Source organism: Fundulus heteroclitus, unplaced genomic scaffold, assembly GCF_011125445.2.
Source record: "Fundulus heteroclitus isolate FHET01 unplaced genomic scaffold, MU-UCD_Fhet_4.1 scaffold_46, whole genome shotgun sequence".
NCBI lineage: Eukaryota > Metazoa > Chordata > Actinopteri > Cyprinodontiformes > Fundulidae > Fundulus > Fundulus heteroclitus.
The window spans coordinates 2,098,339-2,220,234 of record NW_023396879.1 but is presented as its reverse complement, the minus strand read 5'-3'; the positions used below and the strand labels follow the sequence as shown (position 1 = coordinate 2,220,234).

The window sequence follows — 121,896 nt, the reverse complement described above, 5'->3', positions numbered from 1 at the left end:
GTGACTCTGGACCAGGTGACTCTTCTACCTGGACCAGGTACCTGAGTGTCCTCTGAGTGGACGGAGCTCAGTCCAGACGGTCCCGGCTCAAGGACTGTCTGGTGCTGACCGGGTTCTAATATATTCAGCCAAGAGTTTATTGTCTTTTATTTATACGGCAGCTTCCTGGTTCTGGTTCTGGTTCTGGACCTGACCGTCCAGCTGAGCCCGGCTCCGTGTTCAGGGGGCACTGGAAGCGAGGCGAGTCAGTGTGGGCCGTTAACCAAAGGTCCTGCCTCCTCCCGGTCCGGCCCGACCCGGTCCGACCCGGTCCGGTCTGATTGTTGAATTCTGATGGGAACCAGATGGTTCTGGGTCCGCATGGATCCGGCGCCACACAGAACGCAGCTTCAGTTAAGCCCACGGACCAGAAGCACAGCGGACCCAGACCAGAACCTTTGGACCGACCCGGTCCGTCCCACAGAACGCCTGAGGAACCTGCAGGCGGCACCAGAACCATCTGATCGGACCTTTCAGAACATCACCGAGCCGACACAGATTAACACAAAACCTTTTATTTCAAACTTTATAACTTAAAGGGAGGAACATGTGAACAGAACCTCAGCTGGGTTCACCAGGAACCAGAACCGTTCTGCAGGAACCCAGAGGAATGTTCTGCGTCGTCTTCTGAAGGAGGTCCGAGTCTCTGCAGCGCTCTGAGGCGGGTGGACGGAGAACCTGCAGAACAAGAACATCAGCTGACTTTGGGCCGCAGAACCCTGAAGGTCCGAGAACTTCAGAACCCTGAAGGTCCGAGGACTTCAGAACCCTGAAGGTCCGAGGACTTCAGAACCTCAGAACCTGGAGGAACCACAGCGCAGAACGTCTACAGCTGCTCGTGCTGGGCTCAGAAAAGCCTCCAACAGGTTCTGGTTCTGTGATCCCCTCAGAACCCCCGCTGTCAGAACCGAGGTTCTGGACTCACCGCTCCATCCAGGTGTGGTCAGAGCGACAGGTGAGGCTTCCTGAAGGTCTCGTTGTTGATGGACAGGCGGGTCAGACGGGCGCCGTAATAATCCACGATGTAGCTGGACCCGTCAGCCGGGCCCACGATCTGCAGGACACAGAACCGGTTCGGGTCAGAGACAGAACCAACGTGGTTCCGCATGAAGTCAGAACCACCAGAGCCGGAGACCGGGGTTCTGGTCGCTCATTCTGAGGTCCAGAGAGGAGCAGCGGCGCCGCAGAATAATCTGGGTTTGATTAGAACTGAGCTTCAGGTTCTGGTCCCAGGGTTCTGATCCGGCTCTGGTGGCAGAACCAGAACCTGGCAGTGTCCCCGGTTCTACCTGCCTGAATGCAGCTTCCTGCTCGCACCTGATTGGTCAGAGTGTGTGCACCTGGTCTGGCCTCACCTGCATGGCGATCAGGATGAAGTCGACCAGCGTCCCGATCCCGCAGAACCCCACCGTGCAGAACTTCAGCAGACCTGAAAACACAGAGGTGCCGTTAGAGCCGGTGCCGTCAAACCGGACTGGGTGTTACTTTATTACACCGACCCAGAACCGCGGTTCCGTCTGTCCTACAGGTTGCATTTGTTGCACTTTAATAATTTAATTTATGCATTTTTTGTTTTTTATCATTTTTAAAATGCTATAAATGGGTTTTTATTGGTGGATTAAAAGGTTCTGATTGACTTTTAACAAAATATGAAAATTATTTGTAACAAAATAAGTGATTTAAATTACAGATACAATTATTAATATTTAAAAAAACATATTGTACATATAGTTAAATTCAAAATATATGAAAATAAAATGATGTGGAGAAAAACCTAAAAGAAATATTAAAATAATGAAATCAAATAAAAATATTTAAAATCCTAAAACATAAAAAGAAATTGATTCTTAAGATAAACAATACAAAAAATAAAATCTAGCAAATAAAATATGGCAAAATTAGTATTAATTAAAAACATACAGAGCCTTTTTAGAACCTATAAAACATGTAAAAAAAAAATAAGCGTATTTAAAACAATGATCACATACAGAAACTACTATAAAAATACTGAAGTGTAATAATTATAATGACAGATTTCCCATCAGCCCCCAGTGTGCAGGTACCTAGAGCCGGGTATCCCAGGTAGAAGCGGTCCGCTCCCAGCCAGCCCAGGAACAGCGACAGCGCCACCGCCACTTTGTACGAGTAACCGGTTCTGTGAGGGAACACAGAGACTGAGAACCAGAACCGAGCCGCTCCAGAACCGAGCCGCTCCAGAACCAGGTTCTAAGACTACATGATGGTCTACCTTCCACCTGCCATAACGTGTGTTGTTGCAGCGCCGCTGCTTCATTCACTATTAAAACATATTAACTACGTCTCACTATTAAAGCTGTCGGCTCCCGTCGCTCAGCAGCTTTCTAATAAAGATGCCAGACGGTGTTTTTTTTTAACAAAACTTTATGTAACACTTCTAGGAAGCGTTACATTCACCATTTATTCTGTAACAGCTTCCTGTTATCTGCAGTCTGTGGTTCTGATCCGCTCAGACAGAAAACTGACCACGCACGACTAAAACCAGCATCAACAGCAACCTGAGGAAAAAAATCTGATTTCTGCCAAAAATGGGAATTAAGCATCAACACCTGCAGTGATATAAATAGCTTTAACTTCGTTAATTGGGTCAGAACCGGTCCGTAGAGCAGAACCCAGCTAACCTGAGCCTCCTTTAGAGAAATATTCCTGTTAGTGTTGCTCCTCTGCTAAAGCAGCAGAGAACATTAATATCATCGCTGTTATTATCCTACATGGAAGTAGCTCTGACTCAGGCGTGTAATTATTATATTTAGTCAGAATTATCATCTTCAGCGCTGCTCTGTGCTTCCAGCCGCCTCTTCATTCACTGATGGTACCATTTAAAGAAGGGACAACGCTCATATGTTTATATTCATATATTTATATTCACATGTTTATATGTTTATGTTCATATTCTGTTTATGTTCATGTGTTCATATTCATATATTTATATTTATATTAATATTCATGTTCTGTTTATATGTTCATATTCTGTTCATGTTCATATTGTGTTTATATTGTGTTTATGTTCAAATGTATATGTTTATATTCTGTTTATATTGTGTTTATATGCATTCAGACGCAGGCGAGTCTCTGAATGATTCACTTTTTTAGAATGGATTATAAGGAGAAGTTCTGGTTGCTGGACGCTTTGGGTTCTCCTGGTTTCTGCTGCAGAACTGGACCCACGGTTCCTGACCCGGTCTGGAGACACTCACACATTCCTGCAGGCGATGGTTCTGTTGAAGCCCACCTCCTCTCCGCTGAAGCGGACCTCGGTGCCGTTGGCGAGCCGGCAGGTGACGTTGGGAGCAGGCAGACAATCCACTGCAGACACAAAGAGGCGTTCAGACCAGCAGAACCAGAACTCTGATCAGAACCAAACATTTGGCTCTTCTCAGCATCTGAGCTGACCCGGTTCTGGTTCTGCTTCTCCCCTCAACCTCCGGCGTGTTTTAAAGAAGCGATGAACAGAGACGGGATAAAATGTCTCCATTTTAAATTTATTTAATAGCAACCTGAGTAACTGAGGCCTGGAGCAGAACCAGGGAACCTTACAGAGCTCAAACCTGGACCTGGACCTGGACCAGAACCAGAACCAGAACCAGAACGGTGTAACATCTGGGAAATGTTTCTAGACGCGCTCAGACTCACCGGACGCCTTCCCGTCTCTGCAGTTCTCCGGTTCCTGCGTGGTTTCGTTGATCTTTGGGTCTTTGCAGAGATATGTGAGCAGAGTGAAGGCATCAGAACAGAACCAGCAACATGAAGCCGGCACCAGAACCTCGGGTTCAGATTACTATTAACATTTTACTGAACTATAATATACAGAAAATCCATGATAAATATTACATTTTAACATTTAAATAAAGATATGTCAGCTTTCTTTTCCAGATGTTTTACTAAAGATTTTAATCTTCAGAGATCAGGATAATTAGCATAAATGTGCTTTATTTCCCTCCAGACCAGCAGCCGTTAAAGGTACATAGCCACGTAATCACTAAAAAAGCCCAGAAACCGTTTGATCGTGATAAAATTAGCTTATATACACCAAGCCTCCAGCATGACAATGTTTATGGTCCTTTTTGTGAAGAAATAGATCCAGCGCCGGGCGGGATGAACAGATATTAGCTAATAGGGTTAGCACCAGCAGCGATTAGCAGATATAAACAGACGTGGCGCCATCTAGTGGCAGTATCGCAGAACTAGCATAATGCCGGTTTCCTTCATTAATAAATCACTAATAAATAATGTCAGCCTGACTCTGCAACGCCTCACAGTACAGCAGCAGCTCAGTGTGATGAAGACCAACGTTATTAATTAAATAAATGATCTACAGCGACTCTAAGAGCCTCATATCAGAACATTTACTCTAATCAGTCAACTCTGCGTCACATCTGAGCCTCGGCAGGTTTAGCTTCAGTGAACACCAACGTTCAGACTGGATTCCCAGAGACACTCCCAACATTCTTCATCATTTCACTGGGAGATGCTAATAGCCGTTAGCCACTTGCTTGTTTAACCCCTGCTGCACATGCTCAGTAAGTACTTCCGTTACAATCATAAATAAGCACGAAATGTTTCATTTCCTAACAAACTGAGCAAAAACAAAGCGTAAAACACCAAAATAACTACTAATACGCCAGCAGGACATCATAATCTTTCATAAAAACTTTGCATGCAACCAGATTGAGATACTGACGTATAAATATAAAAGAGTAATAACAGAGTGGCTATGCACCTTTAAGATCCTCAGAGCTCCTAGCTTAGCCTAAAACTTTCAGCTTCAGAGCGACTCAGATGCTGCAGAGGAAGGAGAGGAGGAGTGGTTGACCCCGTTGCTAGGCGCGGTTGACCCCGTTGCTAGGCGCGACGCTGTCTTCTAAGAGCTGTGATTGGTCAATACAAGAAACAAACAGAAAGACCAACTGCTCTTCTGGTATCAAAGGAGAGAAATGAACCCATTAGACTGGATTCACAGATGTGTCGTGATGAATTGTCCCAAAATGTTTTCCTTACCCGCTGAAGCTAATTCACTTCCCTCCATGGGGACGATAAAGTTTATATTATTATCTACATAATAATAATAAAGAAGTTTCTGTCCTTATTTCCTCCTTTGTTCAGGTGGATCAGCCAATCAGCTCTCTCCGTTTGCTCCAACTTCCTGCTTCTCCTCTTCTAACATTTTCCACCTTAGCAGCTCTGGAGGCCTGAGACGCTTTGAGAATAACTTTTATCTCACTGAGGTAAAACTCCTAGACTTTTTCCTAAAATGACGTCACAGAGCTGGTTTTAGTTTTAGGATTATTAGTGAAACGGGTCCAGGTCTCCATCTGCAGCGAACCGGATTATCTGGATTATTGGAACGTTTTGGATCAAAAAGGAACAACAAGGCTCCAAAACTAACCGGGTCGACTTAGATCAGCAGGTCAGAGATGTAGCAGTGGCTCACCAAGCTAAAGCTAGGCTAGGCTAGGCTAACGGCTCGGCGACCTGGACAGGTGTGCCGCGCGGGCGGCGTCACGTGACCGTAAGGATATTGTCCGAGCCTCAGGTCTCCGCAGTCCTCCGAGTCTTCAGCCCCGGTCCGTGTGAGCGGAGACGCGCAGAGGAAGAGCAGCAGCAGCAGCGCGGAGCGTAAACACAGCAGCCGTCGGAGGGAGGCCGCCATGATGCCCGCAGCGTCACGTGATACGGTGGCGCCTTCAGGAACCCGACGATGGTGGGAAATCCGAGCTCTCGCCGACACGAGACCCCCCCGGAGAGGAGTTGAGCCTTTTTAAAGGAACTTGCGGATAAAAGGGAGATTAAATAACAGGCGCCTCATTTCTCAGTGATCCTGCGCCAAGTGTAGCTTATTAATAAAGTTTTAATTTCAGTGAAGGTTTTAGGTCCATGTGTTGACCAAGCACAGACCGAGCAGGTCCACAAAGACCTGTTCCTCCACACAAACAGCTTTTTAAACACTTGAGCGGGTTCAAGGTTGGAATGTAGATTTTCCTTGAGAACAGGCAGGATTAAAAACTCTGGTTCTGCTGTAGATGTTAGAACGGACGTCAGTTAAAATTCTGCTATGACTTCTCCTGCATTGTCTACATTTAAATTGTTTACTTTTAAATCACTGCTTTACCCTATACAGTAATTTAATTTTACTGCGATTTACAAGCTGTATGCAATGAAATTTCGTTCTGTGCATACAAAATGACAAATAAAGTTGTCTAAGTCTCTAAGCCTCAGAACCCCAGTTTGCTGCTATTTCTAGAGAAACGGAGGTCTGTGTGATGCTGAGGTTCCTCCTGTGGTCCTCAGCTGGTTCTCAATAATGAGCAGGTGGACCTCTGGGAAGAATTCTGCCTGTTTCCACCTCTCCTCTTCAGCCGAGACCCTGAAGGCAGCAGATCGTCCTCAGATTTCAGGTTTTCCTGATCTGAAATCTGAAGGAACCAAGAAAACAGCTTTCACTGACTGGTCTCTTTCAGGGAGACAGGATCAGAACCAGACAAAGGTTCTACCAGGTTCTAAGCAGGTTCCATAACCATTTTCTCACCTTTTCAATATTTAACTAATTTTATTGAAATGTTTTCTTCACAGCAGCCTGGCTCAGATTGGGTCTTTGAGGTGAAGCGAGCGGGGCCTAAATGGGTCAGACGGTTGTGTTTCATACTTCGCTGTTCTTCTCAGGAGGAGGAACCCAGTTCCTGCAGGAACCACAGAAAAAGTTCTCAGTCTCTGCTCCTTACAGGAAGTTCAGACGTCCCAAACATGTTTCCACAGGAGGGCCATTCATGAACACCTCCAGCGTGTTTCTGGGGCCCCTGGCCAGCAGGGGCCATCAGCAGCCACAAAGGACACTTTTAGTTTTATGTCTTTTGTCTACAAACTAAATAATACAGTTCTATTAATAACTTTTAAGAAATTAAAACACCCAATATCATTATAGATTTTATTTTCTATTCATGAAAACAGCAGAGACCTGACTAGTATTATACTTTTTATTATAAATAAACAAACATGCTTCGTAGGTTGTACAGAAAATGTATGTAATTTATACACTTTAATATTCATTCATAAAATATATTTCTTTGATTTTTACATATAAAACAGCAGTCATTTTATTCGTTTTATATTTATGTATGAAGCAGAAATACTGGAGAATTTTTTTTACAAACTACCAAAATAATTTATCCATTCTTTTTATTATTTTATTCAAACATACCTTTATGATTTTAAAGTTTGCGTTATCCTATGTTTAGCTTAGATTTTTTTAGCTTATAAACAACGAATATATTCCTACAATTAATCAGTTTTATTTATAAAGCGTGTTTCATCCTAAAATCCACCTATAGTTAGAAGTCAAAACAATAAACTTATAACTTTTTAAATTCATCTAAGATCCTAAGAGCAACATGATGACGTCAGAGTGGATTTGAAGAACCGAACCCCGTGTGGCCTAAAAGTTCCCACCCCCGCTCAAATCACGAAAAAGCAGCAGCAGCAGCTGTGGTTTCCGACGGGACTTGAAGGCATCCTAACAGCGACACTGGGTCCAAACTGCATCCAGTTAAAGTGAGTTGTGGACCAGTTCCGGATGGTTTCCTAGCTGTGTGTGGACCCAGTGGAGCGTAGGCGGTTCGGTTCCGTGTTTGTGGGTCGCTCTGACGCCGAAGAGGTGAGTTCTGGTTCCGATCCGATGAGGTCGGCAGAGTTAGCAGTTTAGCTTCGCACCGTCTGGGTTGTTCTGGATCAGTTGGTTTGTTGGTTCCGTCTGTCGGCGTGACTTGGTTCGGCTGAACAGAACCTGTTTACGTTCTCTGCGGGCCGCCCTGTCGCTGAGCCAAGGCGTTTTGGGTCCAGGTGTTTACACCGTTGTTGTTTTACCTGTCTGTAAAGTTTGACGCACTTGGTTCACCTGTGGGAAGTTCACCTGAGCCTCTGAGAACCACCTGGCGGCTTCAGGGTCGCTAATAATCTGCGGTTAACTGATCAAACAGCAGATTTGCTCTGACCGCGCCCCTCGGAGCCGCGCTCCCACTTCCTGGTTCCTCTCAGGTGAGCTCAGGTGTGACCGGGTCTTTCTCAGGGGTGGGGGTGCTGTGCTGTGGGGTGAATGACCAGGTGTGCAGCTGCAGATGTCAGACCGGTTCGGTTCTGACTGTTACCTGCGGCTTTGTCACCTGAGCACCGAAACTGTTAGATTCGCATTGCGCATGCGCACTGAGACCGTACGTTCATATTTTCCACTGCGGGTAGAGAGGAAATACAAAGTGCTGGCTCAGCAATACAGTTCTGTGGGAGTGTTTGGACAGGTGAGACAGGTGAGAGGACACCTGCAGGTTGGACAGGTGAGAGGACACCTACAGGTGGGACAGGTGAGAGGACACCTGCAGGTGGGACAGGTGAGAGGACACCTGCAGGTGGGACAGGTGAGAGGACACCTGCAGGTGGGACAGGTGAGACAGGTGAGAGGACACCTACAGGTGAGACAGGTGAGAGGACACCTGCAGGTGGGACAGGTGAGTGGACACTTGCAGGTAAGACAGGTGAGTGGACACCTGCAGGTAAGACAGGTGAGTGGACACCTGCAGGTAGGACAGGTGAGATAGGTGAGAGGACACCTACAGGTAGGACAGGTGAGAGGACACCTACAGGTAGGACAGGTGAGAGGACACCTGCAGGTAGGACAGGTGAGAGGACACCTCCAGGTAAGACAGGTGAAAGTACACCTGCAGGTAGGACAGGTGAGATGACACCTGCAGGTAAGACAGGTGAGAGGACACCTGCAGGTAGGACAGGTGAGTGGACACCTGCAGGTATGACAGGTGAGATAGGTGAGTGGACACCTGCAGGTATGACAGGTGAGAGGACACCTGCAGGTAGGACAGGTGAGATAGGTGAGAGGACACCTGCAGGTAGGACAGGTGAGAGGACACCTGCAGGTAGGACAGGTGAGTGGACACCTGCAGGTAAGACAGGTGAGATAGGTGAGTGGACACCTGCAGGTAAGACAGGTGAGAGGACACCTGCAGGTAAGACAGGTGAGATAGGTGAGTGGACACCTGCAGGTAAGACAGGTGAGAGGACACCTGCAGGTAAGACAGGTGAGAGGACACCTGCAGGTAGGATAGGTGAGTGGACACCTGCAGGTAGGACAGGTGAGAGGACACCTGCAGGTAGGACAGGTCCAGCTCGGTGCTGGAGAACCGCGTGGTTCTGTTTGGACCTTCATGTCTCACCGAGCCGTTCCTTTAGAACCATCATTAACGTTTTAGACGGGTCACAGGAAGTTGGACCGGACCTGACCGGGTCGTCCCTCTGGTCCATTTTCCACTAATGAGTTTTCCTCTAACATGCTAAGTTTAGCGTGGTGCTGGTGGTGGTTCTGACCCGGTGGAACGCTCAGAACCTTTTGGATTTAAACTATTTTCATTCATGTCTTCAGGCGGACCCAGGACCACCATGTTGGAGAACGTCCCGGCAGGTGAGTCCTCCCCTTCTGTTGGGAGCCGGTTCTGTGGGTTCTGGGTTCTGGTCCCTCAGATAAGCACATTGCTCCTGAACAACAAAGGTTCTGTTGGGTTCTGGTTGATTTTTAACATTCAGTGCCACAGCAGAACCACCAAAGATGTTTAAAAACAGCATCTGAAAGCACTTTGGGTCGTGGTTCCGTCCACGCTCTCATGTCTGTGTTTCAGTGTCCTCTGTGGAGCGCCAGCAGGTTCTGGAGGCTCTGGACCGCCTGCAGTCCAAACTGGTCCAGAAGGAGGAATGGACCCACAGCGACACTCTGGGGAACCTGCGGCAGACGCTGCAGAGCCCGCTCTTCTGCCACGCCCTCACCCTGCAGTACTCCATCAGGCAGCTCCAGAACCAGGTGAGCCCGCTCTGTCCAGAACCAGAACCAGGTGAGTCCGCTCTGTCCAGAACCAGGTGAGCCCGCTCTGTCCAGAACCAGAACCAGGTGAGTCCGCTCCGTCCAGAACCAGAACCAGGTGAGTCCGCTCCGTCCAGAACCAGAACCAGGTGAGCCCGCTCTGTCCAGAACCAGGTGAGCCCGCTCTGTCCAGAACCAGAACCAGGTGAGCCCGCTCTGTCCAGCTCCAGAACCAGGTGAGCCCGCTCTGTCCAGAACCAGAACCAGGTGAGCCCGCTCTGTCCAGCTCCAGAACCAGGTGAGCCCGCTCTGTCCAGAACCAGAACCAGGTGAGCCCGCTCTGTCCAGAACCAGAACCAGGTGAGCCCGCTCCGCCCAGAACCAGAACCAGGTGAGTCTGCTCTGTCCAGAACCAGAACCAGAACCAGGTGAGCCCGCTCCGCCCAGAACCAGAACCAGGTGAGTCCGCTCCGCCCAGAACCAGAACCAGGTGAGCCCGCTCTGTCCAGAACCAGAACCAGGTGAGTCCGCTCCGTCCAGAACCAGAACCAGGTGAGCCCGCTCTGTCCAGAACCAGAACCAGGTGAGTCCGCTCCGCCCAGAACCAGAACCAGGTGAGCCCGCTCTGTCCAGCTCCAGAACCAGGTGAGCCCGCTCTGTCCAGAACCAGAACCAGGTGAGCCCGCTCTGTCCAGAACCAGAACCAGGTGAGCCCGCTCCATCCAGAACCAGGTGAGCCCGCTCCGCCCAGAACCAGAACCAGGTGAGTCCGCTCCGTACAGAACCAGAACCAGGTGAGTCCGCTCCGCCCAGAACCAGAACCAGGTGAGTCCGCTCCGCCCAGAACCAGGTGAGTCCGCTCCGTACAGAACCAGAACCAGGTGAGCCCGCTCCGCCCAGAACCAGAACCAGGTGAGTCCGCTCCGTACAGAACCAGAACCAGGTGAGCCCGCTCCGTCCAGACCCAGGACCAGGTGAGCCCGCTCTGTCCAGAACCAGGTGAGCCCGCTCCGCCCAGAACCAGGACCAGGTGACGGCTCACCTGTGCTCCCTGCATGCTTTGCTCTCTGCTTCACCTGTCTGCCTGTTTCCAGGCTGTTGCATTAATTCCTGCAGCTGGTGAGCGTTTCACAACCCACAGTTTGGTTCTGGTTCTGGTTCTGGTTCTGGACTCCCAGAACTTCTGTCTGTAAATATTCCAGCTCAGAGGTTCTGCTGGCGCCGCAGGTTCACCTGGAAGTTTAACGGAGGCTGGAGAGACGCTGGCCTCCTCTGAGCGGGTCAGCTGCTCCCGTCTCACCTCCTACCAGAACCAGCAGAACCAGGCGGCGCCGTGGACCGTCAGCCCCGCCCCCTCAGCTCCGCCCCCTCAGATCCGCCCCTCAGCTCCGCCCCTTAAGCTCCGCCTGCACCGTAACCGGCAGCAGCCAGATTAGTTTAATGGCGGCGAGCGGCGCTTCATCCTCTAAGTGCTGCCAAGGTCAGAGCGGCGCCGGAGGCGTGGATCCATCAGCCTTTGATATGCGGCGTCCCGGCGCTGATGAAATGGGTCGGTCCTGCTGGTTCAGCCCGGCCCAGATGGGCTGCAGCTCGCTGCCGCGCCTCCTCTGCTCCTCCTGGTGAGGAGCGGGCCGCTCCCCAGGAGCCTCCAGCAGAAACGGGCCCAAAGCGGGCCGGTTCTGGTTCTGGTAGAACTGATTCAGACCTGAGAGGTCCACTTGGTTCTGACCAGACCAGCAGCTCAGATGTAGTTCAGCCCAAATGGACCAACAGGAAGGACCGGTTCTGATGTGACCTGTCTTTGTTCCCTGATGTTTTGATTGACTTATGGTCCAGAACCTTCTCAGCGTGGCTCCAGAACCCAGTACCTACTGTACTGGGTTCTGGAGAACCCAGTACAGTAGGTACTGGGTTCTCCAGAACCCAGTACCTACTGTACTGGTAGAGGAGGCGGTTCTAGAGTTTGCCGGACCCGTTTGGACCTCCTGAGGCAACATGGATGGAGGGCCTAATCCCAGGTTCTGGTTCTGGTTCTGTTCTTGTCCTGCAGCTCAGCAGCACGCCTCCTGATGCCCACACAGACTTCAGCTTCTCCAGACGCGGTCAGCTGATCCTGAGCGGCGCCGACCCGTCCAGCTCCTCCGTCCTGACCAATGGCGCGTCTCCGCTGGTCCCTGAGGCTCCGCCCCCCAGCGACCGCCTGCACAGGTGGATCCTGGCGGCAGCAAAGGTAGGCGGAGCCGCGGCGCACGCTCAGGTGGGTCCGATGAGCATCACTGACCCGGCTGTGTCCGCAGGGCCGACCCACGGAGCGGATCAGCCTGACCCGGCCCGGTTCTGGTGGGCTGGGCTTCAGCGTGGTCGGGCTGAACCCGGCAGGAAGCAGCAGCCACGGCGTCTTCGTCAAGAACATCCAGCCCGGAGGAGTCGCTCACAGGTGACCCCACACACCTGTAGGCCTCCACCACAGGTCCGTTGGTCGGTTCTGACCCGGAGCCAGAGCCCGGCACGGATCCGGAAGGGTTCTGGACCCAACCGAGTCCAACAAAGCCCACTGACCCAGCCTGACTACACAGAACCAGAAGGGCTGGTCCAACACAGCCAGTCCGATCAGAACCACCCGACCCAGTTCTGCCCCAGGTCCGGATGTTCTGTGTCCGTCCTGCCTGACCCGTTTACCTCGGTGCTCCTCTGCGTTCAGAACCAGACGTCATTTTATCCTTCTGTTGTTTGTTGCCTCCTCGGACCTCTGGTCCTGGACTGGTTCTGACCGGGTTCTGTTGCAGGGACGGGCGTCTGCATGAGCGGGACCAGATCCTGGTGATCAACGGCAGCCCTCTAGAACCGGGCCTGAGCCACCAGCGGGCCCTCAGCCTCCTGCAGCAGCCCGGAGACACCGTGGAGCTGGTGGTGGCCCAGAACCGGCAGCCCGACCCGGGTCCAGTCAGCAGGGTGAGGCTGCAGAACCTCTTTAGTTCTTTAGTGCTGGGTTCTGGTTCTGTCTTTAGCGTTGCTCCAGGCGGTGCGGGGGGTGAGAGGTCGCCGGTCCAAAACCCGGTTCTGGAACAGCACTCTGGGTCATTTGGGTGCAGAGGAAGTCTAGGAGGGTTTCACAGAACCTGGATCCATCAGTCTGGTTCTGAAATGTTTAAAGAAGCCGTTGCGCAATTACACGTGTTTAAAGTTATTTAATGTTTAATAAATGAACTCTGTTAGGTGAATATCAGCCAATCAGCTGATATCAGGACAATAGATGAAAGGAATAATTTGGTGATCTTTTAACAGCAAACTCTGCACACATGTAGAATAAATGAGTGACAACTTCTCTTCAAGCTCAAGAATTTATTAACAGAAATAAATAAACATCACTATAGAATGCTGTTTATCTGAATTAACATAATATTACAATAAATAAATCCTCTGCTAGGCTGTGAAACTTAACTTCTAATCAGAATGAAGATAAAAAGGAGCTAAGGAACTATTTACACACAAAAGAAACAAAAGACAGAATAAAATGGTTGATCATCATCATCAGAATGATTCAGTGATTCCTGTTTCACTGCAGATCTGACTTAAAGAACATGGGATGGAGTTAAATTAGCTTAACTAATTTAGAACATTTGTGTGTTTCAACCCGTTCACAATGCAAACCCTGAGTTACACAAAACATTATTTGGGGAAATAACATTTTAAAGAATGATTTGCTCAGTAAAATCATTTACTTTAGGGACATTTAATTTTATCAATGCAATTCTACCTCAAGAAGGCTAGGGGTCGCTGTAGCCATCGGTCGCTAAAACCGGCTAATCCTAAAGTTATACAAAACGCCTTTAAATCGACATTAATGTTCCATATTAATGCTGTAATAAAGCTCATAGCACTGTCGAACGATGGCGGAGCGAAACGAAGCAAGCTTTATGCTCCAAACGACCGTATTTGAAAAACTGGAAATCAGAAATTACCAGAAGCTAATAGCGTTTTGGCTAGCGGATTTTTAGCACTAACTTTAAAGACCTCAGCTTTATTTTTAGCCATAATGAGTGAGCTGGATGACATAAACATTAATATACAATCAGTGTATGTGGAGATAACCTTTGTTATAACCATAAAAACACACTCGAATCATATCAGCGATGCCATGGAACCGAATGCTAGCAATGAGCTACCGTTAGCTCTTTGTTGAAAACTTCATGTAACGCATTACACAAACATTTCCAAATGACCGTGTGAGTCGGTCCACTTTGGCCATCTAAGGAAGGAAGCACTGAGAAGCAGAGAAAATGGTTGGTCTGTTCAGCAGCAGCCTGCAGCCATGCAGCTATGGGCTAGCCGGCAGCTATGGGCTAGCCGGCAGCTATGGGCTAGCCATGCAGCTATGGGCTAGCCGGCAGCTATGGGCTAGCCATGCAGCTATGGGCTAGCCATGCAGCTATGGGCTAGCCAGGCAGCTATGGGCTAGCCAGGCAGCTATGGGCTAGCCGGCAGCTATGGGCTAGCCAGGCAGCTATGGGCTAGCCAGGCAGCTATGGGCTAGCCAGGCAGCTATGGGCTAGCCGGCAGCTATGGGCTAGCCGGCAGCTATGGGCTAGCCATGCAGCTATGGGCTAGCCCGGCAGCTATGGGCTAGCCGGCAGCTATGGGCTAGCCATGCAGCTATGGGCTAGCCGGCAGCTATGGGCTAGCCATGCAGCTATGGGCTAGCCAGGCAGCTATGGGCTAGCCAGGCAGCTATGGGCTAGCCAGGCAGCTATGGGCTAGCCAGGCAGCTATGGGCTAGCCGGCAGCTATGGGCTAGCCGGCAGCTATGGGCTAGCCATGCAGCTATGGGCTAGCCGGCAGCTATGGGCTAGCCGGCAGCTATGGGCTAGCCATGCAGCTATGGGCTAGCCGGCAGCTATGGGCTAGCCGGCAGCTATGGGCTAGCCGGCAGCTATGGGCTAGCCGGCAGCGTGGTCGGGCAGCTTGGAGGCCCTGCAGCGTCTCTGATCTCTCAGCTTGTCTGCTGAGGGAAGGCGACCGATCCGTCGTCTCGGCTCCGCTTTCCTGCAACAGCTGACAAAAATAAACAAAGCTGTTTCAGCTTTTTTTACTTCATGGCTGGTTGCTCAGAAGTCAGAGAGCAACTTGGCTTCGATCGGAGTGATGAATCTCCAGATTCAGTCAGGACCCCCCCCCCCCCCCCCCTTTGTCACTCCATCGAAGCAGGCAGTACAACGCCTGTTCTGTGCAGTTGGTGGGCTTTTGGGTCCTTGAGGCCCGCATAGTGCTAGCTGTTCTCCAGCCAGCGTCTCTCCTCCTTTGACCCAGGCAGAAGAAGGTGAAGAAGCAGTAGCTTTGTCCTGGCTCCAGGAAGAAGTGGTCTGAGAGAAGTGAGGGTCTGGTCAGAAGTGCTCTGACCTTTTATCTGTGGCTTTACAGCAGGTCTGCTGCTGCTGCTGGGAGGCGGATCCTTGGAGGCTGTGGGGAAAGTCTTTGCTTAAAAAGCATTTTCCTTCCCCATGGTACACGTTCAGAGTTCAATCTGACTTCATTCATTCCCTCATCATGGTCTTAATATCCTGGCACAACAAAGCTCAGGTGAGGGAGAGTCGGGTCACCTGGGGAAAGGTGCGTTTCCACGGTGGGAGGAAGGAGAGGCGCTGAAGGTCTGCCTCCAGAAAACGTCGTCCTGCTCAAATCCATCAGGTCAGCAGCAGGTCCCTCAGACGGCGTCCAGGAGGTCTCACTCTGAGGCCGCGCCTCTGCTTCTCCTCAGAGTGAGACCTCCTGTCTGTGAGCAGCTGTGAGGCCGCTGACATTGACGGCGGCGTCTCCACGACCTCAGAGGAAATGAAGTTAGCGGCGGCGCTGCTGACGACCTGTTCAGGCCCAGAGGACGATCGATGGACGGAGACATGAGGAGACGTGAGGGACGAGTCCCACACCGGGGGGGGGGGGGGGGGGCGTTTATTCACATTTATGGTCCTCATCCTGAGCCTCAGGTGTAGATTTCCTGTCTGATCAGCGGTTCTGCTGGGATCCTTATCTGCTGCTCTCTGCACTGTAACCCGGTTATGGATCAGAACCTCGGCCCAGTCTATCAGAACCCGGCCCTTAGATAGCAGCAGGCTGCAGCACAGCTGGTTCCGGCTGCTACTGCAGGCGGGCCAGAACCTCCAGGGTTCTGCAGGTGTTTCCTCCTGTGGAGCAAACTGGTCAGAGAACGACTAAAAAACACGAGTCCTAAAAATGATCCGGAGGTCAGAGGAACAAATCCAGCGTCTCTGTTCCCCGTGTTCAGATAAGGAAGGCGTGCTCGGCCAGACCGGCTTCTGTCTGAGGTCTACGGGTCACAGCAGCAGAAGCCGCCCTTCCTGTTCTCTGACCCGCTGGTGGCACTGGATCTAAGTTCAGAGAAATGTTAAATATTATAGAGGAAGGTTTCTCAGCATCAGACGAGGCCCTTTAATCTCTACATGTCCTAATTTAAGCCTGTTCTCACATCTCTGCCTAACATCACATCTTCATCGTTTACAGCAGCAGGGCGGCCATCTTGCTCCACAGCGTGGATTTAGCTGAATTCAGGTCAACTCCCAGACCAGCTGCTTGACATAAAGCCAATAAGTTTTTAAAATGATTTCTGTTTGTGAAACAAAAAGGAGGAAAACATTGATTAATTGTATTTGGTAAGATAGAATTTGAGCTTTTATTTTGGCCCCAGTCTCTGTCTGCTCCAATAAAGACGTTCCAACTGTGAGAACATGTCAGAGAAGCAATGACTGCAGATCTGGTGTTCACCATGGCGGAGAACTGGACCATCGATCTGGACATAAAGGCCAGCCGAGGATGATGATGATGATGATGATGATGGTGATGATGATGATGGTGACAGTAACCAGAGGGAAAGGAACCTTCAGGTTCTGCTTCTAACAGAACGTTTGACTAAGCCGGGCCTGGTTGGGTCAAACACAGCATCATCAGCATAAAAACATCAGCTGGAGGGAAAATTCTGCGGTTCACCATGAAAAGCTGTGAAACCGGAGCGTTCCTCTTGATTTATGTGGTTCTGACTCCAGAGTTGGTGAAGTTTTTAATGGACTTTCTGCTCAGGTTCATTTATTTTAAGGCTTCTGCAGGGTTCTGTTCTCTCTGCTTTAAGAACACCCATAAATCAGTCCAGAACCTGCCGTAATATCCACTAAATAGACAGAAGCTGTAAAATCATCTGAGACTCGCAGATTAACAGCGACTTTATGGGAGACGTTTTACAGCTGCTGGCTCCAGGTAGCGGCAGAGAAACCGGACCGGCAGCCACGGCCCGGCAGGTCGGACTCACCTGAAGCCGCCGGGCTGGACAGCGGCTGTAAAGCTGCAGGCAGAGTCGTGTTTTCCTGCCTGCAGCTCCATTAAACGTGACCTCAATCTGAACGGGACATGAATAAAACAACAGCAGGCGGGTCAGGGGCCCGGTATGCAGAACATGGCCCACGTCCAGGAGGAGGAGACCAAACAAGAGGGACAGTGTAATTCTGTGTGATAATGACCCAAATCATCACGGCTGATCGTCGCTCCCATTAATAACCCGGTTCTGCTCATTTTCCCCTCAGTCCTTTTTCCTGTCCACGTTCTCCCATATAGTTCCTCCTCTGTTCACTTTTATTTCTATAGCTCCAATTAACATAAAATCATTTCAAGTCTGTTTCTAAAGTCAGACTCCATCAGATCCTCCAGGTTGGTGAGAAAGTTTCCTCTCTAAGGAAACCCAGCAGGTTGCATCAAGTCTCTCCAAGCAGCATTCACTCCTCCTGAAAGAGCGTAGAGCCACAGTGGACAGTCGTCTGCATTGTTGATGGCTTTGCAGCAATCCCTCATACTGAGCATGCATGAAGCGACAGTGGAGAGGAAAACTCCCCTTTAACAGGGAGGAGAACCTCCAGCAGAACCAGAACCAGGCTCAGTGTGAACGCTCATCTGCCTCCACCCACTGGGGCTTAGAGAAGACAGAGCAGAGACACAGAAAGCTCAGAAGCTCACATTGACCCAGGAGTACTTTCTATGTTAGAGAAGACAGAGCAGAGACACAGAAAGCTCAGAAGCTCACATTGACCCAGGAGTACTTTCTATGGTAGAGAAGACAGAGCAGAGACACAGAAAGCTCAGAAGCTCACATTGACCCAGGAGTACTTTCTATGGTAGAGAAGACAGAGCAGAGACACAGAAAGCACAGAAGCTCACATTGACCCAGGAGTACTTTCTATGTTAGATGGTAATAGAGGATGATCTGCCTCCCCTGATGATGTCACAGCTAACAGAACACCAGACCAGGTGTACCTTCTATGAAGAGAAAAATGACAGAGAACAAAAAGTTAAAAGCTGAAATAACAACAAACAATGCAGATTGGAGAGCAGTAGGAGAACTCAGCAGAGTGAGAGAAATAGACCCTGATGTCCTCCAGCAGCCTAAGCCTATAGCAGCATAACTATAGAGATAGCTCAGGGTAACATGAGCCACTCTGACTAGAAGCTTTGTCACAAAGGAAAGTTTTAAGATTAGTCTTAAAAGTAGACGGGGTGTCTGCCTCACGGACCAAAACTGGGAGTTGGTTCCACAGGAGAGGAGCCTGATAGCTGGAGTCTTCATGTTGATGCACGGCGGTCCAGCTTCAGCATCAAGGCTTCCTCCGCTCTGTAGCTTGTTGCTGTCAGCTTGTTCAGAACCGCCTGTGTTCAGGTTAACTGAGGTGGAACATCTGGAGGAGAGCAGCCATCATCCCTCCACCTCCATCAGAGCTGCAGGCTGGACCAAACGAGTCGGTTAGAACCTGCTTCCATCCCGGCTTGGTCCTGGTTCTATACGTTCTCAAAGCTCCTCCCCCACCGCCCGGCCCCAGAGCCTTAAATCTAGGCTCAGAGGTGCAGCCAGCCAGCAGCCAATCAGCTCAGAGCAGCCGTTCCACGCCTGCAGCAGCTTCTCGGTCACGTTTCAGGAGTAAAAGTGAAGCTCTGCTGCTATTAAACGTAATTAGAGGCGCTGAGCGGGTTCTGTGCTGTTGGGTCTGAGGGATTCACCCAGAACAGGCAGGCGAGGTTCTGCAGCACAAAGGTAACCAGTTTTAAGAGAACATTAAGAGAACATTAACATTTACAGGCAGCTCCACATAAAGACACCAGCGTGCAAACAGCGTTCGATAAAATGAGTCAAAGACAGTTAGCCGTCGATTTGAGTTCATCAGAAGAACGACGTTAAAGTCTGCGGATAAAAATGTGCGTCAGGTGGAAACGTCGTTAATCGACGCTCGAGACAAAAAGGCCGTTAGATAAAATAAGATAAGATAAGATAGCTCCCATGAAGACGGCATAAATAAGTTAAAGAGCTGCTGATCTGCATCAAGGTATCAGTCACTCCCAGAGAAACTCACCAGCAGGTCGGTGTAAATAATTCTCATCGGATCAGAACCACTGGACCAGCAGCACGGTGGTAAACGGGTTCATCAGAACCGGTACCAACACCGCTGCAGTCAGAGGGAATGTCACCATGTCAGGGTTTCCCCTGATGTCAAACTGTATAAAGCCGTGTTGTTATGAATGCCTGGCTGCGGAGGGGCGGGGCCGCGGAGGGGCGGGGCTGTAGAGGGGCGGGGCCGCATAGGGGCGGGGCTGCAGAGGGGCGGGGCTGCGGAGCGGCGGGGCTGCAGGGGGGCGGGGCTGCAGAGGGGCGGGGCCGCAGAGGGCGGGGCCGCGGAGGGGCGGGGCCGCAGAGGGGCGGAGCTGCGGAGGGGCGGGGCCGCAGAGGGGCGGGGCCGCGGAGGGGCGGGGCTGCGGAGGGGGCGGGGCTTAGCACTGCTGCCTGGCAGCAAAAGGTTCTGGGTTTGAATCCAGTCTGGGGTTCCTCTGTTCTAAGTGAGCGGCTGTCCTGGGTGTCGCCCGCCTCTCTGCCTGAGACGCCTTCCCATGAGGCTTTGCTCCTTCAGCTGTTTCAATCCTAACTTTAGGAAAGTTCTTCTTCTGGTGTGGACAGCGGTGATGAAACAGAACCGGGTCATGTTCTGCTCTCTGCAGCCGGCGGGTTCTGCGCTGCAGACCCAGTGGGGACATGTGGAGGAGATCCAGCTGTCCAACGACGGATCCGGTCTGGGCTTTGGCATCGTGGGCGGGAAGACGGCCGGCGTGGTCGTCCGAACGCTGATCCCCAACAGCGTGGCGGACCGGGTGAGTTTCTCACTGCTGACTCCCTCTGACATGATAAATCTGAATAAACACCTGAAGCATCAACCTGACTGGGCCACCTGCCTCTGTCCAATCAGGACGGCCGTCTCCGCACAGGTGACCACATCCTACGCATCGGGGCGACGCCCACCAGCGGCCTCACCAGCGACCAGGTCGTCAAGGTGCTGCAGGCCTGCGGCAGTCATGTGACCATGCTCATCGCCAGGGACCCCCGAGGGCCGAGGTCGTTGGCCCCCGCCGCGCCGCCGCCCCCTGACTCCGCCCCCATCGCTAATTTACCTCCACCGCTTCCCGACGCCGCCGTGGTTGCCTCTCTGCCTCCGCCCCTACCTGAATCCGCCCCCGTCACCTCCTTACCCCCCGGGTCTCCTGTCGCCCAGCGCCGGCTCAGCAAGACGGTCAGTGTTCCGGTTCCGTGGGCGCCACGGTTCTGTTTGACCCGGTTTATTCAGGGTTCTGGTTCTGGTTGCAGCCCGACCTGGAGGGATACGAGATCCACGAGGTTCCTCTCAGCAGGAAGGACGGCCAGAGCCTGGGCATCTCCATCGTGGGCTTCAACCCGCTAACCAGCCAAGGTAGGAGGGGCGGAGTCTAAGCCCCGCCCACACAGGAAGTCACATGACGCAGCGGCCAGCGAATAAGACGAGCTTCAGCCTCACTGACGGTTATCCAGATAATCTGGACTAGGATTAACTAAAGCAGGATTAAAGGAGCAATGAGCAAAAATTCATCATTTTAGAAAGAACTAAAAAAAGAACTGAGCGTATCTTTTGGAGTGACGTCACACTGCGCCCCTAGTGGTGAAGTTCCCTCATTGCTCCTTTAAATGGAAGCTAAAGTTAGCCTGTGACCGTTAAACCAGGATAGCTAAAGCTAGGCTAACTGAGAAAAGGCCCTCTGCTGCCGCCTCTGAAGCAAACTGTCCTGGTTTTGGTTCTGATGAGATTTTAGAGAGTTGCTGGTTTGATTCCCTGTAAATCTCTGATCTCAGATGCTGTTGGTGTGTTTGTCAAACACGTGGTTCCTGGCAGCGCCGCGGACCAGAGCGGGAACATCCGGGTCCACGACCGACTCCTTGCTGTGAGTCCCTGACTGTTTCTGTCTCCAGAACCAGGTCCAGAAAACAACCGGCAGAACTGTGGTTCTGACAAACAACCTTCCCAGACAGAACCGCTGCTTCTTCAGGGATCTGTGTCTGCTTAAAGCTCAGAGAGGTTCTGCGTGGACCAAACATGTCCGCTCCATGTCCTCCTGGGCTTTTTAGGTGGTATCATGACCTGTCAGGTTCTGTTGGGCTGCGGCCCGTTTTAACGAGGTCAGAACCTCTGACTGGATCTTATTACAGGCTTTCAGTGTCCTCAGTGTTCTCCATCTTCTCCCCCTGACAGCTGGATGACATCAGTCTCCACGGCATGACCAACCATGAAGTTCTGGAGGTGATGAAGCAGACGGGTCAGACGGTGGTTCTGACTCTGGTCCGGAAGAAAGCCAGAGGCCTGGAGAGATCCCTGGATAAAGGTATGAGGACGGATGGAGAGGAGGTCGGTTCTGATGGACCGCTGTGGTGGAGCGTTTGGTTCTGACGGACCGCTGTGGTGGACCTGGAGGTTCTGGTGATGGTCGGGTTCTGGTGGTGGTGGGGTTCTGGTGGTGGTGGGGTTCTGGTGATGGTGGGGTTCTGGTGGTGGTGGGGTTCTGGTGATGGTGGGGTTCTGGTGATGGTCGGGTTCTTGGCGCTGATCCGTGGTGGGCGGAGCAAAGCGCCGCAGTGAATAAGTCACGGCCGACTGCAGCAGCTCGTGTTCCTGTGCAGGAGACGGTCTCCTCAACAGAACCGGACCCCTCCAGTTCCAACGGCAGATCGGTTCTGACCCGTCTAGAATCAGAACCTGATGGTTGTCCCTCCTGTCTTTCAGTGGAGTCGTCCAGGAGGAGCTCCTCCCTGCTGAGGAACCAGGAACCGTGGTGTCAGAACGCAGAACCGCCAGATGCAGGTGAGGACCAGTTCACGCCTGAGAACCACAGAGGTTCTGATGAAACCGGACCTTTGAAACCGGACCTTACCGGTTCTGATGAAACCGGACCTTACCGGTTCTGATGAAACCGGACCTTACCGGTTCTGCTCCCTTTCCCATTTAAAGCCAACTGCCTTGTCATCAGCTGTCTCTGTTCAGGTGGATCAGCCAATCAGCTGTCTCTGTTCAGGTGGATCAGCCAATCAGCTGTCTCTGTTTCCTCCATCTTCCTGCTTCAGGCTCTCTGAGGCTCTAGCAGTCCTCCTCCTAACATTTTACACTTTAGACGCTCTCTGAAGGCCTGAGATGCTTTAAGAATGTGAGAAAGATCTTAGAATCAGTGGCGCCTCCAGAAATATTTCATAGGGGGGGCCAGATGGAGCCACTTAAACTCTTGGGGTGGCCCTGAAACTAAAAGCTGTAATTTCAGAATTTTATTCTACTGATGTAGTAAAGCTGCATGTAGAAAACAGGCAGAATCAGAAAGACTTAAGTAAACGCCTACTAATATCTTATGGTTTGTAATGGTTTTCTGAAATTTGAATGTTCCTAATGATCTAATGTGCATAGCCCAATAATAGCAGAGTAAACTTTTTAAGTTGAACAACAATACATTTTTATTGCGTAATTACATTAAGAATAAGGTGTACATTTATTCATTTATTGGAAAACAAAACAGTTACTAAGGGAAGTAGATACTGGCAGAAACAAATAAAAGTGCGATAGAAGCCAAGGAAGAGCATCTGTCTTGCTGGCTGTGCGTGATAGGATGAAATGCTAAACTGACGCTACTACAATAGACACTGGCCAGTGGGGGGGGGGGGGGCATGGCCACCCCTGTGCCTGGAGGCGCCCCTGCTTAGAATCAGAGAGATTCTCTGTTTTTTATTAATTTCTTTCCTAAAACGATGTGACCAGGCGCTGCCTTTAGTCTGAGGGGTCTCTGTGGACTCGGGTCCAGGAGATCCTGGTCGCTCAGCTGTGTGTTGGTGTGTGTGTGCAGCCTCTGATGCAGACCTGCGGGCGAAGTGGGAGGCGGCTCTGGGACCTCAGTACCAGGTGTTGGTGAGTCTGCAGGTTCAGGATCAGGTTCAGGTTCAGGATCAGGATCAGGATCAGGCCGTGTCCTCGCAGCAGAGGACGCTGACCCGCCGCCTGCTTTAATGCCGTGTCTTCTGGCAGGTGGTGAACCTGGATCCGGTCATAGAGGACGATGAAGAGCTGCAGAAGTCTTCCAAGGTGAGCATTCCTGCTGGACTCCTAGCTTCAGACCCGGTTCTGACCCGCTCTGTCTCCTAGCTTCAGACCCGGTTCTGACCCGGTTCTGACCCGCTCTGTCTCTGCAGCTGCTGCCCATCCACATCCTGCGTCTGGGCGTGGAGCTGGACTCGTTTGACGGCCATCACTACGTCTCCTCTGTGGCCCCTGGGGGCCCCGTGGACAGACATGGAGTTCTACGGCCTGAAGATGAACTTCTGGAGGTAAGCTGCTGACGACCCGCGGTTCTTGTTTTGAATCGGGCCGGCCCGGTCCGGTTGACTCTGCTGCTCTGTGTGAAGGTGAACGGCGTTCAGCTCTACGGGAAGTCCAGGCGGGAAGCGGTGTCGTTCCTCAAAGAGGTTCCTCCTCCGTTCACTCTGGTCTGCTGCAGACACCTGATCTCAGAGCTGGAACCAGAACCAGAACCAGAACCGTCGCCTCCGCCCAGCCTGGCAGCAGAACCCACTCGTGTCAGTGTGGACGAGGTGAGATTCTGGTTCTGTCCAAAACTCCTTCCATTATTCATGGTTCTCTGCCAGAGAACCGGAGAGTTAACCTGTGTGATGTTTGTCAGATGGAGATGAAGCTGTCGTCCATGCTCCTCAGAGAGGAGAGGCTCCATCAGGAGGAGGAAGAGGAGGAGGAGGAGGAGGAGGAAGAGGACAGACCGGTACCGCCCACCTCCAGCCTCGGCTTCCAACCAAAGTTCTGCTCAGCTGGCAGACTGACCCGATCGTTCCTTTCTGCGTCTGAAGCAGGGTTCTCCCGTAGAGGAGCAGCTGAGGAGCGAGGAGAGCGGCTCCAGCCAGGAGGAGGAGGAGGAGGAGGCTGAGGAAGAGGAGGAGGAGGATGACGATGGAGAGCTGGCTCTGTGGTCTCCTGAGGTCACCGTGGTGGAGCTGCAGAAGGAGAGAGACAGAGGCCTCGGCTTCAGCATCCTGGATTACCAGGTGAGAGAGAGACAGCAGGCCGTCTGGGTCAGAACCGCCAGGCTACCAGAACGGCGCCTCATGACTGCAGCTCATCCATCAGTCCATAGAACCAGAACACACTGGGGTTGTTCTGTATACCGGTTCTAATTGGTACCGGGGTACTGCGCCATTTAAAACGCTACTATGCTGCATTGGGTGGTACCGGTTCTGAAGCGCTGCGTGTCAGCGGTCCAGACGGTTCAGATTGATCCGTTTCAGTGATCCGTTTCAGTGAACCGTTTCAGTGATCCGTTTCAGTGAACCGTTTCAGTGAACCGTTTCAGTGAACCGTTTCAGTGATCCGTTTCAGTGAACCGTTTCAGTGAACCGTTTCAGTGAACCGTTTCAGTGATCCGTTTCAGTGAACCGTTTCAGTGAACCGCACTAAAATAAATCTCTGCTTCAGAGGGAAGCGTCACAAAGCTCAGCCTGCGTCTGCACTTTATTCAGCAGATCACATCTTGATAACCATCAAAGTTTCTTCTCTTTATAGAAGCTTTTATTCTGGTAATATCAACCAGTTGATATTTCAGCCAATCACATGTTGGTATTTCAGACCCAGTAGGAGAGGACCTGTTTGCTGGTGTTTAATTTGCTGTAATTCTTTTTTCTGGGTTCAGTTCAGATTTTCAAACTGTCAAATAAGTTTAAATAAAAAGCTCGTTCAAAATGTAAAACTAAATTTCCATCAAATTTTCCCAACCACAGCAAATAAATCAAAATGGGTTTTGATTTACTTTCTCCTGTTTCTGTTTATCATGCATTAAAGCTAGGGACGTCAGTTCTTCCAGAAGGTTCTGCTCCTCAGGAGGATCACGTGAAAATTTCTCCTAAATCCTCTCTGGTCTCATTTATTTCTACTGAGATCTTCCTCTTCTCATAAACATGAACACAGTTCACTTCTAGTGATTCTCAGCCATGTTCAAAGTCTACGGTAAGAGCAGCGGAGCTACAATGAATGGCTAGCTGCTAAGCTAACTGCTAAGCTAACTGCTAAGCTAGCCGCTAAGCTAACAGGATACATTAACACTAGAAGTGTGCATATGCAGCCAGCAAACCCGTCAGAATGATGCATGATGGGCAACCAGTAGATGAGGAGATTCCCCCAGAACCTGAGGGCGGGGAGGGGCAGAACCAGAACCAGAACCAGAACCAGAGCTAATCCCTGCTCTTCAGACCGAACGGCAGGGATTGGTCAGAGTTACTACAGGCCTGCAGCTCCACTGAGAATGAGTTGTTTAACCTCCTTTTTATGGATACATAATATATTCACTACTTTCAGGATGGAAGTTTACTCAGTGGAACAAAGTGTTTCTGAACAGAATTACCTGCAATAGCTTTAAGTTTCTGATCAGCAAATGAACTTTAACATCAGACAGCGATAAACTGACTAAATAAAAATAAACTGTTTTAAAAGGGAAAAGATCTCCAACCTCTGGAAAAGTTTTCACACCCTGCTAAATAATCTTAACATCATTTGTTGGTCCTCATCTCTAACCTGACTCCGCCAGATAGATTTGCTCCGCATATCCATCTGGAAACCTTCCGTTGAAGTAACTTTGGGAAGGGGCGAAAATACTGGTTAGCTGATTGGCCTATGTTGGTGATAGACGGGCCAAATAAACCAATCAGATTCGAGCGACGACGAAAACACAACCACAAGCCAAGCTACTCTTGCTGCTGCAAGTAAAGGCTCGTTAGCTCAGCGGAGAAATACTCTGTAATTCCGATAAAACTTGCTCGATAGCCACGCTAACGCTAGTTTCATCGGCTGAAGCCGCCATGTTCTTAAGACTGAACTGTCGCGCTTCCCGTTGCGTCACACCTCAACCCGCCTCAAAGCCAATGCTGATTGGACGTTCGTTTGGTGAACGGCTCCAAATTTTCTTTAACGGAGAGTAGCCAGACTGATCTGCGAGTGAAACCTTGAAAGCTCGCGAGATCAGGATGGTCTCACGAGGCTACCTCATCTCACCATCTACACCCAGACCTGAAGAACCCAGCACTGCAGCAGAACCTCCTGAAGGAGAAGGTCCGGTTCTGCTGGAGGACAAATGATCCAAAGCCCCTTTGATTGGCTCTAAAAAGGACGGTTTGGGAATGTCCTAGTCAAAGCCCGCAGGCTGAATGGACGCTGGCCCGTGTGGAAATGGAGGAAATGGACTCCCAGTGGCTCCATCTCAACAATCTGCTGCTGTCTGCTTTCCTTCTAAACTTCTTTGTTTATTCAGTGAAACTTTAGAGGCTGAAAGTTCAGGAGGAGCTTCTGAAGCGTCTCAGAGGTCAGAACCCCCCCCCCCCCTCCTCCTCCTCGGTAAAAACAGCTTCTTCTGTTTTTTGGCAGAGAACATTTTGACTTTGTTTTCTCCTACGTTGTTCCTCCGCTCTGCCTGCGCAGCCTTTGTTTCTCCTCAGGATGCCGTAGGAGGAGGACTTGAGTTCTGACTCCTCGCCACCTGGAGCCGCGCAGCGCCGCTAAAAATACAGCCGGCTTTGTTCTGCCGCCGCCAAACTTGGCACAGAGCGGGTTCTGCAGCGCGGCCCGTGCTCCGGTTCCGGCAGCGGGGAATTCACCCATCGGGCTGTTTAATGCCGCGGCCGCCCGGGTCGCCCAGGGTTCTGGTTCTGGCAGGTCGGGTCCTGCAGGTCCTCAGTGTGGTCAGAGACGGAGCGAGAGGGAAGCAGCAGAAAAGTTCTGCAGAAAATCTGACTTTTCCCCAGATAGAACCGGCAGGAGACGAGTGAGGAACATGTTTTAGAATCTGAGGCTGAAAACGGTCAGAGACGTTATTATTATTCAGCAGATAACGACGGAACCGTTACTGCCGACTGCCTCCTAAACGGGTCTGACGTGTGAAATGAGTCCGGTAGGTTCTGAGGTCAAACAGGCCCCCCTGGTTCCCCCAGGGCCGCCTGATTAAAACCGACCCAAGCAGAGAACGGGAGAAACATGGAAGGAACGCTTCCTGAGCTCAGGGGTTCTAATCGTTTATTCAGGGACGAGTGATTCCAGAAGGGGACCGGTGGTCCGCCGGGTCGGAGACGTACCACTGGAGGTTCTGGGAGGACCGGAGACCGGACCTCCTGAGGTCCCAGAGGCTTGCAGCTGAGAGGCAGAACCCCAGAACCACCAGGAACCCAGTGAAGGTGGGAGTAATGTTCCACCTCGGTCCGGTGCGGCTCAGAACCTGGCAGCTGAGTTCTGGACCTGCCGACGCCTTTCCAGAACCTCACATCCAGGTGGAAGATTCTGGATGCAGGAAGGAGTTCTGGAGATGGTTCTGACATTTAGGTGTGGAGAGAATTATGTTCTGGACCCAGCAGGAGACTTTGGTGCTGGTTTCTACAGGCAAACCCACCTGTTCTCCAGCTGGACCTGAAGGTCCAGTACCAGGTTCCTCCTCAGGTTCTGCCTCATTCAGCCATAAATGATCTTAAAGGCATCAACCAGAGGCTGAAGCTCAGATGTTCCTCTCCAAGTTCCTTTGATGCCGACACTAGAAGAGCAGAACCAAGTTGTCAAGCGTCAGATGACAGATTCTGTGGGTTCAGATCTAAGGAGGGGAACCAGGAGGGGAACCAGGGAGACCAGGGGGAACGTGTCTCTCTGACCCAGAGACATTCAGTGGAAATCAGCCAAATCTCACCTATTGGGCCGAGAGCAGAACCACCTAGGGTTCTGGTTCTGTCTGAGCCCGACCTTAGTTCACCTCCTCCTCTTGGTTCTTTGCTGCTGACGACGCCCAGATCTCCCTCCCTGCAGCGTTCTTTACAGGAAAGCTTTGCTTTCATCCCACGTTCTCCAACTCAGCAGTGATGAAAGAAATCCTCCCCATGTGGACAGAGGAGTCCACGGTTCCTCAGTCCACGGTTCCTCAGTCCACGGTTCCTCTGTCCACGGTTCCTCTGTCCACGGTTCCTCAGTCCACGGTTCCTCAGTCCACGGTTCCTCAGTCCACGGTTCCTCTGTCCACGGTTCCTCAGTCCACGGTTCCTCTGTCCACGGTTCCTCAGTCCACGGTTCCTCTGTCCACGGTTCTTCAGTCCACGGTTCCTCACGGTTTCAGAAACACTGGCACTGTGTGTCGGTTTGAATCCCGGCTGAAAATATCTGCAGAAAAGCTTTTTCACTCTGATTGGTGCTCATGTGTTACTCTGCCTCTTTAGTTCTTTTCTAGTTTTAATGTTTTATTGCTTTATTTGTGTAAAGTGGAAAACCTGGTGTTCCCTGACTGGCGTTTATTAAATAAAACTGTTATTATTATTATTATTATCATTATTATTATTATTATTATTGTTATTATTATCATTATTATTATTATTATTATCATTATCATCATTATCATTATTATTATTATCATTATTATTATTATTATTATTATTATTATTATTATTATTATTATTATTATTATTATTATTATTATTATTGACAGTGTTGTCTGTACTCTGGTCTCTGTCGCCCCCTGCCTGTCGGCATCAGAACTCAGAACCACAGTCTGATGGGATGAATTCAGGTTCTGATCCGGTCAGTCGGTCCGGGTTAAACAGAACCTCCATGCAGCGGTTTGGGTTCCTCTAGAACAGAGATTATGTTCCTGGTTCTGTTTGGATCGTGTCTTAATCTCTCCTTGTGGGCCTCCAGGACCCGTTGGACCCTGGGCGCTGCGTGATGGTGATCCGTTCTCTGGTTCCGGGAGGCTCGGCAGAGCGTCATGGCGGCCTGCTTCCTGGAGACCAGCTGGTGTCGGTCAACCACACCCAGCTGGACCTGCTCACCCTCGCCGAGGCCGTGGAGGTCCTGAAGTCGGCACCGCCTGGTTCTGTCCGCCTGGGAATCCGCAAACCGCTGGTGAGTCAGAACCTTCTCCTCTAGAGGTCCAGCTCCTGAAAACGGGGAAGATAACCGTAAGGTCCAAACGCTGGAACCGCTTCAACCTTCAGCTCTTTAAGCCTTTTAGAATAAGGTCCAGATCTGATTCAGGTCCAGATCTGATTCAGGTCAAGATCTGGTTCTGGTCCAGATCTGGTTCTGGTCCAGATCTGATTTAGGTCCAGATCTGATTCAGGTCCAGATCTGGTTCAGGTCCAGATCTGATTCAGGTCCAGATCTGATTCAGGTCCAGATCTTTATGTGTGGTTCTGGACCTGTTGGTTTATCGGCCCAGGTTCTACAACTGGTCTGTTTCAACCGTGGGACTATAGATGTAGAGCATCCAGAGACGAGTGGGTCTGGACCCTCCTCAGGCCCAGATCTGATTCGGGTCCAGATCTGATTCAGGTCCAGATCTGATTCAGGTCCAGATCTGATTCGGGTCCAGATCTGATTCTGGTCCAGATCTGAGCGGGTCCAGATCTGATTCAGGTCCAGATCTGATTCGGGTCCAGATCTGATTCTGGTCCAGATCTGAGCGGGTCCAGATCTGATTCAGGTCCAGATCTGATTCGGGTCCAGATCTGATTCGGGTCTAGATCTGATTCAGGTCCAGATCTGAGCGGGTCCAGATCTGGTTCAGGTCCAGATCTGATTCGGGTACAGATCTGGTTCAGGTCCAGATCTGATTCGGGTACAGATCTGATTCAGATCCAGATCTGATTCGGGTCCACATCTGATTCGGGTCCACATCTGATTCGGGTCCAGATGTTAGACTTAACGGTTTTAGGACAGATGTAGATCCAGACCACCATTTAAAGTTCTGGAACCAGTCTTTGGGCCGTGAGGTTCTTCCTCCTGCAGATCCAGGTACCACAGAAACCAGATCTGGGCCGTGTTGTTTGGGTTCCTCTCGGTACTTCAGAACCTAAAGCCGGTCCTGTTCCCAGGTGTTTACAGCTGAACTCCTTTCAGAGTCCTCTCTGGATCAGGACTGGTTGAACACAGAGGCCTCCTGGTTCTGGTTCTGGTTCTGGTTGAGCCTGGGCTGCTGTTTCCCAGCTTCCTGTTCTGATCCATTTCCTGGTTCCGTAGGTGGAAGCGCCAGAGCCGAGCCCAGAGAAGAAAGTCCTGGCATCTCCTGAACCTGCTGAGGTAAGCAGAGTCCTCCTGATTCTCTGTAGCTTTGTGGATCAGAACCAGACACGTTAAGGGTTAACCCAGGTCCGGTCCGGTCCGGCTCAGTGAAACCGAGCAGAACCACCCAGAGAACGTCTGAGCCGTGGATGAGCTGCACTGCCGGGTCGCTCAGCTGTAAACAACACTAAACGAGGTCCGGTTCTGTTCTGCTGTTACGGATCCGGTTCTTCTAATTGGACGTCAGAACCAGCTGGCTCATAATCACAGTTACTGGTGACGAAGCGAGACGGGGAACCCAGTGAGCGGTACCACAGAACCAACCAGCCGTTCCCAGAACCCGCTCTGACCGGATCAGAACCCAGTGAGCGGTACCACAGAACCAGACAGTTTACATGCTCTCCCTGTCGGACCAGAACCTTTACGGGTGAAGGTCCGTTCAGAACAACGGGAGCCAGAAGTTTACATACACCGAGCCTTTAACCATGTGGGGGAGCCTAGATGATGATGTCACGGCTTTGCCAGCTTCTGATTGGTTCAGGGACTCGGCGTCCACTGGAGGAGCACCTGTGGCCTAGAACCCTCTGGTTCCTGGGATGGACGGGTTCTGGTGAGAAGAGTGACCCAAGCCCAGAACCAGAGCTTGTGAAGATGCTGCTGAAGCGGGTCAGAGAGTCCAGAACCAGCGGCAGAACTTCAGCTGGACCTGATGTCTGGAGGCGTGTCCTCTGGTCTGATGAGGACACGATGTCTGTCGTCTGATTGGAGGAAACGGCGTCCCTCATGATGGGGGGGGGTTCTGGTTCATCAGCCAGGAAGCTACCTGGTTCTGGTTCTGGTTCTGGTTCTTTTCTGCGTTGGTGTAAATCTGAGGTTTGACCTGCAGGAACTCACCTGAAGCCTTCAGCAATCACTCTGAGAGCTCGGTCTTTGTTCTGACTGTCGTCCCCCCTCCCCCCCCCTCCCCTCCTCCCCCCCCCCCCCCCCCCCCCCCCCGCTCTTTCATCTTCTCCTCTCTTTCACCTTCCCTCCTCTGCTGACTCAGCTCCATGGCTCGATGCTATAAAGTGCTCCATCAGCTCAACCGGCAGCATCTTTCTTTAAGTGAGGCGGTTGGAGGGAGGAGGAGGAGCGGGGGGGCAGTGGGGGGGGTGGCTGTGAGGACATGATGCCCCCCCCCCCCAGTGTCAGTACATGGAGTCCTGCAGCACTGAGTGCTGCTGCAGTACAGATGTAACCCCTCTGCTTCCTGCTGTCAACGTTTATCTTCATGGTGGTTCTGCTGCAGAACTCCTGAGACGCAGCAGAACCGTTCTCCAGACGGGTTTCTGGGGGGTTCTGATCCGACGGGCCGGAGGGCAATCTGGAGACGTGTTAAACCCGACATGAAAGCCCTCTGCTTCATGTCAGCTCCTGATTCAAAAAGCAAATAACAGCAATGATAGGCAGACATGAGCCGCCACCAGCAGCAGCAGCAGCGTCCACATGGAGAACACGTTAAACCCGTTTCCTGCTCTACACGTTCTGCTGGAGAACGTTTAGTCGCTGTGGTTCTGGTGCGGCACCAGCAGGGGGCGACGGTGTTGACCGTGACCACAGGAAGGATCCTGAGCGAGGCTGAAGCTCGCTCTAATCATCTCTGGAGGTCTGGAGCCACAAAGCTGCGTCTGTCTGCAGGTCCAAACGGTTTAAATGTTCTGCAGGGAGAACGTCCCTGACTCCCTGGTTCCCTGAAGCTAGCAGCTCCGAACGCTGGATGTTCTCCCTGGGTTCCTCTGGGTTCCTCTGCCCAGAGGTCCAGTACACCCTGGTTCTGGACGGTTCTGGTGCGTTTTACATAAATACAAAGACAGGCAGGTAAAGCATTGCTGCTCTTTCAGAACCTGGCGCTGGTGCCGGCTCAGCTTGGATGAACAGAACCAGAACCAGAGCTGAGAGGACCTGCTGGTGCTGCTGGTGCAGGTCCTGGGCCCTGCTGCTGTGGTTCCTGACCCGGTTCTAGCAGAGGTTCTGACTCGGACCTCGGCTTCCAGACAAGGATTGTTCTGAGAAAGCTCCTTTATTAAATATTACAGATTATTAATCAGACACACGTTTTATTCCAGTTTGTTGTTTTCTGCCCCGGACCTGGAGATCCTGATCCGAACGGGACCAGAACCCTGCGGCGTTCTGGTCCCGTCGGCCGGGCCCTTCCTCCGCGTGCTGCTGCTGTCAGCGCCGTGCTGATCTTTATTTCCTGTTTTACATGCAGCTCATTTAGCAGAAGAGCCTCTTTCACAGCTCAGGGCTCCCTGATGGCTCGCCATAAAGCTCGCCGGGTCGGTTCTGTCACGTCTCTGCGGAACCGTTCTGTCACGCTGACCAGAGAGAGACCCCGTTAGGCAGCCACACCTCGTTAACTCCTCGAGGTCACAGGAGGGAGGGGCTGCTGGTGCCGCTGATTAAACCCTGAAGCTTTATGGGAACAAACAGCCTCTGTGCTGCAGCAATCTGATTACCGGGCCGGACCGGGCTGAACCGGGTCGGACCGGGCCGGGTCGCGCTTCCCTGCTGTTTTCAGTCCACACTGGTTCAGCAGCTGGTTCTGGAACAGTGTGAGAGTTCTGCTGAACTTCTTAATATTGATAAACGGCTGAAGTTCTGACTGAGCGGACCGGTCCCACGGGTCCAGTTTCTTCATCGGTTCAGTGTCTCACTTTGTGACTTTCTCCAGGACCTGAATCTGTTCCGGGTCAGAACCAGTCCAGATGTTCTTCTGTTCTGCCTGCAAACGGGTCGCCCATATTCCCTGTTGGGTACGGGTCAGAACTTTAGCCGGTCCAGCAGCTGGAGCCTCCTTAGAAGGTTTTCCATCATCTTGGTGCAAAATGCTGGACGTCCCTGGAGAGGACGTGGTTCTGAAAGCAGCAGACCCAAACCTGAACCACGACCCAAACCAGAACCATCCAGAACCGGGCTGCAGTGACTGGTTGCTGACAGCAGGCTGAATGATCCTTTCCACCAAACATCTGGAGGACGATCTGCTCCATGTTCTCACTGTGTGATGGTTCTGAACACGTCTCTGTATCAGAACCGAGCCGGACCCATCCGAGACTCCCGGGTTCCCTGCAGCTCAGTGGTGTTAGGAGGCCTGTGCGTTGGTGACGAGGGGCCCCAGATGTTAGCGGGGCGGTGCTAACAGCTGTTAGCGGGGCGGTGCTAACAGCTGTTAGCGGGGCGGTGCTAACAGATGTTAGCGGGGCGGTGCTAACAGCTGTTAGCGGGGCGGTGCTAACAGATGTTAGCGGGGCGGTGCTAACAGCTGTTAGCGGGGCGGTGCTAACAGCTGTTAGCGGGGCGGTGCTAACAGCTGTTAGCGGGGCGGTGCTAACAGCTGTTAGCGGGGCGGTGCTAACAGATGTTAGCGGGGCGGTGCTAACAGCTGTTAGCGGGGCGGTGCTAACAGCTGTTAGCGGCGCTGTTTGGTTCTGGTTCTGCAGACTTGTTGCAGCATGACAGGATCTGCATGAATATTTATTTGAAACATAGAATAAGAAGAATGAACTCTGCAGGTTTATGGATGAAACAAAGAGCAGTGATGACACGTGGAGACCGTTGTCCCACGGTGGCGGTGTCTCTGGGGGACTGGGTCCGTTAGCCAGGCTGGCTGCAGGCGGGAAGAAGCTGCTTTAGTGGTTTTGGTTCTGATGGACCGCAGCGCCCTGCTGGAGGAGGAGCCAGCCGCCATCTTTCCTGCTCACCTGGAGGCGTAAAGTTCCCGTTAGATGATTGGCTGGAAGACTTTTACAGAATGTAAAGATGAATAAAAGCTTTAAATCTCTGGTCCTGGGTTCAATTCCTGGTCTCCTGCCTGGAGTCTGCATGTTCTCCCTGTTCATGGTGGACCCTCAGTGAGGCTCACCAGAACCAGAACAGCACCAGAACAGCTCCAGCTGTGCAGCATGGAGCCATGCCCGGTGCTGTTCTGGAGGAACGTGGAGCAGAACACATGTTGGTTCTGACTAAACCTGAAGCTTTCAGAACCTGTTCCGACCAGCAGGGTCCAGATTGATAAGCAGCAGAAATAATGTTTAAATGTGGATGTTTCTGGGCTCACTGTGTGACGGCGTGGTTCTGCTGAGGACCGCTTGGACCCGAGACGGTTCTACCCATCCTGACCTCTGCAGGAACCGCTCAGCCTCTGCAGTGCTCTCGTCACGTTCCCCGCTCCCTGCCCGCCCGCGTGCCGTGCAGCCAGAACGGGCCGGTCCAGGACGGCTCGTCATCATCGCTGCGTCCTCATCGTCTAATGGGTCGGATATTAAACGGCGCCGCGTCTTTAAATCTTCAGGATATGAGGCCAGGCAGTCACGGCCAACACTCATCAGTCTGCGCGGCGTGCTGTTAGCGTTATGAGCTGCGCCCGCCGCCCGCTCCTCACCTCCATTACGGCGCCGGGATGGGCCGGCTTCCCGGGCCCAAATTAAAAGGCGAGCGGCAGAGTCCTTGAAGACGAGGCTGCTGCTGTGAGAATTAGCCTAAGTGTTGTCATTAATATCTGCTGCCGCTAATGTCTGCGTGCTAATGTAAAGAGCAGGAGAGCCCAGGATGTGCTGAGGACGGCTCTTTGGGGAGCAGCAGGAAGCTTTATGCTCCCAGAGCTCAGCTAATGTCCAAAGTTTCCACGCCGGACCCAGAACTCCAGCAGAACTTTCTGGGTCTGCAGCGTCTGCAGGAACCGACAGTCCAGATTTCACTGGAGGAAGAGAACCCGGCCAGAACCGGTGCTGTCTGCACCCACAGCTGCTCTCTGGTCCAGTCTGTGGGAAAGTTTTCACGCCCCTCTGACTGCTGCTGGGATGAATCGGAGCAAATATTAAAAGTTTTTATTGAGATAAAAATCTGCAAACCGCCTGGTTCTGTGTGAAAACCCAGTACCTGCTGGTCCCCCATCAGCTGGTTCTGACCCCTGGTTCTGGATCCGCTCTACAGAACTGATTGAATTCAGTTGGACTGTTTTCCTGCAGGAAACATCTGGGATTAAAGAGCGGCCTTTGACTAGGCCACTCAGACACCATGTGTTTCTGTGGGCCCCTCAGAGGTGGACCTCCTGCTGCTCCTCACAGCGCCGGTTCTGGTCAGACTAGTGGACCTCCTGCTGCTCCTGACTGCGCCGGTTCTGGTCAGACTGGTGGACCTCCTCCTTCAGGGAGAAATTCATGGCAGCAGCTCTGAGGTTCTGGTTCTGGTTCTGGTTCTGCTGGGTCAGAAGCTCTCAGGAACTTTAACGCCACTCCTGTCGGGTTATTTCAGGAGGTCAGCGGCTCCCTGCATCCAGAGCATCTCTACCAGGAGGAGGAAGAGGAGGAGGAGGAGGAGCCGGAGCTGATCCTGGACGGAGGTCTGCCTCGCTACACCTCCTCCCTGGCCCCGGACCTCCTGCTGGTACCGGAGGGCACGGAGATGGCTGTGGATGAAGAGGAGGAGGAGGAGGAGGAGGACAGGATGAGCTCCCTCCCCAGGAAGCCTCCTCCATCCTGGGAGGAGTGGCAGCAGACCTCCTCTGCTGGTGGAGGAGGGCCTTCAGAGGAGGTGAGTTCAGAGTCCTGATGTTCCAGGATCTTCTCAGATGTTACACCCGGCCGCTGATTGGTTGTCTTCAGCTCCAGATGTGGAGGAGAGGGTCGCAGGAGGACGAGGAGCTGCAGAGGTCCGACCACGAGAGCATCTCCTCGGTTGGACAACTGATCCTGGGTGAGAAGCGGGTCGGCTGTAATGTGTGAGCTTCTCCTCCAGGAGGCGCTCTGAACGCTCCCTGTGTCCACAGGCCTCCCAGACTGCAGAGACGGAGAAGCCGACTCCGACCTGACGCTGACCGACACCGACACCGAGTCAGTACCGCCTGCTCTGTCCACCACACAGAACCTTTCCTCAGCAGAACATCAGAACCATGCTGCCGTCTGCAGGCCCGGTTCTGATGTAATGTTCTGATGTAATGAACACGGTGCAGCTCAGCGGCTCGCTCCGGTTCTGGACCAAAGGTCTGCACGCGCCACAAAAAGCAAACGGCTGAAAGGTTCTGATTCATCACACCAGAAACAACTTCACCAGAACGTCTGGTAGCAGGTTCTGCCTCAGGTTCTGCCTCAGGTTCTGCCTCAGGTTCTGCATCAGGTTCTGCCTCAGGTTCTGCCTCAGGTTCTGCCCCACAGGCCCAGATTCAGCCAGAACTGTTCTAAAGCGCCTCATGGATGTTAATCTGGATTAAAATGGGTCAGCAGAACGTTCTTTTTGTCATGACGACGTGGTTCCACGGAGAAAAAACAGAAAAGTTCAGAGGAGTTTATTGTTGCGTAAATCAGTGTTAAAAGCATGACAGGAAGTTCTTAAAGGGGCCACGACGTCATTATGAGCCTCGTCCTGTCGTTGCTTTGCCTGCTTGTTCTCCACAGAATGTCGTTTAAAAACGTCAGTTTGTTCTGTCGGGCCAGACGTTCCTCCTCAGTAGAAGCGTTAGGTGTGTTAATGATATGCAGCGCTGCCCAGGTGACCTCGCTCTGATTGGCTGCAGTGACCGCCTGCTGCCCGTACAGGGAGGCTGATCTGGGGTCTGCGGCGCCGCTTAGGAGATGAATCACAGATTAACGGTTCTCTGGTCTGACCGGCCTCAGCACCTCAGATTATTAGAACCTCAGAAAAGGTTTGCTGTCATAAAGCCTTAAAAAATGTTAACTTTGATATTCAGAGGAGGGAGACCAGGAGGAACCAGAGGTTTCCCCAGGTGATAAAGAACCCCCCCCTCCCCCCAAAATAAAACCCAACATGGGTGTGAGCGCATCTCTCTGGAGCTGGAGAGCCACCTTCAGCGCCTGGGGGGGGGGCACTTCCTCCTGTCGGTTACAGACAGACCTCTAAACTTTATGGAAGGTTCAGGGTGAGATTACATTGATTTTTCAGACCGTCCGGGGGCGGGGGGGCAGAGATGAGGAGAACCACGTCTGTTTAATCTTTATTCACAACATTTACGCTCATCTCTGCTCCTTCGGCTCTGTGGTCGTTTCAGATTACCAGCAGATTATCATACTCACCTATCAATTAGCATCAGATTATAATCAGATTAGTTTTGGATCTCTATCAATTTAGATAATCACCAGATTATCAGTAGATTTGCCCTAGATTAAGAGCAGATTATCCAAATTATCCTAATAAGTCATCTGAGGTGAAATGGTTCCATCGGGTCGATGGCGGGTCTCTAACCAACCAGAGTCTGGGTCCATTTCAGAGTCACAGAACCGGCCAGAGGACGGGTCCAGCTCTTCCCAGCAGGTTCTCTGGCCTCTGGCTCCCCCTGCAGGTTAGAGCGAGCAGCTGCAGCCGAGTCATTCAGTGCCTCTCTGGTTAATGTGGGTCTCCACAGACCACCAGCTGATGTAGGTGTGTGAGGAGAGGAGGCTCCGGTATCACTGGCAGCTTTGTTCCAGCAGGTTCTGTAGAACCAAGCGGTTCTGACCCACGACCCGGTGAAACCCAGTGGTTTGGTTCAGAAATGATGCCAGAGCGTGATTGGTTCTGTTCCCCTGCAGGTCCGTTAGGATGGCCAGCAGTGGGAGGAGGAGGAGGCGGGGCCAGGGAGGAGGCCGCAGGTATGGCAGCTGCTGATTGGTTGATTCCAGATGTGCAGGTAGCTTCAGCTGATTAACAGCTGAGCTCGTTTCCACAGGGATCTGCCTGAAAGAGAGGCGGGGGAGGGAGAGGAGACCCCTGCCTTCAGCCACTGGGGACCCCCCCGCAGGTAGGTGACACCTCCAGGCAACCAGAACCTCCTAACCCAGGTTCTGGTGTTGGTCCTCCTGCAGCAGGACTGCTGGTCCTGTTGGTCCATCAGGAGACGTGATGGACGTCCTGACCTGACCTGACCTGGGTGTGTCCTCCCTGCAGGGTGGAGGTGTGGCCTGAGGACGGTCAGTCTCTGGGTCTGAGCATCGTTGGAGGACGGCACGTCATCAAGCGTCTGAAGAACGGCGAGGAGCTGAAGGGGATCTTCATCAAACAGGTTCTTCCCAACAGCCCCGCTGCCAAGAGCCGCTGCCTGAAGACCGGAGACAAGATCCTGGAGGTAGGGCTCCATGCAGGTCCTGGACCTCCACAGCTGACTGCTTCCTGCTCAGTGAACGCTTCCTGTGTGCCGCCAGGTGTCAGGGCGTGGACCTGCGGGCGGCCAGCCACGAGGAGGCGGTCAGCGCCATCAAGTCTGCTCCCAGCCCGGTGGTGTTCGTGGTGCAGAGCCTGTGGGCCACGCCGCGGGTAACGGCCACACCGAGCACTCTGAACACGCCGCGGTGGATGAGCTCTGCTTTTATTCATTAGTCAGGCTGCAGAAATATTAAATATGTTTATAAGGACGAGAATTACATAATGCTTGGTACATAAACAACATTAATAATGGGATTATTTACTCATCGGCATTTTAATCTTTGCTTCGCCGGCTGAATTCAGGACAGAAAAGGGCAGATTCTGTACTTTTAAGTCTAAATGGAGTTAAAAATACATATTTTTTTCATAGAATGGGTCAGTTTAAAATACTGAACAAAGCAATAAAACTGTATTTGTTGGGGTTGGGGGGTTACTAAAGGAGTAAAGTTCCCATTCTATGCTTTGATTTATATACGATTAAACTGGTTCTTGTTGGGCGAGTCCAAACATTATAGATTTAGAAAAGGAGCCGATAAGTTGGTCCACATGACAAAAAGTATAAATCAGAAATAAATCAGAAGCTAGTTTAGCAGCCTTGTGACCAGGCGGAGCTCTCTGATAACAGCGGACTGCTGTCAAAAAGGATAAAGGTTTCGTATTCTGGAAATGTTGGGGGTGTGACACAACTTCCAGGATGAATTTGTACCCGGTTCAGTCAGCGGGTAAAACAGAAAAACACACAACTGTTCTCCCTGACTGTTTAAACATAACAATTTCAGTTCAGTTCAGTTTTATTCATAGAGCTCCAATTAACATCATATCATCATCAAGGCACTTTCCAAAGTCAGACTCCATCAGATCCTCCAGGTTGGTGAGAAAGTTTCCTCTCTAAGGAAACCCAGCAGGTTGCATCAAGTCTCTCCAAGCAGCATTCACTCCTCCTGAAAGAGCGTAGAGCCACAGTGGACAGTCGTCTGCATTGTTGATGGCTTTGCAGCAATCCCTCATACTGAGCATGCATGAAGCGACAGTGGAGAGGAAAACTCCCCTTTAACAGGGAGGAGAACCTCCAGCAGTCGTCTGCCTAATATCAGAACAATCACGTCTGTTTAACCCCCATCCACAACATTTACGCTCAATATTGCAACTTATCACCAAGTAAACGACTCTGTGGTCGTTTCCAGATTTAATAATATTTGTTCTGATTGTCGCGCATCTCCAGAAATTCTGTCTGCTGCCACCAGAACTCCAGCTTCCTGAGTCCATTCAGCTGCTTTATTCTTGGAACACATTTTGTTTCTAAATAGACCGACATGAATGGATCAAATGAAACAGACCCCAAATCTACAAATATAATCACAGAATAAAGTTAAGACCAAAATTATTCCTAACTCTGATCTTCCTGCTGCTCTGTTAACTGCAGGCGGCTTTAGACTGAGCGCTGAGCGATCATCCGTGGTCCATGTGTGGCGCGTCACACGGTCATAGCGTGAGACGAGCATGCTAGGTCCTAAGAAGGTCATGCTAATGCTAATGCTAATGCTAATAGCTGTGGTTTTAGTTACTGTTATAAGCAGAAGTCTCAGTTTTAATCAATAGCTCAAAGTGAGGTTATGTTGGGGGGGGGGGTTGGTGGTCTTATCTCTTCACCCGGTGCTGGGGAGGATCCTGTCAGCTAAAGATGCCTGACCCTGTTCCCTGACCCAAACCCTGAAGATAGTAAAGGTGCAGGACGAGGGCCGTGGTTTGCAGCGACTGCAGCTCTTTGAGACAGGCCTGCTCAGAATCCACTGATGGAACACGATCAGAACATTTAAAGGCATTTAAAGAGTGAAATGTGCTATGATGGTTCTGGTTCTGATGGATCAGAGAGAGTTCTGTGCCTGTGAAGACACTTCATCTGATCTGGTTCTGTGTTTGTGTTGCAGCCGACATCATTAACAGCTTCCAGCTACAGCAAACATAAAGCCAGACGGACCGAGCCTCCGGTACGGACCTCAGCCTCGTTTAGACGCACAGGCAGCGGCCAGCAGGGGGCAGCACTGTCTTAGCGCCCAGACACACCTGGGTATAGCAGCACAGGTGGATTAGTCTCTGTCTAGCTGGGGTCTGGAGCTTCACACCTGGGTCAGAGAGCAGGGCATCCTGGAGAGGCTGCAAAGTTCTGGGTTTGAATCCCACAGCCTGCCACTCTGGGTCCCTGAGCAAGACCCTTAGACCCAGAATGCTCTCTGGTGCCGCCCTGTGGCAGCCTGCTTAAATGCAGAGGACAAATTTAATTGGAATGGATGTTGTGAAATTATTATTATTATTATTATTATTATTATTATTATTATTATTATGATTAACAACCCCTCCTCCCCCCACAGATACCTGAAGCAGACCTGGTTCCCCTCAGACAGCCCCCACCCTACAGGCCTCCCAGCCAATCAGAGCAGGAGCTGACTGCTCACCTGCAGCAGATCAAAGGTGAGAAACAACCGGAACAGTGTTCTGGTTCTGTAGGACTGGTACTTTAAATTTACACAGAGAAGACTCAGACCTGGGGTTCTGCTGGTTTAGGTTCTGGTTCTCAGTAAATGTACGTTCTGTCTGGGTTTTGTAAAGGCCGTGTTCTGGATCAGAGTTGGATTAGTGCTCTTCCCAGAGGATCTCAGTTAAATGTAGAGAACATCTGCAGCTGCATCAGGATCTGGTTTCCATCTCTAAGTATCTCCTGTTTTCCTCCTGATTGACTCAGACGATATAATTTCATCTGTTTCTCAGGTTGTCTCAGATTATTTCTTTACATGTCATCTTCCCAAAGTCTCAGTTGTTTTGCAGTTTCTGTTTGTAAGGAACATGGTTGCAGGATTCCCCGCCGTATTATAAGGCTGTTAACTGGCGTTTGTTTTCTTGAAATGCTCGATGTTCCTGTCTGGGAGAAAAGCTCCATAAACTAACACGCTAGTTGTTATTAGCTTCACATGCGCTACAGTACCCGGCTGTGTCACGCGATGCTCCTCGCTCTCACTGTCCCGCCCCTCCCTCGGCATTAACCAATATTCTGTTTGTCTCTGTTAGCACTTAACCCGGGTCTTTAAGGATTGGTGTGAAAGTTAATCTCTGTCTTTAAGCACTCTTATGAACTTATAAATTTATGAACTTATGAACTTAGCCTAAGCGTACAGCTCCGACCACTGGCGGACATTTTTCATAAAAAATGCCGCCAAACTCGCTAGAAATTACTCATCTACCCAGCCGATTGGTACACGACCGCCAAACAGCTAAGCTAAAGGCTAACCCATTCAGATCACCGCTCCCGTCCATCTGGCTTCCCAACGTCCGCTCACTAGACAACAAAATGGACCATCTACAACTCGAACTTCCTGCAAAGAGGGAGTTCAGAGAATGCTGCGCTCTCATCCTGACGGAGACATGGCTCACATCATCAATCCCGGACAACGCCGTTAGCCTGGAGGGGCTAGCTACTTTCCACGCCGACAGAAACAAAAGAACTCAGCGGTGAGACCCGAGGAGGCGGACTCTGCATTTACATCAATAACACCTGGTGTAAAAATGCTAGAACAGTCACAAGGTCTCTGCTCTCCAGACATGGAGATGCTAACTATTAGCTGCAGACCGTTTTATCTGCCCAGAGAGTTCACTGTTATTATCATCACAGCGGTTTATGTTCCTCTGAGCGCTAACACAAAAGATGCCATGAGTGTTTTATATCGAACTATCTCTGAGCTGCAATCTGCACACACAGAGGGCATTTTCATTATTGCTGGGGATTTTAACCAGGCAAATATGAAAACTGTTCTCCCTCATTTTTACCAACACGTGGATTTTGCAACTCTGGGAGAGAACACTCTAGACCTAGTTTACACAAACATAAAAGGAGCATTCAGAGCAGCCCCCCGCCCCCACCTGGGCTCTTCAGACCACCTTTCTGTGATGCTAATTCCTGCATACAGGCCCCTGCTGATCAGAGCAAAACCTGTAGTGAGGCAGGTGAGGGTGTGGACTGAGGGAGCAATGGAGGCGCTCCAGGACTGTTTTGAGTGCTCTGACTGGAACATGTTCAAAGCTGCAGCAACTTATGAGGACAAGATCAACATTGATGAGTACGCCATGACTGTGTCAGCCTACATCAACAAATGCATTGAGGACGTCAGCACCACCAAGACCATCATCACCCGAGCCAACCAACGACCCTGGATTACTGCGGAGGTCCGTCAAGCGCTAAAAGCAGAACTCAGCCTTCAAGTCTGGAGACAAGGAAGCTCTGAGGACAGCGAGAGCCAACCTGAACCGTGCCATCAGGCTAGCAAAGCAGAACCACAGTCAGAAAATCCAGGAGCTTTTCCATGACGCCAGCAACACCAGGAGCATGTGGAAAGGCATACAGGCGATTACTGAATACAACACGCCCTCCCCCCCGGTGGGTGAAGTTGATGCTGACTTCCTCAATGGACTAAATAACTTCTTTGGGAGGTTTGAGGCACTAAGCAGCACTCCAGCAGTGAAAGCTGTTCCCCATCAAGCCACAGTGCCAGCATGCTTCAAGTCTGCCTCCATCATTCCGGTGCCAAAGAAACCTCAAGTCACCTGTTTCAACGACTACCGGCCTGTTGCACTGACTCCCATCATGATGAAGTGCTTTGAAAGGCTGGTAAAGGAACACATCGTCTCCAGTCTCCCATCAACACTCGACCCGTTCCAGTTTGCCTACCGACGGAACCGCTCCACTGAGGACGCCATCTCCTCTGCTCTTCACCTGAGCCTGACACACCTGGAGGAGAAGAACACGCACGTGTGGATGCTGTTCCTGGACTTCAGTTCACTTCAGTTCACTTCAGTTTAACGACGATCATCATCGTCGTTAAACGCTCATGATGATGATGATGATGATGATTATGGATTATTATTGTTATAGTATATTAATATTATTATTTATTTGTATTTTGGATGTTATTTAATGTTATTGGGCTATTGAGGTAAAGAACTGGGGAGCTGTGTTGGTTGTAGTATATACATGGAAATTGAAATATTGCATTTCTTATTATTCCAGGTTTATTACCTGGTTCCCTTTTTGAACAAAAATAAATAAACAAACAAAAGTGGAATACTGAGTAATATCCTATGTACGCTGGGTTGCCCTTTCCGTGGGGAGAACACTGTGTGTTTGTGTCTTTAAGCACTCGTCTGAATGTTAAATCTGCGTCTTTAAGGACTCGTGTGAATGTTAATCTGCATCTTTAAGGACTTGTGTGAATGTTAATCTGCATCTTTGAGGACCCGTGTGAACGTTAATCCACGTCTTTAAGGACTTTTATGAACATTAATCTGTGTGTTTGTGTCTTTAAGAACTCGTCTGAATGTTAATCTGCGTCTTTAAGGACTCGTGTGAATGTTAATCTGCATCTTTAAGGACTCGTGTGAACGTTAATCTGTATCTTTAAGGACTCGTGTGAATGTTAATCCGTGTCTTTAAGGACTCTTATGAACATTAATCTGTGTGTTTGTGTATTTAAGGACTCGTGTGAATGTTAATCTGCATCTTTAAGGACTCGTGTGAATGTTAATCTGCATCTTTAAGGACTCGTGTGAATGTTAATCTGCATCTTTAAGGATTTGTGTGAAAGTTAATTTGCATCTTTAAGGACTCGTGTGAAGGTTAAATCTGCGTCTTTAAGGACTTGTGTCAACGTTAATCCGTGTCTTTAAGGACTCATGTGAACGTTAATCTGTGTGTTTGTGTCTTTAAGGACTCGTGTGAAGGTTAAATCTGCGTCTTTAAGGACTCGTGTGAATGTTAATCTGCGTCTTTAAGGACTCATGTGAACGTTAATCTGTGTGTTTGTGTCTTTAAGGACTCGTGTGAAGGTTAAATCTGCATCTTTAAGGACTCGTGTGAACGTTAATCTGCGTCTTTAAGGACTCGTGTGAACGTTAATCTGTGTGTCTGTGTCTTTAAGGACTCGTGTGAATGTTAATCTGTGTCTTTAAGGACTTGTGAACGTTAATCCGTGTGTTTGTGTCTTTAAGGACTCGTGTGAAGGTTAAATCTGCGTCTTTAAGGACTCGTGTGAACGTTAATCTGCGTCTTTAAGGACTCGTGTGAACGTTAATCTGTGTGTCTGTGTCTTTAAGGACTCATGTGAATGTTAATCTGTGTCTTTAAGGACTTGTGAACATTAATCCGTGTGTTTGTGTCTTTAAGGACTCATGTGAATGTTAATCTGTGTCTTTAAGGACTTGTGAACGTTTATCCGTGTGTTTGTGTCTTTAAGGACTCATGTGAATGTTAATCTGTGTCTTTAAGGACTTGTGAACGTTAATCCGTGTGTTTGTGTCTTTAAGGACTCGTGTGAAGGTTAAATCTGCGTCTTTAAGGACTCGTGTGAAGGTTAAATCTGCGTCTTTAAGGACTCGTGTGAATGTTAATCTGCGTCTTTAAGGACTCATGTGAACGTTAATCTGTGTGTTTGTGTCTTTAAGGACTCGTGTGAAGGTTAAATCTGCGTCTTTAAGGACTCGTGTGAACGTTAATCTGTGTGTTTGTGTCTTTAAGGACTCGTGTGAAGGTTAAATCTGCGTCTTTAAGGACTTGTGTCAACGTTAATCCGCGTCTTTAAGGACTCATGTGAACGTTAATCTGTGTGTTTGTGTCTTTAAGGACTCGTGTGAAGGTTAAATCTGCGTCTTTAAGGACTCGTGTGAATGTTAATCTGCGTCTTTAAGGACTCATGTGAACGTTAATCTGTGTGTTTGTGTCTTTAAGGACTCGTGTGAAGGTTAAATCTGCGTCTTTAAGGACTCGTGTGAACGTTAATCTGTGTGTTTGTGTCTTTAAGGACTCATGTGAATGTTAATCTGTGTCTTTAAGGACTTGTGAACGTTAATCCGTGTGTTTGTGTCTTTAAGGACTCGTGTGAAGGTTAAATCTGCGTCTTTAAGGACTCGTGTGAACGTTAATCTGCGTCTTTAAGGACTCGTGTGAACGTTAATCTGTGTGTCTGTGTCTTTAAGGACTCGTGTGAATGTTAATCTGCATCTTTAAGGACCCGTGTGAACGTTAATTCACGTCTTTAAGGACTTTTATGAACATTAATCTGTGCGTTTTTGTCTTTAAGAACTCGTGTGAACATTAATCTGTGTCTTTAAGGACTCGTTTGAACGTTAATCCGTGTCTTTAAGAACTCGTGTGAACATTAATCTGTGTCTTTAAGGACTCGTTTGAACATTAATCTGCGTCTTTAAGGACTCCTATGAACATTAATCTGTGCGTTTTTGTCTTTAAGAACTCGTGTGAACATTAATCTGTGTCTTTAAGGACTCGTTTGAACGTTAATCCGTGTCTTTAAGAACTCGTGTGAACATTAATCTGTGTCTTTAAGGACTCGTTTGAACATTAATCTGTGCGTTTTTGTCTTTAAGGACTCGTGTGAACGTTAATCTGCGTCTTTAAGGACTCCTATGAACATTAATCTGTGCGTTTTTGTCTTTAAGAACTCGTGTGAACATTAATCTGTGACTTTAAGGACTCGTTTGAACGTTAATCCGTGTCTTTAAGAACTCGTGTGAACATTAATCTGTGTCTTTAAGGACTCGTTTGAACGTTAATCCGTGTCTTTAAGAACTCGTGTGAACATTAATCTGTGTCTTTAAGGACTCCTATGAACATTAATCTGTGCGTTTTTGTCTTTAAGGACTCGTGTGAACGTTAATCCGTGTCTTTAAGGACTCTTATGAACATTAATCTGTGGGTTTTTGTCTTTAAGGACCCGTGTGAACGTTAATCTGCGTCTTTAAGGACCCGTGTGAACGTTAATCTGTGTGTTTGTGTCTTTCAGGACTCGTTTGAAGCAGCGGTTCCTCCGTCCCGTCCATAGACCTCGCTCGGCTCTCAGAGACGACGTGTTTTGATCGTTCTCGTTGATTTTATCTCTGCTCCTTCTCTCTGCGGCTTTCCTCGCTGTTGCTGCCTGCTCTGGTCTGGGTGCGCTTGGTTTGGGTTTGGGCGTCTGAACCGGGCGGGTGGGGCTTTTCTTGCAGTTGCTGGTTGTTGTGATGTCAGGAGCTGATTGGCTGCTGGTTCTACTGGGACCCGGTGTTTTCCAGCAGGATCTGATGCTTCCTGCTGGATTGCTGTCTTCTCTCTGATCTCACAAATATTCTGATTTCTCCTGAAATACCTCCTTTCTCCTGGGTGAAATGTACCAATCTGTTTCACTTTACTTAAATCAGTCAAAACTTCAAGTATTTTAAAAATAAGAAACTGTTCCAGACGCAATGATGGAGCTGAAGGAAACTGGAATTATTTGATCAATAATGAGGTTTGAATCTAAAAGCTTGTTTTTGTCAATAAATGATGTTCAGACTGAAATAAATTGATGCGTCTTTAGATTCATTCAGATTTTCATGAACTGTAAAGTCCGAGTTGGATGGATGTTCTGGTCCAGTCTGGTTCTGTTTGTCCGTAGCAGCAGAGGTTCAGATGGAGGTAGCCGAAGCTGTGGAGCAGATTCTGGTCTGATGTTTGGAGCAGAGGAAATGAGGACATTAAGGTCCGAATGAGGACTGTTGCTGCGGTTCAGAACCGACCTCTGAGTTTGGTTAAAATCTAAATCTGCACCGTCCAGGTTGGATCAGAACCATCAGCACACTCTGAGCTGAACATCCAGTAGGAAAATCAGTAGAAACTGTTAAATGGATTTCTGTGACCCGGTGGTTCTGGTGGTTCTGGTGGAAAGGACGGCTCAGCCACTGGGCTTCAAACAGGTCTGGCATCAGAATCTCTGAATGGTTCTGTGGGCCTGGTACTGAGCCTGGTACCGAGCCTGGTACTGTGGAGTTTAGATTGATTTCTCCAGACCTGTTTAAGGCCACACCAAGGCTTCAATTACATTTAGGTCGGGGCTTTGACTAGGCCACTCCAAGACTTCTTGTTCTATTGAGACTTTCTGAGCTGCTGCTGGTTCCGGATCATCGTCCTGCATCAGAACCAAAGGTGGACCGGGCTTAAGGTCTGGTACTGATGGTCGGTGTTCTGCTGCAGAGAGCAGAATTCACGGTGACATCACTGACAGCAGGTCCAGGTCCATGACGGAACCAGCACCATGCTGACTGCAGCTCTAACGTTCTGGTTCTGATACGTTCTGGTTCTGATACGTTCTGGTTCTGATACGTTCTGGTTCTGATACCCTGTTAGTTTCACACCTTCCTAAAAGGTCTACAGAATATTTCCTTGGGGATCACCAGGAGACGGGCCTTTGTGTTCTATTGGGTCAGCAGTGTGGTTCTGGTTCTGGTTCTGGAACTTTCCAATGGAGGCCGTCTTGGCCCGGTCTCTCTTATTGTGTCTGGGACCAGAACCTCGGGTTCAGCTTGCAGCAGGAGCTCTGGGGTGTGAATACTTCTGGGACCAGAACATAAAGGTGCTGCCTCAGTTGGGTCAGAACATCTCCCCGTCTGCAGGCTGTGCCTGTAGCTGGTTTTGGGTCAGAACCGGTCTGAAGTGTGAGCGTTAAATATCAGCCTGTGTCCACAGAGGTCCAAAAGTAATTAAACCAGACGATTCTGATGGAGTCTGTAGAGAAACTGGGTCAGAGCAGCAGGCGCTGACGGGCCCTCTGAGACCTTCAGAACCTCTGATACCTTCAGAACCTCTGAGACCTTCAGAACCTCTGAGACCTCCAGAACCTCTGAGACCTTCAGAACCTCTGAGACCTCCAGAACCTCTGAGACCTCCAGAACCTCTGAGACCTTCAGAACCTCTGAGCCAGTTCTGGACGGCCCGTCTGAATGAGGTTCAGACAAATCCGATGGGATTTATTTTTCCTGCTTCACATGTGAGGACTGACGGAACCAGAACCGGAGCAGATCAGCAGAATGTTTTGGACTTTAAGGAACCAGAACATACAGGTTCTGAACAAACTGCCGGTTCTGCCTGATTCTGGTTCTCCTGGACGGCTGCAGCTTAGAAACCAGGACGTCTGCATGATGTGAACAGAACCGGTTCCGTAGAAGCTCAGGGGAAACATTTTGGGTCACTGTCTGGTTCTGGGATGAGGAGCCGCCTCCCGACCGGTCCGGTTCTGCTGGGTTCTGATTGTTCCAGCGGCACCAGAGCAGCGGGCGGTGGGGGAGGGGCGCTCCGCCTCAGCACCGCAGCAGCTGACTCACGCTACCGGATCCCGGGAATCCGCAGCGACCGACACCGCGGCGGATCTGCGCCTCTCCCGCGGCTTCATGTGGCGGCGTGAGGACCGGAGCATGGACCATGCTGCAGCCCGGTGAGTCCCGCTGCGGGAGGGAGGTCACCTTCCCGCTGCGCCGCCCGTTCTGCCGGTGCTGCTGAGCAGCCCGGACGGACCGCCGGTTCTGCCGGTGCCGTGAAGAACTTGGGGTACCGTCGCTTTAGTCCTGCTAAAGATTTTAATGAAGTCTGCGTTAGGAGTCCAGAACCACTCGATCCGATCCAAGTTCCGGACGGAGCGCAGAGATCCGGGTCGACCCAAAGTCACCGTGAAACGTCATTTACCGTAATTCTGCAGAGCCGCGAGGTGAACGGACTGGCCTCTTTATTAGGTACACCTAGCTGCAGCCCGGTTGACCTCCAGAACCAACAACGCGTCGGTTCCGGTTCGTATGATGCGACGGCGTCACACCGGGGCTGGAGTTCTGTGGGCTTTGAAGCAGTACCCACCTGGAGGAAGCCACCAGAACCCAGGTCCACTGTGGGTCAGCAGCGGTACCGGTTGGTTCTGAGGAACCCAAAGTGTGTCAGGAAAACATCCCACACCTCCATACCAGCACCACCAGCCTGTGGACAGCAGGTTCCACCGGGTTCTGCTCTGCCGTGGAACAGAACCTTCAGGGTTCCGTTGTTGTTGTTCCTTCAGGTCCGGTGTTCTACAGAACTGGGTCGGAACCAGTGGTTGTGAGAGCTACTGGACCCAGGGCCCGTTCCCAGCTGCTGCTTCTTCAGGCCATGCTCTGTAAACCTGACGGGTGGTTGCGAGTTAAAATCCCAGCAGATATGTTGGTTCTGGAGTCCCCGGTCCGGTGTCCGGTCCGGTGTCCGGTCCCCGGTCCGGTCCCCGGTCCGGTCCCCGGTCCGGTCCCCGGTGCTTCAGCTCCAGCAGGTGGACTTCAACAGTCTCCATGAAGAGCTGACCAGTCACCGCCGTGTGATTGGCTGATGGCTGATGGCTGATTGGCTGATGGCTGATTGGCTGATGGCCTTAACGAGCACCTGAGCTGCTCTACCTGATAATTGGCTGCTGGGTTTGGGTTGTAAAGCCGAACAGAACCGCTCAGATCCAGATGGGACCATCGGACCAGGTTGGTGGAAGTGATCTAACCTGGACGGCCACCAGGGGGCAGCAGTGGTGGTTCCCTGACCCACAATGTGACCCGTACCAGCGGTACTGGTACCGCTCTCTGGTTCTGCTGACCTTCGCTCGGTTCTGGTGGACGCTGCAGTAATTAATCTCTGCTGGCTGTTCTGAGCTGAACCCGTTCTGTCCACCAGAACCACTGCTGGTTCTAGGTGTTCCCCACAGAACCCGTGGAACCCCTGAGGCCAGCTGGCCTCAAGGACTCTTCCTGGCCCTGGTTCTCAGTCCTGTCCACGCTGCTCCATGTCTGCGGGACAGGAGCTGGATCAGAGGGACCAGAACCGATCCGGTCCTGATGGATCTGCAGCCATCAGCCTGCAGCAGGGAGCAGATCAATGTCCTCAGGGCTGCAGCTGCTGCTGTAGCTGGTGTAGGTGATGGTGTAGGTGTAGCACTGCGGTGACCCTGGGCTGCAGCTGCTGATGTAGATGTAGCTGCTGGTGATTTAGTTGATGGTGTAGCTGATGTAGGTGTAGGTGGTGTAGGGTTAACTGTAGCACTGCAGTGACCCTCGGCTTCAGCAGCTGATGTAGCTGTAGCTGCTGATTTAGCTGGTGTAGGTGATGGTGTAATTGATGTAGCTGGTGTAGGGTTAACTGTAGCACTGCGGTGACCCTGGGCTGCAGCACCGATGCACGGTGAGGGAGGAACTCTGCATCGTCTCCATGTTTCTGCTTCCTGGTGAAACACATGAAGCAGAAACATCATCAGACCCCAGATGCTGCTGCAGTTACAGGGACAGCCACCGATATTAGAATTTAGCATTATTATTATTATTATTATTATTATTATTATTATTATTATTAGCTGGCCCTTTCCCACTGAAAGCCTCAAGCTTTGGCTTCCTGGGGTAAATGAAAGCTTTAAATAGGAGCTGGACTTTAATATGCCTCGTGTTTTCCTCTCAGGACATGGTGACAGTTTTAACCAATATGTAAAATATACATTTATGTAAAAGTTACCAGTTTTAAGTTGCTCTGCATCCTTAAGCAGGAAAAGTTTAAATTATTATTTTACATTTTTTACCATCCTTCATCTGCACATGATTCCTTTATTTAATATAAATATTAAATACTCAAAATACGTATTTTTCTTAATATGATATTCAGGCACTGGCATTTTTGTAAATGCGTTATTAGAATAACAGAAAACATATTCAGTCTGCAGGTCTATAAGAACTATTTCTATAAAGTAGAAGCTGCCTGGGCAGTGGAGGACATGGAAAGGATCCCTGGGAGCTGAAGGGTACCTGCTTCTCCTGCAGAGCTGTCAGCATAATCCATGAAAATAGAAAGTTAGGTTTACATGAAGAGCCAGGCTCAGGAAAACGTCAATTGTTTTTTAACACCATAAAACAGATTTTTGTGACTAACTTGGTTTATAAAATCGATTGATTTGAACTTTCTCCTCCTTACTGCTCCTGGTGGCGGAGAGCCTTGCTGCACACGATCGCCCTTCATCAGTCAAATGTCCTTCAGACCAGGACCTTTAATCCGTGAAACTAAAGCCTCACCAATCTGAACTTCTACGTGTGAATTTGTGTCGAAAGGCGCTGAGCTTTTCACATGTTAAAGGGACTATTAGATAAACGCAGCCTAACTATAGAGGTAGCTCAGGGTAACATGAGCCACTCTGACTAGAAGCTTTGTCACAAAGGAAAGTTTTAAGATTAGTCTTAAAAGTAGACGGGGTGTCTGCCTCACGGACCAAAACTGGGAGTTGGTTCCACAGGAGAGGAGCCTGATAGCTAAAGGATCTGCCTCCCATTCTACTTTTAGAGACTCTAGGAACCACCAGCAGACCTGCAGTCTGAGAGCGAAGTGCTCTGTTAGGAACATACGGGGTAATCAGAGCTCTGATATATGATGGAGCTTGATTATTAAGGGCTTTATACGTTAGAAGAAGAATTTTAAATTCTATTCTTGATTTAACAGGAAGCCAATGAAGGGAAGCTAAAACAGGAGAAATATGATCCCTCTGGTTGATTTTCATCAGAACTCTTGCTGCAGCATTTTGGATCAGCTGAAGACTTTGAACTGCATTTTGTGGACTTCCTGAACTCAAATCTTAAAGGTGCAGTTCAGGATTTACTGCTCCGTCTATGCTCCACCTCTACGGTTCAGGAATCCCGGATCCTGGGTCCAATCAGCTCCGCCTTTAACGATGAGGAGCAGCTTCATCATCAGATATAGCTGCTCCTCCAGCAGACGGCTGGTCCTGGGAGGATTTCTAGGTTTATGTCTCTGTGTGGAGGTTCTGAGTCAGAACAATGTTGAAGTGTTTCCTCCAGACAAAGATGCTACTGGGAGCTGCTGGGCTTCCTTCCTGGACCCACAATCAGAACTTTGACAGAATCAAGGAGCTTCTAGATGAAGCGGGACTCAGATTATGTTGTTGATAGACTTTTAATAGTTACCCGTTTTCCGCTGCTGTCGGTGATTAATCTCAATATTCGTCGCTCTTCTAACACGAGGGACGCTCTCAGTTCTGAAGGTTCTTTGTTCTGCTCTTGGTTTTTATGCCAGCAGCAGCTTTTTAATAACGTAGGAGACAGAAAGTCTTTCAGAGGCAGCTGGATGTTGCCTCAGTTCTAGCTGAGAACCCTGAGAACCCTGAGAACCGAGCTCACAGCCAGAGCCTGTTAACACGAGGAGAACCTCCCCATGAAGCTCTGGCCCCAGAGAGAACTAACAAGGATGCTTTTATTTTGAAATCTATAACAACAGCGCCGTGGATGGAGTCTGGGAGGATTTATCATGAAGATAAAAGTCCTGCAGGATGCTGTTGCTCCTCAGCTCCTCCATCAGGAGGCTCCTGCTGCACACCTTCACTCTCCTAATCTGAGACAGTTCTCTTTGAAAATGGTCGACTAGAAGGTGTGAAACTGCCCCAAAAGCAGCCAAAGTCCAAAGAAAACAGCAGGAGCCCATCAGAATCCTGCTGGTCCAGTTCGCCTTGAAGGATTAGAGAAGACCTGGATGTCTGGAGGAAACCTGGAAGAGACGAGTTTATTACCGAGCCGTCCGCGGTCTCATACGACCATTTTCCACCGTTCGCTGATGTAATGTTATCTAGACGAGACCACTGGTCAGAACCGGTACCAGTTCCTTCACGTCTGTGTCCTTAGAGCCGTCCTCAACAACTCAGACCTCTGACTGTTGCCCAGTCCACCATCCACTGGTGGCATCATAGAAGGTGTACCCCGGTAGAGTCCGTATGGTTTCATCTTCTCCAGGTCTGGTTTAACGGTGAACCTGACTGTTTTTAGGATCAACAGGACTAGTTAAGCATCTCTAGGGCAGGTTTCATGACCAGCAGTAGTAGTAGTAGTAGTAGTAGTAGTAGTATCAGTAGTAGTAGTAGTATCAGTAGTAGTAGTAGTATCAGTAGTAGTAGTAGTATCAGTAGTAGTAGTAGTAGTAGTAGTAGTATCAGTAGTAGTAGTAGTATCAGTAGTAGTAGTAGTATCAGTAGTAGTAGTAGTATCAGTAGTAGTAGTAGTAGTAGTAGCAGTAGTAGTAGTAGTAGTAGTATCAGTAGTAGTAGTAGTAGTAGCAGTAGTAGTAGTAGTAGTAGTAGTAGTAGTAGTAGCAGTAATAGTAGTATCAGTAGTAGTAGTAGTAGTAGTAGTAGTAGTAGTAGTAGTAGTAGTATCAGTAGCAGTAGTAGTATCAGCAGTAGTAGTAGTAGTATCAGTAGCAGTAGTATCAGTAGTAGTAGTAGTAGTAGTATCAGTAGTAGTAGTAGTAGTAGTAGCAGTAGCAGTAGTAGTATCAGCAGTAGTAGTAGTAGTAGTAGTATCAGTAGCAGTAGTATCAGTAGTAGTAGCAGTAGTAGTAGTAGTAGTAGCAGTAGTAGTAGTAGTAGTAGTAGCAGTAGTAATAGTAGTATCAGTAGTAGTAGTAGTAGTAGTAGTAGTAGCAGTAGTAATAGTAGTAGCAGTAGTAGTAGTAGTATCAGTAGCAGTAGTAGTATCAGTAGTAGTAGTAGTAGTAGTAGTATCAGTAGCAGTAGTATCAGTAGTAGTATCAGTAGTATCAGTAGCAGTAGTAGTAGTAGTATCAGTAGTAGTAATAGTAGTAGTAGCAGTAGTAGTAGTAGTAGCAGTATCAGTAGTAATAGTAGTATCAGTAGTAGTAATAGTAGTAGTAGTATCAGTAGCAGTAGTATCAGTAGTAGTAGCAGTAGTAGTAGTAGTAGTAGTAGTAGCAGTAGTAGTAGTAGTAGTAGTAGCAGTAGTAGTAGTAGTAGTAGTAGCAGTAGTAATAGTAGTATCAGTAGTAGTAGTAGTAGCAGTAGTAGTAGTAGTAGTAGCAGTAGTATCAGTAGTAGTATCAGTAGCAGTAGTAGTATCAGTAGTAGTAGTAGTAGTAGTAGTAGTAGTATCAGTAGCAGTAGTATCAGTAGTAGTAGCAGTAGTAGTAGTAGTAGTAGTAGTAGTAGCAGTAGTATCAGTAGTAGTAGTAGTAGTAGCAGTAGTATCAGTAGTAGTATCAGTAGCAGTAGTAGTATCAGTAGTAGTAGTAGTAGTAGTAGTAGTAGTATCAGTAGCAGTAGTATCAGTAGTAGTAGCAGTAGTAGTAGTAGTAGTAGTAGTAGTATCAGTAGCAGTAGTAATAGTAGTATCAGTAGTAGTAGTAGTAGTCCCTGCTCCATGAGGTTCTATGGGCTGCTGATGAATGACGGTTCTGGGAGCAGAACGTTTTTATCAGTTCCCTGGTTTATCCCCCAGTCGGTGTCAAACTGCTGCTGCTCCTCAGAGAGGTGTTTGCTCAGGTTCTCGTTGTGCCAGGCCGGGTGTGAGTGTCCTCCTGTCTCTGCAGAGCGTTGGTCTGAGCGCTATGGGGAGCTCCAGGGGGAGCTGCTGAGTGTGGAGCTGGAGAAGGACCGGCAGGGTCTGGGTCTCAGCCTGGCCGGGAACCGGGACCGCTCCCGCCTCAGCATCTTCGTGGTGGGACTGCACCCAGGTGGGCCGGCCTCCCGGGACGGACGCATCCAGGTGGGAGACGAGCTGCTGGAGGTGAGGAGGCTTCATGATCTTCATCACTGACGTTGTTGTTGAGAGACAGAGATTTAATTATTTTAACCATCATATTTGTCTATTTTAGCTCGTCTGTGTTTTACTTGTGTAATTTAAAGATTACTGTTATTTACTGCACTTTGTTGACCTTGGTGGTTCTAAAGTGTTTTCTAAATAAAGGCAGCATGCTAACTGAACAGTGAAAGGAAATCCAGCTACTCCACAGTTTTCCTTCAGGAACATCTAAGACCTTCTAGAGTTTAGAAGTCCTGCTGATTCTTCCTCTGTCTCACTAAAACGGGTGTGATGAAGCTCAGCCTCCTCTTCATCACCTAACGAGTTTAATTATCCGTTTGTCTGTCAGATCAACAACCAGATTCTTTATGGGCGGAGCCACCAGAACGCCTCGGCCATCATTAAAAGCGCCGCCTCCAAGGTGAAGCTCATCTTGCTGAGGTAGGACTGCAAGGCATGCTGGGAGAAATGTGTGGGTTTGGATGCTCTGGGCTGCTGTTCTTCTCCAGATTATCTGAATTACACCCAGACTGATCCCAAGTCAGCTGATCCCAGTTATCAAACCTGCAGCAGACCCAGGAGTACTTTCTAAGTGAGAGAACAGGTGCAGGCTAACTCACTGCAGTGTTTCAGGTATAGCTCATTATGACTTTAAATTTAGACCATAGAACCTGGACTTGACTTGGGACTCGTTAGTCTTGCCTGAGACTTGAGACTGAATTGTGACTTGGGAGGTAATGCCTTGGTTCCACCTCTGCAGAACACACTCCTTCATGTTCAGTTTCTCTTTCTTCTTCTGTGTGTCTGCAGAAATGACGACGCTATCGACCAGATGGCCGTTTCCCCGTTAACGACTCCGCCTCCTCCTCCCACCCCGAGCCCAGCCGGCCCAGAGGTAAGCGCTCACACCTCAGGAAACATCCACCATCTTCAGGGTGGAGCCGCGGCTGCAGGCTCAGGACTCCAAACCTTACAATAAAGCAGATTTCAGATAATAATCCAACATACCTGAACTACCTTAGGGTTCCACACACCGGGCGTGGTGTCTGCTTACCGTCTCAGACTCTCTGACCTTTACCCTTCATGGTCCGGCGTCCCTACTGCCCACAGTTCCCACAGGCTCTGTCTGATGGCGGCCTGTCTGATGGCGGCCTGTCTGATGGCGGCCTGTCTGATGGCGGCCTGTCTGATGAGCTAGCTTAGCGCCCAGAGCCGTTTCTTCTCCAGCAGAAAGCCACGGCTCAGCTGTCAGCGCCCAGAGACGAGCTGTGATCAAGCTGATCCCACAGTTTGATGTGAAGACGTCTTCCTGCTGAGGGCAACGTGTGACTCAGCATCCACGGCCAGGAAAGTTCAGCTCTGGGCGCCGTTGTGGTAGGAAAGTCAAACCATAACTGACTTCCTAGAGTTGTTGAATCAGGAAACGGTGAAGTGGTCAAGTTGCAGCACTTTATGGAGAAACAGCAGAGATTACATGGATGAAGGTAATCACACCCAACGTCCCGCTGCAGCTTCGTTCTCGCCTCTCACTAATACCTGACCGCAGCCTCGCTGAGTTAAAACCAAGACGGTCATCATCCTGGATATTCATCATCCTGCACAGTAACTACGGCAACGCGGACCTTAGCAACAGCCGACGGTGGAGCTGGTGGGCAGGTCCCGTGTCTGAAGTGACTTTAGGATTATTATCCAAAACCAGGAGTCCACCTCGAATATGCACGTCCACGTGAAGGATGTGGAGCCTTTACAGGCCAGGTTAGCGGTTCATGGGAGCTGCTGAGTCATTGGTTGCTATGGTGATTCCCTCCAAAAGCTCCCGTCCAGCGGCTGACGCCTTGACCCGCGGCATACATGGGTGCAGATGTCACATTCTGGTTTTATTGACAATATATTTATTTGCATTTATGAAAATTAAAGTACATTTGTGTGTGTGTGTGTGTGTGTGTGTGTGTGTGTAGGAGAAAACGGTAAACATTTATCCCACCAGGTCTTTTAATTGTTTCCTTTGACAGTGTGACTGAGTTTTTCTGAGTCCAGAATATTGATAGTAAGCAGAAGCCTTTTATCAATATTACAGTAAGCAGTTGATTGCGGCTGATCTGCTAGTATTAGCCTAGCCACAGCGTCTTGTCTGACAGAGCTCTGCTTCTTCCTCTTAGGTTACCATCAGCAGATGATTACCGCCCCCTAGTGTAATTCTAATAAAGCTTCTTGCATAAAAATTCAGATGAAAATGTCAAAATACTTTTATTCTAGGTAATATAAAACCACAACTAACTGTGGACCGTCTCTGTTTCTGTCAGTGTGTGTCTCCAGGTCAGCTTGGTAGCTCCGCCCCCTCTGAGCAGCCCCCGGCCGGGCTGGTGCTCCCACCCCCTCCGCAAGCTCGGGTCAGTGTCCAGCTGGAAATGAATCAGATCAGTGAGTAACCTCAGGTCAGAGCTGTGAACTCACCTCTGGTCTGCTGAACAGGACGAACCCAAGAGGGACGAGTTTGTCTGGAATGACGGAAACAGAAGCAGCGACGGCGCCACCAAGAGGCTAACAGAGGTGGACACGCTGAGAAAGGTTCAGAGAAACTTTGACACCTTCAGTTACTCACGTGTTTTTCTAGAAAAACATTCTGCTAACACAACCTGAGAGATTCAGAGGCTTTTGTTTCCATATATGATTTCATTGATGTTACAACAATAAGTAACCAGAAACCTCCCAACTCGTTGCACATTTGTTAAAAAGTTCAATAATAGAGGACGAAAGGGACCCCCAGAAACACTCAGCACTGTGTTCCAGGCTTCCAGCAGTGTTGCCAGGTCTGTTTATTATCAGCGACTTTGGGCCTGTTGATCTCTACTGTTAACAAGGTAGAGGTAAAAATGCTGCCGGCTTGATTCTCCCACAATAACTGGCAACACTGGCTTTGAACCCACACTCACAGTTTTTCCTAAATAAAGCCGTCTGGGTGCAGAGGGATAGAATATTCTTCTCATTACCTTCACTGCCGTGTAAAAGTTAAAGTTTAAAAGTAATTTATCCTGAACTAAAACGGCTATCTCCTCAAAAATTCAGCGCTGCACGTTCGTCATGCACTGTATGCAGAACCTTTAGACTGGAGACGTGACACTTGAGTGATAGCCGGGGGTTAGCGGCTATCAGAACCAGAATGCACTTAATTTGCAGTGTATGTGGGTACAGACAAGGAATATGACTCTGGTTTCCAGCGTTTGCAGCGTGTGTAGAAAAAAAAACAGGCAGACAAGTAACAGCGAGTAGAACAGCACCCACAATCTGTAGCAGAAAAAAACATTATTCAGGGAAAAGGTCAGATCAGGAGCAGCCTGGGGGTAGAACCTGGTTCTGTGTCGGCTCGTTTTAGCCGTCGGTGCTCTGTAGCGCCGCCCTTAAGGTGAACGTCTGAATAACCTGAGACCAGGCCTCAATCAACACCCTTACAGAGCAAAGGCTCTTTAACCAAAGAATAAGTCCATCAGCAGTCGCCATCATCAGAGCTGTCTGAATAGTGCAGTCAGTGAGGAAGGAGGTAGAAAAAGGAGCCTGTATGCTCCCTCCACGGCTAGCTTTACCTAGCATCCCCGCAACGTCCCATAACGGCGCTAAGAACCGTTTAGGTATCTCAGTTATTATGATGTATCAGCACAGCTCCTTCAGAGAAATCAGCAAAAATGTCAGAAGAGACGGTGCACTTCGTAAGTCATTGTGAGAAGGCTGTAGGCCCGGATTTGACTAGAATCCTCCATGAGCGTTTCCGTCACCTAATGATGCCGGAGTTACAGGCTGTCTGAAATCAGCACAGCAGTCCAAATCGCCTCTGTCCCTGTGATAGTCCTGACTGTTGACACCATGAAAGGTCAAGGAGCTAATAGCTAGGAGCTAATAGCTAGGAGCTAATAGCTAGGAGCTAGTAGCTCTTAGCTAATAGCTAGGAGCTAATAGCTAGGAGCTAATAGCTAGGAGCTGTTCTTGGGGGTATTCAGATGGAGCCCAGGATGGGTCGACAGCTAAGCTAGCAGCCCTTTTACTGGTCCTGGACCTGTACAGGTCATGATTGGATGGAAGGTCAGTCATGAAGATCCTCTCTGCAGATCTAATTTTTGTATTTTGGACCTGTCAGGTTTTGTGGATGAACTGAACCACACAGAGATGGACTGGATGATGTAGAAGATGATCATCAGCTCATGAGGAAGGCTAAGCTGCTGCAGGAGTTCCAGTCTCTGCAGGACTTTAGCGGCTAGTGTTAGCTTCAGCTGATTTCCTAATTTATCATCAGTTTAACGGTCATGCAGCTAACATTTTTGTTTAGGTAATGAGTTTGTGATGCTAACTGTTTGGTTAGCAGTGCCCACCACTGGAAACAGCAGCTCCTGGTGAAGGCAGCGCCTCCTCTCAGCGTTAATACCCCACAGACCAGCTTCTGCTGACCTAATCAGGACAGGACGCCGTCTCCTTGACCTCCTCTGATCTCTGTTTCCTCCTGCAGAGGCTCAAAGCTGCAGAGTCTCCAGAAAATGAGCTGCAGGCTCCAAGGGTGTCGCCGGAGCTTCAGGTAACAGCCAAAACAATCGAAAACACCTTCCGCACCTCAAAAACATCGTTAGGCATTCAGAATCGGACCTTCTCTCCGTCTGCAGAATCTCTTAATTTAACGCCTCTGAAGGCGGTTGGATCGGTTTAGATGGCTGCCATTTAACTTTATTAAAACCCAAAAGTTGAGCAAATGCTCAGAACCGAACCGACCCAGCATGCAGAACTCTGTTCTCTGATTTCAGGCCGACCCGGTTCCACTGGACTAATTTCAGTTAAATACTGAGTGTTTTTAGTATTTAGGACAAATGTGTTATAATTCAGGGAACTTCATGACGAGAACCAGAACCGTGCTTGATGGAAGGGTTAGGGTCAGGGAGAGCATGCTCTGAGCCCAGCTGGGTGGCACTGAGGGCGGTCCGGTCTGACCCGTAGAACCAGCGGATATTTAAAACGGGTCTGATGAAGCTCAGACATCGTTAAGATGGACCGGACCTCCCTGAGTGTGAAGGTCCAGCTGACTGACGGATCTGCAGGGGAACCCCAGAACAAACGCTGCTGCATGCGGGTTCTCTGACAGCCATCCAAACTGGTTCTGGTTCTGGTTCTGCTCATCCAAACTGAGCAGGAGACGTTGATTTGCAGCTGGTGGAGCCGGTTTAATGTTCTGTTCTGACCTGGGTCCAGTCCTGCAGATCCAACAGCGGCTCCAGCAAACAGGCGGCAGCTTCTCCTCCTCTGGGCGGCGCCGACGAACACGCTGCTGACAAAGGTACCTTCATCTGGGACGAAGAGTTACTTCCTCAGCTGGGGTTCTGAACTCCTCCTCTTCCTCAGATCCGTCCTGCTGTGCAGTGGTTCCGGGTCAGGAGACGGTTCTGGAGATCTGTAAGGGTCGATCTGGACTGGGTCTCAGCATAGTGGGAGGAAGAGACACTCAGCTGGTAACAAGCTCCACGTTTGGATCCGTTCTTTGTTCCTGATGTTCTGCTAAGTGGAACCAGAACCACTTTCCTCACAAACGGGTCCCGCTCTCCCCTCCAGGACGCCATCATGATCCATGAGGTCTACGAGGAAGGAGCAGCAGCCAGAGACGGCCGGCTGTGGGCCGGGGACCAGATCCTGGAGGTACAGCTGCTTGACCCGGTGCCGGTGCTGGTTCTGCTGCGCTAACACCGCGGACCCCCGGTTCTGTCTGTGCAGGTGAACGGCGTGGATCTCCGCGGGGCGTCCCACGAAGAGGCCATCGCCGCGCTGCGTCAGACTCCTGCCAAGGTCCGTCTGACGGTTCTGAGGGACGAGGCCCAGTACCGAGAGGAGGAGAACCTGGACGTGTTTCAGGTGGAGCTGCAGAAGAAGAGCGGCAGAGGACTGGGCTTCAGCATCGTGGGCAAGAGGTCCGACTTTTTGTTCTGTCATTAACCGGGCCGGTCCCGCTCAGAGCCCAGAACTCTGTACGGGGACCGGACCAGAACCAGAGGTTGGTCAGAGTTGTGGTGGAACCAGGATAGAAGCATTCAGGAACTTTAAGTTCTGCAGAACCTTGTTCTGGTCACCATGAGCAGAAACCCAAACCTTTCTATCCGGGTCGGTTCTTGACTCCTAGAGGCAGAACGTGTGATCCTGGTTCCTCATCAAAGGGATAATACCCATAATGCATCAGGGTATGAACCCAGCACAGAGTAGAGCAGGCGGCGGTGCTGATCTACAGAACCTCAGCATCGGTACCAGGAGGTCCGGTCCAGAGTTGTACTGACGGTGTGTGATGTGTGTCAGGAGCGGCAGCGGCGTGTTCGTCTCAGAGGTGGTCAGAGGGGGCGCCGCTGAGCTGGACGGGCGTCTGATGCAGGGAGACCAGATCCTGGCGGTGAACGGCGAGGACACGCGCCACGCCTCCCAGGAAGCCGTGGCCGCCATGCTGAAGGTGAGCAGGAGGCGGTGTCCGGTTCTGGTTCTGGTTCTGGTTCTGGCTCTGGACTCAGAGCTGGACCCGCCTTCATCAGCGCCGTTTGTCTCCCTGTGGGTCCTGCAGTGCGCCCGGAAGCCCGTCCTGCTGGAGCTGGGCCGCCTGAAAGCTGCTTCCTGGATCTCCTCCAGACTGACCTGCATGGGCAGCCAGGTGGGTGTCTGGACCGGGTCAGGACCGGGTCAGGACTGGGTCAGAACCGGGTCAGGACCGGGTCAGAACCAGGTCAGGACTGGGTCAGAACCGGGTCAGGACTGGGTCAGGACCGGGTCAGAACCGGGTCAGGACTGGGTCAGAACCGGGTCAGGACCGGGTCAGAACCAGGTCAGGACTGGGTCAGAACCGGGTCAGGACCGGGTCAGGACCGGGTCAGCACCGGGTCAGCACCGGGTCAGGACAGGTTCTGCTGACGCCAGAGACGGCTGGTGTTTGTGGTGGAGGTCCGGTTCTCACGCTGAGAGATAAACGTTCCTGTCTCCTTTCAGATGAGTCACATCAGCAGCAGCAGCTCAGGTGTTGTGGCTCCGCCCCTCCTACCAACACCCGCCTCACCTGAGCCCCCCGTCACCGCCGAGTCGCTCAACAACACCAGCAGTGACATCACTTCCTGCCCAGGTAAGAAGGAGGAGGAGGAGGAGGAGGAGCTGGTGGGTGATGAAGGTCATGCTGACTGTGTCTCTGTGCAGGACTGGAGGACGGCGTCCGGACGGTGGACATCACCAGGGTAACTGAGACCTAGTCTGTCCTGTTTCAGCCGCCCACAGGTACCACAGGTACCACAGGTACCACAGGCAGCAGAACCTGTTCTGTAGCCTCCCGGTCTGTTGGCTTCAGTCAGAACCAGAACCAGAACCAGAACCCAGCGTCAGGCCAAGCCTTTACTATTCAGTCTGCTGCTCTCTGATTGGACCACAGCTCTCAGCAGGTCATCTGCAGGTTCTGCTGAACGACGCACACGTCACCCAGAACCTCTGGGGGGGGGGGGGGGTTCTCAGAACCGCTGAACCGGCCCAAACGATGTCCAGCTGGTACCGGACATGCTGGTCCACTCTCCTCCACGTTCTACCTCGGGACGTTTCATCCCAACCGAGCCGTAACCCAGCAGGTTCAAACTGGAACCAGAACCACGTGGTTCTGCAGAGTGGCAAAGGTTCTAGCGTTTTATGAGGAACGAGCCTCCTCACTGTGGTTCTGGAGACAAAACGGTCCGTTTACACAACGGTACCGATTGGCAGAAGCCCGGCCCGTCCAGCACTTGGTCCAGTTCACCATAAAGAACCTCTCCAACCGGTCCAAAACGGTTCCAGATTGGTTCTAACCCAAAGGAGGCCGGTCCAGAAAAAAGACAACGAACCCTCCAAGAAGTTCTCCTGAATCAGAGTCCTGGACCCAGTCCAGAACCATCCTCAGAACCAGGGAACAAACTAGGTCCAGTAGAACCACCTACTGGTAAATCTGGACACCAAGAACCTGCTAATGTTTAGCAGAACCAACAGTAGGAACAATCATTCTGGGTCCGATCACTGAGCAGAACACACAGAACCTCCCTGTTGAAACTCTGGGTTCATGAAAAAGAGTTCTGGTCCGGTTGGTTCTGGTACTGACTGTCTGTGACCCACTCAGGGCGCCGGCGACTCGCTGGGGGTGAGCGTGGCGGGGGGGAAGGGCAGTCCTCTGGGGGACGTCCCCGTCTTCATCGCCATGATCCAGGCCAGCGGCGTCGCCGCCAAGACCCAGCGGCTGAAGGTGAGACCGCGACCCGGCAGAACCCGGTTCTGATTGGTTCTGAAGAATAACGTCCTGGAAGGCTGACGTTTACACGGAGAACCTACTAGTGTCCTCCTGAAACTGTGGTTCTGCAGGTGGGAGACCGGATCGTCAGCATCGGCGGTCAGTCAGTGGACGGCCTGTCCCACAGCCAGGTGGTCACCATCCTGAAGAACAGCTACGGGAACATCCGTCTGCAGGTAAGAGCAGAACACCTGCTGCAGGGGAACCGCGTCTCAGCCCTGAGGAACCTCTAATGTTCCATTAGATCTGTGAGGAACCTCTAATGTTCCATTAGATCTGTGAGGAACCTCTAATGTTCCATTAGATCTGTGAGGAACCTCTAATGTTCCCATTAGGTGTGTGAGGAACCTCTAATGTTCTCATCAGATGTGTGAGGAACCTCTAATGTTCTCATCTCACATGTGAGGAACCTCTAATGTTCTCATCAGATGTGTGAGGAACCTCTAATGTTCTCATCTGACATGTGTCAGGAACATCTAATGTTCCACTAGATCTGTGAGGAACCTCTAATGTTCTCGTCTGACATGTGAGGAACCTCTGATGTTCTCGTCTGACGTTTGAGGAACCTCTAATGTTCCCATCAGATGTGTGAGGAACCTCTAATGTTCCCATTAGATGTGTGAGGAACCTCTAATGTTCCCATTAGGTGTGTGAGGAACCTCTAATGTTCTTATCAGATGTGTGAGGAACCTCTAATGTTCCCATTAGATGTGTGAGGAACCTCTAATGTTCTCGTCAGACATGTGAGGAATCTCTAATGTTCCCATTAGATGTGTGAGGAACCTCTAATGTTCCCATCAGATGTGTCAGGAACCTCTAATGTTCTCACCTGACGTGTGAGGAACCTCTAATGTTCCATTAGACGTGTGAGGAACCTCTATTGTTCTCGTCCCACGGATCTGGTTTCTATCAGGTTCTACATTTTTCTGCTCCGTGTGGAGCCCCTTGGGTTATGTCTGGACTTTGACTAGGACACATCTGCAGCCTCTGTTGTTGATGAGCTGCTGGCTCTGGAACCCTGGTTCTGTTGATGACCCACTTAGAATAAGATGTAAGTAACTCAAAGCACTGAGGTTCCTCTTCAGAGGTAGAGGGGCGTGGAGAACGTTGGAGATGACGTTTGACCCTTCCCCGGTCACAGAGGTGACTAACGCTGCTGATCAGGAGAACCTGGAGAAGAACCGATCACTTAGATCCTTAGAACTGAACTTTTACATTCTGTTCTACACCCACACTGAGATAAAACAGCTTCTGATCCTCTGCTGGTTCCTCTGCTGGTTCCTCTGCTGGTTCTCTGCTGGTTCTCTGCTGGTTCTCTGTTGGTTCTCTGCTGGTTCCTCTGCTGGTTCTCTGTTTGGTCCTATGTGGTCCTCTGCTGGTTCCTCTGCTGGTTCTCTGGTTCCTCTGCTGGTTCCTCTGCTGGGTCTCTGCTGGTTCTCTGCTGGTTCCTCTGCTGGTTCCTCTGCTGGTTCCTCTGCTGGTTCTCTGGTTCTCTGCTGGTTCCTCTGCTGGTTCCTCTGGTTCTCTGGTTCTCTGCTGGTTCTCTGCGGTTCCCCAGGTGGTGGCGGACACCAACATCAGCGCCGTGGCCTCCCAGGTGGAGAGTTGGACCAGCAGCACCAGTCTGTCGGCCAGCACCGACACGCACACCGCTGCGGAACCTGAGTGAGAACAGACACACGCGGTACCCAGTGGTGGGAGCTAGAACCCAAGCCTGACCTGTGTTCTCTGTTCTCTGTTCTCAGGGGGCCGCGGCCCCGCAGCATCACCCTGGAGAAAGGTTCTGAGGGTCTGGGCTTCAGCATCGTTGGCGGCTTCGGCAGTCCACATGGAGACCTTCCAATCTACGTGAAAACCGTCTTCAGTAAGGTCAGAACCGGTCCTTAGCCTGAGGTTCCGTCACTTCCATTGGTTCCATGTTGATCTAATGGAACAAGGATCACTTGGTTCCTCAGGAACATCGTGTGGTTCTGCCGTCAACACGTCTCTGTCCAGATTATTCTTATTGCTGGTTCCATCAGAGCCAGAGGTTCCTCTCTGGTTCTAATGGATATTTGTGACAGGACACTGTTGATGGCGGCGCTGGTTCCGTCCGGTTCTCCGTCCGGTTCTCCGTCCGGTTCTCCGTCCGGTTCTCCATCCTCAGCATCCTCTCGCTGTTTCAGGGCGCGGCGGCGGTGGACGGGCGTCTGAAGCGCGGCGATCAGATCCTGTCGGTGAACGGCGAGAGCCTCCAGGGAGTCACGCATGAGCAGGCGGTGAGCGTCCTGAAGAGACAGAGAGGGACGGTAACGCTGGACGTCCTGTCCTAGCGTCCTGCAGAGACACATGGAGGACGTCCTGTCCTAGCGTCCTGCAGAGACACACGGAGGACGTCCTGTCCTAGCGTCCTGCAGAGACACATGGAGGACGTCCTGTCCTAGCGTCCTGCAGAGACACACGGAGGACGTCTTCACACCGACTCCAGCAGCTCAGCCGCTTCCCAACATGCAAAAAATACTTCCACAGGTCACACAGCTGTCTTCTGCGTCAATGAGGACCATCACTTCCTGCATCACCGTTACCTGACTCCACCCATGTCTCAGCCAGGTGTCTCAGCCAGGTGTCTCACAGACAGACACATGCACACAGTTTTTCTGATGTCAGACCTTCTGCAGCAGAGTCGGAGCTTCTCAGCCTCTCAGTGGGAAACGTTCATGCCATCAGGGCTCAAACTGTGCTTCTCACCCTGAAAGGTTCTGGTTCTGGTTCTGGAACCGTAGGACTAGACAGCACCAACTGATCCAGTCCTGATTGTCTGTAAAAGATGTTCAGATGCCAGCAAAGCAAGAACGCTTTGACTATTCTGCCATCTAGTGGCTGGTTTTGTGACTGCAGGTTAAATCCTGCTCCCATTTTCACTTGGTCTGATTCTGCGTTCCTGATGAAGTTTATCTGTGAGTTTTGGGAGAACCTTGAGGTTTTTAGCCTGAACATTTGCACACAGAGCACCACTTAGAGCTGAATTTGTTAAAGCATCCTCTGACGCATGATGACAAACTCTTTATTCATTTTACAGGTTACAAAGTTAACCGATGGCCTAAAGAAAACAGTTGATTAAAGATCTTCATCTGCAGTGGATCTGACTGAAATGTGAATCACAAAAGTCTGAGAACAGTCTGGGCCGTGTTCTGTCAGGAAGAGCTCCTGGTTCTGCAGATGTTCCAAACTGGAGAGGTTGAGTTGCTCCGTTTCTCCGACTCTAAAACTAACGAAGCCGCTGATCAGGTTTCCACGGAGGAAACTCTGACGGTCTGAACGCTCCTGAACAGAAACAGAGGTTTCATTTCTCGGGCTAAACCCTTCTACTGAAAAGTTCTGGTTCTGTTGGGAACATTCCCAGGGAGGGGGGTGTTTTCACGGCATGTTTAAAACTTGAGATTTCATATTCTGAATGTCGATGCATGCAGAGCTGCAGCAAACGATGCATAAAACACCTTAAGGTCAGCAGGAAAGCCTCTGATTGGCCGGCTGAACCCAGGAAGCAGCCGTGATGTCACAGCAGGTTTGGAGTCAAACCTTCCCTAAATAATAAGACACTGCAGCTCTGGTTAAAGATTTTCTGCATGAATTTATTCCAGATCAGAAAAATACTGAGTTGCTAAAAAGCTTTTTGCTTTTCTGCCTCCGTCTCCAGCAGGAGTCACTTTAACGGCAGCGGCTGCAAACAGCAGCTTCATGTTTTTTCTTCATTTTGAGCAGAAATGATGCCGATTCAGCATGAAGGGTCAGAGTCATAACAGCAATTAAATCATTTTGACTCTCAGTTAAAACCTTCGTTCGCCTTGAACAGTATCATCAGACCAAGATGATTTATTTTGATTTAAAGTAAGCGAGTAAGATCTTTACATCCATGTCATAAAGTGCCATCTTTTGATAAAGTTCATTTTTAATTTAATACATTTATAGGATTTCTAAAAGAGTTATTGCCCTCCTGTCTCCACGGAGACGGGTCTCAGGATGTTGGTATGATGCCCGTTGCCTTGTCAACAGATACATTGTCTTCCACATGATGGTTGTCCTGGAAAGATTCAAACTTCCTTTAGCTGCTAAAGCTGCAGACTGATGTTCCTCGTGTTCCCCACATAACAGAATGTGTTTAAACTTCAAACATTTTCTGAGAACCACATTTATCAGAACATTTCGTCCCATTAAATTGTCACGTTTGTTATAATTAGGTTCAGGAAATGGATTTTACCAAAAAACTGAAATTCTAATTTACTTTCTGGTCAGAATACTTTGCGTTGCTCAAAACACCCTGAAGGTTTTATGGAAACAGGCAAATATTTTCTGTAATTCTATGTAGACTTCCACAAAAGGAGAGAAGGTTTTACAGTGAAGATGTCAGAATGCCACTTAAGGAAATTAACGGCTGTAAGTTAAACATCCCATCCATCCCTGACAGACGAATCTGACCGTTTCTGGTCTGATCAGCTTTCTGCAGCTGCTTTACAGCTGAAGATCCTTCCACAGCATGAATGATGTCATGTTCAGAGCTGCATGATGATAAACCACCAGCTAGCTTCCATTAAACTGCTGAAAGTTTCCCCTGATCAGAGACTGGCATGAGTTCTGGAACGTTTCCATTCAGGAAATGGTTTTAGCTCCTCAAATCGTCCCGAGCTCAGAATCAAATGAACCGTTTTAGCTGTTCTAAGGCCAACTTTCTTCAACACGTGTCAAACCAAAAACACATTAACAAAATGGACGCTTCAGGTGAAGATATCGATGTTCTCTCTGAGAATTAGAAGGTGGTAGCCTACAGGAATTAAAAGTAGCACGATTACACTGAAAGAGGCTTCGATTTTATTCTGTTTAATTTCTTTTTGTCTTGTCCTTTAAATCAACTTCGGTGTTAAAAGTTCTCAAACAAATTCCACATTTTAGCTTTAGTGTTCCTGTCAGTGAGAAATTTACTTTTGGTTGTTTTCCTCTTAAATGTACTTTAACAGTTTTAAACACGTTACAGCCTTCAGTCAACAAAATGTTGGTCATTTTATTTTAATTTGATAAACCACGGCTATAGCTGACAAGTTTAGACCTTTAGAATCTGCTCTCAAACGTCAGGGTGTTTTGTGCAACTGATCTGTGCTAACATGTTAGCTTTGTCTTAGCCAAACAAAGCCGGATGCTGTTAGCTCAGTTAGCTTAGTTAGCGCTTTAGTTGTACAAATATGCAAGTTTCAGGGTTTAAAACAATTTAATCTCCACTCAGACACAGTCTCAAAGGCTTGTAATAGGCTAACTTTAATAAAACATTTAAAAATTAAATCAAAGTTTAATATTTCTCACAGTGAAAGCTTCAATTTAGCTAGCATATTAGCTAAACCGCTCAATCTTTATCAGTCCATACATTTCTCTGAGGTCTTAAATGTTAAAACTGAATATAAACTTGTTTAGGAGGATTGTTAAAAAAGGTAGAAATTTATTTTTAATTTATTGAGCTAAAGCTAGCTTATTATTAGCATCAATATCTCAAAGTGGCTAACTAGGTGTTGGTCTTCTAAAGGGAAACGGTCTGCAAGCATCTTCTACATATCAGTCATGTGCACAAATATAATGTCTTAATTTTTATTGTAGATTAAATGTAATTTATTTGTTTGATCCACTGGAAATCTTTATTTTCTGTATTTGTGTTTCAGCTTTGTGCCACATCCTGTCAGAATCCGGCATGGATCTATTTTTGTTTAACGTCTGTCGTCTTGTCAAATGTTTCTGGAAAATGTTTTTGATTTACTGTGAAAGATTGAAATGATTAGCTGAAACCTTAATAAAGATGAATTAATGGAGACTTTCTGTGGGGAAATGTTTCAGGAAAAAAAACTAATCATATCAGGGTTCCAAGAAGAAAAGTCAGAAACTTGGTTCACGCCTCAAAGTGACTTACCAATGATTATTTAACAATAAAGTTCATATGACGGTGAACAATAAGCTACTTAAAAGGACGACCACTGGTCGGGTTCTGTCAGGGGAGACGGGGTAGAAATGGAGAGCAGGCAGAGAGGGAAGTACCGGGTCAGAGAAGTTCTGGTAGAACTTGATAGGTGATTTCTCCAGCGTGGGACGACACATGAAGAGTCTGGTGGCGTCTGGAGCTTGGTGCTGGCGCCGCTAGTCGACCAGAGAGATGGAGACCTGTCAGGAATCTTTGGTGCTGGTGAAGCTCGGGTTTTCTGCCCACTGGTTCGTTGTTAAATAACTCCAGTTTTATACATTTTGCTGTCAGGTTCTGATTCAGACCCATTCAGGTGTTACAGAACCACCCAGACCTATAAAAGGTTTTAATGGTTCAGGTTAAATCAATTTTATTTATATAGCGCCAATTCATGAAACATGTCATCTCAAGGCGCTTTACAAAGTCAAAATCAATCATATTATACAGATTGGTCAAAAATGTCCTATATAAGGGAACCAGTTGATTGCTTCAAAGTCTCTCCAAGCAGCATTCACTCCTGGAGAAGAGTAGAGCTACAGGGAGAGTCGTCTGCATTGTTGATGGCTTTGCAGCAATCCCTCATACTGAGCATGCATGAAGCGACAGTGGAGAGGAAAACTCCCCTTTAACAGGGAGGAGAACCTCCAGCAGAACTAGAACCGGGCTTAGTATGAACGGTCATCTGCCTCGACCGACTGGGGCTTAGAGAAGACAGAACAGAGACACAACAAGAGAGACAAAAAAGCACAGAAGCACACATTGATCTAGTAATCTGTTCTACATTAGATGGTAGTAGCGGGTGAGCCGTCTTCTCTGGATGATGTCACAGCTAACAGAACGCCAGACCAGGTGTACCTACTATGGAGAGAAAATGACAGAGAACAAAAAGTTAAAAGCTGAAATAACAACAAACAATGCAGATTGGAGAGCAGTAGGAGAACTCAGCAGAGAGAGAGAAATATACCCTGATGTCCTCCAGCAGCCTAAGCCTATAGCAGCATAACTATAGAGGTAGCTCAGGGTAACATGAGCCACTCTGACTAGAAGCTTTGTCACAAAGGAAAGTTTTAAGATTAGTCCTAAAAGTAGACGGGGTGTCTGCCTCACGGACCAAAACTGGGAGTTGGTTCCACAGGAGAGGAGCCTGATAGCTAAAGGATCTGCCTCCCATTCTACTTTTAGAGACTCTAGGAACCACCAGCAGACCTGCAGTCTGAGAGCGAAGTGCTCTGTTAGGAACATACGGGGTAATCAGAGCTCTGATATATGAAGTCTTTGTAGGAGAATATTGTGATCAACTGTATCAAATGCAGCACTGAGATCTAACAGGACAAGTCAGACACAAGTCCATTATCTGAGGCCATGAGAATATCATTAGTGACCTTCACCAGAGCTGTTTCAGTGCTATGATGAGCTCTGAAGCCTGACTGAAACTCCTCAAGTAGGTCATTACTTTGTAAATGTTCACAGAGTTAATTGGTTTATCAGACTCGTCCAGCGGGTCCAGAACCAGCTGGGCCTGCCATAAATCCGACTTTAGCTGGCCCGACCACAGAGTTAGAGCCGGGAAGGGGTTCTGGTCCTGGATTTCCAGAAACCCTGACGCATAAATCCAAAACGTGGTAACTTTCTAGTCTAGACCTAAAAAAAACATAATGGCTTGTATTTAGATTTGTTCTGCTCTGAAATATTTTTTAAAAAGTGGTGGAGTAAACCTCAGGGATAAAATGGTCCAAAGTAACGGTTCTGGTCCAACACCAGACTCTTACAAAGAATGGAGGACAGAAAGATCTTTTCTAACAGGTTGTTTCTGATTGTTTTAGATCCTGACTGTTATGTAACTGTTGATTTTTTTTAGACTGCTCCTCCTCGTCTGATGGGAAATAAAATTAAATGTTGATTAACTTTAATATTTTATAGTCTTCCACTGAAAACAGGCTTGCTTAATTGCCGTTTCGTGAGAACCTCATCTTTTATTAACTGGTCTGGACTTTGACTGGGAAGTTTTATAACCCTGTCATTGATCTGTTTAGGTCGGTTTTATTGTCGAGCAGCTGGCAGTAGCCTGTGGCTCTGCTGGAAACCTTTTAATGAAGAACACTTTAAGCTGTGGGTTTACTATAGGAGCTGCTCCCACCACAATAGTCTGCTGCGTCCCCATGTCGGCCCATTAAACACCTGTAGCCAGGTAGACAATGGCTCGTTAAGTCGAAGGTTATTTTTAACCCAACAAGTTCTTGTTCATTGGACCAGTTAAGTCACAGATTTCTGAACCATTAATGGTGGAGGGGTTTGAGTGTCCCAATGATCCTAGGAGCTCTGCTGTCAGGGGCTTTATGCCCCTAGTAGGGTCACCCAAGGTAGACAAGTCCTAGGTGAGGGACCAGACAAAGAGCAACCCGAAAAGCCCCTTATGATGAATACAATTATTGGACCTCGTGTTCCCTCGCCCGGACGCGGGTCACCGGGGCCCCACTCTGGAGCCAGGCCTGGAGGTGGGGCACGCTGGTGAGCACCTGGTGGCCGGGCTTTTGCCCATGGATCCCGGCCGGGCTCAGCCTGAAGAGGCGACATGGGTCCCCCTTCCGATGGGCTCACCACCTATCGGAGGGGCCAAAGGGGATCGGGTGCATTGTGCAACGGGTAGCAGTAGAGGGCGGGGACCTTGGCGTTCCGATCCTCGGCTGCAGAAGCTGGCTCTTGGGACGTGGAATGTCACCTCTCTGGTGGGGAAGGAGCCTGAGCTAGTGCGTGAGGTTGAGAGGTTCTGACTAGAGATAGTCGGACTCACCTCGACGCACCACTCTGGCTCCGGAACCAGTCTCCTTGGTTCCAGAGCCAGAGCCATGAGGAGCTCAGTCATCCGGGGAGGACTCAGAGTAGAGCCGCTGCTCCTCCACGTCCAGAGGAGCCAGTTGAGGTGGCTCGGGCATCTGGTCAGGATGCCTCCTGGACGCCTCCCTGGTGAGGTGTTCCGGGCGCGTCCCACCGGGAGGAGGCCCAGGGGAAGACCCAGGACACGCTGGAGGGACTATGTCTCTCTGCTGGGAACGCCTTGGGATTCCTCCTGAGGAGCTGGCCCAAGTGGCTGGAGAGAGGGACGTCTGGGCCTCCCTACTGAAGCTGCTACCCCCGCGACCCGACCCCGGATAAGAGGAAGAAGATGGATGGATGGATGGATGGATAATGTTAGAAGAACCTTTAAGAAGAGAGGCCGCTCAACATATAAAGATCTAAAGAATTTCTCTGTTCAGTTTATTTCTGCAGCAACAATTCCCAACATGTCATCTCTCTCTACTGGTCTATTCTAGTCTAAAGGTTTTCCATCAATGCAAACCCAACAGATTGGTCTGATTCTATATAACTAAACTGAACTGATTTGATCTGAAATATTTATCCATCCGTCTTATCCGACATCGGGCCGTAGGGGCAACAGGACCCCAGCGACATCCTCCAGCTCATTCTGGGGGACCCCAAGGCGTTCCTGGGCCACATGGGATAGTCCCTCCAGGGAGTTGTGGCTCCTCCTGGGGTCTCCTCCCACTGCAACCTGCCCAGAAACCCCCTGGAGTTGGTGAGAAACTCTGCATTTCAGCTTTTGGGGAACTTCCTGTTCAGGTTTTCAACCTGGAAGCTGGATATTCAGTTTCCCGTTGTGATTTTAAAGCCTCATTAAGGGTTTTCTTTAAGCAAACGAAGAGATTGCTGGAGCGTTTCTTCTGCTTTCTTCCTTTTCATGGCAGAGCTCTACAAACTGCAGAAGTTTACGTCACATTGCATTTCAAAATGTCGCCTATACGCTGGTAGCCGGTGTGAAAACGTTCAGAGCCCGGAATCTGGATCACAGGAAGACACGAGGAGCCGGATCAGGAAGTTAGGACAGAACCTTTTATTAAAAAGCTCTGCAGCGTTCCTCATGTTCCACCAAGAACCAAAACATTTCATCAGTTAAGTCACTAATAAATTACACTCAGCTCCTGCCCTTCTGAGTTCAATCATTAACAGCAGCTCATTGATCAGTAATGAGAGCTGAGGCAGCAGCAGCTGGTTATAAAGATAACTGATTAATCTGGACGGACTAATGAGCTCACTGCCAGTCATAGGTCTCTGTATCAGAGCACAAATGTTACATGATCACACGCTACAACAGCAAGATTACACAATGTCTTCTTTAGATTTAAAGACGGCTGGAGCTCCGGGCCAATAGGATCACCGCCGGACGTCACATGGCCGTAGATTTATCCTCAGAGCTGTCAAAGATGCAGTTGTCGTAGATGTTGCTGCCGTCTCTGTTCCTGCGTCACAGAGTTCAAAGGTTAAAGCAAACTGCAGTCAATATGGTAAAAAACTGCTGAAATTCTCCAGAAAACAGCTGAAAGCTGCTTTTCTCAGCATTCACCGGTCAGGAGCCCTAAAATAACAAAGTGATGATATCAGGTTTTACTCTAGCCCAGACAGGGTCTGATTTATTAATGCTTATTGACCCGATGCTTGGCCACATTATGACAAACAACCAGAAAGCCTGAAAACATGTTTAAAACAACTTTCACCATATTTCAAACTATTTTAAACTAGTTTTCTGACCAAAAAGAATCTTTGCTTTTCTGAAGCAAAATGTTGCATCATATGCAGATGAGTGTCTAGTGTTCTGAAGAGAAAATGGATCAGAACAGAACCAGGTGACCTGGATGGTTGGCTCTGTTTAAGTAACGCATAAAATGGACAGAGTGAGCGCTCCTACTTTCCCCAAACATCTATCCAGGAACCGAGGACAGACTCTGTAGGGAGGACTGAATTTTACAGCTAAAGACCGACTTTCAGTTCAAGCTCCACCCAACAGGTTCCACCACAATCATACAGCATGCAGAGAAAATATTAAAGCGGAGGAATATGACTAAACACGGTTTCTGCAAGGTACTTTAACCGTTAGCCTCAATAGAGTCAACAGCCAGACCATCGAGGAGACTCTGAGCTTTGACTGAGAGCACTTTTGCAGGTAAGACAATTAACTTTTTGCTTTAGATTTGATTTTTACGTCCTTTTCTGAACAAAGATTGTGTTATTAGATCAAATCAGTGTCTGCTCTCTTCAAACATTCCTCCTGCATGTGTATCTACAACGATCAGCTGCTCCAGAGGCCTTTTGCTGGCGTCTGACTGCGGCTGCCACCTGATTGTATCTCGGTATGTTAACCTCTCCTGCATCCAGTCCAAGCATAGCGTTACCCTCCACCAGCCGTTGTGATGTCCACAGAATAACGTGCAGTTAAACCTTCACACGTAAAACAGACGGACTGCAGCTAAAAAAGTGGGATTTTTAGCTGCTTCTATTCACGGCTGCTGTGCAGCAACCACTAAAGTACTCTGCTGACACGGTTGTTGAGAGAAAAGGAAGCATATGTACATCAGAGTAGCAATGCTGGTCAGAACTGGAGCAGATTTCTGTCTGATGGGGACGTCGTTAATTTTCTGACGTTCTGTTGTAACGCGCCTGGTCTCCCACAGAGAGCTTTTAAACCACTGGGCTGGGTCCTGGTCTGATAGGTCTCCTAGTTCCTGCTCTGACCACACTTCTCCTGGTTTCCTCCTCAGTGGATTAATCATCAAACTCATCTTCACTTGATGAACTCAGACTGGAGCTGGAGTCCAGCTGATCAATGTTTCCACCTTTCCTGCAGGTCACAGTGGACCGTCTCCAGTTCCTACCTGAGGATGTCCAGCCTCGTCTCATACTTGTTGTCTTCGCTGGTCCTCGGCCTGCGGACACAACAACCCAGGACAGATCTGAGCAGCTTTTTCAGGCTCGGCCTAATGAATAAAGTCTTCTAAAAAATCAGACTAATTGGCTTCATTTCATAAACAAGGTTTCCAGAAGTTTTAAAAACAGAAACTAAACCTTAAATCTGTAAATTCTCCATGAGCTGAGATAAAGTTGTTCTCATTTCTGCCCAGACAGCGTCGGTTTCAGGAGAATCTGACGCCGCTTTAGGTGCTGAATCAGACGGAGACGTCCAGAATCTCTGCAGGAACTTCTGGTCTCCAAGCAGTGAGGGGTCTGGACCGGGTTTTAGAGAAGAATCCACCAAAGGTTCTGCCCGTTCAGTCATGGATCCCCATTTCACCCCAACGGATGGCAGAACCATGAAGAACTGCAACCGTTCAGCAAAGTATCCTCACATGGTTCTGGGAAACTCCTGCCAGGCTGATGAACTACTGAAGCAGATCAGCAGAGTGAACCGGGTCAGTCCCAGGGTGGGTCCAGTTATTCTGGAGTGGCCTAGTCAAAGCCCAGTTCTCAAGCCAATCAAAGACTTTTGGCTGAACTTGAAGAACTTTTCAGGCCCGCTTCCAGAGCAACCTGGCAGAACCAGAGAGGTTTCTCTGAGGAACTGGGCTGCACAGTGGAGCAGTGGGTAGCGCTGGTGCCTTGCAGCACAAAGGTTCTGGGTTCAAATCCAACCCTGGGTCTTTCTGCATGGAGTCTGCATGTTCTCCCAGTGCATGTGTGGGTTCTCTCTGGGTACTCCAGCTTCCTCCCACAGTCCAAAAACATGACTGTTAGGTTAATTGGTCTCTCTAAATTCTCCTTAGTGTGTGTGTGTGAATGGTTGTTTGTCTCTGTGTTGCCCTGCGACAGACTGGTTACCTGTCCAGGTGAACCCCGCCTCTCACCCAGTGAACGCTGGAGATAGGCACCAGCACCCCCCACGAGGGATTAAGTGGGTTGGAAAATGGATGGATGGATATTAAAGTTTTTTCTTCTTACCAAAAAGGCAGATTGTGATTTAATTTATGGAAACAGGAACAGAGTGAAGCCTCCAGTGCAGACTAACAGGAGGAACATCCTCCCATCCTGCCCAACGTTCTCTGAGGAGAACGTTCTCCATCGTCTCTGAGTTAGAACAAGCTGTTCTCTACCTGAGGTTGTCCAGGGTCCTGTCGTAGGGGTTGGTTTCCTCGTATTCGTTCTCCCTCACTGACTCCATGCGGGGATCCCTCCTGCAAACACACACTTGGTCTCAGCAGCTTCTCAGACCTGAAATCCTGGTTTTGTTTATCAGTGGAACGGGCCAATCAGAAGCCTTCAGCTGAACCAGGTGACTTTAGGTAGAGAAACGTAACCTGACGTAAGTGTATCGCGCCGTCAAGCATCACCAATCATACTGGATCATTAATAGCCAAAGGGGTAACCTGTGGAGAAACTAAAGCTTTGTGTGAAAATGTTCTGGCTCCTTACTCCATCCAGACACATCTGGACTACATAAAAGAAAACCATCTGCATTATTCAGTGGCGACTGATGCGTCAAACAAAGGTACGATCAAGTGTTTCCCCATCCTATTGAGATATTTCCACTTTAAAGGCATACTATGCAACATTTTTCATTTAATTAATGTGTTCCATACCGTTTTGGATGATTAAATGAGTCATTTCAGGTTGAACAAAGGTTTTCTCGGCCGCCCTGGTGGTCTGTGGGGGAAATACCGCACTTGCAATTACAGGAGCCCTCGGCCCGCACTCACAGGCTCAGAAGTCTGGTTCATCGCGAGAGTCGGTCTTGCTTTACGGCGAGAACTGCTACACGCCCGCAGTGAAAGGCGTGCTCGTTGCTAGATTTGTGCAGTTATCATGGCGGAACCAGCGAGAAAACAGCGAAAGTCCATGTTGGAGCAGGCAAGAAAGAGGAAAAGGGCTCTGGACAGAGAGAGGAGTCGTACACGGTGAACATCGGGAAAGCTTTTTCTGAATGGAGAGAGCTAAAAGAAAAAGAAGGCTGAAAGGCTGACGCGGACCTCGCGTTTCTGCTGATGCGATTGTAACATTGGAATGGTTTCTCTCTCTCTCTGTGCATGTTCATACCTTCACTGTGATAGTCATTGTTTGTACTGCCGTTTTTTCCACTTTTCGTTGCGTTCGCCTGTCTGCTAAGCTCAAAACAACCGCGCCTGGCTTGACGGAGAAACCAGAACAGCTGAGCATCTTTACGACAGTGCACTTTTATTTTCGCCCTCTGGGGGGAGCCTCGCTGGAAAATCAACCCCGGTTGCATAGTATACCTTTAAGGCTGGCGTGCAGCGCGCTTTGCTCGGTTTCTACAGCGACAGTAATTAGACGTCGGAAGCTATGACAAATCAGCTAATGACAAAACTGCAGGTGTCAGAATTTGGAAAAAATGTCTGCATACACAGCAGACCACGCCAGAGTGAACTTTGGAAAACACAACAGTGTTTATGAAAAGCTGAAAGCAGCTCAAAGTGACAGGCTTGTTCAGCGCATGTTATGCACAATACAACAAGATGTCACGTCGGTGAGTCATCACAAGGTGGCGCTCTCTGTCGCCGTCCATAGACCGGATGCTGAAGGGTTGGAAGCCTCTGACCAGCTACTGTCAGAGCCTGGATGATGAAGAAGTGGAGGACAGCACTGAAGTGTCTGAGATGTACTTCCTGTTCCTCAGTCACATTCCTCAGGTGTTCTCAGGCTGCATTAAAGCACTAGAGACCAAATCATTCAGCATCAGCTCAGTCTTTAAACAATGACTGAACTTATAGGGAAACTTGAGAGGAGGCTGAAGGAGCAAACACCAGACTTAAACAACTAACACCTGATATAACAACGAAATGTGAGGCTGATTTTATTCAGTTCTATGAAAGGTGAGAGGTATGACTTCTGTGAGAACAGCTTTCACAGCTAAATGTCAAAGCTCAGCCTTCCACCGCTGCGTCCTATAGAGCAGTGATGCAGTCCAGGCCTGCAGACTGAAAAACATCGACATGGATGGACTCATGAGGAACATGGCATGGTGGAAGCTGTTCTCAGGTTGCCACAGTGAGGAGCGATATCTGAAGCTGTTCTCCAGTGATGTTCCACTGGTGAACCTAAGAAAAGTCAGTGCCTACATCTTCTCCATCCCACGCAGCAACGCACAAACACAGCGCGTCTTTTCAATGATGTTCTCAGCACAGAGAAATGAGAGAAATCATCTCAGTATGGAAACGTCAAAGCAGAGCTACAGATATGTGTCACCTTCACACTGGACTGCAGACATGTAGAGGACCTTCTCTCACATAAAAAACTATTAGAAGCAGCCAGGAAAGTGTAAGAAGTAGACCTTCACATCTTTGGTGAGTCGTACTGTGTTATAGGTCTGATATGTTTAGGTTTTTATCCCAGCTTTGCTGAGTCCACCCTGGTAGCTCTCACCGCAGACTTTATGGAAACAGGAACAGAGTGAAGCCTCCAGTGCAGACTGACAGGAGGAACATCCTCCCATCCTGCCCAACGTTCTCTGAGGAGAACGTTCTCCATCGTCTCTGAGTTAGAACAAGCTGTTCTCTACCTGAGGTTGTCCAGGGTCCTGTCGTAGGGGTTGGTGTCCTCGTATTGGTTCTCCCTCACTGACTCCATGCGGGGATCCCTCCTGCAAACACACACTTGGTCTCAGCAGCTTCTCAGACCTGAAATCCTGGTTCTGTTTATCAGTGGAACGGGCCAATCAGAAGCCTTCAGCTGAACCAGGTGACTTTAGGTAGAGAAACGTAACCTGACACAACCTCTGAGCTCAGAGGACCAGTTTCTGCTCTGCAGAGTCAAAGATGATGAAGAAGAACCGGACTGACCCGACTGAGTCGCTGGACTTCTCACACCAAACCTTCTTCACCAGGAATCCGACGAAGGTGAGGATCAAGAAGCTACAGACGGCGATGATCCCGGTCAGCCACTGAGGCAGCAGCCGCTCGTAGTGGGGGGGCTGACCTGCAGAGAAGTCAGAGATCAGGATGGGTCGGACTCTGACCGGTCAGCCAATCAGAACTCAGAGAGCCGCTACAGGAAAGCTTCTCATTAACGAGCTCGTTAATCACCAACATGGTTCCTCTCTCAGGTCCAGGAACAACAGAACCACAGCAGCTCATCAGGTTCTGACCTCGGCGATCCAGTTTGTGGCTCCGGACAGAACCGTGACTCAGGACAAGATGCTGACTAAGCATTTGGACCTCTGGGTCCACTGAGTCTGGTTCTGCTAAATAAATCCACAGACTCTGGCAACATTTCCCTCACTTTCCGCCCATTAAGCCTCAGAACTTTAATCGTTCAGGCAGGAAAAGGCTCCTGAACCCAGAACAGAACCGGTTCCACGTCTTTGTTTCTTTATTATCGACAACCTGAGATCCCAGGAAACTGTTTTAGTTTTCGTGTGTAGCGCCTCCTTCAGGTTAGAGATTTAAACGAGTTTATCTCCCTGATGAGTCAATTACTGCCTCTGTCTCATGGCTCCACCCAGCAGGGATCAGGGATCCCAGCTTAGATCACCGGCTCATAAAGAGCTCCGCTCTTTTATTTCACCTACATTATTAATCTTTAGAGAGAAATTCAAGTCCTACTGAATCTTTAGCTGTTGCACTGTTGCTTTAAATCTGTTTTATCAATAAAAAATCCCCAGAATTCATAAATCTGGTGAAGTTTGACACAAAGATCAAACGTCTTAACAGGTTTCCAGTATTTTAGCCGCATTTCCAGCGTTTCTGTTATTGTTCTGGTGAAAGATTGACTCCCGCAGCAGAGAAACAGAACATTTAGAACATCTGGGGTCACCAGTAGAACATAAAGCAGTTTCCTGTATGGGATCGTTTACGGTTATATGACCACAATAAGCAGAGAGAAGCTGCTTCCTGGATCAAAGTTTCACAGACACAGAAAGTTTTTGTTTTTTTTCTGCTGATTTTAGCTCAAATCAAGAAGATTTTCTTCCTTTTTTCTAACATTTCAGGTAAAACCTGCTGGGTTCCTGAACAGATGCAGCAGTTTTTCAGCCTTTTAGTCTCTGAGCTTCTCCAGGTAAATCTCACCTGTGAGGCTCTACAGGTGAACCGGACCGTACCTGTCTGGGCCGTCACGGCTCCAAGCAGCAGCAGCAGCAAACAGGACGCCAGCTCGGACACACTTCCCATCTCGGAGTGTAGAAAAGCAACAGCTCTGCGTCTGCGGCGGACGAGTCTTTCAGGTCTTCCTGTTGGACCTTCAGGTCGGTTCTGTTAATCTGTAACCCAGGCTGTTATCTGCTCCGGTGCTTCAGCCCAACAGACGCTTCCTCACAGCCAAACTGAGCCTCCCTCTGGAAAACCACCCAGTTTGAGGGTTTTTCTACAGGAACTCTACCTGCAGGTTCTGCAGAAAGCTGGAGACGCTTTTAGGGCCTTTTTAGAGTCTCCACGGTAACCGCAGTCTGGTTGTCATGGCAATCATGATCACATGGTCACGCTAACGAGTCTGAAGCCGGAACCTGATTTGCTGTCAACATTTGATGTTCCTGAATCGTTTCCCTGATGGAAGAAACTCAAAGAGCGCATTGCCTGGTGTGTGTGTGTGTGTGGGGGGGGGGGGGGGGGTCAGTGGAGATGAGTCTGAACCTTCTTTGGACTCTTTCTGCATAAACTGAGTCCAGATCATGCACACGGCATCCCACAATCCCCTGCTCTGTCCTCACCACCCCTGCGTGGTCCTTCCTCTCCTGGACTGAGCAGCTCCCATACCTCACAGTGATGCTGAGACATAAACGCTTTCTATTGTAGCTCTGTAGAAGGTCTTTAGCAGCTTAGAGGGAAGTACAGACCTTTTCATGTTCCTGAGGAAGAAGAGCCGTTGTTGGGTCTTCTTCACCAGGTGGGAGGTGTTCACAGTCCAGGAGGTCAGAGGAGATGTGGATGTTCAGGAACCTGATGCTGTCCACCCCCCCGGATGGCAGGAACCGTGGAGTGCTTCAGGTGGAAGATGTACAGCTAGGCGGTCAGGTTTAATTTATAAACTAAATGTTTATTTTTAAAACTAAATATTTAGCTTGGATCTAAATATTTAGCTAATAAGCAAATTAATTTGCTGATAAGGAAGAGGACTACCAAAATAAAAGCTGGGTCTTGCAAACCTCGTTATAAACTCCTGCCGGAGAAACCCAGAAAACCTAAAGAGAAGCAAAGAGGAACGTGTCAGCAGCAGCAGGCCTGGAGACGGACGGCAGGTGAGACCGATTATCTGACTGAGGATCAGCTGACGGAGAACCAGTAGAACCAGAGGATCACATGACCATTAGCAATAATCACCTTTATTTGTCATTGAAACACACATTCTAATGAAATCTGCACTGGAAGCAGCACAGAGAGAAACAGGAAGTCACACAATTTAGCAATCACACTACCAAAATAAAACAGGAAGTACAACTAAAGCAGAACCCAAAAAAAACCCACTTGAAAAATAAAAAACATCCAAATAAAAACAGAATCCTTCACTTTACCAGACTTTGTACTTAAGAAACTTTGCTGCCAGCAAATGTTACTGATCTTTTATTGACCTATTTATTATGCTGACCACAGGAAACTAAAGAAAAAAGCTGAAGAATCTTTCTGAGGCTGATATAGTCAGGGGCAGCAGCATATATGGCATTTATTCACCACACAGAGACAAACCTGTTGATTTAACCTGACTCTTAATAAAGTAAAAAATCTTGGTGTTATTTCTGACCAAGACATGTCATTTAAATCCCATATTAAACAGATTTCCAGAGTTTCCTTTTTTCACCTCAGGAATATCGCCAAAATTAGAAACATTCTGTCCAGGAGTGATGCTGAAAAACTAGTCCATGCATTTGTTACTTCAAGGCTGGACTATTGTAATTCTTTACTATCAGGAAGTCCACAAAATGCAGTTCAAAGCCTTCAGCTGATCCAAAATGCTGCAGCAAGAGTTCTGATGAAAATCAACCAGAGGGATCATATTTCTCCTGTTTTAGCTTCCCTTCATTGGCTTCCTGTTAAATTTCTACACGTTTCATTCAGAATTTAAAGTTGGGCTGTTCTGACATCAGACAGTCCAGAAGTTTAAGAAGCACAACTTTGTTAAATGTTCTGTTGTTGCACTGCCGCTGTTGGTGAGTTATTGGCTACAAACTCACCGATTCACCAAGTTTCCATCACGTCTAAATCTACAGACCACATAGGTAAAGGCAGCCGCTTGTATTTAGCACAACCTGCTGGAGGTTCTCCTCCCTGTTAAAGGGGAGTTTTCCTCTCCACTGTCGCTTCATGCATGCTCAGTATGAGGGATTGCTGCAAAGCCATCAACAATGCAGACGACTGTCCACTGTGGCTCTACGCTCTTTCAGGAGGAGTGAATGCTGCTTGGAGAGACTTGATGCAACCTGCTGGGTTTCCTTAGAGAGGAAACTTTCTCACCAACCTGGAGGATCTGATGGAGGCTGACTTTGGAAAGAACCTTAAGATGATGACGTGATGTGATGTTAATTGGAGCTATACAGACAGAACTGAACTGAAACTGATTGGACCGTTTAACCACCAGTGGTGCTGCTGGGAGCAGAACTTTTCTCCACTTGAATGAATCATTTTTAGACACCAGCAGATTTTAACAGAACATGTTGAGCACAGAGTCTGATGAAGAGGAGGAAATCATTCGTTAAAGTTTCTGCGTAACCTTCCAGAATAAAGCTGAAGCTGATTTTCATGTCTGGGTTCTGGGTTCTGGGTTCTGGGAGTTCTGGTGCCCTACAGGAGGACGCAGGCAGGCGAGGGTTTGGTTCTGAGCATGCTCACGAGGTTCAGGTTGATCTGGGCCGGGTTGAAGTCCTGCAGAGCGGACACGCAGTTCTGCTGAGCGTCCCGGTCCTTCTCCCTGGAGGTGACCCGGTACTGGGCGCTGACGTGGGTCAGAGGGTCGTAGTCCGGGCCGATGAGGTCCGGACAGCGGAAGGCCTCCCGGATGATGGAGCCCTGCAGGGACAGCGCCAGGAAGCCGTTCCTGCAGGTCAGCATGCGGACGACGGGCGAGTAGACGTACTGAACGTACAGAAGCTTTCCTGACGGAGACAGACACGGAACCGCCGTTACAGAACCGGACCGCATGTCACAGTCAGGCTCCTAAATGAAATCACAAGAAACAAAGTGAGCTTTTTAAAGGGGGGATGATTAAAAACAGAGCAGATCCAGGTTCTGCTGAGAGTCCAGCACCCCAACCGGGTCGGTCTCGCCTTCGGCTCCATAACCCAGAACCACCTCCACACCGCCGTGCTTCTGCTGCATCTCCTGCTCAGACAGAACATCTGGCCCGGCTGGGGATGAGTTGAGGTTCTGCGTGGGTTCTGTTCCTCTGTGAGGGGAAGTCCTGCAGGTTAGGAGACGCTGGACTCTCACCTGAAGCCACGTCCCAGACCTTGATGGTTCGGTCCAGAGATCCGGTGAAGACGAACCGGTCGCTGTCGGAGAACGCGGCGCAGACGACGCCCTCGAAGAACAGACCCTGCCGACCAGAACCGGATGTCAAAGCTGCGGCGGCAGGTGAGCCCGTGCTGCGGTGCCGCACCCCTCACCTTGTACTCCATGGTGTGGTCCAGGGCCAGCGGGGCCAGGGCCCACAGCCTCTGCGTGGCGTCCTGGGAGCCCACCAGCGCATGCGTCCCCCAGTTGCTGCAGCAGACGCAGGTGATCCTGCTGCGGTGGGGCTGCAGGTCGGAGCCGGCGCCGCCGCCGAAGTCGTGCAGCTTCACCTCGCCGCAGCCGGTGCCGTACAGCAGGCGGCGGTCGGGCAGCAGGGCCATGCAGGACGGCGGGGCGTGGAGCAGCGACAGCGGGGCCCTCCCCAGGGGCCCCTCCACCGTGGGGAAGGCGTCTCTGCTGCTGAGCTGGAAGAGGCAGACGGAGTCCAGGTAGGCGACGGCCAGGTGTTGCTCCTGGGGGCTGACGGCCAGGCAGAGCACCGGGGAGCGGCTCTCTGGGGGCGGGATGCACAGCGCCTCCTGGGGGAGGCTCAGCGGGTAGATGAGCACGGTGCCGCTCGCCAGGCCGCACAGGAGCAGACGCTTGTGCTGCACCAGCTCCAGACAGCTGACCTCAGCGGAGACGGCCAAGCGCTCCGACAGAGAACCTGCGGCAGGAAGAGGCCGGGTCAGAGGAGAACCCGGACCCGGGGAGGAGAACCCGGACCCGGGGAGGAAGAACCGGGGCGAGAGGCCGGCTCTGACCTGCGCGGCTGTCCCAACTCATCACCTCCCTCTGGCTCTGCCGCTGGACGTAGAACACCTGATCTCCATCTCTGGTGACGGCGGCGTGGGCGGAGCCTGCCGGGATGTGGGCGGGCCGTTTGTGGCTGCCGTCGTACTTCAGGCTCCACAGCTGGACCGCCGGCGCCGCCGGGGAGGCCGACACTACGAGGCCGTCGTAGAGGAGCAGGGAGGCGACCGGAGCGTCGGCGCCGCACAAGACGTCCAGCAGGAGGCCGGTGGTGACGGACCAGACCTGAGCAGAACACAGCAGAACACAGCAGAACACAGCAGAACACACGTGACCCGGTTCTACTGGCGACCTGGACACGCTGCACACCGACACTGAGGGCCGGCTGTCCTCCTCTCTGTAATAAAAGCTTTATTAATTACTCATTAAGATTCACTCTAATGCTTCTCAGTTTTCCTACAGAACCTTCAGCACCGTCCAATCAAACAGACCCACAGCTGGACCAAAGCTGGACAATTACAGACAGCGGTCCGTTATCTGAGGCCATGAGAATATCATTAGTGACCTTCACCAGGGCTGCTGCAGTGCTCCTCGCCATCTTCACACCGCTTTACAGAACAGAGCCTGAAGCTGAGCGCTGTGTGTGATTCTCACCCTGATGAGCTGGTCTGCAGCTCCAGAGACCACGTGTCTGCAGTCTGAGGACACGCAGGCCGACAGCACCTGGTCGTCGTGCTGCAGGTCCAGGAAGCCGTCCACAGAATCGCTGCAGATGTGGAACAGACTCAGAGTCCGCTCGCAGCCTGACGACGGCAGAGAAACAGCAGCGATCATTTTCTGAGCGGGTCGGACTCCTGGGAGGATCAGAACCGGCCCGGTCTCTGAATGCTACCTGCTAGCAGGACCTTCTCGTCCTCTGAGACGCAGACGAGAGACGGACGCAGAGGAAACTCGGCGCTGGTTTGTCTGCCTGACTTGGAGATCTGCAGACAGGAAGTGGATGGTCACATGGTTACAGGGAACGCCGTCAGTCAGCTGACCTTCATCATCGCTGAAACATGTTTTAGTTTTGCTCTGACACTTAGTTTTAGTTTTCTGTGGGTAAACTTTATTATTCTTCCATCAGTAACGATGAGAAGACGGACGCTGCAGTCAGAACCGGTGACGGTCAGGATTGTTCTGATCTGTGCAGCGATTAAACCGTCAGAAGTTTAACGCTGCAGTCTGACAGCAGCTGCTGCCTTTTCAGCTTTCCTCTGTGGGAATATTTGGTTTAATCTGCATTAATCAGAAGAAATGAGATTTTAATATTCATGTTTCTGAACATTTCATGTGACTCAGAATCGTTCATTCCTATTTAATTAATCCTCAGAAAAGTTTAAAGTTTCGGTTCTAGAAGTCGGACCGAGGAAGGAACTCCCCTGATGCAGGAACCCGTCCTCCGACACCACCAGCACCGTCCCGCCTTTAGGCGCCGTCACCGCCCGGACCGGAGTCAGGCACCGGCTCAGCTTCACCACAGACCGGGTCCCGGTAACCGGGTCGTGGATTCTGACCCGTTCAGCGTCCTGCAGAGACACCACAGAGTTTCCCAGAACCCCCAGAACCCCCACGTCCCCACTGCCGCCGAGCTGGACCTCGGTTCCGTCCGGCCTCCACACCTTCACCTGCAACAACATCAGATGTCAGACCTGGAGTCCGGTTCTGTGCACACACACCTGGGTTCTTCAGAACCAGCTCCAGGTGCAGTAGCCACAGTGCTCTGAAAGGTCCGAAGCAGCGCCCCAAACCACCAAAGAGTCCAGTTCCACGGAAAAGGAGAAGAACTTTGAGCTGAAAGCAACAACTAGAGAAAAAGATTCAGAACCGACAGAACAGGAACTGGAACGTCACAGAGAAGAACCGCTGAACACGGATATCAGCTGCAGAACCACATCCAGAACTTTACAAGAACCCAGAAAACACAAAGAGGACCATCAGCAGCTTTGGTGAAAACCCAGAAACACCTGCAGACACCTGCAGTTCATCCAGTCTGGCTCCGCCCACCTACCTGCGTCCAGGTGTAAACAAACATCAGCTCGTCTGACACCTGCAAGTGAACTGAAGAAGGGGCGGAGCCAGCAGGCCCCGCCTCCTGGATGCAGAGAAGCTGTTGGCCGCTCGTTAAGCTCCACCTCCTCAGGGCACCGTCTGCAGCCAATGAGAGGCAGTGGGCGGAGCTTTCGATGATCCTCACAGACAAAATGGCGGCTGCTTGGCACAAAACAAACAGGAAGTAGCAGTTACTGTGGAAACTGAGCTCTGGGAGGTCTGCAGGGCGCCGGAGGAGGTGGTTGTTCTGGTCCGCTGCAGGAGGCGCTCACCTGGCTCACCTGGCTCACCTGCAGGTCCCTGCAGCGCGTGCTCCAGCTGTTTGTCACCGAGGCTCCAGACCGCCACCACGCCATCAGCTGACCCCGTGACCAGTAGCTGCACGGCCACGCCCACATCCAGACAGAGAACACCTGACAACAGACACGCTGCGGCTCAGTGAGCAGAACCAGGACCAGAGTCCATCCTGTCTGAGCGTTAATGAGCAGATTCAGCTCTGGGTTCATTCTACCAGTTTACAGCCAGAACTCTGATAACTCTGATAATCTGATAACCTGATAACCTGATAATCTGATAATCTGTAATAATCTGTAATAATCTGAAATCTGAAGATCCAAGAACAGGATCCTCAGAACCACCTTGGCCTGTCTATGACATGAATGCCTCCATCAGTGTTTATTACTGCTGAGTGGCTCTTTTCTTATGTCTGTGCTTAAGGTTCCCTTCAGCAGAACATACGGTTCTGCAGGTTCTGCAGGTTCTGCAGGAGGTGGACCTCCTCAGATCCACCATGAACACCAGCGTCACTTCTGTCTTTCTTTTCCCAAAACTTTATTTAACCATTATCCATTCCACAGAAAGTGTATAAAGCGTATCTTAATATAGAAGAATGACAAAAGATTAAAACAAATAAGGAACAATAATAAAGGGCATAATTATATTAGGCATTAAACAAGAAGATTGACTTTAATTAATTAAGAAAGAAAATTACCAGCACTTTTTGTTCTTACAAATTCTAAAGATTTTACAAAAGATTTTGTCTCATTTTTCCAATGGGAAATAAATGGTTTACATTTGTGTAGATAAAATTTTACTAATAAAATTTAAATATTAACCTCAACTTCATTACCTCCAATTTCTGTAACTACACCCAATTACACTTCTCTTAGGGTCAGGTAACTGAATCCCTTTAGTCTGGATCCACATCAGAAAATAACGCCTAAAGCTTTGGACTGCAGTGTTTCAGACTTTCACTTTCAACCTCACAAAGAAACAGTTTCCACTGTCAGAATTAAGTTTCGTCCTTAGAGATTTGTCATTAAGGTAAAATCTGTTAATAATTATAAATCAAATTTCTGTCATTTTTGGAGGTGCTGGGTATGAAAAGAATTTAGTTCAGATTTTTTTTTTGCTTCTACAGAAATCCTTGAGGATAAATTCTCTCTTTATACGGTTGGGAGAGAAGCAATATGACAAATAACTCCTCAAAAACTTATTGTTACATTTAGTGCTTGAAAAATGTTACATTGTCTATAAAGAATTGTTTGAGAAATATCAGAAAATATATCCTGTCTAACCATAACCTAAATGGTTTTAAGATCTGATTATATTTACTCTTAGTAAAATGGATTTGACACTTTTCACAAAACTCCTGAAAAGTAACAGTTTACCTTTGTTCATGAAATGAGAAACAGCCAATTTCCTGTTTTATACCAGTCGTCCATAAATATAGATTTTCTATTACTCTGAATGTATCTATTGTTCTACACTGATGTGTTATGGGTGTAAAATTATGGTTAAAATTAGTTTCCGATAAAGAAGAACCTGTTTATGAAAATCAGATAATTTAAATGGTAATTTATTATCTCAAAATCATATTGTAAAAGAAGTTTGATTCCTCTTATTTTTTTGAACACTAATTTGGGTTTCTATGACCAAACAGATTATTATTTACTATAAACCATTTAAGTTTTAATACAGCATTCATAATCTCAAAATCTATGGCATTTCCCCACCATCTTCATCAGTTTTAATCATTCTGTAATGATTTTTATTCTTCCAAGTGAAGTTATAATTTAGTTTATTAATGGCGGTTATCATCTTGGCTGGCATCAGTGTGTGATCAGGGGAAATAAACCGAGAGAATAAAAATAAATAAAATCCTGTCCTGTCTCCTGACGTTCCACGGCTCTCACCTCCGTGTGCTGCGGTCAGCGTGTGCTGCAGCGCCCCCCCTGGCTGCTGGAGGAAGCTGCTCCTCGGGATCAGAACCGGCTGCGGACTCGTCTGGAGCCGGTCCTCACACTGGCTGCAGAGCTGACCAATCACAGCGAGGGAGGACAGCGAGGAGAGCCGGGCCAGCAGCTCGGAGTAGAACAGAGACCGGTCTGCAATCAGAGAAGCTCAGCGGGTCACCGGGTCCCGGCCAAACCAGAACCTTCTGCTAGAACCGCACTGACCCATTTGTCCTGCCAGGACGTCCAGGCCGGGTCTCATCAGGATCAGGGCGTCCCGGACCAGCTGGGTTTCTGAGCAGTCCATGGATCTGGAGCACTGGTCCAGGTCGCTGATGACGCTGGAGACGCCGCAGACCCGGCTCTTACAGAACAGCCACTCAGCACTGCCTGCACACAGAACCAGACACCAGAGGAACCGGGTCTGCCGGTTAAACCCAACAGAACCAGACACCAGAGGAACCGGGTCCGCCGGTTAAACCCGACAGAACCAAACAGAGAGTTCCTGAAGAACCGGTGAAGAACGAAACCTTGCAGGTGAAACATGCTTGATGTCAGATTTAAACGCAGCACCAGTTCAGTCATCCAGAAATACTTTATTAATCCCAAAATGGGAAGAAATTCTTCAGAGAGTCGCTGTTGATTCTGGTGGCTGCAGGCAGGAAGCATCTCAGCCGAAGAATCAGTTTAATTCAAACAAACAAGGAATTTGACTTTGGTTCCACTTTATGGCTGAGCTGCTGCTGCCAGAAACGTCCTGTTCTCCTCCAGATGATCCAGCTGGTTCTGTTTCTCTCCTAGACGCAGACACCCAGAGCTAGTCTACCATCACCCTCTAACATAGAAAGTACTCCTGGGTCAATGTGAGCTTCTGTGCTTTCTGTGTCTCTGCTCTGTCTTCTCTAACATAGAAAGTACTCCTGGGTCAATATGAGCTTCTGTGCTTTCTGTGTCTCTGCTCTGTCTTCTCTAACATAGAAAGTACTCCTGGGTCAATGTGAGCTTCTGAGCTTTCTGTGTCTCTGCTCTGTCTTCTCTAACATAGAAAGTACTCCTGGGTCAATGTGAGCTTCTGAGCTTTCTGTGTCTCTGCTCTGTCTTCTCTAAGCCCCAGTGGGTGGAGGCAGATGAGCGTTCACACTGAGCCTGGTTCTGGTTCTGCTGGAGGTTCTCCTCCCTGTTAAAGGGGAGTTTTCCTCTCCACTGTCGCTTCATGCATGCTCAGTATGAGGGATTGCTGCAAAGCCATCAACAATGCAGACGACTGTCCACTGTGGCTCTACGCTCTTTCAGGAGGAGTGAATGCTGCTTGGAGAGACTTGATGCAACCTGCTGGGTTTCCTTAGAGAGGAAACTTTCTCACCAACCTGGAGGATCTGATGGAATCTGACTTTGGAAAGAGACTTGATGATGATGTGATGTTAATTGGAGCTATAGAAATGAATTGAAATGAATCTGTTTCGTGGCTGAACACCATCTGATTCATCAACCAATCCACCAATTGGTCCAATCTGGTCCAGTGGGCGGAGCTCTTACCTATTACTTCCTGTCGTAGCTCCTCCCACAGACCAGCATGCAGCAGGTGATAGGGCAGCTCTTCAAGCTTCCGGACGTTGGCCAACCCTTCAGTGAACCACAGCGGCTGCGGTGGAACCTTTGGAAGCAGAGAGCCAGAAATGTTTTCAGACAGACGCCCAGCCAGGCTCAGATGTTCCCTGATTGGTCAGAGGAGTCCTGGTACCTTCCTGTCAGACAGCAGCAGCGTCAGACCCGGCAGAGCCGCTGGCTTCAGTTTACCAGACCAGCGACCCAGGAAGTACTCCGCCAGGGTCCTGTGAGTCCGTCCACGTCGCTCTGGGGTCAGATAGCGGGCTTTGACCACCTCTGAGAGAACCCTGAACAGAAGCGGTTTAATGTTATTCTAGAAGGACCGGTTCTAACGCTGCTGACCGCAGTCAGCATCTAGAACGGACACAGAGTAACCTGGAACTCCCTCTTCCCTCTGCTGGTCCAGATCCTGGTTGGTTTTTGCTCACATATGAAAACTGTCGCCTGAGTCAGTGAAGAATCCAGATAGTAAAACCAAAAAGTTTAAAACCTGAAGCAGAAAGACCAAAAGCTAAAGAACAGGGAACAGCCAACACAGCTGAGTAGAGCTGAGGTTAGGAACCACCACAGAACATCTTCTGGTCCCTCTGAGGCGAATAGATCTGGACCTGGAGGTCTAAGAGCACCTGACCAGTGGGTCAAAGAGCTTTGGGTGGATTTGTTAAGGATTATGGGCTCACAGAGGCCTCCTGGTTTGAAAAGTGAAGCAGGCCAGATAAGCACTGTGGTGTCATGAAATATTCACTTTTTCCTCATTTTTGTACTTCTAGAAATAATCCAAGCACTAAAAAAAAACATCCAGCTGTTTTCTGCCAATAAGTAAATATTTTATTGACGTCTGGAAAACGAGTTATTTCAAAAGATCTCCGGATTATTACATCACAATCGGCAGGTAGCGAAGTAAAACTGTAACATTTGACAATTTAACAAGAAAGCAAGAAATGTTAAGACTTTTATATCACATCTTAATTTGAAGTTATAACTGGAATAAATCACACCATGGTCACATTGGCATTAATACATGACAAAAATGGGCTTTAATTCCCTTAAACTTAACTGCAGCTGAAAATACTAACACTTAGCATGATGCTAATTTGCATTGAAAATCCCATAGGGATGCTAGCGCTATTAGTGTCTTTTTTTCTCAAATTCCTCCAACCTAAAACAACCAAAATGCCTTTTAGGAGTATTTAACACAAACCAACACTTTGTAAAAACATAACACTCACCGGCAGATGTTTTTAGGTCAGGGGTTCCCTAACACTCCCCCCCCCCCCATACTTTTTGTATGAGATTTTGTAAAAACATTACTTTATTCTCGAAATTTTGCGTTATTCTCATAATTACCACAAACAAAAAAAGAAAAAAAAATCCCTCTCACCAAAATGAGTCAACAGTCTCTGTTAGTTTGGGGTCACAGGATAAAAGGTTTAGGAACCCTGGGTAGCTAGAATAAAACGGGACAGTTTAGCGCTGCAGAAATGTGACTGTTAGCGTAGCTCCGGTTCCACAGTGGACATCTAACCCTAACCTTAACCCTCTCCAGCTCTGGGTCTCTCAGGCAGCTCTACTGACCATTCAGAACCTGATGCTGCATCTGTGCTGGTTCTGCTGGATTACAGTAGTAATGTGTTGGCGCCTGCAGATCCATCAGTGATCCAAACTAGATCTCCTAGAAACCGGTCAGGACGGATGTAGGCTGTACGTTCACTGAGCTGAAGGAGCTCCTCTGAGAACTGGTCCATCTGGCCAGAACCAAAGAACCCAAAGAACTGATAAAGGAAAGAAAGCATTCAGTGTGTTGGCTCCTATAGCGTGGAATCAGCTCCAGTCTGAGCTCAAGATGTCAGAAACTATTTCATTGGACTTATTTCGAACGGTTCTTAAAGATAGACAACAAGCTTGTATGAAACAGTGTCACTGCTTTTAAATTGTTTTTATTGTTTTATATTTGTGCATATGTATTAATTGGTTTTATTTTTGTAACCAGGTTGTAGAGATTTTGCAGATTTCTGCCCAGGTCCCCCTTGAAAATGAGATCCAGATCTCAATGGGGTTTACCTGGTTAAATAAAGGAAATAAAAAAAAAAAAAAAAAAAAAGAGGGCCAGTCCTGACCGAACAGCTGTAGGTCGGGTCAGAACCGTAAAGGAACATGGAGCCCTGGAACCAAAGCGCTTTACCAAGAACAATGACACGATCAACCGAACCAAAGAGGAAACGACATTAAATCAGAACCAATAGAATCAAAGTGAGCACAGAGGAATGGTTCTCCAGCGTCTCCAGCGTCTCCAGCGTCTCCAGCGTCTTACCGGCTGCTGAAGGCAACGGCAGCGACTCCATCGCTCCATCGCTCCTCCAGCTGGTCCTCGAGGTCCCGCTTGAGCCGGGCCCACAGGAGGGGGGGCAACCGTATCAGCGAAGGCGTCGGAGGAAGGGAACACCTGTAGACCTCCCCGATGACATCATCATCCAGCGACAAGACGTCACGCAGCTCCGCCTCCAACAGGCCCCTCCTGTGGTCATAGAGACATTTTCAGGTTTAACGGCTGGTGACCAGGCAGCACCCCCCCCCCCCCCCCCAGTCCGTCTGTGGCCTCCTGCTGATGAGAGGTCAGTCAGGGAGGAGCAGGAGAGAAGTGGACGTCCAGATCCTCCTGGAGGAGGAGGGACTTCTAGAGACCTCCTGATCAGCTGAAGCTGGACGTTCTACTCCACGCTCCTCCTGAATGATGCTCACACATCAGCAGGAACCTCTGACGGAAGCAGATCCTCCATACTTCCTGTCTGCAGACAGGAAGTGGGCGGAGTTTACACACACCTGGACCCTGTCACAGGTAAAGCACGACTGCAGCTCTGGACAGAAGCCAAACCCACTGAGGGCAGATCTGAATAAATGAGGCACAATGAAAGGAATGAATCTACAGCTGACAGAGATTCAGCCTCAGGTGGAGAGTAGAGGGATTGCTGTGTCCTGATTGGCTGTGAATCTCAGGTAACTGTCCTGACAGACGAGAACCCAACAGATTACCTTTAACTGGAGGAGCATCGCTGCTCCCTGATGGAGGGATAAAACCTGAGGCGTCATTTACATCAAAAGCTAAACGAGTTTCTCACCTCGCCAACACGATGTACGCCAAGGCTCCGCCCACCAGTTGCTTCCCGTGTTTCTTCTCCAGGTTCAGGAGGAGCTGTGACATCACTTCCTGTGCACTGGCGCCCAGCAGCAGCTCTGCTGGCGGCGTAAAGGAAGCGCAGCGTTTGTTGGCAGACAGCATGAGCTTCAGGTGAAGCGGGGAGCCGGTGGGCGTGAAGCTCTGCAGCACGGCGTCCCTCTGCTGCCGGGTCAAAGTTCGCTGAGAAGCCTGCAGGTAGGACTCCATCACCTGCTCCCCCTCATCAGGAGACAGACGCTGCACCTCAAACAGCTTCCCCGCAGCGCCCAGCTTCAGCCGCAGGTGAGCAAAGGCCTCGCTGGCGGAGTCCAGGGACACCAGCAGGTGGACGTTTGGAGGGACGTCTGTGGGCAGCCAGCGCAGCTTGTAAGCCTGATGGCGGTCTGCTAGCTGCTCCAGAGAGTCCAGGACCACCAGCAGCGTGTTGCCCTGCTGGGACACGTCCTCCAGCATCTTCTGGAAGAAGAGCCGCATCTCCAGGTGAGAGCTGACGGCCAGCAGGGGGGGCGGCGGCAGGCGGCAGGCCAGACACACCTGCAGGCAGACGCTGTGCAGAAGGTGGCTGACGTCGGGTCTGTGAGGGTGACCGGCCGCCAGCAGCCTGACCACCAGCACCGCCCCGGCCTCCAGGACGCCACGCATCTCCTGCGCCAGTCTGCACAGCAGCGTGGTCTTCCCCATGCCGGCGGCGCCGTGGACCACCAGCGGGCCGTGCCGGGCTGCGCTGGACTCCCACAGGGTGAGGCAGATCTTCCCCAGGAGCCCGTCTCTGCCGTGGAGACCTTTGCTGAGCTCAGCGGCGGTGGCCGAGTGCCGCCTCACCTCCTCCACCACCCAGTCACACTCCTCCTCCTCCTTCTCTGAGCTTCCCCACGCCGTCCTCCTCCTCCCCGCCTCCGCCGGGCCGGCCGCCGCTCCCACCCGGGCCGTCAACTGGGAGACGAACTGCTGGCAGACGGCGTCCAGGTACTGAGCGTGCTCCTTGCGTTTGGGGTCGACGCCTCCCTTGCTGAGCTCCACACAGTGCAGGTTGAGGACCTTCTTGGACGTGGCGTACAGACGGGACTTCAGCCCAGAGAGGAGTTCCTCAGCTTCCATGTCCAGCAGCCCGTCCACCGAGATGTCCTTGAACTTGGCCAGACGTTTGGCTCCATCCCTGGTCTTCTGGCGGGGTGACTCCCGCACAAAGAGCAGGGCGGTGGGCTCGCCGTCGTCCTTCCTGAAGCCCTCCAGGAACTCCCTCTCTGTGACTGAACCAGAAGCAGAAGCCTTTGGTCTTCTCCACCAGGAAGCAGAAGGACATGGAGGGCGTGTCCAGGACTCACCTGAGGAGCAGAGGACCTGCTTCTGCTCGGCTGAGATGTCTCCAGCAGCCTCGGCCTCAGCGGCGGCGGAGCGGAGCAGCTGCAGCAGCTGACTCTCCGTCAGGCGCCAGGACAGAAGGTCGTTGTCATGGAGACGGCCGGTCTCAGGTGTGGTGATTGGCTGGAGGACGTAGGTGGGCGGGACAGAGTTGCTGTCCTTCAGGAACCACTCTTGGAGTTTCTTCACACCGTCCGGGTTCTTGACCATCTTGGAAAGAAGAACCTCAAACTGCTTCTCTGGGATGAGGCGAGGAAGTTCTCGATGGCCGTAGCGGTTCCCCAGCAGGCCCTTCAGAACCACAGCGGAGGAGAAGAGGAGGAGAATGGTCAACACGGCCAAACGCCTTCAGATGCAGAGCTTCACAGAATCTGAGTCTAACTGCAGCGGTTCTGCTTCTGGCCTCAGAGGTTCTCCAGGGAACCACCAGCATCACGGAGACCCAGGAACCAGCAGACGGGTCAGGGAGGAGGTTCTGGTCCAGTTTACAGCAGGTCAGGTTCTAAAGAACCTCCCAGAGTTCTGATCATCATGTGATTTGTTCTCCTGAACTCAGTTCTGGCTCCAGGGGATGAATACAGATCACTGTTTTCAGATTTTTGTACAAAGTGTTGAAAGTTACAGATTTACCTTCACTTCCAACCAGTGTGCGATTTGCAAAAAAAAAAAAAAAAAAAACCAGAGGGGGGGATCATTTCAAGTGTTTTATAAATGAACATAACAACAAGGTTATGTGGCCTGCATGCTGTCTGGCTGGAGACAGCATGCAACCTTTTCCTGGGAGGGAGGGTGGAGAAATCGGCTGCTGCTGCTTCTTGTCTGGTGACGCTGCCTGCAAATATTCATCATCCACCAAAGTTGGTCCTGTAACATTACCATGGCTGATTGTCCCGTCATCTACTCTTGACCTTTTCTGTTGATTTTTCTGGCCGAAATATGACAAAATACTTTGTTGACGTTCATGCTGCCACACGTTCTCATTCATTACTTGGTTAGCTAGCAGCTGCTCTTTCAGGTAAATAGCTAGATCCAGTAGGTTAGACTATTGTTTTTAAACTTGCGCCATCTACTGTCTGGACTCGGGAGTGGGTATTAGTTTACTTTAACCGCTTTGAGCAGAAAACGTAATAATACTCTTTAAATACAAACAACAAAATTAATTTACAAATGTGAAGGACACAAGACATGTACTTTTATTAGGGCTGTCAAACGATTAAAATTTTAATTTGAATCGATTAATCGCATAATGTCGATAGTTAACTAGAGATTAATTGCAAATTAATTGCATGTTTTATCCTTTTATTTCTGAAAGTGTAATAGCCTGTTTGGGCTTGAAACTCAGCGCTTTCCGTAGTTTCAAGAGAGCTAGTAGAGACTGTAGCAAAACAGACCCGCGCTCACTGTTGCACAGGCTGTTCATTTCATGCGACTTTGGGCTTCTTTTATTCTAAAAGCGCTTCTAAATTTCATAAGTCACTGGTTGCGTTTTTTTGGGCCCGTTCCTGAAAGTGAAATCGCTTAATAAAATTGATGGATGGATGGATGGATGAACATGCAGAACATGCAGAACATGCAGAACATGAGAACATGGAGAACATGAGAACATGGAGAACATGGAGAACATGAGAACATGGAGAACATGGCGAACATGAGAACATGGAGAACATGGAGAACATGAGAACATGGAGAACATGGAGAACATGGAGCACTCACAACGAAGGCTGGCCCAGCAGAAATCCTCCTACACGTCTGGATCTCCTGCAGGGAGACCTCCCAGGCCTCATGGTCTCCACACGGGACGTTCCTCATCCCCCAGCTTAGGTCCACCACCTGGACAGGAAGTGATGTCACTCACTGGTCGGTATGTCACCTCCACCCGTCTGAACTCACAGGAGGAGGACTGCTGGGTGGTTAGTGAAGGTTCTCTCTGTAGAGGAGCCTCAGCGGTTCCCGCTTCAGGAGCAACCTTCAGGTGTCTCTCCTGTGATGTTCTGGGTGGGCGGTGTGTGAGAGCGCTGCTGCAGAGTTGGACTGACCTCAAAGACCAGCCCCAGGCTGCGGCAGAAGGTCTGGACCTCTGGGTAGGCCTTCTCCAGCAGAGCTTTCCTCTCGCTGCTCATGTCTGCACACAGACCAGAGAGAGATGTTCCTCCAGACAGAGAGCAGAACCAGAAGAGAACCCAGACCTCTCCATCCATGACCCACATCGTTAAACTGATCCTCTACTCGGTTCAGATCAGATCCTTCATAATGAGAACACTGGAGCTCCATCTACTCCCTGGAGTGGACCACAGACACCTGAGGAGTTTAGGAGACATGCAGGACTTCTGAACATCTAAACCCTGTGGACCAGGACATCTTCTCACGAGCACCTCCCTGCAGGACATGTTGGTCCAGCTGCTGGTCAACATGCCGGGGTCTTCAGAGACCAGAAGGTCTGAAGCATTTCACACCAGGAGGTGGTGGACGTTCTGAAGATCTGCTTGGTGCTGCGGTGAAACCAGGAGCCTCTGGTCTAAGCTCGGTTCTTCAGACTAGACCTTCTCTGATCTACAGATGTCTGACCCAGCAGGAGATCTGCTGGAGATCAGGAGTGAGAAGATCCCCTGAAGGATCTGGCTGGCTAAGAACCTCCTCCATCAAACTCTCACAGCAGTTCTTCTCACAGCTTGCTTCACTTGCAGATGCTCAGAAGCTGAAGAGCTCCTCAGACCGGAGCAGCAGAAACTCACCTGTAAGCGCGGAGCTGACGAAGACCCGGATCATGTTGCTCCTCATCCTCTGAGCTCCTGTGCTGCGTCCTGTGAGGAGGTCCTGCAGACCTCCTGGTGCTGCTCCTCCAGCCATCTTCTCAGACTGCGCCTCCTGCTCCTCCTGCTGCTGCTCGTCTTTAGGCTCAGCTGCAGCCTGCTCCCTCTGAGGGTTCCTCCACAACAAGCCGTTCTCCCCGCGGAGCCGCAGCCTCGCTCTGTTTACGCCTCCTGTTGCCATGGCGACACAGAACCCGGCTGGACCCGGTCCGTCCGGAACCAGCGGCGCCTCTGATGTTTGCTTTCACCGAATCAGCAGAAATAAGAAAGCAGGAGCCACTCTGACCTGAACACAGACAGGAATCATTTCAGTTTATTTCTCTTTAAAGCCGACGTTAGTCAGAAAAACACCTGAAACCTTCTCTGTCCTCCTTTAATCTTCTGGGTGGAGGTGCAGCAGAAGCAGGAGGTGGAATAAAGCTTCATTAAAGGAGCTGCAGGCTGCAGGGAGGCCTGAGGACAACGTTGCATCAGCGTGAAGTCAGCAGGAGGTCCAGAAGACCTGAAGGTCCGCTTCACTGCACCGCTGAGCTGCTTTCAGACAACATCCTTTTGTTCTAGTTCTACTTTTATTTGTTCCATATGTGGAACGGTCCTCAGAGATGCCCGGCCTGACGTTCTACATTTATTCTGTTTATTCCAGCGGTTCCACCATCAACGATCAGTGAGGGAGAACAATAAATGTGTCATTAAATGAATGTTCTTTGGTTAAGGTTCTTTTTTTCCTTAACATAGATCTGATTGTTATTGATGTTCTTTTAACGTTAATGTAGAGAAACTTCCTGTTTGATGTAAACTTGTTTCAGGTTTAAAAAAACAACAGAATAACTTTAATGGTCCAGAAAACCCAGAAAAACCCAGAAATAAAAGAACCTGACGGAGAATCTGGATCCTCCTGGTGAATAATTGAACTTTTTCTGCACTGATCTGGTACCAGCAGAACTCTACGGACCTCCTGAGGTTAGAACCAGTGAGCTGAAGGTCAGAATCTGAAAACTAGAAACTGTTTTCTTCCTGCAGAAAGTTCAGAAAGCTGCTGTTAGTGGAGGATGAAGGTGCTGAATCACCTCCACCTGTTGTTGTCACCATGTTTGTTCTGCAGATTTACCTTCAGGCTGTTTTTGAAGCCGCAGCTCTCTGAGGACGTTACAGCATCGAGTCCCGCTGGGAAATGTCCAACGTCTCCCTGTTGACAGCAGCAGCGCTGAGAGACGCCGTCAGCAGGGATCCATACAGGAACCGCCGAGTCTCTGAGGGAAACCATGAACCAGGAGAACGACAAGAACCCAAACCCAACTGGAACCAGCACCTTCCAACTCGGTATGGACCAAAAATCAATGAATGAATGAATGAATGAATGAATGAATGAATGAATGAATCATCCATCCACGCCGGTAAGGTGTGCTGCAAAGAATGAACTAAAGATGTGAAGATTCCCTGTAAGGCCGAGAAACTTAGTTCTTCTGCTGAAAATCACACAGAAGCCTTTCTCATGTGCAACCTGTGGAAAAGTCCCACAGGTGAGAAGCCTGACATGCTGTGGCAGAGCCAGGCTTTTTGGTTTGGGGGGCCGTACCACCCCTCCCTATGAGGGCGTGGAGCTTTCTTTAATAAATGGGTCTGTGTGCTGCAGTGAGCCAACATGGACACAGGTCCTCTCTGTCAGGTTTAGTTCTCACAAGACCCCAAAGAGAAGGGAGAAGAAAAAAAGGTGCAGGTCTGTTTAGAAAATGTATTTTTCCATCTTCAGTCCAAACTTTAACTATTTTATATTCCTGGTTAATAGGCCAACCTGTGAATATCTGCCCAAACTTCTGCTGGTTTAAATTTACTGCCTCTGGAGAGCTTCTCCTACTAATTGTTTTAATTTTTATTTTCACCATTTTCCTGACTTCTCCATATGTCTCTATTCCTGTACATCATCTTCATATTTATGATCAGCACATCTGGGACACATCTGGCTTCCTTTTCAGGCAGCAGCTCATATTATTGACATCTTCAAATCTAGAAACAGCTTAATCATTATTATTCTGATCGTACAGAAGGTGCATGGCGCCACCTACTGTACATGAATGTGTAACTATAGCCTTCATCTACTATATTCTATTAGTTTTGTACTTTTGTAAATCAGAACAAAGCTTTACTTATATTCCTGATTTCCTCCCTTTCTCCTCTGTTCCTAGTCCTTTCACACTTCATTCTTTCTGGCTTCTCTTCTTCATCCCCTCGTTCTTAGAGGGTGGCAAAAAACCAGAGGTGTGCATTACCGCCCCCATGTGGTTGGAGTGTGGTTCTTGATGGTTTTGGGTCTCAAGTGTGTGAATGTATGGAGGAAAAAAAAGGCATTTTAATCAAGATATGTGATCAAAATAAACAAAAAAATTCTCAATATATATGTATATACAAATACTACAAAGATCTAATTCTATGAATCCTTTTATATTATACTTTTTAAAATATAACAGTATAATACAGGAAGTGGCGTCCACTGTGGATGAAACAGTAGAACTTTATATATATGTATGTCTGAAATATAAGCATGAAAGAGGATTTATGCTATAATTTGAAAAGAATAAATAAAAGTTTAACATAATAGCCACATTGTAAATTAATTTATAGAGTAAAGATAAAAATATAAACAGGCTCAAATCTTTCCTGATTTCTGCTTTTTTAATCCTATAAACCATCTTCTCATATTCTCTGCAATTCTTTCTTCAGTTTTTGATTAATACTTTGTCCATTCTCTAACTTAGTTTTATGTATTGTGAAGTTCTTCTTATATTTGGTGGATTGCAACCATTTGTGTTACTTAGCAGCAACTACTGTACAGCAGTGACTTGGCATTGTGGCATATAAATCATTTGCTGCAAAGGCAAGTTGGACGCAGACTCAGACTGGAAGCCTTATTTGTGTAAATAATGTGGGAATACTTTCAGTAAATATTTCAGAAATTAAAGAGATGTTTCAGGATGTTTTTTTCATGTAAACTCTGTTGCACACGTCACTAAAAATCCCAAGCAAAGCCTGGTTAGTGTTAGTGTAGACAGATAACTTTAGCACAGACTGGTTAGCGTTAGTGTAGACGGATAACTTTAGCACTGACTGGTTAGTATTAGCATAGACAAATTAATGTTTACACAGACAGTCTACGTTAGTATAGTCGGTATAACGTTAGCACTGACTAGTTAACGTTAACATAGATGGATTAATATTAGAGACTGGTTAGCATTAGCATAGACAGCTAACGTTAGCACAGAGTGGTTAGAGTTAGCACAGCAGTTACTGTTAGAGACAGCAGCTATATTAGCCTGGGAGATGGCTGCATTTTTAGGTGTTTTTAACGTTTCTCCACAGCTAATCCATGTGGGAAAGAAAGAAGCTTCTTTCAATTCAGTTCAATTCAATTTTATTCATATAGCTAAAATTCACAATAAATCGTCTCAAGTCTCTTTCCAAAGTCAGGCTCCATCAGATCCTCCAGGTTGGTGAGAAAGTTTCCTCTCTAAGGAAACCCAGCAGGTTGCATCAAGTCTCTCCAAGCAGCATTCACTCCTCCTGAAAGAGCGTAGAGCCACAGTGGACAGTCGTCTGCATTGCTGATGACTTTGCAGCAATCCCTCATACTGAGCATGCATGAAGCGACAGTGGAGAGGAAAACTCCCCTTTAACAGGGAGGAGAACCTCCAGCAGAACCAGAACCAGGCTCAGTGTGAACGCTCATCTGCCTCCACCCACTGGGGCTTAGAGAAGACAGAGCAGAGACACAGAAAGCTCAGAAGCTCACATTGACCCAGGAGTACTTTCTATGGTAGAGAAGACAGAGCAGAGACACAGAAAGCTCAGAAGCTCACATTGACCCAGGAGTACTTTCTATGCTAGAGAAGACAGAGCAGAGACACAGAAAGCTCAGAAGCTCACATTGACCCAGGAGTACTTTCTATGGTAGATGGTAATAGAGGATGATCTGCCTGCCCTGATGATGTCACAGCTAACAGAACACCAGACCAGGTGTACCTTCTATGAAGAGAAAAATGACAGAGAACAAAAAGTTATTGGAACATGAAATTAGAAAGGCACAAGTTAATAAAGAGAATGTGGTGGCTGTGTTCTTTGATATTGAAAAAGTTTACAATATGTTGTGGAAGGAAGGATTTTTGCTCAAATTAAAGAAGATGGGAGTGGGTGGTTTAATGTTCAACTGGATAAAGGATTTTCTTCATAACCGATCTATACAAGTAAGAATAGGAAGCCAATTATCAGGAACTTTTTATGTTGAAAATGGTATCAACCAAGGAAGCATAGTCCATTATTTTTTCTATTATGATTAATGATATGTTTGAAGATGTGGAAAATAAAATGGACGTTTCGTTATTTGCTGATGATGGACCAATTTGGAAAAGGGGTAAAAATGTAAGTTTCATCATTAAAAAAGTTCAAAAAGCCATTAATAAAACAGAAGGTTGGTCCTTTAGATGGGGATTCACGATTTCTGTAGATAAAACAAACGTTTTGTTTTTTACAAGGAAAAGAGTTTCTGAGGAAATAAAGTTACAAATTTATAGATATGATTTGGAAAGGGTAAAACAATTTACATCAGCATTAACGTTACATTACATTAACTTCTCCCTCAGGTTTCTCTGCCCAAACCAGTCTTTTGCCTCGTGTCAGTTCTGTCCACTTTGGCCATCAGAGGAAGGAGCAGTAGAAAGCAGGGATAATCGCTGGTTTGTTCCAGCGTTTAGCTCTGCAGCAGCAGGTGGTCAGGATCAGAGGCCTGGTCTCTGCCACGTTCTCTGACCCGGTTGCAGTCTGATTTAAACAGGTTCTCCTAAGCACTCGCCAGCAGGTCCTTCTGCTGGCTTTTTAGCTCCGTCTGGGTTTTGCTTTCCTATAAAGGCTGACAAGAATAAACTAAGCTGTTTTTGACAGGCAGGACTTCTTCCTCCTGCTACTGATGATGAGGTTAAGACAGCAGACTTAACTCTGACATGTCCTCCGGGCGATGAGAACTTTCTCCCAGGTGTTAGTTTGTGTGCCGTCGGGCCCGGCCGGGGCCAATGGTCCAAAGTAGCTCTGTCCTGGTCTGCTCCAGGGAGAGGTGGTCTGAGCAGCTTGGAGTCTGAAGTGAGGTCTGAAGAGAGCGGTGGTCAGCAGCACTCTGACCTTTATCTGTGGGGTGTTTACAGAAGCGCCCTGCTGAGAGAGAGAGGCCGTCCTGTGTGCCTGTGAGGGTCTCCTGTTTGCAGCAGGGTTTGCTTTGTTTCCTTCTCCATACTACTGTTCAGAATTCAATCTGACATCAATTATTCATCGTGACGGTATTATGGCACAACATGGGAAAAAGGGCAGAAGAAATTAAATTATTTTGGATAGATAGCAGATTCTACTCTAAAAGATCTTGAATTATCTCAAATAAATGTCAGTAAAACAGTTATTAGATTATTACTTCATCCATCTATGTTGCCTGAAATTAATACAGATTTAACTTTGTTGTATAAACAGAAAAACAAAGAGGATATTTCAGATTTAAGTATGGTTTAGCAATATATAGATCAGGGGTGTCAAACATACGGCCCGCGGGCCGGTTCCGGCCCGCCGAACAATTTAGTCCGGCCTGGTGGCTAAATGCATTATCATTATTAAACAATGATTCTGGCAATGTGGCAATAAGAATTGTTGTTTTAATGCCAAAAAGAGCTCATCAGATTTGACTTTCACAAGTGGAGCAGTACTGCTTTAGCCATTGTGCTCCGCTTGATTTATGAATGTGAATAGTTTTATTATGATTCATGTGGGGAATATCTCAAATGATATGGACACTACAATGGAAAAGTAGGAGAGGAAAGGAAGAACAAGAAGAAAAAAGAAAAGGTGAAAGAAAGAGGAGATGAAAGGAAGATGATAAAACAATTATTGAAAATCTGCAGTTCCTATATTGTCCACGAGGGGTGCTGTGTTTTAATCAGCAGATGGTAGCACTGAGCTTCAGATGTGGAAAATTGATTTTAAATAATTTTTATCTGTTTGACGTATTTTGTCATGTAGGATAGTGTTTTTAGGTTCCAAAAAATATGAATAATGAATAATATGGATATATACAATTTTTTACGGATGCTTCAAAATATTCAAATAATAGGAATGGTGTTTTGTTTGTAGTCCCAGAATTTAATTTTAAATTGGGAAAAAGAATCAGTGATGAAATTTCAGTTTACACAGGAGAAATGTTTGGCATCATGTTGGCCTTAGAATGGATTGAAGAAATTAGATCATTAAGAAGTTTAGTTTGCTCTGACTCTAGTTCAGCATTATGTTCATTTAAAAAATCATTCAGACAGCAGACCGGATTTATTAGTAGAAATTCAGCAATCATTATTCAGAATTCAAGCAATGGGATTAATGGTTTGTTTTATATGGATTCCTTCTCATATAGGAATAAAAGGGAATGAGATGACAGATAAATATGCAAAACAAGCAAGTAAACATAAGTCTAATTGATGTAATAATTCCATTTAGTAAAGGTGAAATAAAATCAGTAATTAAGAAAAGGATTAGAGCAAGATAGCAGACAGTGGGAAGAAGAAAGAACCAGAAGATGATTTTATAATATTCAAAGAGAAGTAGGCTTTATTAGAAAAACATCAAGGAATAGAAAGGAGGAAAGAGTAATGTCAAAATTACGCTTTGGTCATACAGTGTTAAATAGCACATTATTTAAAATGGGGAACCATGCTACAGGAAAGTGTGATTTTTGTTTTGAAAAGAAACAGTGGAGCACGTTATATTATTTTGCAGTAAATATGTTATTGAGAGGAATGAATTGATAAATAGATTACAAAACAGTAAATTAAAGTGAAACCTAAAATACCTTTTAGACATGGACACCAAATCAGAGGGTTGTTCTTTATTGTTGAGATTTCTTAAAAAGACTAGTTTGATAAAGAGGATTTAGTTTTTTCTTTTTTTTCTTCTTTTTTGTATTAACAGTAGTAGTAGGATTTTAGATTAGGTCAATCCCGATCAACACTCCTCACCAGTTGGTGGCGGTAATGCGCACCGAAAAGCTGTTTGCCAAGCACAAAAAGAAGAAGAAGAAAGCGGCTAGCAGCGTTAGCATCGTTAGCTTAGCTGTTAGCATGGTTAGCTTGTGTGTGGTCGGTGTGTGTGTGAGTGTGAGTCTGCGCAGCAACAATGTGTTCCGTGGAGCCTCTGAGAGAGTTTATCAGAGAGAGACTAACTGCTGCTGCGGAGGAAATCTGCTCCCAGCTGGAAACAACCATCGTCCGCTTCGAGGAGGAGATGGACCGTCAGCGCAGACTGCTGGACCTCACCTGGAGAGCCCGAACCCACCAGAACCCCGCAGGTAGGTCCGGGAACCGGGACAGGATCTGATCTGGACCATAAAACGCACACAGCTTAATCACAACTGCTGTAGCTTAAAATGAATTAAAAAAAATTATATCAACAATAAAAACACAGATTAGTCTGTGAAGCGCGTCAGTAGAGGTTTGTCTCACTTTAAATTAAAGTTTTTTAGAGACTCAGGAGGTTTTCTGCTAGAGAAATTCAAATCTTAACATCATTATTAGCAGCATAAAGTAGTTTGTGCTAAGTTTACTTTTTGCTTTAGCCTTATTAAACCTAAGCAATGAATGTAAACTATAAATTTATCTACATGAAAATCATTAATTGTTTTATGTTTAAACGATGTCTGAATGTTTTTAACTTTGGAGGCATGAATATTTTTCTCTCCTCCTGACTTGTTTACCTGTCAACAAAGTGATCAAAGCGATCCGCTCCTGTGGCTCTATGATGATGACACTATACTGTCCACTGAGTTCTGTTACTAGAACGGTGGAACTTCTCCACCTGGCAAAGAGCTTCACTGTCTGAGGTGAGCTGAAGGCTCTGTGCTGCAGTTCTCTAGTAGTTTACGTTTTAAATAAAGCTATAAATTAAGACATTATATTATAAATATCATGGATGAGGCTCTGGGTTGTAATAAACGGTTAATTATAAGGCGATGAACACGGGCCAAGCATGTGAGCAGGGTTCTGGTATCGGACCTTCCCCCTCTGGATGGTTGTCTGGTACCGCTGTGGTTCCGCTGTGGTTCCGCTGTGGTTCTGCTGTGGTTCCGCTGCCAGACGCTGCTGGACTCCAGGAGGTTCTGACATGAGTTTGTCACATTGCCAGACTTGGTGAGACGACGGCTTTGCATGGTTTGCAGACATTGTTCTGACTTGGATCGGACCTAAAATACCTGAAACCCGGCCATGGTGGTGCCGTGACCTCTGGAGCTCGTTCTGTTCCGTCTTTCAGCGGTTCTTACGTCTGCAGTTGGTCTCAGATGAACCAGCCTGGGTTCCTGTTGGAACCACCGATAAGACTGAACTAACGCTACAATCTTTGTGTTTCTGTCCAACCAGAACCACCAGATCAGGAGGAGGAGACGGTTCTGTCTGAGCAGCAGCTCTGTAACCAGGGGACCAGAACCCGTCTAGAACATCTGCCTCCCAGGGTTAGGGAGGAACAGAAGGAACCAGAAGCTCAGCTGTTTCAAGAAGAACCGAAACTCCGTGAGGCTGAAGAACAGCTTGTGTTGAAGAGAGAGGCTGGTGATGAAAACATCCGGAGCGAACCAGAACCAAGCGGGTACCGACTCGTCTCTCTGTGTCCTGAAGCTGAGAACCAGGATCTAGAGGGAACCGATGATGCAGGATCATCTACAGACGGGTTCTGTGACAGAACCAGAACCAGAGCTGAGAGCTGTCAGGGTGATGGTACCGCTCAGACAGCTGAGAAGTCCGTAAAATGTGACGTTTGTGGGAAGGTCTTCAAGTATCGCTACGAAATGAAGATCCACCGGAGAACCCACACGGGCGAGCGTCCGTTCTGCTGCAAGATCTGCAGTAAGACCTTCATGAGAAGTTCTGGTCTGTCGGTGCACATGAGAGTCCACACGGGACACAAACCGTACTCCTGCAAGACCTGCGGGAAGACCTTCACTCAGCTCAGCAGTCTGAACTATCACAGGAGGACCCACACAGGTGAGGGTTCTGCTTCTGGTTCTGGTTCTGAGCAGGTCACCATCACATCTAACATGCATGTGGACAGCTGAATGTTCCTGAGAAACGCTGATGGTGGACCTGAAGCAGAAGGTCCGACCTGAAGGGTTCTGTCAGGACGAGACTGAATATTTCTCTCTTCTCCATCCAGACCTCCCACAGCTGGACCACAAAGCAGAGGAGGTTCTCTGGGCCCAAGACAGGAGCTCCAGTTTGGACCAGGAGGAACCAGAACCTCTGCAGATGAAGGAGGAACAGGAGGAACTCCGTGTCGGTCAGGATGAAGAGAAGCTGGTACCGAAGCAGGAGGCGGAGATCTTCATAGTGACCCTTGCTTGTGGTAAAAATGAGACGACAGAACCAGAACCAAACACGGGTCGACTTCTCTCCCAGAACTCTGAGGATCAAAATCTAGATAGAAGCAGCCAGGAACATGCAGGATCTGCTCCAGAGGGGGAGTCGAAGAACCGTCTGAACGGAACCAAGCATTGGACGGTTCACGGTGATGTGGAGAACCGTCCCGCTCTGCAGAGTCCAGTTGGCGCCGAGAAGCCGGTGAAATGTGATGTTTGTGGGAAAGCCTACAAGCACAACTATGAGATGAAGGCTCATCGGAGAGTTCACACAGGAGAGAGACCGTTCTGTTGCAACACCTGTGGCAAAGGCTTCATGAGAAGTTCTGGCCTGGTGGTCCACATGAGAATCCACACGGGTCAGAGACCGTACTCATGCAGAACCTGTGGGAAAAGCTTCACGCAGCTCAACAGTCTGAACTACCACAGGGGAACCCACGCAGGGGAGTGTTGACCCGCAGCAGAACCTACTGAGCGGATCACGTCCACACGGCCGGTTCTGAAGAACCCAAAACCTCGATGCTGAAGAACCGAAGAAAGCAGAGCTCCAGCAAGTTAACCCATTAATTTAAAACGGTGAAAAAAGCCGGCGCCCAGCAAAGCGCTGAACGAGAACAAGTCAAAGAAAGCTGAGCAGCACCGTTTGCCCCAGACAGTCCGGTCAGGACTCGCTTTAGGTTCTAAGAGAGGAAGACCTGGCAGCGACGTTTGGACTTAAAGTCATCGTTAAAAGTCAGGTTAAAATCCGTCTGTGCTCCTAATTCCTCCACAGGTCCGTTTAAAGCCTCCGTCCAGCAGGCGTCCTCCTGGCCATGTCCAGCGGGCCGAGCCTCAGCGGGTTCTACGGCCGTGTTGGAGAACCCGCTGGGACAGCCTGACGGGTGACGGTTCTGTTACCGTCAGAACATCATGTTTAGCTCTGTTAAGTCCAGGATTTTAACACAAGGCAGACGGGATGTTGTAGACATTGGTTAGATGTGTTTATAAAAAAAGAGGATGATTGTTTTTATTACAAATGTCTACAGAACAATAAGGAAATGCTAAAGAAAGGTTTACTGGATAAAATAACTGATGTCATAGCGGAACTTAAATTTCTGTATCCCACTAATAATATGGTGTTTTCATCTGTATCCATAAAGCAGTGTAACCTTAGCACTAGAACCTTAGCACCAGAACCTTAGCACCAGAACCTTAGCACCAGAACCCTCTGCAAGAACACACAATAACATTTAATGCAGACTGCTGTTCAAAGGTGAGGGAAATTATTTATAGTATTGAAAGGGATGAGACAATAGAAATTATATAAAGAAATGGCAATATGTCAATTTTAAAATCAGATTTCTCCATTTATTTCAGCAAAGAACTACAGAGAAAAAAATGTATGAAAGCATCAAACTGCAGGATATTTCCCAATGCTGTAGCTCATCTTAAGAACATTGTTAGTTCAATTACAAAATCAGATAAATAAACTTTATTTGGAAAAAGCAGAATATCAAAAAAGAAAAAGAGAAATAATCTGGATATTTTACAGTCTAGAACAAAGTATCTTGTCTCCTGATCCATAGAACATAATCTAAAGATCCAGAAATCATTGAAAAGGAGATTTATCAGTATTACCGTCTACAACTCTAGCTTTATTTTAGGTATTAATGCTTCAAATCAAAGAATTTACTCCACTACTTGATACTTCTAAAATTCATGTGAACTAGACACAGCTATTGTCCCTGAATAAAAACTTAGAAAGATAACTTCGCTCCAGACAACGTTCCCTTTGGAACAACAGATGAGTGTCGGCCAACAGGAAGTCGTTCTCTGAGGGGGAGCGGAACATTAAAGGCATCTGGTCATTTCATGGATTCAGAGGGGAACCTTTTAGATCATGAACCTTTATGTGCCCAGGAAAACTTCAATTACCCCAAAAAAACTGTTTAATAAACTGTTGAAATGTATACCTAGTTCATATTGATCTTTTATAAAATAAAATGTATTTTACCAGGACGCTACCACAGTACTGCGGTCATTACAGATTGAAGGAATTCATTGTAATAAGAGATTAGAATACCCTACATTTTAAAAGATTTTACAACAGATCAGAATATTAAAATAAGAACTAATTATATTACCTATACACTCCCTCCAAAATAATCAATAAAATATATCCAGCAACAAGTTTTTGGCATCCAAGTTCAATTTAAATACAGAATGTTGTGTTTTTTGTCTGAGGTTGAGAATATTAAACATTTATTTTTCTTCTGTGATCCGATTCTTCATTTAAATTTAAGAACATTATCCTGTCCCCACATTCTGACACAGCCATATTATTTAAATTAGAAAATGAAAACAAATCACTTGAATATTTAACAAACGTCCTTATATTGTTGGGAAAATTCTTCATCCATAAATGTAGGGATTTCATTATTTTGTTATGTTGGATTATTCCTGCTCTATATATCTGATACACAGTGTTCAAGTGTTCAAGGCTGTTTACTGTTGTCTTGGTGTTCTGTTTTATGATCTTGGCTCCAAAGTTTATTGGACTTTATTATCTGGCTTATTCTGAGCTGATGTTAATATACATGTAGAATTTGCTCTATCTGTGGTTTGGATTTTGTAGTTTTGCAATAAAAAATATAATTAAGGTTATTTGGATGGAGCCTTAAGAGGCCAGCTCCCTTTTCAATATGGCGGACGCGCCGACGTGTTATGGCATCAACCGGAAGTCGACGCGTTCTAAGATCCGGGGAACGGAAGCGAGGCTCTTAGCCGCATTAGCTTCCTTTCGGTTCCGCGTGGGTTGAGTGAGGCGAACCTTCGGGTCTCCTCCGGAACAATGGCGGCTCCGGTTCGGCGGCCAGAGATGGGTCAGAACCACAGACCGATGGAAGTCCGAACCCCGCCAACAGGTACGGAACACCAGCGGTTCTGATGTGGTCCACAACTCCTCAGCTGGGTCGGCAGCTCAGAACCTCTGTGGCCAACCGCCACAGACAATAACCGGGTTCTGGTGGTTTTAGGTTCTAGCAGAACCGAGCCAGTAAGGTTCCAGGTCCTGCTGCCTGAACACAAGAACCCAAAGTTCTCAGAACATCATCAGAACCTCAGAAAAATGTCCCGACCCGGTACTGAGAGCAGAGAAACGAACAGTTATGGTTAAAACATCTTTTTAATGCTTCTGATGTTCTGAGAACTTTGGGTTTTCATTGTGACCAGAACCACCAGAGATATGTTCTGCATGGTTCTGCATGGCAGCTGAGGGACGGGAAACTTTCGGTACCAGAGGTTCTGGTGGAGGAACCGGCAGGAAGTGTTTTTCTGCTGAGGCCCGACAGAAGATGCTGCAGTGTGGACCAGCGTCTCATCAGAACCATCCGGTACCAACCCGATAGGTGGGCCACAGTTTGTGGTGGACCTTTGGTACCGGCACCAGTACACACCTGGTTTCAGACCCATCCAGGTAAACCCGCACATGTCCAGGCGTCTGTCCACAGGTTAGGAGGATAGGTGGTTCTGAACCTATCTGGATCCGATTACTTCATGTTCCGTTTGTTCTGGTTCTGAACCCAACTCACGGGTCATGGAAGGGTCCATGTTTACGCCTCTAACCCTAAACGGTAGAATTTTAAGCCTTTAGGCAGGAGTTGCGGGTCCAAATCCCTTTCTGCTCATAGAAACTGGGCTTAAGTCCAGGATTCCAGCAGCTGGTTCTGATCAGATCCGCTGCGTTCCCCAGCGCCGTTGCTTGTTCAGACCAGTCCAAACAAACCCGGCTGGAGGTTCTGTTTGCTGCGATGCAGGCCGGATCAGACGGAAAGCTTCTAATGACCTGGTTCTGATTCGCCGCAAAAAGTGAACGAGTTCTCCTACAGAACAGACCGATTAAAGGTGCATAGCCACGTTATGCAGGCGGATTAAAGGTGCATAGCCACGTTATGCAGGCGGATTAAAGGTGCATAGCCACGTTATGCAGGCGGATTAAAGGTGCATAGCCACGTTATGCAGATTGATTAAAGGTGCATAGCCACATTATGTGACATTTTTTATTTCTACGTCAGCACCTCCCTCTGGTTGCATAAAATGTTTTTATGAAAGATTCTCACATCCTGCAGGCGTATTGGTTGTGATTTTGCCGTTTTATGCTTTGTTTTTGCTCAGTTTGTTCGTAAATAAAGCCTTTAGTGTTTATTTCTAATAGCAGAAGTACAACACAGCGCACAATCCTAACCAACTGGATTTAGTTTTTTTTGCTATAGGCGTATAAGGTGGCTTTGTAGCTTTAAGGAAACGTAGCGGTGGCTGGAAATAGGTCGATTATTTGTTCGCATCCCCATTATGTCACCATAATGAGGTTCAGGTGAGACGGTGGCTCATTTCACACAGATTCTCACACAGATGCATCAGGACACGATGTTCAGCTGAAGGCGCCTGAAAACACCTCCTGATGAGCTGAAAGTGGCCACTAGTCCTTAGCAAAGGTTGAAATGTCCAAGTTATTTGATGCTCAGGACAAAAAGATCAGTAGCTGTCAATTTACACGAGAATGGAGAATACTGTGCAATGGCATGAATGTATCAGACAAATGTTCCTGTAGAAATTTGGTACCAGAACCAAATTACAGCCTAGAACTGTCGTTGAAGTGGAAAGTTCTCTCGGTACAGCAAACCTTCATAAAATGAAGAATAAAGATGCAGTCATCTTCATTTCATGTTTCCGCAACGATCAGTAGAACCTTCAAAAGTCAAAACATCCCTTCTTTTGAAGGTGGAGTGTTTTAAATAATGGTCAGATAGGACAGGGTTGTGAGGAAATACTGATAATTCTTCACAATCAATGCCATATGTCAGCACAAGGTCTAAAGTATGAAGCCAAGAATGTGTCGGTTTATGAACATTTTGAGCAAAACCAATTGAATCTAGGATAGTTTTAAAGGCTGCACTAAGGTTATCACATTCTGTGTCAACATGAATGTTAAAATCACCCACTATAATAACCTTATCAGTATTTAACACCAAATCAGATAAAAGTCTGACAGGTGATCCAAAAACTGAGTGTAAGGGCCTGGTGGACGATACAAAACAACAAACAGAAGAGGTTTTATTGCTTTGCAGTTTGGATGAGGGAAACTGAGGGTTAAATGTTCAAAAGAACTGTAGTTATTAATTGGCCTGGGACTAATTAATAAATCAGACTGAAAGATGGTTGCCACTCCCCCTCCTCTTCCCACAGATCTGGGAATGTGGAAGTTTGAATAATTGGAGGGAGTTGACTCATTTATACTAACGTAGTCTTCTTGTAGCCAGGTTTCTGTGAGACAAAACAAATCAATCCGTTTGTCAGAAATCAATTCATTAACTAACAAAGTCTTTGGAGGGAGAGACCTTATATTTAATAGACCACATTTAAGTGTTTTATATTATGTGTTATGTGAGCTGTATTGATTTTTATTAGATTTTTATGGAGATCAACTCTAAACGATCCCAACAGTAGTTGACTCTATAAAGTAGGAATCTTTTCTGAACCAATCCGCTAATAGAAAACAACAGGTGTTAAAACACATCCAGCAAAGCCAAATATAAGATAAACGACTATTTAAATACTCCATTACTATTTATTGTTAATGAAAATAAAAGCCTCTAGAACTGATCCAGGATATAAAATAAATAAAAAGTTAAACAACTTAGAAATTTTAGTATTATGAACCTGGCGGGGTTGACTCTGCCCCACGGCAGGCTATGTGTCATTTGTTTATTTTAGAAAAGCTCCCGGTCTAAATAGCTAACACGCTAGCTGTTATTAGCTCAACGCACACTACGGCGACACGGCGGTAGCTCCGCAATGCTCTTCTTCTGTCTTGATGATGACATTTATGTTTTTTATGGTCTGTTTTCTCCCCAGCATTACGTTTGAAGGAAAAGACGAGGTTCTGACCGACCCGGAGCTCTGGAACCAGGAGAGTAAATCCACTTTGGACCAAACAGAAGCAAAACATCTGAAGATGATGGAAGAAGAATCTCCACAGATAAAACTTGAGGTGGAGCAAGCAGAACCTCTGCAGATTAAGAAAGAACCAGAACCTCTGCAGATAAAATTTGAGGTCGAACAACCAGAACCTCTTCAGATTAAATTTGTTCTTGAGGAACCTGATTCTCTGCCCATAAAGATTGAACGGGCAGAACCAGAACATGTGCAAATGAAAGATGAAGAGGAGGAATCAGAACCCATGCAGATTAAATTTGAACTGGAGGAACAACTGGATAAACCAGAACCTCTGCAGATAAAGGAGGAGTGTGATGTAGTCTCCATCAGTCAGGAAGAACTGTCAGATACCCTCAAGGTCAATCATGGTTTTAAATTGGACCACGGAGAACCAGAACCAATCACAGACCAGCATATCTCCCAGAACCCACACCAGGAAGGAACCACTGAAGATGACTCTGGATCAAGTGGAGCTGAAGAGATGAACCTGAATGAGAGAACAAGAACAGGAGATCCCAGAGACAGAACGTCACAGAAACATCTGAAAGATGAAAATTTGTCTTCATGCTTGATCTGCGGTAAAAGTTTCAGCCGTAGCTACATGAGCGTTCACATGAGGTTTCACGCAGGAGAGAAGCCCTTCTCATGTCAGACCTGTGGGAAGAGCTTCAGCCTGAAGAGTCATGTGACTCGACACATGAGAACCCACACAGGTGAGAAGCCGTTCTCCTGTGAGACCTGTGGAAAAGATTTTAATCTGCAAAGTAACCTGAGATCCCACATGAGAACTCACACTGGGATGCTTTTCTCATGTCAGACTTGTGGGAAAAGTTTCAATCTGAAGTGCAATCTGACGTATCACATGAGAACCCACACAGGTGAGAAGCCCTTCCCATGTCAGACCTGTGGGAAGAGCTTCAGCCTGAAGAACGATCTGACCCGTCATGTGAGAACCCACACAGGTGAGAAGCCGTTCTCCTGCCAGACCTGTGGAAAAGCTTTTAACCATCAGAGTAACTTAAAATACCACATGAGAACCCACACCGACAAGCCATCTTCATGCGAAACCTGTGGAAAAAGTTTCAAATTAAAAAGCCCTTTGAGCCATCACATGAGAACCCACACAGGTGAGAGGCCGTTCTCCTGTCAGAGCTGTGGAAAAAGTTTCAGCTTTAAAGGTCATTTGACTCGTCACATGGGAACCCACAGCTGTGAGAAGCCTTTTACCTGTTCCACGTGTGGGAAAGGTTTCATCGTGGGGAATCACTTGATTCATCACATGAGAACCCACACAGGTGAGGAGGTGTAATGTTGGTGTCCACGGAGGATGGACACGCACCACAGTAACGGTTCTGGTTCTGCTGATACGGCACGCCTCTTCGTGCCCGTATCCTGGACGAATTAAATTCTTTCATTCTGCCATTTTCTTCTTATTTACCTTTTTATTGTGACTCAAACTGGCCCAAAGCCCTTTAACCCCCGACAGACCCAAGAACTGCTTTGATTAAAAGTTAAACTTGGATCATTTTGGAACATTTCTTTATTATTTGGACTTGAAACAGGTCAATAGCGCCTAATTTTAGTCATAGTTATTTTTAATTGTATTTAATAATTTTATTTAGTTTTGTAATTATTTTATGTGAATATTGTGTATATTGTGTAGTGCTAATTTCATGCTATCAATAGCTATGTTTACATGTGCAAAACTCCTTTACTGGATTAAGAAAGAAATAATAATCCTTATGCATTGTTTATATTGCCACAAAATCCATTAATCTGATCATAATGTGCGTTTGCATATCACTGTGACATGGGCAAAGTTGCCAAATTTCCCTAAAAGAACACAGAAGACGTTCTACTTCCCTTTGTGCTGAAATAAAATGCAGAAGTGTGTTGGTTCTGCATCTTCTGGGAGCCCAGATTGGACCTGCACCAGGTTCTAAGAGCAGAAGAGATGCTGCTGCGCTCGCTTATGAAGCTACAGGCTCAGCATCTCCTGCTGTTGGTCTCGCTGCATTATGGGATGCCAGACGAGAGGCACACAGGTTTGACCCGATCCAAATGACGTTGGTGTGTTTAGATGGAAGCTGCTCGGATTAACAATCGATGTAAACCAAACTTCTTATTTGCAAAAATTGAATTTTGATTGAACTTAATCCGATCACAATATCCCGATGATCGGCGCGTGGCAAGTTTTATTCCACTGTGGGTTGAGAAGTTCTTTGAGGTAGGCAGGGGCATGTCCATGGATGCATTGATGTGTGAGGAGGGAAACCTTGTACTCAATCCTGGTGAAGATGGGAAGCCAGTGTAGTGAATGGAGGATGGGGGTAATGTGCTCATGTTTCCGCACTCTCATCAGGATCCTAGCTGCAGAGTTTTGAATCTACTGAAGCCTCTGCAGACTTTTTCTAGGGATCCCAATGAGAAGTGCGTTGCAACAATCCAGTCTGGAGGAGACAAAGGCATGAACCAGCTTTTCTGCGTCTGGGAGGGAGAGAATGGGACGAAGTTTGGAAATATTTCAGAGGTGATAGAAAGAGGTCTTGCATAGGTGATTATTATGGGCTTCAAAAGTGAATTGGGAGTCCATTTTTACACCAAGATTTCTAACTGTTGATGAAAGTGGGATGTTAATATTAAAATATCAAATTAAATATCTAACTTGCAAGGAATATTTATGACAAATATATTACTTTCACACATTTATACTACAAATAGAATAAACATTTCATAATTTTACTGTAGATGTTTGGAGAAACACCAAGTCAAGCTTCATCATAATGCCAATGTGGGATGTGCTCTTGATTAGTTTTCAGGACTTTATTTCTCCAAAATACTAATATGTGACAACAATCACTCTTCATATTATGTTAAAGGCTCACTTATACTATAACTAGAATACATATTTCATGATTTGATTGTAGACTTTTGGAAAATATACCAAGTAGATGTTCCTCATAATTTTTATACAGTATATGCGTTTGACTCATTTTCAGGAATTTATTTCTCCAAAATGACAAAAATCTCTGTTCATATATCATCCAAGCCAACTTTATTCATAAACACTTTAACAACAGCACTGCTGACCAAAGTGCTGAATAAATATAGAGAGGATTTTTAAACACAAAATATGTTACAAGCAACAAGTACAATACAATATAAAACACATAAAAGATGTGGTTTGCCCCTCTGTCCCTGCAGCTGACTGACGTCACTTCCTGTTTGCGGTAAGGCGTATTGTATCACTTCCTGTTTTCACTGCGTGAGCAACGGTTTGTCGCTCCAGATTCTCTCGCTTTTATCTTTAATCTCTTTGCTGTAACATCTGTTTCTAACACATAAGCACTTTTAAAACATTTTCTGTTGCTGCACATCACGCTTGGGAACTCCTCGTGTTTCACGGTTTGCTCTCTTGGCGTGGTAGAAGGGCGCTAGCCTAGCTTTAGCCTAGCCTAGCTTTAGCTCCACAATGGCTTCCTCTCCTACTATTACTTCAGCTTCTCCGTCTCTGACTAAGTCTCCCCTTATCTCCTGCTCTCTGTGTCAGATGTTTAGCTATTCCTCTGCCTCCTTTAGTGATAATGGTACTTGTAATAAATGTAGTGTTTTTGTAGCTTTGGAGGCGAGGGTGTCAGAATTAGAGTCCCGGCTCCGTGCTATGGAAAGACCAGCTGATAGCCGCCCCTCTGCTAGCGCGGAGCCACATAGACCTAGCGTTAGTTCACTTAGTGGTCCTCCAGAAGCACCCGAGCAGCCGGGTAAGCAGGCCGGCTGGGTGACAGTTCGTAGGAAGCATAGCTCTAGATTTTAGCCCCCAGTTCACCACCAACCCGTCTGCGTTTCAAATAAATTTTCCCCACTCAGCGACACACCCGCTGAGAAGCCGACCCTGATTATTGGGAGCTCAATAGTCAGAAACGTGGCACTAGAGACACCAGGGACCATAGTTAAATGCCTGCCAGGGGCCAGAACGGGCGACATAGAATCTTACCTGAAACTGCTGGCTAAGGATAAGCGTAAATACAATAAGATTGTTATTCACGCTGGCGGTAATGACACCCGATCACGCCGATCGGAGGTCACTAAAGTTGGTGTTGCTTCGGTGTGTGAGTTTGCTAAAACTATGTCGGACTCCGTAATTTTCTCTGGTCCCCTGCCTGATTTGACCAGTGATGACATGTTTAGCCGCATGTCATAATTCAACCGCTGGTTGTCTAGGTGGTGTCCTGAAAACGACGTGGGCTACATTGATAACTGGAGAACTTTCTGGGGAAAACCTGGTCTGATCCGGAGAGACGGCATCCATCCTACTTTGGATGGTGCAGCTCTTCTTTCTAGGAATCTGGCCGGATTTATTAGTTCTCCTAAATGCTGACAATCCAGGGTCCAGACCAGGAAGCAGAGCCATAGTTTAACACACCTCTCTGCAGCTTCTGTACTGTTACCCACCCATTATCCTATTGAGACGGTGTCTTTCCCACGGCCAAAACTTAACATATCAAAAACTTATCTAAAAGGAACAAATCATAAAAACCTAATAAAAATCAATACGGTTCACCTTGAACCTAAAAATAAAACAATTAAATGTGGTCTATTAAATATAAGGTCTCTCCCTCCAAAGACTTTGTTAGTTAACGAATTGATTTCTGATAAACAGATTGATTTGTTTTGTCTCACAGAAACCTGGCTACAAGAGGACTACGTTAGTATAAATGAGTCAACCCCCTCCAGTTATTCAAATTTCCACATTCCCAGATCTGTGGGAAGAGGAGGAGGAGTGGCAACTATCTTTCAGTCTGATTTATTAATTAGTCCCAGGCCAATTAATAACTACAGTTCTTTTGAACATTTAACACTCAGTTTCCCTCATCCAAACTGCAAAGTAATAAAACCTCTTCTGTTTGTTGTTTTGTATCGTCCACCAGGCCCTTACACTCAGTTTTTGGATGAGTTGTCAGATTTCTTATCTGATTTGGTGTTAAATACTGATAAGGCTATTATAGTGGGTGATTTTAACATCCATGTTGACACAGAATGTGATAACCTTAGTGTAGCCTTTAAAACTATCCTAGATTCAATTGGTTTTGCTCAAAATGTGCATGAACCGACGCACTCTCGGCTCCATACTTTAGACCTTGTTCTGACATATGGCATTGATTGTGAAGAATTAACAGTATTTCCTCACAACCCTGTCCTATCTGATCATTTTTTAATAACATTTGAGTTTAATCTAACTGAGTTCTCCACCCCCAAAAGAGGGTTCCATTATAGTAGATCTTTATCGGATAATGCTGTATCAAAACTTAAAGAGTCTGTCCCCTTTTTAATATCCTCCGTATTGCAGAAATGCCCTGTAGATGGCAGCATTGTTGTTTCTTCCAATTCACAAATAGATGTCTTTGTAAACGGTATGACTTCGTCATTGCGTTCTGCATTAGACAATGTAGCTCCCTTGAAAAAGAAGGTGATTATTCACAGGAAGCTGGCTCCTTGGTTTAATTCAGAGCTGCGTTCCTTGAAGCACAATGTTAGGAAATTGGAGAGAAAATGGCGCTCTACACACCAAGAGGAATCCTACCTAATCTGGAAGAACAGTCTATTGTTGTATAACAAGACCCTTCGCAGAGCTAGAGCAGCATATTTTTCATCATTAATTGAGGAGAATAAGAATAATCCTAGATTTCTCTTCAGTACAGTTGCCAAACTTACTCAGAGCCACAGCTCTGTTGATCCATCCATTCCCTTAGCTCTTAGCAGTAATGATTTTATGGGATTCTTCATAAATAAAATTGATTCCATTAAAAATAAAATAATTGGCATCCTCCCAAACATGATTACCTCATCCTCAGTAAGTGAGGCAGCATTGGAGGAATCCTTAGAACCTGCGCAGTGTCTGAACTGTTTAAAAGCAGTAGAGCTTTCTGAGCTATCTAAAATTTTAGCTTCATCTAAACCTTCTACCTGTATGTTAGACCCAATCCCAACCAAGTTGTTTAAGGAGGTATTCCCTCTGATCAGTGGTCCTATTTTAGACATGATTAATCTATCCTTGGTAAATGGATATGTACCACAGGCTTTTAAAGTAGCTGTTATTAAACCTTTACTTAAGAAACCATCTCTTGATCAAGATGAGTTAGAAAATTACAGACCTATATCTAATCTTCTTTTCTTATCTAAAATTCTTGAGAAAGTAGTTGCTAATCAACTATGTGAACATTTACAAAGTAATGACCTACTTGAGGAGTTTCAGTCAGGCTTCAGAGCTCATCATAGAACTGAAACAGCTCTGGTGAAGGTCACTAATGATATTCTCATGGCCTCAGATAATGGACTTGTGTCTATACTTGTCCTGTTAGATCTCAGTGCTGCATTTGATACAGTTGATCACAATATTCTCCTACAAAGACTTGAGCATACTGTAGGGATTAAGGGAAAAGCATTAGGCTGGTTTAAATCTTATCTGTCGGACAGATTCCAGTTTGTTCATGTTAATAATAAATCTTCCTCAAACTCTAGGGTCACTTGTGGAGTACCACAGGGTTCAGTCCTTGGACCAATTCTCTTTACTATATATATTCTTCCGATTGGCAAAATTATCAGACAGCATGGGATTAATTTCCACTGTTATGCTGATGACACTCAGCTATATTTATCCATAAATCCTGATGAATCCAATCAGTTACTTCGACTGCAGTCATGTCTTGATGACATCAAAAGCTGGATGACTTTAAATTTCCTGCATTTAAATTCTGACAAGACAGAAGTTGTAATCTTTGGGCCAGAGTCTTCAAAAAATAAAGTTCTTAATCAATCCCTTAATCTGGATGGCATTAACTTGGCCTCTGGTAATAAAGTTAAAAATCTTGGTGTTGTTTTCGACCAAGACATGTCATTTAAATCCCATATTAAACAGGTTTCCAGAGTTTCCTTTTTTCACCTCCGGAATATCGCCAAAATTAGAAACATTCTGTCCAGGAGTGATGCTGAAAAACTAGTCCATGCATTTGTTACTTCAAGGCTGGACTATTGTAATTCTTTACTATCAGGAAGTCCACAAAATGCAGTTCGAAGTCTTCAGCTGATTCAAAATGCTGCGGCAAGAGTTCTGATGAAAATCAACAAGAGGGATCATATTTCTCCAATTTTAGCTTCCCTTCATTGGCTTCCTGTTAAATCAAGAATAGAATTTAAAATTCTCCTTCTAACGTATAAAGCCCTTCATAATCAAGCTCCATCATATATCAGAGCTCTGATTACCCCGTATGTTCCTAACAGAGCACTTCGCTCTCAGACTGCAGGTCTGCTGGTGGTTCCTAGAGTCTCTAAAAGTAGAATGGGAGGCAGATCCTTTAGCTATCAGGCTCCTCTCCTGTGGAACCAACTCCCAGTTTTGGTCCGTGAGGCAGACACCCTATCTATTTTCAAGACTAATGTTAAAACTTTCCTTTGTGACAAAGCTTATAGTCAGAGTGGCTCATACCCTGAGCTATCTCTATAGTTGTGCTGTGATAGGCCTAGGCTGCTGGAGGACATCAGGGTCTAATTTTCTCACTCTACTGATTTCTACTGTTCTCCAGTTTTGCATTGTATTACATTGAAATGACTGTCGTCATTTCAGCTTTTAACTTTTTGCTCTCTCTCTCTTTCTTCATAGTAGGTACACCTGGTCTGGCGTTCTGTTAACTGTGACATCATCCAGAGAAGACGGCTCACCCGCTACTACCATCTAATGTAGAACAGATTACTAGATCAATGTGTGCTTCTGTGCTTTTTTTGTTTCTCTTGTTGTGTCTCTGTTCTGTCTTCTGTAACCCCAGTCGGTCGAGGCAGATGACCGTTCATACTGAGCCTGGTTCTGCCGGAGGTTTTTCCTTCCCGTTAATGGGTGGTTTTTCTTCCCACTGTCGCTTCATGCTTGCTCAGTATGAGGGATTGCAGCAAAGCCATGTACAATGCAGATGACTCTTCCTGTGGCTCTACAGTTCCCCAGGAGTGAATGCTGCTTGTCGGGACTTTGATGCAATCAACTGGTTTCCTTATATAGGACATTTTTGACCAATCTGTATAATCTGACCCAATCTGTATAATATGATTGAACTTGACTTTGTAAAGTGCCTTGAGATGACATGTTTCATGATTTGGCGCTATATAAATAAAATTGAATTGAATTGAATTGAATTGGTAAGAAAATAAAATAAAATGGATAAAGTGAGACTAGTCATGCTGCGCCAAAAGTTAATGATTTAAAAATAGAAAGTGAAGAGGCCTGTCTGATGTGTAATAGCACTAATATTATGTTGGAGTCACATGTGTGTGTGTGTGTGTACACATATATATATATATATATATATATATATATATATATATATATATATATATATATATTTATATTTATGACGATAGTTCAAAGGCTGGGATTTGAGGGAGTAACTGTCGGTATATATGATCAATTTTAGTAGAAATAAATGTGATAATAGAATTACAGAAGTCAGTGGAGTAAAGATGTAATGGTAGAGAATCAGGTGAAGGAAATGTTTTATGCACCAGTGAAAAAAGTGCTTGAGAGTTACCAGAAGCTGAAGGATTAAATGTTATGATAATTTTTGGCTCCTGGGGGCCGGATAAATCTGTTTGATTTGCTTATTTATTTTTACTCACCGGTCATTTTACGACTTCATCATTTGGTATTAATGCGTTTCACCAGTCAGCATTTTACTGGGGCTGCCTGCTTGTATGGAGCGGTTGGATTTGGATAAAAAACGACATTATATGGAGGAAAAAAGGTGGAAAAGCGACCACCTGGAAGACAATAGAGTGTTGAGAAGTAAACTGGTCCCTGGATCACGGCGTGTTGCTGCAGGTGAACGCGTCTTTTTCTCTGCGCGTCTTTACGCACCAGCCTGGTGAGAAACGCTCCATCAGCGATCAAAGTGAGGAGACGGCCTTACACAAGCCAACATCTA

At 48.1% G+C, this 121,896-nt stretch overlaps 6 protein-coding genes across 11 annotated transcripts; 3 read left to right on the top strand and 3 right to left on the bottom strand.

The window, feature by feature from the left end:
- Nucleotides 1-538: 538 nt before the first annotated feature.
- tm2d1 (TM2 domain containing 1) lies at nucleotides 539-5,763 on the bottom strand. Its single transcript, XM_012872679.3, has 7 exons — nucleotides 5,595-5,763; nucleotides 3,709-3,782; nucleotides 3,273-3,381; nucleotides 2,103-2,194; nucleotides 1,395-1,468; nucleotides 965-1,093; nucleotides 539-717 (listed from the first exon to the last, which is right to left on the bottom strand). The coding sequence occupies exons 1-6, from the start codon at nucleotides 5,723-5,725 to the stop codon at nucleotides 983-985; spliced, it is 591 nt and encodes a 196-aa protein (XP_012728133.1). The 5' UTR covers nucleotides 5,726-5,763; the 3' UTR covers nucleotides 539-717; nucleotides 965-982.
- A 1,785-nt stretch (nucleotides 5,764-7,548) lies between these two features.
- Nucleotides 7,549-69,105, top strand: patj (PATJ crumbs cell polarity complex component). The gene is made up of 48 exons (XM_036131984.1): nucleotides 7,549-7,723; nucleotides 9,494-9,532; nucleotides 9,747-9,925; nucleotides 11,976-12,155; nucleotides 12,223-12,362; nucleotides 12,712-12,877; nucleotides 19,964-20,113; nucleotides 20,209-20,529; nucleotides 20,604-20,706; nucleotides 21,123-21,211; nucleotides 21,520-21,649; nucleotides 22,048-22,125; nucleotides 23,150-23,211; nucleotides 23,329-23,385; nucleotides 23,493-23,627; nucleotides 23,706-23,891; nucleotides 23,981-24,076; nucleotides 24,162-24,356; nucleotides 29,020-29,226; nucleotides 30,343-30,402; nucleotides 35,677-35,955; nucleotides 36,027-36,117; nucleotides 36,191-36,254; nucleotides 37,947-38,006; nucleotides 38,084-38,155; nucleotides 38,302-38,479; nucleotides 38,563-38,667; nucleotides 40,485-40,544; nucleotides 40,926-41,025; nucleotides 54,770-54,966; nucleotides 55,331-55,422; nucleotides 55,792-55,876; nucleotides 57,285-57,371; nucleotides 57,454-57,549; nucleotides 59,477-59,542; nucleotides 60,208-60,292; nucleotides 60,358-60,464; nucleotides 60,565-60,648; nucleotides 60,724-60,917; nucleotides 61,297-61,444; nucleotides 61,553-61,639; nucleotides 61,972-62,101; nucleotides 62,173-62,210; nucleotides 63,110-63,232; nucleotides 63,349-63,453; nucleotides 64,836-64,942; nucleotides 65,023-65,146; nucleotides 65,443-69,105. The coding sequence occupies exons 2-48, from the start codon at nucleotides 9,511-9,513 to the stop codon at nucleotides 65,587-65,589; spliced, it is 5,667 nt and encodes a 1,888-aa protein (XP_035987877.1). The 5' UTR covers nucleotides 7,549-7,723; nucleotides 9,494-9,510; the 3' UTR covers nucleotides 65,590-69,105.
- A 4,012-nt stretch (nucleotides 69,106-73,117) lies between these two features.
- Nucleotides 73,118-80,337, bottom strand: pdzk1ip1 (PDZK1 interacting protein 1). Of its 2 annotated transcripts, XM_036131799.1 has the most exons (6): nucleotides 80,128-80,335; nucleotides 78,869-79,004; nucleotides 78,589-78,669; nucleotides 76,169-76,249; nucleotides 74,957-75,007; nucleotides 73,118-73,546 (listed from the first exon to the last, which is right to left on the bottom strand). In XM_036131799.1, the coding sequence occupies exons 1-6, from the start codon at nucleotides 80,195-80,197 to the stop codon at nucleotides 73,474-73,476; spliced, it is 492 nt and encodes a 163-aa protein (XP_035987692.1). In that variant the 5' UTR covers nucleotides 80,198-80,335; the 3' UTR covers nucleotides 73,118-73,473. The 2 variants fall into 2 exon arrangements, with proteins under 2 accessions (XP_035987692.1, XP_012728146.2); XM_012872692.3 differs by lacking the exon at nucleotides 76,169-76,249 and having other exon boundaries at nucleotides 80,128-80,337.
- Nucleotides 80,338-82,441: 2,104 nt separating this feature from the next.
- nwd1 (NACHT and WD repeat domain containing 1) lies at nucleotides 82,442-97,779 on the bottom strand. 4 transcript variants are annotated; one of them, XM_036131798.1, is made up of 19 exons: nucleotides 97,462-97,778; nucleotides 96,766-96,851; nucleotides 96,443-96,559; nucleotides 94,693-95,020; nucleotides 93,309-94,617; nucleotides 92,504-92,707; nucleotides 90,326-90,479; nucleotides 90,121-90,238; nucleotides 88,810-88,974; nucleotides 88,546-88,737; nucleotides 86,623-86,763; nucleotides 86,310-86,509; nucleotides 85,681-85,926; nucleotides 85,152-85,242; nucleotides 84,914-85,062; nucleotides 84,271-84,544; nucleotides 83,620-84,173; nucleotides 83,444-83,549; nucleotides 82,442-83,109 (listed from the first exon to the last, which is right to left on the bottom strand). In XM_036131798.1, exons 1-19 carry the CDS (start codon nucleotides 97,718-97,720, stop codon nucleotides 82,799-82,801), a joined length of 5,004 nt encoding a protein of 1,667 aa, XP_035987691.1. In that variant the 5' UTR covers nucleotides 97,721-97,778; the 3' UTR covers nucleotides 82,442-82,798. The 4 variants fall into 4 exon arrangements, with proteins under 4 accessions (XP_035987691.1, XP_021177380.2, XP_021177373.2 ...); XM_021321705.2 differs by having other exon boundaries at nucleotides 86,632-86,763; XM_021321698.2 differs by having other exon boundaries at nucleotides 86,641-86,763; nucleotides 93,309-95,020; nucleotides 97,462-97,779.
- Nucleotides 97,780-104,645: 6,866 nt separating this feature from the next.
- On the top strand, nucleotides 104,646-109,213 carry LOC105933120 (zinc finger protein 420). The gene is made up of 3 exons (XM_021321811.2): nucleotides 104,646-104,899; nucleotides 105,966-106,586; nucleotides 106,756-109,213. Exons 1-3 carry the CDS (start codon nucleotides 104,728-104,730, stop codon nucleotides 107,409-107,411), a joined length of 1,449 nt encoding a protein of 482 aa, XP_021177486.2. The 5' UTR covers nucleotides 104,646-104,727; the 3' UTR covers nucleotides 107,412-109,213.
- Nucleotides 109,214-109,701: 488 nt separating this feature from the next.
- On the top strand, nucleotides 109,702-115,594 carry LOC118560615 (gastrula zinc finger protein XlCGF52.1-like). Of its 2 annotated transcripts, none has more exons than XM_036131937.1 (2): nucleotides 109,702-109,860; nucleotides 112,850-115,594. In XM_036131937.1, exon 2 carries the CDS (start codon nucleotides 112,950-112,952, stop codon nucleotides 114,237-114,239), a length of 1,290 nt encoding a protein of 429 aa, XP_035987830.1. In that variant the 5' UTR covers nucleotides 109,702-109,860; nucleotides 112,850-112,949; the 3' UTR covers nucleotides 114,240-115,594. The 2 variants fall into 2 exon arrangements, with proteins under 2 accessions (XP_035987830.1, XP_035987831.1); XM_036131938.1 differs by lacking the exon at nucleotides 109,702-109,860 and adding an exon at nucleotides 110,224-110,411.
- The last annotated feature ends 6,302 nt before the right edge of the window (nucleotides 115,595-121,896 follow it).

Excerpts from the sequence above, each read along its gene's own strand:
- LOC118560615 (XM_036131937.1), top strand. The coding sequence starts at position 112,950 with ATGATGGAAGAAGAATCTCCACAGATAAAACTTGAGGTGGAGCAAGCA.
- patj (XM_036131984.1), top strand. The coding sequence starts at position 9,511 with ATGTTGGAGAACGTCCCGGCAG. Across the intron at positions 23,628-23,705 it reads CTGAAGATGAACTTCTGGAG|GTGAACGGCGTTCAGCTCTA; the intron begins GTAAGCTGCTGA and ends CTCTGTGTGAAG. Across the intron at positions 61,640-61,971 it reads TGACCTGCATGGGCAGCCAG|ATGAGTCACATCAGCAGCAG; the intron begins GTGGGTGTCTGG and ends GTCTCCTTTCAG.
- tm2d1 (XM_012872679.3), bottom strand. The coding sequence starts at position 5,725 with ATGGCGGCCTCCCTCCGACGGCTGCTGTGTTTACGCTCCGCGCTGCTG. Across the intron at positions 3,783-5,594 it reads GGAGACCTGAGGCTCGGACA|ATATCTCTGCAAAGACCCAA; the intron begins ATATCCTTACGG and ends CACTCTGCTCAC. Across the intron at positions 2,195-3,272 it reads ACCATCGCCTGCAGGAATGT|AACCGGTTACTCGTACAAAG; the intron begins GTGAGTGTCTCC and ends GTTCCCTCACAG.
- nwd1 (XM_021321698.2), bottom strand. The coding sequence starts at position 97,720 with ATGGCAACAGGAGGCGTAAACAGAGCGAGGCTGCGGCTCCGCGGGGAG. Across the intron at positions 90,480-92,503 it reads GCCGTTGCCTTCAGCAGCCG|GGTTCTCTCAGAGGTGGTCA; the intron begins GTAAGACGCTGG and ends GCTTCTGTTCAG. Across the intron at positions 86,764-88,545 it reads GCTGACCGCAGCACACGGAG|GTGTTCTCTGTCTGGATGTG; the intron begins GTGAGAGCCGTG and ends GTCTGTTGTCAG.
- pdzk1ip1 (XM_036131799.1), bottom strand. The coding sequence starts at position 80,197 with ATGGGAAGTGTGTCCGAGCTGGCGTCCTGTTTGCTGCTGCTGCTGCTT. Across the intron at positions 79,005-80,127 it reads AGCCGTGACGGCCCAGACAG|GTCAGCCCCCCCACTACGAG; the intron begins GTACGGTCCGGT and ends ACTTCTCTGCAG. Across the intron at positions 73,547-74,956 it reads ACGAGGCTGGACATCCTCAG|GAACAGAGACGGCAGCAACA; the intron begins GTAGGAACTGGA and ends TCTGTGACGCAG.
- LOC105933120 (XM_021321811.2), top strand. The coding sequence starts at position 104,728 with ATGTGTTCCGTGGAGCCTCTGAGAGAGTTTATCAGAGAGAGACTAACT. Across the intron at positions 104,900-105,965 it reads AACCCACCAGAACCCCGCAG|AACCACCAGATCAGGAGGAG; the intron begins GTAGGTCCGGGA and ends CTGTCCAACCAG. Across the intron at positions 106,587-106,755 it reads TCACAGGAGGACCCACACAG|ACCTCCCACAGCTGGACCAC; the intron begins GTGAGGGTTCTG and ends TTCTCCATCCAG.